This window comes from Pygocentrus nattereri, chromosome 15, assembly GCF_015220715.1.
Source record: "Pygocentrus nattereri isolate fPygNat1 chromosome 15, fPygNat1.pri, whole genome shotgun sequence".
Taxonomy (NCBI): domain Eukaryota; kingdom Metazoa; phylum Chordata; class Actinopteri; order Characiformes; family Serrasalmidae; genus Pygocentrus; species Pygocentrus nattereri.
This window is the reverse complement of record NC_051225.1, coordinates 4,916,985-5,061,163: the sequence shown is the minus strand read 5'-3', so window position 1 is coordinate 5,061,163 and position 144,179 is coordinate 4,916,985. Positions and strand designations below refer to the sequence as shown.

The following is a 144,179-nucleotide window of genomic DNA, read 5'->3' as shown; positions in this document are numbered from 1 at the left end:
CTTGAGTTAAAGGTTACATTTTTCTACAATTTTCAGTGTGACAGTATGTTTCCACAATAAAAACTGAATTTATTTTAAGGCTTTTGACACATCTTAACCAGGGGTGCCAATAATTATGGAGGGCACTGTAAATATGTGCATATACTGGTACTGAAGATAAATATGTGCATATTGGTACTGAGATCTTGCTGCACAAACTAATTGAGCTTTAGTATCTGACCACGACTGGACATTCTCTTGCAAGAAGGTGGAGAGCATGAATCATGGTTTTGTCAATTTGCACAGATCCTGAAAAAGTAAAACACCCTCATACCATCACACTACCACCACCATGTTTCATCTTGGAACTTGTTCTTGGAAAGCATTTTTGCCCAGTCTTTTCTAAAGTGGAATCATGAAAGCTGACCTTATCTGAGGTGAGCGAAGTCGGTGGTTCCTTAAACGTTTGTTGGGTGTCTTTCGTGAATTCCTGGACGTCGCTGTGCTCTTGGAGGAATCTTGGTAGGCTGGCTACTTTTGGGAAGATTCACTTCTGTTCCGTGTTCCAATGCCTTTCACTTGAGTCATAGAGCCTAAGGAGTAGCTCTGTAACCCTTTCCAGACGGATAAATATCAAAAACCCACTCTCTGATCTCTTCGGAAATTCTTTTGACTGTAGTATAATGTGCTACTTGTAGAGGCAGTGCTGCAGCAATCAAGGGTATGTTGTTTAACTGATCCCAACTAAATTTGGCTAACTGGTGGATTGAGTAACTAAGGCTGCAAAAACTGTATTTTGTTTACTCAGGTTGTCATTGTTTTATATTAAAAACACAATTTGGGTATGTAGAGGGACTCACTGTTTGCAACTGTTTGTCATCGCTATACTGATTGCATCAATTTTTATCTTTAATTTTAGCAAATTTCTTTAGCAAAATGTCGGAGAAAGCGCTTTTTAATTTATGATACTAGGAACTAATTAAACAAGTTGTAATACAAGGTGTCACTTTTTGTGTTTCCAGGGTTGCAACGCCAACACAGACTGAAACAAAGTAGCTTTAACAGCACTTCACCAGTACCTGATGCCTGACAAATTACTTTGACTGCCAGAGAAATGTTTTGTTGTCACTGTAAGAAGCCATTGTCTCTATTAGCACCTTGTCCTGCTCTGCAGAAAGCGTGTATGTGTTTTAAACAGCTCCCAGAGTCCCAGTGGCTAGTCGTTTTCACCACATCTGGTGTTGATGGTGATGAGTAGCTGTTACAGCTCACACCTCAGAGTCATTGCAGCTAATGCTAGCATCAATCAGGAGAAGCCTGGAGTGTCCACAGCCGGGGGGGGAGAACGCAAACCCACGTCACTATGTTTCAGCTGAGCTGTACATCGTTCATGGCCAGAGGGAGCCAAGGAATAGTACTTTTCCTGAAAATGAAACTACAGACCACGCTAGGCTTCATATACTTGGGAAGAAGTAAGATCTAGCCATAAGCCTTCAAGCCTTCTGCTGTACAGAAAGTGGGAGATTGTCTAACAAGGTTACAATGTTGTCATTTTATATGAATTATTTCTCTGTAGTTTTTTGAGACAAGTGGAGAAATTCTGTGGAAAGTGCAGATTCTGGACTTTTGATTCTGTTTGGAAGTTATTGTATAGTTATTGTTATACGTAGATTCCTGTTAGGCACAATTACAGGGCTGGGAGTCGATCCCAAAAGGAGTCATTTGGGAATAGAGAACTCCAAAGCTTTGGACTCGACACACATGTTCAAGCTTCCCTGCTCTCACAGAGGTGCAGGGTTGGGATAACTACTGAAAGATTAGTAGTTAGCTACTTTGAAGCTACTGAGAAAAGTGGTTATAGCTGCGCCCCCCCAGGGCCCAACGATGACGGCCGAGAGAGCTGGCAGAAAGTTCGTTGCTGCTGAGTGGGAGTCATCGTCGGGGCCGGGGGGCGGGCGCATGCCACAGAATCAAAAGAAAAAATGTGGGAGCCACAACAGTTTATATCCGTTTCCCCATCTTGGCTGTGAGTATGTCTCAGAATGTGCTAGCATGTTATTTCAGGCTAAAATTACAATATAAAGGAAAAAGAAGATTTACTTTAACCTTTAGCTCAGCTATAGCCGCTTTTCTCATGTCTCAGGGAACTTCTCAGAGTTTCTTGTAAAATGTCCTTCAGTGTTTGACTTCTTACGAGACTGAACTACTAGTGAGGGGTGATCAGCGCGTAACCGATTGCTCAAACTGTCCGTGGCTCAGTCTGGATTGCATCACTACCAGCCAGATTAACCACCGTGTTCTATGGTTAATTTTTTGTGGATTGCCTGAAGTCTGTAGAAAAACTGTAGGGAAAACTATCGCTATAACTACAAAAAAAAATTGTATGCGCTACAGCTCTTCATTTCATAAAAGTGTAGTGGCTACAGCTACTGCTAGAAAACTTTGCAGTTAACAAGAAAAAGTAGCTAATTAGTGCTCTCAATCCCTGCATAGGTGTGAGATATTCTGCTGTCACTGTTTCGACAGCCTCACCTCCTTCAACAGCACTCTGAACAAACATTAACAGATGTTACTGAATTTTGTTCTGGACAAATGCAAAAAAGCTAAAATTATAAGAATGGACGTGTCTGTACATCCAGTGGTGGACGAAGTACACAAAAATATTCCTCCAGTAAAAGTAGAAGTTCCTCCATTTAGACCTCCACTTGAGTAGAAGTACTAAAGTATTTACCTTCAAATGTACTTAAGTATAAAGTAAAAGTACTAAAAGAGTAATTCTGGCTCTGATCTGGTCCTGTTATCATTTTTATAACCAGACTGGCTTCATGAACTCATTTCAGGTGAAAGTCCTCCAGCGTCTCTCTTGGTAAACCAGTCTTTTAATAGAACGTCATTAATTAGTGACGCTGACGTCTATTAAAATGATCAGAAGCACAAAACACTGAAGGTAAACAGTTTCCATCAGGGAGAACCGAGTGGCTCTGAAATCACTTTTTACACACAAGCAAAGTTTCAGTTTCAGATTTATTTACAACTTAGTTCCAAGTTAAAGTTGAATAAAAACTGGCTTTAAACTCAGGATCACAGATGAGCTCCTTTACTATGTTGATCTGTAGGCGTCTGTTCATAAACATAAACCAGCCCAAACTCATTTACTATAAAATGAAATGGTGTTTGTAGAAATTCAGAAAAAAGCCGCGTCAGTCTCGACTGCATATGTGGACATATTTCTATATTGTGCTCTATTTACACAAAGTTAGGTTAGTTCATCATTTATGTTGAACAGACTCTCCCAAAGTTTTACGCTGCTGCGCTGACGTTGAACCGCGTGCTGCACTGGGTCGGTATGACCAACAGGTCAAAACCAGCTCTAAACAAAGTGACCGCTGGGCCCTGATTGGTGCTCTGGCTTTGCGCTTCTCTCGTTTTGACATGTTACGTTTTTATACACACAGAAACCAAAAGGAATGACAGATTTCTCAAAATGTAGGAGGAAAAAGTCAAATTTCACTTCAGTGATGTTTTTATCTTCACTAGTAAAACTTAAAACCTCATGCCTGCAAAATCAAAAGCAGCAGAAAAATAATCAGCTTTCCTGGCTGTAATGAAGACATCACTGCCATTGAGCAAGGCTCTTAACTCCCAACTGCTCCCTGAGGCTGTGGACAGGGTTGCCCACTGCCCCCTATTGTGTGTGTTCACTAGTGTGTGAGTGTATGTGGGAGTTTCACTGCATGGATGGTTTAAATGTGGAGGTCAGATTCCTCTGTGTGAAAGTACAATTGGTCATTGGCTCTGAATTCTGAAGTCATCCTCAGACAGACCCTTTGGCCTCCCTTCATCCAAGAGACAAACATTTGCAAGGCAAGTCTAGCAAGCCCTGACATCGTATCACTAAATCCTCATACAGCCAGGATTATTCAGATATAATAGTAGGAATCAAACAAGATGTTTAAACCAGTGTCTTTGCATTACACAGCAGGGTGAAAAGGTCTGAGGCCAATGCACTGCAGTAACACTGACGTGGTGGTGGTGTGTTACTGTGTGTTGCGCTGGTCTGAGTAGATCAGACACAGCAGTGCTGCTAGAGTTTTTGAACACCTCAGTGTCGCTGCTGGACTGAGAACAGTCCACCAACCAAAAATATCCAGCCAACAGCGTCCTGTGGGCAGCGTTCTGTGACCACTGATGAAGGACTAGAGGATGACCAACACAAACTGTGCAGCAGCAGATGAGCTGTCATCTCTGACTTTACATCTACAAGGTGGACCGACAAGGTAGGAGTGTCTAATAGAGTGGACAGTGAGTGGACGCAGTGTTTAAAAACTCCAGCAGCACTGCTGTGTCTGATCCACTCACACTAGCGCAACACACTGCAGTGTTACTGCAGAGCTGAGAATGATCCACCACCCAAATAGTACCTGCTCTGTGAGGGTCCATGGGGGTCCTGACCACTGAAGAACAGGGTAACAGAGTATCAGAGAAACAGATGGACTACAGTCTGTAACTGTAGAACTACAAAGTGCAGCTATACAGTAAGTGGATCTGATAAGATGGACAATGGCGGTGGTCATGATGTTACGCCTGATCGGTGTATTTTTATATAATTTCTTGACACCTAAGCAAAGATGTCGTACACAATTTTGATTCCGTGTAAATGTAATCCCTTATGTAACTAGATTTACGACACAAGTCTAGACTTCTTAGATGTCATAAATGGTTAAAAACCCTTGTGATGACAAATTAGAGATCTCTTCAGGCCTTTTTGTGCCACTGAAGCCACCAGCCTGCGAGCCTGAAGCACAAATTACATTTCTCTTCTCTTTAACCTCTTCTCTTCTTGAGTGACCTTGCTAGCCAAAGAGAAGAGAGAAGCAAAATAATGAACGCACGTGGAATATATGAATAAATTAACGGGCCGCATGTTCATATTTTCCCAGTCGTTCTGAAGCCGCCTTTAATTTCCCATCTGAAGGAGTTTAGAGGGAGAAAAGGGCCGATTCTGCAGGGAGTCGCTGACCCCTCTGTTAAAGTCAGGCGTGTGGCAAGAATGATAAAGCACAGAGAGGAATGAAAAAGGACTTCTGTTCATTAAGGCTCGGCCACGGCCACGCTGACAAGAGTCAGCAGGGGCATGCAGATAAGGGACAGAATGGTTCGAGCCATTTCCCCTTTGGGTATCCTCTTGTTGCGAAACGAGGCCTTTGGATTTGTGATTTGTGTTTTTAAAGGCTCATGTCCTTGCAAATGTCTTCAAAAGCCACACTTTAGTCATTGTGTTGTTTGCGCCAAAGGGCTCATAATAGAAAGCAGAAACTGGTAAACCCGACCTCATAGACAGCTCAAACTTTCTGGGGAAATCTAACCGGTTTTCATACAGGCAGTCATGAATAAAGCGACTGTTAAACTCATCCAAGCTGGCTTGCTGCCTCATGCAAATGGGCTATGAATTTGCAATCGTGGGATTCATTTAGGACGCTAGAGTGTCTAAGTTTCTACACTTTCTCAACCACAAACTTTTCTCTCTTGCTTTTAACCCACAAAGGTCACATCCAACACCGGCGATGAGAAAAGCATGCTGTCATCAGAGGTTCATGAGTAGAAGAGCAGATAGTTTATAAAGATTTAGATTTGAGGAAAACATCTGATAAGATGGAACATCTAAGGTTTTTGCCAGTTATTTATCATTTAGTGACATCGAAAATAAACGTAAGAATGTGCTGCTGTACCTGTGGATACAGAACATAACTTCAATGTAAATGTAATGTAAACCGATCACGCATAACCTCATGACCACCTCCTTGTTTCTAAGCTCACAGTCCATCTTATCAGCTCCACTTACTGTATAGCTGCACTTTGTAGTTCTACAGTTACAGACTGTAGTCCATCTGTTTCTCTGATACTCTGTTACCCTGTTCTTCAGTGGTCAGGACCCCCATGGACCCTCACAGAGCAGGTATGAGCGGATAAGACACAGCAGTGCTGCTGGAGTTTTTAAACACTGTGTCCACTCACTGTCCACCTTGTAGATGTAAAGTCAGAGACGACAGCTCATCTGCTGCTGCAGTTTGTGTTGGACATCCTCTAGTCCCTCATCAGTGGTCACAGGACGCTGCTGGATATTTTTGGCTGGTGGACTGCTCTCAGTCCAGCAGTGACACTGAGGTGTTTAAGAACTCCAGCAGTGCTGCTGCGTCTGATCCACTCAGACCAGCACAACAGCCCAACACACCACCACCACCACGTCAGTGTTACTGCAGTGCTGAGAATGATCCACCATCCAAATAGTACCTGCTCTGTGAGGGTCATAGTCACCAGACACTTTATTAGGGACATGTGTTCAGTTGCTTGTTAACACAAACAGCTGATCAGCCAATCACGTGGCTGCAACTCACTGCATTTAGGCATGTAGAGGTGGTCAAGACGACTTGCTGAAGTGCAGACCGAGCATCAGAACAGGGAAGAAAGGGGATTTAAGGGACTTTGAACGTGGCGTGGTTGTTGGTGCCAGACGGGCTGGTCTGAGTATTTCAGAAACTGCTGATCTACTGGGATTTTCACACACAACCATCTCTAGGGTTTACAGAGAACGGTCCGAAAAAGAGGAAACATCCAGTGAGCGGTCAGTTGTGTGGACGAAAATGCCTTGTTCATGTGAGAGGTCAGAGGAGAATGGGCAGACTGGTTCCAGATGATAGAAAGGCAACAGGAACTCAAATAACCAACCAACATCTCTGAGGAACGTTTCCAACACCTTGTTGAAAGTCTGCCCCGAAGAATTAAGGCAGTTCTGAAGGCAAAAGGGGGTCCAGCCTTTTACTAGCCAGGTACCTATTAAAGTGGCCGGTGAGTGTGTATATATATATATATATACACAAATATGTTAACCTAAACAGCTCAAAATACACATTCCTCCTCACTAAAAAAAATGGAACTACTTATAATGCAGTGTGGCGACACCACAGTGCTTTTTATTTGCACTGTTACAATGTGAAAATATATACCATCTCAGCTCAGGCGCCTGACATCCTGCTCACGCACAGCGTTATAGTCACCTTAAAGAGGCTGAAGCCGCACATATGCTTTCACGGGTGTTGGACATGGATCTTCTGTACGGTATATATACAGGGTGATTCAAAAGTTTCATCCGATTTCAAAATGGTTTATTTCACTTATAAATCATTACAGAACAATGCCGTAAACTGTAAATGGTTTAAATGAGCACAAAGTTTATTATGTAACTTTACAAACGCTCAATATGACCCTCCTCTAGCTGTCAGGACAACATCGACACCATAGTCAAATTGAGCATGTCGGGTGTCGCTGCACTCCCAGCTCTTTCAGTGTGATTTCGGAGATGATCCAGCGATGTCGAACCAACGACAGACGGTCTGAGCTGTTGGAGGTTCACTGCTGATGAAAATCAGGCTGTACAGTTATGACGGATTCACTCTTACTGAAGTGGAGAACGCAGAATGCTTCCAGCTCAGGGGTCGCATCCCCTCTCAGACTGAACGGAGCTATCATCCAGTGAGAGTGAGAAACTCTATGACCCCCCTTTTACGGTTGGATTGTGATTGGTTCCTAGGCGCCTCACTGTTGTAAAAATATGGCGATGAATCTTTTTGAACCACCCTGTATTAAAAATCGGATTCCTATGTCCTGAGAGGAACGGCCACTAGTAAAGTGTAGCATGTAAAACAAGCAAAGTCATCCAATAGTCATGCTTATCATGCTGCCAGCTGTCATACATTCATGTTCATTAAGCGCTTGTCTGTCTCCGAATGATGCAACATCGGTGGGATAGCCCATTATTCCAGCGCATGTCTGTGTTTGTGTACTAATGTGTGTTGATGAGGGCTGAAGCATGCAGTCAGTGAGAGTTTTCTGAGTGCTGGAAATTGCCCTCCAAACAAATGCAGCGATGGGGAAACAGAAGCTCAGTCACAGCGCTCGGCCTCTGTGGCTTATTAACATACAAGACAGGAGATGTAAAGTGACTATGTCCCCCACGGTGTAAATATTTTAATTCTAAATGAGCGCGCTGGCAGATGGCGGTGGTGGAGAGCTAGTGCCGGGATGCTGTGGCCGTCTTTGATTATTTAAATGTTTGGCAGGAGCCACCACTGCCTGATCTTCATCCTTATTACCTTCACGTTGTCAATCCACCTGAAGCGTTTCTGTACACAGTTCATAAACAACAGCAGGCCTAACAGTGCGTTTGCCTTGGTCCAGTGCGGGAACGTCCTGCAACAGAACCCATTCATTTTCTATGGGAAGTGACAGAACCCATCATAAGGCAGCTGCGCGACGTACGATTGAACCAGCTCATCAAATGTTGAGCAGAGCTGAACTATATGCAAATGAATCCAACTAATGTGAAGTGTTTAACCAATCAGAAGGCAGTTTTGTGTGATAACTGTCAACATACCTAACTAAGAAATGTTACTTCAGTGAAATAGTGACTGGAGTAGAAGTAAAAGAAAAAGAACTGGAGAGAGTAGAAGGTCTGAGGACTTTTAGAACTGAAGTTTGTTCGGCTCATTCCTACTTTTTTAGATACTTGCGGTCTAAACCGAAATGCTTGACCTCAACAGAGAGACACGTGAGTGACAGTAAAGCAGTGCAGGAGCTGAACCAGCACAGCAGAATCAGATCAAACCCTCTCAAAAAAGCAAATATGAGCTAAATGTGAATCTTCTCACAGCTATACTTAAGTATATGGAGTCTCTGAAGGGACGTTATATGTGCTTTTTTCTTTTAGGTAAAAGTCTGGTGCACTCCAGATAGTTTCAGGTATCTACCAGATATTATTAAGTGCACACCACATGACAGCAGGTGAGCACCAGATACGATGTGTTGAGCACTCAATACTACGAGGTGTTTGCCAGATATGATTTGCTGCACGCTAGATACTAGATACTACAGATATTACATGGTGTGCACTAAATACTGTTAGCTGTGCGTCTGATACTATGCGGTGAGCAATCGATACAATGAGGTGCGCACCAGAAAGTATGTGATGTGCACTAGACACTTTTAGGTGTGCAACAGATACCATCAACTAAGCACCAGATACAATTAGGTTCACACCAGATACTATGTGGTGAGCACCCAGTACTATCAGGTGTGCACCAGATACCCATAGTATCAACTTTTTACTCCTATTTTTAGGAGGCTTGGCTGAGCTAAATTGAGTCCTAGCACTCCTAAAAATAGGAGTAAAAAGTCTTTTTTTTGTGTTTTTTCTTATAAATGGAAGTTTTTTCTGATAAGCAAATGTTATGATCCACTTTCTCTCTCCTGCTTTTCCCGCCCCGCTCTCCCCAGAGCCACGCAGTAGCTGCGCTAGTGCCGGTTACAGTGTGACCCTCTGTGGTGAGGTGGCTCCAGTAAGTAGCGCAGACGTCTTTGCTTTAACACTCAGTGCCAACACATTACAGTCCTCAGCTGCACTGCATCACAGATCACTCCTCTTATTGTTAGGTAGGAGTAACTATATGACTTTTTTCTAGCAAGCTACCACTGCAGGTTGTCAATCAACCGCTGTCCGCTGTTTGAATTCAAGTAAGAGAAGCGAGCGGCTGTGCTATTGATCAGCCTATGCGTTGATACTAAAGCCAAGGCGCTAGATTAGCACTGACTATATGTTATAGAATGATAAATGTTGTGATGGGTGGGCGGGGTCTGCTGGGGGGGTCTCACTGGATGCTCAGCAAACCTAAAGCTCGGATCCTAGAATCACCCCTGCCTGCACTAGCCATTTTATTATTGTCATAACAAAACCCTTTATCTCTGAAATACTACATACGACGTGGTGTGCACTAGATGCTATTAGGTGTGGCCTAGATACTATTAGGTTTGCACCAGATACTATCAAGTGAGCACCAGATACTATGAGGTGCACACTAGGTAACAGACAGTTGAGCACCAACTGCACACCAGATCCTGTGTGGTACACACCGCATAGTATGTGGTGAGCACCCAGTATTATAAGGTGTGCACCAGATACACATGGTATCTAGTGTATAGTGGACAGTATCTGTTACACAAACCTGTATCTCTGAAATGAAAATTTTATGTACAGTAACGTAGAAAATTTGATTTTAAGTCATTTCTGTTAATTCACTCATCACGAAATGTTCATACGGTGTAAAGGACAGATGATGCTTTTTAAAAAGTCAAAAATAAAAAAAGAAATGGAAAAACAGAGGTAGAGAGGTAAGATAGAGAGAGATAAGATAGTGATGATGTGCTATGATGGCTGTCTGAGGGAAGGCTTTTAGATGTTAAGGATGTGAAAGCGTGCGCTACAATGAGGAAGGACGCCGATTCAGCCTTGACACATCAGTGTGATTGATGGATTCAATGGAAGAAAAAGCCTGACTTGTATTCTGAACACAGTGGCCCTTCACTGAACGCCGCTGTAGCATCACTACCTGTCATAACTACTACATTTACATTCACATTTACATACATCTATTCATTCGCTGGACACTTTTATCTGAAGTGACTTACAAGCGAGACAAATACAATCCAAATGTGACAAGAGCCAACTTGCGATGCAAGTGCTACACGACTGTGTTTCCATTTCTGGAACAGCGCAGGCAGTCGTGGGAAGTAAGAGAGGAGGCTCCAGTGTGAAGGAAGAAGCTGTAAAAGTGCAGTAAGTGCAGACAAACGTGGAGCTACTGAAATTCTGCAAGTTTACACCTGGAACGCTGCAGTAGTCTACTGTATTTCTTAAACACAGCAAATTATATAAAGCACTTAGCTGCTGTTTGCTAAGCATTTTGGGAAAGTGAAGGTACTTATATTGTCAAGTCAGGATGGAGCTTACCAACATTTCTTCTGGTTTTCTTTTGTTAAGTAGATTTTACATCTACACTTCATTTTACAGGAATATTTCTGTTTTAACATGCGATTCTTTTCCTAAAGCCATGTTTAAATTCATTTTACATTTTGGTATTCCAACCTTCCTCCCACAGTCCAAAGACATGCAGTCAGGCCAATTGGACGTGCTGAACTGCCCCTGGGTGTGAGAGACTGTCTGTGTCTGTCTGTCTGCCCTGCGATGGACTGGCGACCTGTCCAGGGTGTATCCTGCCTTCTGTCTGATGACTGCTGGGATAGGCTCCAGCACCCCCCCCCGACCCTGACAGAGAAGCGGCTTAGAAAATGGATGGATTGATGGATGGATGGATGGATGGATGGATGGATGGATGGATGGATGGATGGTATTCCAACCACGATGGTGTTCTGTTTCAGTTTACTAGTTCATCATATAATGTTATAGCACTGAAACATTACTGTAAAATTACTGTAACTTTTCTGTAAACTTTATTAAATAAGTAAATAACCATAAATATAGCACTTATGTACTATGACCAGTCAGTCAGTCACCTGCAACACAAGATTATCATGATGTAGCCACATTCTGCTCTACACTTAAAAATGCAGCAATTTTCTGTATTTTTCACATAGCAAATGTTAAAGTAACGCCACTAATTTACTGTAAATTTACATGTGAAATAAACTACATCAGCACAATCGTAAACAGTATCAACTGACATATTTATTCAGCATACTTTGCACTTTGTATGCACCAAATATCTCATGTATTTTTAATGCCATTGCACATTTTTACAGCGAGTTTAGCTTAAAGAGTGATCCAACACGAGCGAAAACGTTAGAAATACCAATAAACAATACAATTCATGTTCCAGCATATAAAAAGCTCCAAAACCTGAGAAATGCTGGGCTTTACAAAACATTTTGTACTGTGGGCTGTGCATCGGACCCCTGAACCGAACGGATGAATCTGATGATTGAAAGAGAATCAAAGCGAACTCGAAAACTAAGCTTGGTGAAGGAACATCGTCTGAGGATGTGAGTGAATGGTCTACTGTTGTCATGACGTCCTCATCCGTGTAATATTGATTTTGCATTTGAGACCTAAACATCGAGCTGGACCTTCCTGGGTGTGACATTAACACATAAAGATGTACGACGTGATCTGAAAAACACCCGACCCGACGCCTCTGACTTTTAAATGGTTATTTCAGGTTTTACAGGCCGACTCGCGGCAGCACACGCTCACCATATTTTAATTTTAATTTTTTTTATCATTACTTTTTTTTTTTTGTGATATTGTACTATTACCTTACTAATTTATCTATTTTTGATCTTAATTTCTTACCATTTTAATCTCAAGTTCTATTTTTATCTACTTTTATCTTTTATTCACTGTTATTTTAAATTTTCTTTTAATTTAAAATGATTAAATGTAGTTATTATTTTCTTCGTCATGTCAATCCCTGTTTTTGTAAATGCTCGGCTACATTGAAAATCAGGGTTGCCCTCAATGTACTTCTGAGTCAAAATAAAGGTTGATTGATTGATTGATTGATAATTGATTGATTTTTTTACTCTCCTGACTCGGTATTGCTACTTACATAGTGCAGCTTTAATGAAGAGAAATGTAACTGCACATTCCTGCTCATGAGCTTTGACTTTCATTCACCGCCTGTAAACAAGGCTGTTGAATATATTCCATATTTCTCTAGTCAGCCTGACAGGCCTTTGTTTTAGCTATCAATGCTCTATTGTATCTCAGAGAGATGAATTCAGACGAGGGGTGTTCTCTCACCTGCATGTCTGAGCACGATACAATTTTGCCTCTATAGCATTAAATTAACTACTTTCTTTTCAGACGTCTATTCAGTGCTACGACACGTATTCAAGGCCTAAATGCACTCCAATAAGGGTTCCTAAATGGTTCTTGTAAGTAGGATTCTAGGAAAAAAAAACAACTTTAGGAGCCACAACATTTTTTCGTCAACTTTTATTGAAGTAACATTTTATCACCTTGGCTGTACGTCTGTCTCAGTATGTGCTGATGTGCTAACACAGGCTAAACATACAATAGGAACATAAACACAGGCTTATTTAGCTCTACTTTAGCCACTTTTCTCACATCTCTGGCAGTGAAATGTCTCGCAATGTTCAGTTCTTCACGAGGCTGAAGTCGCTTCTCATTCGCCAGCTTCAAATTGGAATTTACCCATTCCACCTTAAATTGTGCCAGAATGTAACCGCTGCACCATTTAAGGTGAAACGGGAAAATCCAAACGCAAGAAAAATAAATCATGATCTCAGGATAACAGTCTCTCAGGCATCTCTGGACTTCCGTATTGGAGCAATCGCAGGTAAGAACAACTTTTGATTCCCAAAAGAACCTCTCAGTTTGAGATGTTGGTGCCAAAAAAAGTTCCTAAACTTAAAAAAACATTATTATGTATTATGTGGAGAATGTAAAGAACTTTTCAACTGATAAACTGATCCAAAATTTTGGAAATACGTCAGTCTGAAGAACCTTTTTAAACCTACAGAATGTTCACGTAATGTTTAGAACCTTTCATTGAGTGGTTCTTTAAAGAAATATATCAAGAACCTCCATTTAATGTTAAGAACCTTTCAGTGGAATGTTGTCTGAAGAACCATGACTGTAAATGGGATAGGCTAGTGGATGAACCTCTCAGGATTATCAAGTTATCTCAAGAAAACCTGTGTAATCTTGAGATCACAAGACAAATAAATTATCGAGAAAACAACTTTGTAATCTTGAGAAATCAAGACAATTAGGATGAGATCTCAAGATAACAGTCCAGAGAACTATACCTACCTCATGGCCTCTCTGGAATTCCGTATAGGAGCGCTGCCATGGAAGAACCACTTCTGATTCCCAAAGAACCTTTCATTGGAAGGTTCTTTGAAGAACTGTTTTTTTTTTAAATGAGATGTTTGTGCCAAAAAAAGCTTCTTAAATATATAAAATTTGTAAAGAACCTTTTTTTTTAAAAAACATCTTTTTCAACACTGTTACCACATCCAACTATCAGGTGAAAGCAAAAGGAGCAACTATAGGGGTCTTTCGGACCACTGGAAGCTCCAAATGGCATTAAAACCTATGAGTCATGCCTTCAAGCTGCCTTCACTAGGAACCATATCTACTGTGAGTAGTTCCCCATCCCCGTGTCTTCTCCCCCGGCTAATTGAACTCGATTCCATCATCGTGTTTGCACATGGGTGGCTGTGGATGCAAATCGTGACACCATGTCGACAAGCACACAAGCAGCCACCAGTCATTATACCACCGTGGAACAGCTCCAGAGCCCCTCCACTGCAGGCTGGAGCTGACAAATGCTGCCGTGATCTGCTCATGACATCCCTTATGCCGTGTAAGACGCGCGAGAGAGCGTTCTGACTGCCTGAAGGGTGGGGAGGACTGCACGCTCCAGTCTGTCCAGGCTGCTGGGGAAAAAAAATCCTGTCCCTGCGATTCATATGAGGATTAAAACCCCTCCATTTGTGTAGCATCTCATCAGCGTCAGTGTACAGGTCTGACATGGATCACATTCAACTGGATGGGCCTCATTTAAGAATTACGTAATGTACAAATGCGCAAGGCTTGTTCAGAAGAAAAGGCTGCGTGGGCTTGTGCCTGTAACAGCAGTTATTCATTAGAATTTGATGCCTGAAGCAAAAGGATCTGATCAACCAAGTCATGTACGGCATCGGAAGTTTGCTTCTTCGTTTTTACACTGAAGCCACGAGGTTAATGTAGCTAATGAGTAAAGGAAGCTTACAGCGACCAAAAAATGAACAAAAATGCTAATAAAATACAGGCTTTAGTCACTGTTACTACAGTTGTCAGACATGCTAATGCATTTCTATCCATGCTTACAGAGAACAGCGAGTAAGAAACCACGCAAGCAAATCTACTGAACAACTTCACATGGTTTGAGAGGTGGGTGTGTTCAGACACACACTGGTCAGGCATGACATTACGACCACCACCTTGTTTCTACGCTCCACTTACTGTATTTTGTAGTTCTACAGTTACAGACTGTAGTCCATCTGTTTCTTTGATACTCTGTTACCCTGTTCTTCAGTGGTTAGGACCCCCATGGACCCTCACAGAGCAGGTACTATTCTCAGCGCTGCGGTAACACTGACGTGGTGGTGGTGTGTTAGTGTGTGTTGCGCTGGTCTGAGTGGGTCAGACACAGTAGTAGAGTTTTAAACACCTCAGTGTCGCTGCTGGGCTGGGAATAGTCCACCCATCAAAAATATCCAGCCAACAACCTCCGGTGGGCAGCATCATGTGACCACTACTAATATTAACCACTGTGACCACTACTAATTAGTGGTCCTGTGACCACTACTAATATTAATAATAATCTTTATTTATATAGCACTTTTCATGATGGTGCAAGCTCAAAATGTTTTACAGACAGTGATTAAGTTTAACATTAATAGAAGAAATGATGAATATTCATTTATAATATAGGAAAATGACACAGATCAAATTCAAAGACAAATACCATGAGATGTAGACTTTTACTTAAATGCTGAGTTAGAGAGAAATGTTTTTAAAAGTGAGCACTGAGCTTGACTGTCTAATAAAAGGTGAACTGAGCTCCACAGTTTAGAAGCAGAATAACTGAATCTCAAAGAAACTGAGTCTCTTCATGTTTTCTGTATTTTATAGAAGGTATGTGCAGAAGGTCAGATCAGTGTAGGAACATAAACAGAGACATTCTATGAAGTAAGCAGAAGCTTTTTAAGCCGTGTACAGCAGCAGAACTCTATCCTGAAAGATGGTTGTAAAGGATGCATTGTTTTCTTAGGAATCCCAGTAAGAAGATCATTACAGTGATCAACTCTGCTTGTAACAAATCCAAGAACAAGCTTCTACGTCTTCATTGCGCTCAATGCATTCAATGTGCTCTGAGATATAAAGCGAGGAGGGGGATGCTTATGCGGAGATAAGCGTCTGTTATTGAGGGCAAATCCAGGGTCGTGGTCATGACAGTACAGGTTCAGATGGCCAACACGGATAGAACGGTATGCAGACATGATGACAAACACGGGAAAACTACAACGGAGGCTGGAGGAACAAACACCAAACAAAACCAACAGCACATACATATATCCAACATAGACCAGCACAGACCACGGCAAACACAGGACTTATATAACAAGGGCAAGACGAGGGACAGGTGGGAAACAGGTGGTAACAATCAGGGGTGGAGTCAGACAACAAAGGGGCTGGACTGAACCAAAACAAACACACATGGAAGATCAAAAGTAAACAAAAAGCACATAGAGGAGTGGGAGGAGCCAATCGTGACACCTAATAACATCACCTAGAGGTAGCATGTACAAAGAGAAGAGCAAAGGCCCTAAAACTGAACCTTGTGTAACTCCACAAGAAATGTCACATTTTTATGAATGATTTCCCAGTGAAACCAAGAACTACCTAATTCATTAAATATGATTTAAACCCTTCTTTAAAGTGTGCCTGAGAGTCCTACCCACTGTTCAATAAGAAATTAATACGGGCAAGAAATAAGAATGTTAAAAGAACCAGAGTTGTAGGGAACCTGCTTGGAAGAGTTCTTTTTTCCCCCAAACTGATGAGGATAGCTAGAGAGACAAAGATTTCTCCAAAGGGGCTGGGGATTTGCAGAATATAGCAGCATTGCAATTAGACTCCACCTCATACTGGCAAGCTATTTTAAAGTTGTGCCAGAAGAAGGAGTGAAACTAATTTCAAATTAATGAAAGGGTGAGGGGCTTGATAGACACAACCAGAGCTTTGACTGGAACCAAGTTATATGGCTAGATTAAACAAAAATAGAGCTTTTTGACAACAAACATTCAAAGTGGGTTTGGCATAAAAGAGGGATTTACAAATAACTCTATGCAAAGTGGATGATTTGTGAAGTTTTGGGCTATTTTTCCTACAAACCTTGGGATATAGTTAGCATATATGGCATCATGGACTCCATGAAGGGCCAGCAAATCGCTACTGTCGTAAGAAAACCTCGTATCTCCATTTTTGACGTTTTTCAGTTTTTGGCATAATTTGAAAATACCTGTTCTCCTTCACGTTGTCTGTAAATTTCATGATGAACAGACCTAAAGAAACGACCAAAAATGACATGGGGAAAAAATCTGGTTCCATTGACTTACATTAAAAGTAGAGTAGGTTTTTTCCTTCTCCTGTAAAGTTACCATTTTGGAGATACAAGGGTTTCTCTTGACAACAGCGAAATGTTAAATGAAAATCTCTCTGCCTCTGCCCAGAAGCTAAAACTGAGGAGTGGTTAGATCTTCCAGGAGGACATTGATCCAAAACGTGCTTCAGATAGTTTTGCACTGGAATGTGTTTTATGAAGGTTTGCTGACCTTCTCAAATCAGGTTATGGCTATACCAAAGTAGCTACACAGCTGAAAATGCCTATATCCAGTGTTAGGGCAACAACAAAGAAGATTAAAACAACCAGAGCTGTAATGGAAGACGTATTTTGTGATGTTTTGGCGCTGTATTTTCTTCTAAGGGTCCTGGGAACCTTATTAAGACATATTAAATGAAATTCTGGCTGCCTCTAAAAAAAACTAAAACTGGGTCATAGTCGATTCTGGATAGAGTTCCAAAATATAGGTCCAAATCCAAACAAAAATGGACCACAGAATCAAGCTTTTTAACATGGCCATCCCTGCCCCTACCTACCGTGCTGAAAACCCATGGTTTGAGCTGAAGAGGAGAGTCCAAGAGAGATAACTTAGGATCCTGGAGGATCTGGAGAGGTTCTGTATTGAAGATGGGTCTCAGATTCCTTGCTCATAGGGAAACACCCACTGCTAATCAACCACAAAACATTTTTTTCATGATGTTTTTGGTCATCTTCACCAATAATTATGGAGGTGACTGTATCTGCTACTTTTAATAAGTATTAAAATGCATCCTCAGGTGTCAAGAGGCCAAACTTATTCAAGCCAGATTCATAAATATCCAGGTTGATCACAGCAGTTTAGGTTTCTGCTATCATTTCCCTCAGCTCCTGTCAGTAAGAGGCTGCTAGCATGGATAAGATATACCGTTCACTTTGATTAAGTCATTACTGTTGCTTACAGCTTGAAGCATGCAATAAACACCGTGGCTTTCCCATAACTCTCTCCTGAAACATACTGCCAGGCTGGTGAAGATGACAAGGTGTAATAGGGATACACTGGTCAAGGTCAGCAGGGAAGGAGAAGCTTTTTAATCTGCTGACCAATTAGGATGGAGGCATTCTCCTGCGGTCTTTATCACTTTGCCATCAAACTCACTGGAGAACTTTAATGCCCTTCCTTTTCACTGGACTTCAATGACTTATTTTAGTACCAAGCGACCAACCGCCAAATTACTGGAGAGAAAATGGTAGAGAAAGGAGGTAAGAGGTGCTCTCTAATCTGGCGCTTAATCATCTCCACACAACACAATCTCCAGCACCATCCTGCTCATGTACATTTGAATTATCGTTTCCTCGCAGGAGTATTTTGTCTTGGATTGCTGGCAGTGTAATTTCATCTAATTAAAGATAAGGCCGCGTACGAGCTATTCCTTTTTGCTAAGTGATAAGCGAGACTGAAGATAACCTGAGGAATAGTGTTCCTCCTCATACCACTTTGTGTGAAAATAAAAAAGGATCTTAGGTTGAGTCAAAAGATCCACCTCCCCCCCTCCTTTAATTAACATGCTGCAGAGATGGGATATCTTTACAGAAAGGGAAGTCGGGCAGTTAATTATTTGAATTTTGGTCTTCAGTCAGTAATAATGTATGCATTACACAATGTTATCATCAGATCTGCTCTATTATATCTCTACAAACTGCACAGATGCACGTGTAACGTGTGCTTCATTTCTATATGCGAAATTCCAAGTTTCAAGATTTATTTGCCATATAAGTCGAACTCCATAGTGCTCAATTCTCCTGGTGAAGTTTCAGAGCTTTGCAAACACATTTCAAGTTGACAAGACACATGAGACAACAATGAAGTGCACATAAAGCACAATGATACAAGAGGCAATAATGCACACAGTATAGAGCTGCACTCCAAAAGCTGGGCTGCAGCTGAGAAAGGCAGGTCCTCTTTGTTTTACATCATGCAAAATGGAATAGTCCATCAAGGCCACTTTGTTGTGTCATTGGAAAGGATTTAACATGTAGAATCTGATTGGGAAAATACTGTTAGGAGGCTGTTTGTTTACTTGTTTGTAATTAATTGCTATTCTGCAAACTAAAAACACAAAACTAAAAGTTTGTGAACAACATATACAATGGCTTGACAAAGCTGTTGCTATGGAATGTGGTTGATATCCCAGGCCATTGCTAAGGTTTTGCTAGGCCATTGCTATGATTTCCCAGGTGATTGCTAAGGTTTTGCTAGGCCATTGCTAGGGTATCCCAGGTGGTCGCTAAGGTGTTACTAGGCCATTGCTAGGTATTGCTAGGCCATTGCTAGAGTATTCCGGGTGGTTGCTAAGGTGTTGCTATGGCATTGCTATGATATCCCAGGCCATTGCGAAGGTATTGCTAGGGTATCCCAGGTGGTTGCTAAGGTGTTGCTAGGCCACTGCTATGGCATCCCAGGTGGTTGCTAAGGTGTTGCTAGGCCATTGCTATGGAATTCCGGGTGGTTGCTAGGGTGTTGCTAAGCCATTACCTTGGTATTTTGAGTAGTTGTTAGGGTTCTGCTGGGCCACTGCTTTTTTTATCCCAGGTGGTTGCTAAGGTGCTCCTGGGCTGTTGCTGTGTTACCTCAGATGGGTGCTAATATGTTGCTAGGAGTTTAAGATATCCCAGGTTGTTGCTAAGGTGTAGCCAGGCCATTGCTATGGTGGCGACTTAAGCATTGCTAGGCCATTGCTATAACATCTCAGGTTACAGTCTGTGCGTATGTGTGTTAATGAATTTGTATGTATGTCTTTGAGGGTCAGTGTGAGCATCGGTAAGATTTGAAATCAACATTTTATCATTTAATATGGAAAAAAAAAATACTACGTCATGCAAATGGTCCCAAAAGTGCACGCGCAGTATTCCTGTATAGGCCAGAATACACAGACAAGACAAACACAAACAAACCTGAACCTGAATATTTGCATTTGTCCTTCAGAAAAAGAGCATAGAATAAAATGAAAAGGAAGGAAAACAAACATTCTAGAGTCTTACAACAATCAGAAAAGGGCCTGATTTGTGGGTTAGGGTTAGATTTTGTGGTTCTAGCCAGAAAACTGCAACATATGAAAACTATACAATGAAAGGCATAGAATAATAATACTAAAGATATATAGATAAGAAAGAACAGTAAGTTGGCTGAAACAAACCAATTCCAACGTGGACAGGCTTCTGGAATGCAGATTATTATATTATTTGAATGCAGTGGTGATTTTTATAAATACCTCAAAAGTCAATCTCCAATTAGCTGAGTCCCAACTCTACAGTGAAAACCGATTTCTAGTTAACATTCATACTCATGAAGGTGTTACTTCACTCTAGTACGTACCTAGAACATTAGTAATACACAGCCAGTTAATTAGCATCTATTTTTTTGTTAAGAGCAATATAAGAGAATTACTAGGGCATCATAATGTCCCCCTGTACTGAAGTGTTACCCCTTATTAGAGATGCCCAAACTGGGGGTGCTGAGGGTGCTGCAACAACCCCTGATTTCAGGGTTGCAAAAAAATATAACATGTGATACATTATTTAAACTAATAATTATATAGAGATCTGAACATTTTAGCTTGGCAAAGGCCCAAGTGTCCTTGTTTCAGAGTGGAGTTTTACTTGTAGTTGGAAAGTTGTAGGCCAGTGTAACAGGGAGCAAGGAGGCGGACACACATGCTGAGATAAGCGACTTTTATCATGGGCAAATCCAGGGTCACGGTCAAAACAGTCCAGGGTCAATGAGCCAACATGGACAGATTGGGGACCAGACATTACATAAACCAGAATCAAACAACATCAGTACAAGCAAGAACACAGACAGAGATTCAAACAAAGACCAGCCAAGACAAGGCCAAACACACGGCTTAAATACACATGGAAAACGAGGGACAGGTGGAGGCAATCAGGGGCGGAGTCATGAAACGAGGGGGCTAAACCAAAACATGAACACATGGCTAGTTCTGAGAAAGCAGCCTAACACTTTTTTGTGTTTCTAAAAAACAAAGAAATCAGTTACAGACTGTAGTCCATCTGTTTCTCTGATACTCTGTTACCCTGTTCTTCAGTGGTCAGGACCCCCATGGACCCTCACAGATCAGATACTATTTGGGTGGTGGCTCATTCTCAGCACTGCAGTAACACTGATGTGGTGGTGATGTGTTTGTGTGTGTTGTGCTGGTATGAGTGGATCAGACACAGCAGTGCTGCTGGAGTTTTTAAACACTGTGTCCACTCACTGTCCACTCTATTAGACACTCCTACCTTGTCGGTCCACCTTGTAGGTGTAAAGTCAGAGACGACAGCTCATCTGCTGCTGCACAGTTTGTGTTGGTCATCCTCTAGTCCTTCATCAGTGGTCACAGGACGCTGCCCACAGGACAATGTTGGCTGGATGTTTTTGGTTGGTGGACTATTCTCAGTCCAGCAGTGACACTGAGGTGTTTTACTATAAAGTTATTAATAAAAATCAGAAGAAAAGATGAGCGCATAGAAAAGAAAATGCACTATTCTGATGAGAGGCAGTGTAACTAATTACCAATTACAGAATTAATTAATTCACATTCCATATAGAATTGATGCTTATGTTAAGAGATTATGCTGTACAAATATATGCAAATAAAGGAATTGTTCTATTTACTGCTTAATAGACAGACAGTTAATTAGCAGATGTTGGCCTGATAAGGTATAATAATGCAGCCTAAAATGGCCATAAGATTGTAAAGTACATATGTAATAATAACGTTCTCAGGAAAGTGCATAATTCATTAATAATATAGTAATAAGCAGGTAGTTAACTTCAACTACTAGCTGCCGCATGAAATGACTCCAGGTTTTGAGCTCCAGTGATCAGAAATGGAATTTCTCCAGTAAGAATGACATGATACAGATGTAATATTAGGGCTCATGGCAGCTAGAATCATGACTATGTGGAATACGTGCGTATTGCCTGTCCATATTTTATCATCATGTTGTCATTTGATAAGCTTGTCATCTCAGCAGACGTTCATTAGGCAGAGGTTGGGGCGTGAGAACGGACTGCATGCTATTAGACCGCATTACAGCGTTCACGGTTCATGAAGCCATCTAATTATAAATAAAATCCATGTCACTCTGCTGTAATTGATGCCTCGTAGTCAACTTATAGTCCTGCTAATAAGCTGCGTGTGACTCCTCGTGAAATCCGCTCTTTCAGGTGCCTCCGACTGAGCGCGGCGTGTTATGCAATGGCAAGAAGACCACCCTCGAGTTTACAAGACCACATCTTTGTTTGCCAGATTACATAACCACGGTCGATCAAGATATAAAAAGATGAACTAAGATGAAACAGCCAAACACAAAAACGATAGGGGTCTCTTTGCTAGAGCAAATTACTGACCCATAACCTGCCACTGCGAGCGCCGACTGAAGGCAGGCGACTCCTAAACATTTGATTCTTTAATCCTTTCACAAAACTGTCATAATGTAAGAAGATGTGGGGCGCAGTGTGGAGGTCAGGAGCCACGAACGGTGACAGCTGTGTGTCGTTTATACAAACAGGACTGACACGAGCTGACGTTCCACTCATCACCTTGACTCAGAATAAGACAGAATCCATTAGACGCATGCAGTGGACCCAGATGTTCTGTGATGTGCATTAGCGACTCATGTTCTTCTGATATGAGCCCTAACTAACTCATAGAGTGGCTCCATAAATATGCAAGTGAATGATATCCATCACGGACTTCATTTGCCAATTTTCATAATGATGTGATGACTGAATTAACCTCTGGGACTGGCTAATTAGTTCTCCAACAGTGGTTGAGCACAAATGAACCGTGGCATGATTTTTAACTCGTCCGCTCCGCGGTCAGATAAACGTTAAGCGCGGGCATCGGCTGAAAATAATGCTCATCCGTGTCTCGTACTACCTTCAGCTGGCTGACTGAAATGCTTATGTCTGCAGAGACAGTGCCACTGCAACTTCCCTGGATGTCTCGCAGAAGAGAGTTGACGTCATTGCTTAGCAACTAGACTGCTAAGGAGCCTGTAAGGTTGGTGTATGTGTGCATTGAGGAGGGAGGGAGTGGGGGGGAGGGGGGGGGTGGGATAAATTAGGAGCATTCCTTTAGAGCATGAATAAAACATGATCCAAAGACGCCTGTGAATTATTGAGGAGGCAGTAACAAGCTGGGGTAGTTGAGGGGTTTTCAAAGGCAAAAAAAGGGTGTGAGCAGGAGCGCTGGCAGAACGCCTGGTATTAGGAGGCATTAGGTTGACTTCACCAATGCTGGCTTGCAGTAAATTCACCGAAAATTACATTAATAAAAGAAATCCTTGCCCTGCATCATATACAGTGAAGACAGGAGAGAAAAAAAGAGACAGTTGCTCAAGGGATTTTTTCCATGCTGTGACAGTGGGTGTGTATTTACTTCAGGGATTTATGCAAAAGCACACGACATAAAAAAAGACAGAACACTAGATTCTGAAATGGGCCGAATATAGACCCCTGAGGCACACCTCAGGCTCAGGGCAGAGTACTAAGCCACACGAGTGTGTCATGTGATTATTTCAGACGCTTAATTAACAGTGACCTCCAATAATAGCAGCTGTGATTTACATGCTCACTGGTGGTGAAATTAAAGCCTCCACCGGGGACCTGCATTACTCTAAGCTCTGAGGTGCCAGAGACAGATGTCTGGGAGGAGGTTGGAGCTTCACATGAAGGACAAAAAGTAAACTCAGGGCACAGAGAACCTAATGCAGTGAGAAAGGCTAGAAAAATGCCTGCATGAAAACAAGTGACAGGTTTTTGAGCGTATAATTAAAAGACTTGTCCACTTAAAAATGATGTTTCCTGTTTTAACCAAGCTGGAAAATTATGCCAAATCCCAAATATCAAATCTCTTTCAGTTACTATCTGTGAGGCCTACACAAGTGATTCACAATCCCAGTCAGCTCAAACCAATATCAAGGCCCAATCCCATTTCTTCTTTTTACCCCTACCCCTTGTTTTCGAGTGTAACCCTCCCCCTTGAAACTGAGTTATAAGGGGTAGTGGTTGAAATCTTCCCCCTATGAAATGGGACGACCCTTCAAGAACCGGATAGGTCATCATTTGTCGTCAGCGACTTTCACGTAAACAGACGAGACAAGGTTTTTCCGGCCATTTCCATTTCCACCCCCCCCACTTCCCCAAAAAAAAGCTAGAGTGCAATGCCCTCCCAATCCTAGCGCAAAGCTGGGCAAAGGCCATGGTAGCAAAACTGCACAGAACAGTCTGAAAACAGTTGCTATAGTGAAACTGATTTCAACAGCAGGGATTTTCAGCATGCAGGGTCTGCACATGTTTCACTCACGGGCTCTTTCCCCAACCCAGATTTACAGTGTTCCTGACAAATCCATCTAGTTTGATAGCGCAGTGGGGCTGAATTTGATATATTTGTGGGGTGAATTTTTGCTTGGGCTACTTTCTCGATGTATAGCGGTCGCAGAACAAGAAAATGACGATGAATCATCCTGGGAATGTATGTTGATCGTTATGTTAAACAGCTGGCAAGGACATACAGGCACGTACAGTAAGAGAAGTGACAGAAGAGTGGAGCCTCAGCAATTCAGCAATGCTGCATGCAATATCACAACAATAGATTCCTGTAACGAGGCGTCCATTCAAAGACTGGTTTTACAAGGACAATAACAGCCTTAACGAGTGATAACAGCTTATTTCAGATTTGTTCAAATAATTTTAATAAACACGTTTTTTTCAAACCCTGTTCTAAACATTCAGACAGACTGTTTCACTCCCCGAGAGACATGGTAGCATGACTGCTACAGCTTGCACAGGCTGCCCATTCACACAATCAGCATTAGCGCTGTGGAGCGGAGCAGCAAGAAAGATCTGCAGATATTCTTTATCAAATGGGTTAAACAGTCAAATGCACAATAAAAAGGTATTTCTTCAATGAGCTGAAATGAAAAGTGAGATGTTCCACATCGCTCATGCCACACAGAATGAGTGTTTAAAATAAAACTCACTTAATAATGACACTATCAATAAGATTATGAGCAGATTACATTTCATTTTCCCGGTGTATGATACTCTCATAATATTATGAGACAACAGCAGTGCAATGTGATCTCATTATATACTTCAACATAGTGTATGATAACAAATACTAGATATTCCACAGTCCACTGTCAGTGGGATTATAACAAAGTGGAAGCGATTGGGAACGACAGCAACTCAGCCACAAAGTGGTCGGACACGTAAAATGACAGAGCGGTCAGCGGATGCTGAGGGGCAAAGTACGCAGAGGTCGCCAACTTTCTGCAGAGTCAATCACTACAGACCTCCAAACTTCATGTGGCCTTCAGATCAGCTCAGGAACAGCGTATAGAGCTTCATGGAATGGGTTTCCATGGCCGAGCAGCTGCATCCAAGGCTTACATCACCGAGCGCAATGCAAAGCATGGAATGCAGTGGTGTAAAGTGCCGCCACTGGACTCTAGAGCAGTGAAGACGTGTTCTCTGAGTGATGAATCATGCTTCTCCATTTGGGAATCTGTTGTAAAAAGCACCATATAAATAAACTTTGACTTGACTTGACTTCATAGGACAGTTCTACCGAGGACCCGCACTACCTCGGCTGCAGCCCAGGCTTCGGAACGCAGCTAAAGTGTTTCCAGGTCTACTGCATGATGACTTTCATTGGCTACAGCATAGGATTCCAGCTTTTTCCAACAGGAACCATTTCTGAAGCTAGAAGATATTAGCATCGGTTTATAGTCGACTACACTGCTGAGGCTGACAGCGACACTTCGGTGAAATCTGGGAAAGAATGGAGCGACGCAAGTGAAGCGTTTTCGCGTCAAATGATGAAGTAATCGCAATGATTTTGCACACATCTCAGCAAACGTGTTCAGTTCTACCAAATCCAGACGTCACTGCTGGAAGCTTAGCTTAGTTAAGCATTTCATTCACCTCTACAGTTCAGAGAATTTGGTCTTCTGGCTCTACAGTCCTGCTCTCTCGGGGCTGCTTTAGGAGATTATGACACAGATGGTGAGAAAAGTGGATATGAACATGAACGTGTGCCCAGTTTAACACAAACCATGTGAATTCTAAAACTTTCTTTTTTTCATCTAATATTATCCTGTTCCCCACCGACTGAAGCTTTCACTGATAAATCAGTTAAAAACTGCATATCTGGGAAATTTGGAGAGAGATGAGTGTTCATTAAATAGCACAGTAAATCCATAAGCCATGCTGATGCCTGGAGTGCTTTAGCACAACTCTAGCCCTTGATATGTGGTTTAAAATGAATGTTTTAAAGCAGATAACGCACGAGAAAAAGGAAAAAAAACAGACGAGGAAAAAGCACGGCGAAAGAATGAAAGAGCGTCCTTGCCCTTCTCGTGGATTTCTGCATCATTCTGCAAGAATTCTTAAGCATTGAGGACAAACGCCATTTCTCGTAAAATATACAGTCATCACAACAGAGTGATGCGCTAGTTTTGTTCGAGCCTGACAAAGAGTGATTCTTCTAGTCTTACGTGGATTCACTGCATACGTCAGTAAGGCAGCATCACTCATAGACACAATACAGTACAGCTCCTCTCTCTGAATGTCGTTACCTGTGAGGATGATAGATGTGCCAGTATCTACATCCTGCATCCAGTATCAATAAATCACTGCTGTCATATCAAGACCTAATGACTCCATGGGCTTTTTTAGAATTTGAAAATGCCAGCTGCCCTTTACATTATGTGACAAATGGGTGAACAGAAATAGCCCAAAACGACTTGGAACCGTGTCATTAACGTACTACGTTCTTTCTCCTCTAAAGTTACCTTTGCAGAAGAACAAGGCTTTCTTATGAAACCAATACTAGAGAAGTGACAAATGGAAGGAAAAGCAAGTAGAGAAACATAAAAGCTGCATTGCAAAGCCAAGGCTGCAGCCGAGGTGGGCTCCGTTTCTCGGCCGCTGCGTCATAGCAGGCCGTTCCAAAGTGAAGGACTCTTAATATACCACCTAGAAATGCAGCCGACGTTGTGATTTCAAGGACGTATCCATCCAGGCTTACAAATGTACATATATATATGTTTATACATACCATAGGTTTATGGTAGTACAGTAGAACATCCATTCACGAAATAAAAACCAAAAAAGCAACAAACACAATTCAATGGGCTCCCTTTTCTCACAAGCTTGGAGCCACTCTGGTGGCGTCACCACGCAGCCTCGTTAGGACTGTTCCATGTGTGTGACCGATAGGCTGCTATGGAGGAGTCTTCATAGGACAGTCCTACTGAGGACCAGCCCTGCCTCGGCTTTGGAACACAGCTACCGTGTTTCCAGGTGTACTGCATGGTGAAATTAAACAGTTAACATCCTACTCTGCTATAAAATGCTGAACAGGAACAGCTGACCTCGATTTTGGATCACGATGTCAAAAGGAAAAGATCTAAGTGACTCTGAAAGAGGACACGCATGGCAGGCTCTTCCGGCACCAAGTCTGCTCAACTTGCTAAACATTTCATTTGAAAATGACAAAAACTTGAAAAAAGTGCTTGTCCTGATTTCCATTTACTGCTTCACTCTTTATTGTTTCAGATATTTAATATAAGAAAAGAGTGCTTTTATGTTTTTTTTTCTCAACCCAGGACTGCTTGCTGCATGAGTTTGGTACATTTAATCAAGTGTGAACACTGCTTTCAAGGCCCGGAGTGGTCCAAGGAACCGATCACTGGCCCTCTTGAAAACGGTGTTGGAGTTGTCTGCTACCACTGCTGCATCTGGGGTTGCATGAGTGGCTTACTGGGCGGAAGGCAGGATACACCCTGGACCCTGACCTGAACTGCATTGAGGTGCCTTCAATAAATTAAATGATCATTTAGAGCTGTTTTCTCTGTTTCCTTGTGTTATATTGCAGAAATCTGAAACCATGAAGTGAGAAAAATATACAATAATAGGAGAAATCAGGAAGGGGGCATATACTTAACAGCAATGCACTGTGTCTGCATATGGTCCATGTGAAAGTGACACCAGTGGCTTCAGTTGATATGGTTTGTTTACAGAATGAAGGAAGGAAAGAAGAAAGAAAGAAAGACAGACAGACAGACAGACAGACAGAAAGAAGGAAGGAAGGAAGGAAGGAAGGAAGGAAGGAAGGAAGGAAGGAAGAAAGAAAGAAAGAAAGAAAGAAAGAAAGAAAGAAAGAAAGAAAGAAAGAAAGAAAGAAAGACAGACAGACAGACAGACAGACAGACAGAAAGAAAGAAGGAAGGAAGGAATGAAGGAAGCAAAGAAATAAAGAAAGAAAGAAAGAAGGAAGGAATGAAGGAAAGAAAGAAAGAAAGAAAGACAGAAAGAAGGAATGAATGAAGGAAGGAAGGAAAGAAGGAAAGAAAGAAAGAAGGAAGGACGGAATAAAGGAAGAAAGGAAGGAAAGAAGGAAAGAAAGAAAGAAGGAATGAATGAAGGAAGGAAGGAAGGAAAGAAGGAAAGAAGGAAGGAAGGAATAAAGGAAGGAAAGAAGGAAAGAAAGAAAGACAGAAAGACAGAAAGAAGGAATGAATGAAGGAAGGAAGGAAGGAAAGAAGGAAGCAAGGAATGAATAAAGGAAGAAAGGAAGGAAAGAAGGAAAGAAAGAAAGAAAGAAAGAAAGAAAGAAAGAAAGAAAGAGAAAGAAGGAAGGAAGGAATGAAGGAATGAAGGAAAGAAAGAAAGAAAGAAGGAAGGAATGAAGGAAGGAAAGAAAGAAAAAGAAAGAAGGAATGAATGAAGGAAAGAAAGAAAGAAGGAATGAATGAAGGAAAGAAAGAAAGAAAGAAAGAAAGAAAGAAAGAAAGAAAGAAAGAAAGAAAGAAAGAAGGGTAAAAAGTAATTCCATTGATTTCCACCTTTCTTAAACAGGTAACTAATACATGTGGTCATTATACAGGTGTATTACTTTCCTCCTACTCTCCAGGAATGAGGGGGATTTTTGTGCAGTACAATAACATCTGCTGCCGTGTTCTGCACCGTATTACTGTTATTTATCGATATGTTATTATTTCAATGTTGTTTTGCTTTAATATTTTATTACTACTGACTCCCACTAGAAGCAGGTCTCCGCTGTTTTCCCCTCCTGCTGTATGAGGGACTGTTGAATAAAAATAATGATCAGATCACGTCCACTGGGAGTCTAGTGCACGATTAGAAATGCTACACAGAGCAATGAGGGAACCTGATTAGAGCACATTTTAGGCCGAAAATGAAGATTTTCCAGCCAAACTTAACAGAAGAGAACTACTTGGGTCAAATCTCATTTCTTCTTTTTACCCCTGCCCTTCATTTCGAGTGTCACCCTAACCCCTTGGAATGGAGTTACAAAGGGTATTGGTCGAAATCTTGTCCTATGAAATGGGATGATTCTCAAAAAAAAAAAAAAAACCCAAAAAAACTTCATTATCAGCTACTAGCACCGCCCTATAGGCGACCCTGCCCCTCTGCAGGGACAGCAGAGGAGGGGAAAGTTCAGCTCCTCACTGCTGGGCTTTAGTTACATTTAGGGGTCATACGCCTTCAAAGAGGGGGGGAACGACAATTATCGCCCACCACTAATTCACAGGTGATACGAAGCTGAAGTCCGATATTCTTGTTTGTCACGATTGGCCCCTCCCAGTCCTGTCCATGTGTTTGTGTTTTGGTTTAGCCCATGTGTATTTGTTTTGGTTTTTCTAGTCCTGCCCCCTTGTTTTGTGACTCTGCCCCTGATTGTTTTCACCTGTCCCTCGTTTTCCCCTTGTTACTTAAGCCCTGTGTCATGTCTGCCCCACGATCTCTCCATATTGGCTCTATGACCCTGGACTGTCTTGACCCTGATTTTGGATTTGCCCTCAATAAAAGTCGGTTACCTCCGCATATGCGATCGCTACCTCGCTCCACGTTACATTGTTTGAATTTTCCCGTTCCCGAACAGGAAAATTAATGAGCTAGCTACCGAGACATTTGCATACTTTGAGTGATTTTTATGCGAAGAAAACAACCATAATGCACTGAAACGACATTAAACTAAGATAATACAGTGATTATGGTCATTTTTAAAGGAGAAAATTCTCATATTTGTGGGTTTCTTTGGTCGCTCGCTCAGCCATCTTGATGGTTCTTCTGTTTTTTCTCATAAAACTCTGTTTGGAGCCTTTGAAGAACCTCTGTTTGGAGGGCCATACAGCCCTAACACTTCTTCCTACCCCTCTATCTCAACAAAACATTAGAACACCCTACCCCCTAGACGTGAATGTGCAAAACAGAGGGCTGAGGGCTAAGTGGTAGGGGCGAGGGGTGAAATGGAATTGGGCCTTAATGTGACTGAGGCCCATGAAAATAATATCCCAGCCGTGGTTGGTTAGTGTGGTGGTTAAAACCTCTGCCTTCTACACTGTAGACTGGGGTTCAATCCCCACCTGGGCAAACCACCCTACACTATACCAGTAAGAGTCCTTGGGCAAGACTCCTAACACCGCCTTGGCCTGCCTGTGTAAAATGATCAAATTGTAAGTCGCTCTGGATAAGAGCGTCAGCCAAATGCCATAAATGTAAATGTAATCTTAGATGTACATTATAAGTCTGATTCTCAATATATGTAATTGATGCTCTTAACCAAATGCCAACATAATATAAGACATTCTTGTCAGTGCTCATATAAACATTTAGACTGGGATGCTAGAATCGGTAGACAAGCTTGGATGATATGTGACATTCAACTCTCAGACTGAAACTCAGTGCTTTTTAATGGTTCTCACAGTTAAAGTGGGCAATTTGTTAAAAGAAGAACTATTCAGTGTTTAACGATTGAAAGGCGAGGCAAAAGTCTGCCTTTTATTCTCAACTTCTTCTTTAATAACGATGGCTCAGTGCTGTTATCACATCACAAAAAACTTGTGAAAACATGATCTAGGAAGGCAAATATTTCATAGATCCTTATTTGGTCTGTGTCACAAGCAAGAACATAAAAATAAATATTACAGCATTAGTACAGAAGACGTGGGAAACATTGTGTAAGGCCGAACGCTGTTCTATTTAGGCCAGCAGCAAAGGAATCTACCAAGTCCAGCACTACCCCAACACAAAACACGGGAAGCGGGTAATGCAGGAGGACACAGCATTTGAAGAGGGTGGACAAGCACACACAGCTAACCCACCCTCTTAGGACAAAATTCAATAACAAATAACTACACAAACAAAAACAAGAACAACAACAACAAATGTCCCTTTTAACACTATGAGTTCAGCACCCCCCGAGAGACACTTTGCATGGCCACACCCTTAAGCTCCCCACAGTAGCACAGCCCATGGCAGACGCTACAATATACATCACAGTTCTGTAGCCTTTTCTTGTTACTCTGATGTAACAAATAAATAATACGTGATTTCATAGTGATGGGAATTGCATTCTACACGTGTGTGAGCAATAAAGGTAGCATGGAGCTTCTTTTATATAGTGATGGGAAACACAGTAGCTCACAGAAAACTCCAACTCCACATGAACAAGCTGTGAAGCTGTGGGTCCTTCCTCAACTACCATTTTCAGTCAGTCACTTTGTATCATATCATCTCTGCTATGGATAATAACAGCTTAACACTAAGCCACTTTAAAGAACTACACAGTCACTCTAGTCACTTTAATATGTATACTGTCTCTATGTCTTGTGTATATTGTCTCTATTTTGTGTATATTTTCTCTATATTTTATGTATATTTAAATTTTTATATGTATATATATATATATATATATATATATATATATATATATATATATATACACACACATATATACATACATATATATACACACACACATATATACATACATACATATATATACACACACATATACATACATATATATACACACACATACACATATATATATATATATATATATATATATATATATATATATACACACACACACACACACACATGTACATATATATATATATATATGTGTGTGTGTGTGTGTGTGTGTGTGTGTGTGTGTGTGTATAATTACTTATTTTCTGTAGAGTGATTACCTGAGCCTCACCACAAGCATTTCAATGGATAAATGTCCTGACATGTTGTGCAAATGACAAATAAACTTGAAACTTGAAACATGCCGATCCATTTTACTGACCAACGTGGACATACACGCTCACCAGCAACGCCGTGGGCTGATTTTAATCAAGTAAACGGGACAAAATTCCTGACTAGATTGACAATAACACGCTAGATTCCCACCCATCCGGCCAGTTCTCAGAAAGACATGGACTCCATCTCCCAAACTGCAGACTTTAGTCAGCCCTAGACAAACACAGTGACAAAACCTACTTGTGAGGAATTGGATGAAAGAACGTCCATGTGTCGTATCCGGCTCAGCTTCCTTCTCTAGCATTAGTTTCTCTGGTGTGGGCTCCACAGGGGTCTCTGTGGTTTCCTGTAGAGACAAAAAAGAAATGATCATAATTAAATAATATTGTAGGTCATAGAGCATAAAAGAATTAAGGGGAAGTATTTTTAGTAGCATGTATTATGATTCAGGACTTCTCTCTGTGGGTTTTTTGTTGTCATGTGAGTTTCAGTCACTGCTGTCAGCTTCATACAGTCTTCGTGTCAAGCTTATACTTAAATATTTTTCATTTACTCCAACTCCAAGTCCCACTCATCTTGTGTCAGCAGGCATTAGATCGGGCCAACTTGATCTTTTCTTAACAATTCACGTTTGCCGTGTCTGCTTTCTTCCTTCGTTCAGCAGCTTCATCCTGTTTTTTAATCTCTTCAGTCTTCAGTCTTACAGCTTAAGGCCTGCACTATCAGTAAACACATTGGGAGATCACATGACAGATACTTCCGGCTCAGACTCCATTACCCAGAATGCTTCCGCGACATGACTTCTGACTCCCTCTCGCGCGCCTGTCAGTGCTCACAGTCACCTGAATTCTAACGTGTATCACCTGTGTGTGGAGTCATGTGACTCATATAGTTTAGTTTCTAAGGCCGGGCTGTAGTTAGGTCTAGTTGTGAGGTGTGGTCTGTCTGTAAACTACTGAGCGGTCTTTCCTGTTGTTTGTGTCTTGTTTTTTTGACTCTGCCTTTGGCTGAACTGTTTTGATTCGTGTTTGATGACTTTAGCCTGCCTCTTCGACTCCGTCTTTTGCCCTGTGTTATGTTTACCAGAGCACTTCTGCTGTGGTTTCTGGATTTGACCCCCCGCCTGTTATTCGACTATGTTTTTGGACTGTGATTTTGAAAGTGAAGCTGCTGTTCTGTTGCGTTGTCACGCCGATAACACGAATTCAACAGAAACAGTGGCAGTGCCTGCAGAAAATAAATGCCTCATGTGGACAGAGAGGAATACAAACAGTTAAAATTACCAGCAAATTTAGCAGCTGCAGATTTTTTTTTCCTTCACAAAATCAAACGAAGGTCACTCTGAGCCACATCGTGAGATGAGGACGGTATAGAACTAAGATGTTCGCCTCTTTGGCTGCACAAACTGAGCTGTGGTTAGTAATCAGATGTAGACTCAACACGCTGGACATTTAAGACTACTTAAGGGACCCATTACCCTTACTATGCATCTGTGTGGGTTTATGTACCAAAACCAGTCATAACTCATTTTTACCCAACTTTTCTTTATCCCTTAGAGTTAAACAGGCTGTTTTGGTCACTGTGTCTGTTCTGATTGACTTGTGCCTCGTTCAAATAAGCGTCCAGCCTCACTCCAGTCCAGGGTGGGGCTAAATTTCTGTCAACTGATTAGAAGGATATGTTAATGTGTTGGTTATGACATCACAAAAACATATAATTCAAAATGGGTTGTTTTTCACGTAGTTTCCAGATGGATTGGATGGAACGGGGAGTGAATTATAACGTTTGACCCGCAAAAGTATCTGAATTTTCTGTTAACGTTAGCTCATTTCAAAAAGCGCTGTACTACAGTCCCCAGCATGCACTGCAACTTAATGTGCGCTTTGACTCTCCTACCCCAACAACAATCTATGGAACAGCAGTTATACCTCAATTCCACACCTGTCGCGTCACCAAACACACCAGCTGCATCCACAGTTCAATATAAAACACTTAACGTCAGACCAGCAGCTCAGAATTGAGCCCAAGAATGAATGTACTTGCAGCAAAGAAAGGATGCCAGGTGACAAGTTCAAGCAAATAGGCAGAGAATGAGCTCCTGGGGACATTTACATTTTTTTCAAGCATTCATGTTATATGTCAAGTGCCTACGTTTTACTGTAGACTTTCTTGCATATTTTGAATAAACAAAGGCTGGTTTGAGTTACAGCACAACATAAATTAAAAATAAAATAAAAACAAAGTCGTCCTCCGGCCCACGGGTTTGTTGAGATTTTTAATAGGGCCTCTTTAGTGGTCAGCCTTGGATTACACAGTGGATGAAACTCATTTTAAAAAATGGGCCCTTTAAAAATGAAATCACTGTTTGAATTCAACTATTCACTATGAACTACGTGTGTAACGTGCCAGAAGGATTCAGACGCTTGCGGTTAAAAGGAGAAAAAGAGGCTTTATTGTTAGAATCACAAACCAGGTCCGTGGTTAATAAACAGGTGTAGGTCAAATCCAAAAAAGACACCCAACACAAAAAGAGAAACATAACAGAAGGCAGTGAGTCCAGAAAGGGTCAGACAAAAGGCAGAGGCGAAAAACAGGCCAAATATGGTCATACACAGGAACAATAACACACACAGAAGACCGCTCGTAGATCAAGAAACTAGTCTATGCTAAAGCCCAGGCTTAGACACTAAACTACAAAGGTCATTTGACAACAACACAGGTGTACAGAGTTAGTATTCCGGTGACTGTGAGCGCTGATTGGAGCATGGAGGTCAGGAGTCAGGTGAGCAATGTGATCTCCCAAAGGATTCTGGGAAATGGAGTCCAAGTGTCTCTCAGAGCCGGGAGGATGCGTGACATGGCGACCATCTTATGACTGTACTCTATGATGGGAAAATATATTAAGATCACTAATAGTTAACAGTGAGTGGCAAATTTCTTTTTTTTTAAATGGGCCCTTTGATAAAATGAAATCAACTATTTGCTAATAACTTTTGGTGATTTTCCCATCACTGAGATCATTCGTAAGGTATGAGCCTCTGACACACTGAATCAAAACATTAAAGGAACGTTCCCTGAAAAAATCTAATGTACGCAGTTTCCTCCTTTATCCCAAAGGCAGTCGATCAGTAAGGGCTGCTTGGTGTCTGAAGTTTGCTTCTATGGTTTTACACTAGAGCTACGAGGCTAATGTAAGCTCATGGAAGTCTATGTGACCTTAATTCTTTTTCCTATCAGCCTAGTAGCTCCAGTGCAAAGCTAAAGAAGCACGCTTCGGAAACACGTCTTGGCTGATTGACAACAACAGAATTAAGGGAAACCTTGTAAATGAGATTTTTCACTCAACCATTTATTTAATGAAGAAAACAAGCTTGTTTTTAGAGGAATACGTTTGGGTAAAAACAAATTCACAGGTTTGCCCTCTTACCCCAAGTGTAGCCGATCATCCAAGACGACTTTCCTCCTTTATTTTTTGCAGTAATACAAAACAATGGTAGCTCAAATCCCACCAATTAGCATTGTGCGAACTGCATGCCCTGACATATTCTGGCCTTAACTCTTTAAAATCTGAGGCTTATTACATACTAAGGCTTATTATTCAGTAACTGCAGAGACTTCAGTGCAAAGTAGCTGAGCTTTTCTCAAGTTCCAGAAGTGTGTAATAAAACTTTGAGCCTGCCAATGGGCTTTGACCAATTAACGGGTTCAACATTTGGGGTAGGAGAAAAATGGTGTAAATATTTTCCCCACACATTTCTTTTAAGGATACCATGGCGATAGCAATGTTTTACACATCATCATCATCTCTCCACTCTGAATGACCTCCCACCACTGTCCACCCTAAAATTCTGGTTATGTGCTTCTCTAGTGAATGTCCATTAAGGGCCTTCGCTGTGTAGGAGTAAATTAATTAGAGTCTTTTAATGAGAAAAACCCAGGACTCGTCTTTAACTGACCTTCACTGACTGATTTTATACCTCACGCATCAACATCTAAGCTAAACGGGTCTCGGCGAAGAACGAGGCTTTAAGACTTGCGTTCATACTCCAATTAGGCTACGTTCTGTTTGTCTGTTTCACTCAAGCACATATTCTTAAGAGACTTCCTAAGAAAGACAGCAGCAGTTTCCATTTTCAACCTTGTGACTGGTGGGAATCCAGTGTGTGTGTGTGTTTTTGTGTGTGCCATCAGTGTCGACCTGCACAGTGGAGCGCACAGTACCATCACCCTCAATGGTGTTGATTGTTTTGCATTTCAATACAGTGGGAGAAACACAAATCAATAAAACTGTTAATTAAAATCTCTCTCACTTGGATTTAATTGGCCTGTATGGCCTAATCAGACCCGGACAGGCTTCTTTGACAGTATGTGTGTGTGTGGTTGGGGGATGGGGGGTGTTGGGGGGCTTATTTTTCCCCCAGTAAACCAGCAAATTCTTCTTCAAAATGCATCTGCTAACAGAGTCTGTACATCATTAAATTGTCCTATAAGTAATTTAAGCATGTGACTTCTGGATAGACTGGAATGATTACAACAATTTGTGGCTGTGGATTAAACAAATTCTCTCTTTTTAGGCTGGGAAAATGTATTATTGATTATATGACACCTCAGATTTTCCCGTATCTAGCAACTGCTGTATTTTCATTAGCTAGGCCAGGTTTGCAAGATAAATGTAGGCCTGCTAGGCAATTCTAGCATGAGGGTGCAATCACAAAAGTATTTAATAATAATAATAATACCTTTTATTTATTTATAGTGCCTTCTCCAATATCTCAAAATTCTTTGCACACATCCATGAAATACATACAAATGAAAAAGCCACATTAAAGACAATTAGAGAAACAGATAAGTCAACTAACTACAATCTAACTACAGCAATCATCCCTGAAAAGATTTTTTAAAGCTTTTAAGAGATTTAAGACTTTGAACCAGCCTGAAGCAGCAGAGGAAAAGGTTTGATCTCCCATAGAACGAAGCCTGACATTCACTATCTAGACAAAAGTATTGGGACAGCTACAGGAGGTTTTATGAATCCCGTTCTAAAACCGTAGGCATTAATATGGAGTTGGTGCACCTTTGCAGCTGTAACAGCTTCCACACTTCTGGGAAGTTTCTACAGGAGAGTATCTCTGGGAATCTTTGCCAATTTATCCAGAAGAGCACTGATGTTGGGTCCTGGCTCACAATTTTCGTTGTAGTTCATCCCAAATGTGTTGGATGGGTTGAGGTCAGGGCTCTGTGAGGGTCAGTCAAGTTCCTCCACATCAAACTCACAAATTTTATGAGCTTGCTTTGTGCACTGGGTCTCATTTATGCTGGAATAGAAAAGGTTCTTTCCTAAACTGTTCCCATAAAGTTGGAAGTATTCAATTGTCTGAAATGTCTTGGTGCTGAAGCATTAAGATTTCCCTTCACTTAAACTAAGGTTTCTAGGCCACCCCTGAAAAACAGCCCCATAGCATCTTCCCACCTCCACCAAACTTTATAGTTGACAAATGCAGTCAGGCAGGTAACGTTCTCCTGGCATTCATCAAACCCAGACTCGTCCATCAGACTGACAGATAGAGAAGCGTGATTTGTCACTCCAAATAATGTTTCCACTGCTCCAGAGTCCAGTGGAGGCGCTTTACACCACCCCATCTGATGTTTAGCGTTGTGCTTGGTGATCTAAGGCTTACATGCCGCTGCTCAGCCACGGAAACCCCGGTGCAGTTTTTGTGCTGATGTTGATGTGAGAGAAGGTTTGAAACTCTCCAGCTATTGATCAGTAGAACATTGGGCACTTTTATGCTCTATGCTCCTCAGCACACAGCGACCCGCTCTGTAACTAGGTGGTCTGACACCTGTGGTTCCTAAACACTTCCACTTTTTAATAATACCTCTCACAGTTGATTATGGGAAATCAAGGAGGAAAGAAATTCCATAAACTGACTAGTAACACTGAGTTGTCAACAAGTAACATCGCAAGTGACTTCAGGCCAATCAGAAGAACTTAATTTAAGAAAAACTATTCATACAAAGTTTAAGAAATAAACAAAATCGAAATTGAGTGTATTCAAAGTAGATTAAATATTGTCATAAGCATACAAATGAAAGCTAAGCCATGCTCCAAGCTGACAAACAGACTGGGAGCATATAAATCATAAATAGAAGTGGCCCAAAAACAGACCCCTGTGGAACACCATAGGTGACAGCACAACTCACACACTACGGTTAAATGCACAAGTACGACTAAAACCAAGACAGCAACACTCCCAAGACTATGCAGGAGCTCCTTCTTTCAAATGGAGCTGTGAGGTCCAACAGAATAAGAATGCTCAAACAACCAGAAGTCAGTATTAAGAAAGAGTTCTGCTGTGATTCTTCCTAAAACCAGTAAGGAGTCTGAAAGCAGCTCAGAGGGGAAGAAAATTTCCACACAAATTCATTACACATTTGTGATAGAGACACATTTTCCTGATGAACCTTCATTTACAACACTTTGCAAGTGACAAATCCTTTCATGAAATGCTCCACCCTCCAATTTTGCTTCGGTAAAGAAGAGACAGAAGCTGTTCTTACACAAGAAGCTCAGTTGGGCTCAGCTCAAGCATCTCCAGCTCACAACAGCCTGCAGAAGCACTAAACTTGGCTAGTGTGGATTTGCCTTGGAGGAAAGCCACTGTGTTTTGGATCGCCTTGCTCTCTCTCTCTCTCTCTCTCTCTCTCTCTCTCTCTCTCTCTCTCTCTCTCCCCCCCCTCCTCTCTCTCTCCACACACGCACTCTCATCCCCAGCCTCTTTACAGCTCCATAAAGAGCTGCATGCCCAGCCTGCCTCCTCTAACTTGCTTTGTAAAAATTTTAAAGAAATGGTGGTTGGAGGAGATGTCTCCACCCAGGACACCAAACACATTCACCCACTGAAGCGGTCCAAGTTCAAATCCTACATAATGCAGTCCAACTAATGAATTCTTTTCGAAAATCCTGACCACTTTGGCCTCTCTGCGGTTAAAGCCTGAACCCATGGCTAATCTTGTTGGTTAAAACCATCAAAAACACTGCTAACCACTTACCATAAAAAGCCAGCTTTATTAATCTAATTTATTAATGAAGAGTTTTGTGTTTAAAAGTGGCATATTTTTTGTAAAACATGATTGCAATCTAGCGCGCTAATTAGCTCTGACTTTTGTGCGAGCTCCAGTGATAAGCAAAGCAGCCTTCCTCCTACACTGTGAGGCATCGTTGTTGTTTGACATGAATAGATGTTAATGTGCAGCAATGTTAGTTAATTCATCTCCTCTGCTATTCTTATGTATTATTATCTCAACATTTCTTCAAGTTCTGATTTATTTGTACTTTTAGTTAACTGGATCAACATCGCTGGTCATCAGAAAAGCCAGCATATCGCTGCTGGTGGAAGAAATGACCCTTATTAGTCGCACAACGGGGAAATTTCACCTCCGCATTTAACCCGTCCGTGAAGTGAAACACCACATACACACTAGTGAGCGCACACACACTAGGGGGCAGTGAGTGCACTTGCCCGGAGCGGTGGGCAGCCCAATCCGCAGCGCCTGGGGAGCAGTTGGGGGTTAGGTGTCTTGCTCAAGGACACCTCAGTCATGTGCTGTCGGCTCTGGGGATTGAACCGGCGACCTTCCGGTCACGAGGCTGGTTCCCTGACCTCCAGCCCACGACTTCTTCTCTTTACAGGAGAAGGAAAAACCTTTCTCTTAATGTAAGTCAATGGAACCAGAGTTTTTTCCAAGTCATTTTGGTCCATTTTTCTTTTGGTCCATTCATCATGAAATTTTCATACAATATAAAACGAGCATTTTCAACTTATGTCAAAAACTGGAAAATGGCAAATATAGAGATACAATGTTTCTTCTGACCTCAGCGACATGCTGTGCTTTGGATGCTGGTATGATGATCATCCAGTATGTCCATACTGGGTGACCAGCTAAATCAGCACCAGACCAGCATTAGACTATGTACAAGCTGGTCTGTGTTCTTTATTTCATGCAGCACTTGAACAAAGTTATCAAGGTTAGACGCTGGCCTACAGCAAAGTTAGCGGAAGGAAGATCTGCTTTGCTAACGTTTTGCTAACAAGCAGGATCCATCATCGCAGTCTCTGTGGTTTCACTTATGAAACCGCTGCCTGGGCGATCTCTTAGAAAACCTTCTGTGGAGCTCCATAAGCTGACAGCCTTCATGTCAGGGATGATGGAAGAGGACAATATTGCCAAAGGTTCCCCACATAGCACACAGCACCGTGCAATAGACAGGCCTGAAGAAATCCCACCTGACTGTCTGCCTCTGTTTTTATGTTTTATTGTACGTTATGTCATAGTAATTCTCCACACAGCCTACATCCCCGAAATCCAATTAGAGACAAGAGGAAAACAGTAATGCTCCGTAGTGAAGATTCACAGCTCCAACCTGCACGTTTTGCCTTTTTGCTTCTGTGCAGCAGCCGAACATTAGGAACCTGTGATTTGCTTTTTTGATGCTCAGCCAGAGAAAGTAAAACATGAAATCTAAGAGAAATTGTTGATATCTGTTAAAATAAAGCCTTTTTTTTTTAATGCCGCAAAACTCTGGGGACAGTTGTGGGCTGGAGGTTAGGGAACCAGCCCTGTGACTGGAAGGTTGCTGGTTCGATCCCCTTGGCTGACAGTCCATGACTGAACTGTCCTTGAGCAAGACACCTAACCCCCAATTGCTCCCTGGGCGCCATGGATAGGGCTGCCCACTGCTCCGGGCAAGTGAGTGTGCTCACTGCCCCCTAGTGTGGATGGGTTAAATGCAGAGGTCTAATTCCACAGTGTGTAAACACAGTTGGCTGATGGTTCTGAACTCAATTCAGTTTAAACATGCTACCTGCTTCTTGATGACAGTATCTTTTCAAGTGAAATCATCTGAAAATCTCATCAATATATCTAATATTTCTCATTTTATGACTGTTGTAAGACTATTTAACCTATGTTTAGACATTCTTACTTGTTTCGAATGGACACTCTGGCCAAAACAAATAATGTAATGATTCTGCAGTAGCCTCTAGAGTGAAACTGTCCAGTTTAAAAACAAGACAGAACCTCTTTGTAATGATGCATCTCTCCTTCACTGCCATTGTCCAGCAAATATTTGTTAAACATTCTGTGCTGCAAACAGATTCCCCAGTTGGTCCACCAGGCGTGAGACAAGGGGCGTCACTATATGTTCATGGATGGGGGGCTAAGCCTGTACTAGGGGGTCTAGAGGCATGGCCCCCAAAGATGCACTTTTAGAATAACAACAACTAGAAAACGTCACCTACATCAGCCATGAAAAGCATATAAAACATGCTACTTTGGTTAAATTGGCACGCAGTAGACCTGACTCTCTGTAGTATCAAGCAAAGGTACTGGAGTGTGTCATTCAGTCCATTCATGTTTTTAATTTGCTTTGACTCTGATTTGATTTTGTTGGTTGTGGGGGTCTGTTGCTGTTTCTTTGGTGATTGTTTTGTGCACCACCCTCTTGGCCAGTTCTCACTTATAAAACGTGATAAGCTGGTTAAATGGAGGTAAAAATAAATTAAAACAAATAAAAAACGTCAAGCGGCGCATCTCCTCTCCCCGATAAGCTGCAACGTCCTAAATGTATTATTGAAACACACAGATTATAGATCAGTTCGGTCTCAGTTGGTGCGGTTTTGCTCTGTAGGCATGTTTAATAAGCTAGGTGACAGAATTTCATGGTCATGGCAACAAATATTATATTATCTCAGTTATGCTGAATTAAATTCAGCATTCATTTGAACCAAAACCCTCTCTCGCTTTCTTCTTGATCACTAACCTCCATCAGATCTGCTCCTTCAGTCCTGTCAGTCTCCTTCAGCTTCTCTCTCTCTCTCTCTCTCTCTCTCTCTCTCTGTCTCTCTCTTCCTATGTTTAAGAATACATTGATTTTATTGAACTCAGATTTTCAAGAACTCAAGGAAATAATAATCTCATCTGACTGGCCTTCGGCGGAGCTGCTGCCTCTTAACTTCCATCCACAGGGTGAGGAACTGAGTGATATAAAACTGTGTTATGATGACCTTTTCACACAAAGCTGAAGCTCTTGTGCGAATTTTCCACCTTAAATGCTGCGGCAGTTTCATTCTGGTGCCTCTCAGTGGGAAAATTCAAACAAGAACCTGGAAGAATAGGAAGCAAAGTTCAGCCTCACCCCTTTCACAGACAGTAACTTAGTGTAAACAACAATAAAGCAAATATTGGTGACATTGTTACCGAACACCGAACTATAAAGAGCTGTCAGTATCGTTATTTCTATTCCTCTAGTTTGTTCGCTCTCGCTATTTAGACAGTTTAAACCAGAGACTGTGGGTTAAACTAGTTAGCTTATTAGCCTAGCCTCTTTACCTCCGTTAATCCCAAAGCTAACCAAAGTTAACTAGCATAGTTAACAAGCATCCAAGCTACACTGACCATAATGTACTATAAATCCATACTGTAGGTAGATATTCACTCTGTTTCACTCTGTTTCAGTTTTTATACTGCATATTTTGAATCAAGTCTAATTTTTATATATTTTAAATCTCCCCCTACAAAATTGGGGCCTCAAATTAAAGAGCATCACTTCATTATCAGCTACTGGCGCTGCTCTGTAGGCGACCCTGCCCGTCTGCAGTGACAGCAGAGGAGGGTAAAGCTCAGCTCCTCACTGCTGGGCTTTAGTTACATTTAGGGATCCTACACCTTCAAAGGGGGGGGGGGGGGGGGGGGGGGCAATTATTTATTACCACCCATCCCTAATTCTTCAGTGATATGAAGCTGAAGTTATTTGCCAGCTTCTTGTTTTTTAATTTTTCGCTCCACCGTAAATGGCCATGTAGCCGTAACACTTCACCCTACCCTTCTATCTCAACTAAAATCGGGTCTACCCCTGGATGTGAATACGCAAAACAGCAAGGTAGGTAATGGTAGGGGCAAGGCAAGATATATGGCATTTTGGCTGACAGTCTTATCCAGAGCAACTTACAATTTGATCACTTTACACAGGTAGGCAAAGGTAGTGTTGGGAGTCTTGCCCAAGGACTCTTCTTAGTATAGTGTAGGGTGGTTACCCAGGCGGGGGGATTGAACCCCAGTCTACAGTATGAAAGGCAGGGGCGTTACCCACTACACTACACGAACCACGCTTACTGTCCTTGTACAAAGATTCTGCACCCTGTGACTGTATACAATCCGTCTGCATTGCACTTTCAAACTAGTCAGATTCGTCAAAAATGTGCAAATCTGGGAACCCTGCGTGACAGAGAATGAAGCTGTGAGAGAAATACGCATGGAAAAATGCGCAGTGTATCTGGTTGCCGTAGCGACCCTGCAGCTTAAAACTGCTGAATGTAGTTTCAGTTGTTTTCAGACTGTTCTGCAGTTTCACTACTGTAGCTTTTTTCAAGCATAGCCACCCCCCCCAGCATGGCAAATGCCTCAATGCCCCCCATAGTTGGCACCTATATGTGTCAGTATGCGAATATATTTTGTGAAAATGTTTTGAAAGGATATTGCCTTGTGGATGAGGCAGTGGAGTGGAGGAGAGTTCTTTTTCTCCACTTCATCCCCTCGACAGAAATTCAATGAATGAATACAGTTTAAAGGTCATAAGGACTTTCTATAGCGCTGTGGATTCCAGTAATCACTGAGATGATTCCTATGTAAAAGTTCACATATACTGGCCAAGGGCACACTTGATATGATGAACGTAATAAGCGAGAAAAGAATAATGATTCCAAGAACACACTGGATGCTCAAACACAGCCACTAGACACACGAAAATCCTTAAGTCTAACACCACTGTAGCTTTCTTAATGAGATCAGCCTTGGTTGTTCTCCACCATACATGTTGCTAATTGGTTGTTTCCCAGCAACTCAGCAAATTATTTCGAAGCTCATCATTTTATCGAAAATTAATACGTGCAGGAGGACTTAGCAATGTGAGCAATGCTATTCTGAGCAAGTGCTGAGGAAGATTATGTAGCCCCTGTTCATCTTATTGAGAGCAAAGCTTGCTTCCCTGTTATTGCCTTTATAATAAAGAGCAAAATCAGCACTGAGCATCACTCTCGATAGCACTACATGAAATCTCAGATGAAGGATGATGGCTTCATTTCTTTGTCCATTAAGAGCATCATTTTAAGCTCTCAAGTGCAAAATGTCTTTTCATACGCCGGGTCTTATGATGAAAAACAGAAAGCTAATGGCTGATTCAAAGCACCTGTGATAAATACAATAACTCGCGTTCTTTGTACAACATAATCTCTGCTCACTGACTGTCTTTCTCTCTGCATCAGTGAAGATGAATTTTAAAAAGCTGCATCTTCAGTTCTTCATTTTCAAAGATGTGGGTCGAAATGCCTTCAGAGGAAAATACAAAGAAATGAATGAGGATCACACATACTTATGGTTTAATGTATGTCATATCACCAAATCATTAATACCAGCTGTCTGTGTTCACGTACATTTATCATGTAAGCAATGCATATCTCCACTGGGATGGACTAATGACATATGACAAAATATAGCAAAATATATTCTTTGTTGATAGCTAGCTGATATCGCCTGCCTGTTCACTACAGGTAGATTAAATGTTACTTTATATTTATGCACATTATATTTTATCCACAGCATCAGTGTTTCACCACAACACATGCTCAATAACAATAACAACACTCCATATATCCATTCAGTTTGCAGGTTTGGTCATTAAGTTAGTGTTTGGAGGACTGAAATAGGACTACTGTTATTGCCAGTAACAGAAGGCCATTTACTGCAGATTCATACTGGATTAAAATCGCTCCACAATTTTTAGTGTCAGCTTGAAAATACCTTTTGCCAAATGTGGCTTCCTCACTGTAATCTCAGAAGCCTCTGAGTTGGTGAAGACCTGAATACACCATTACTGCACAATCTGTTTCTGATTTTTCTGAATTCCTGCTAGTGATCCAGTCATGTTTTCTTGTGTGTTTATAGTTTTTCATATTTGCCTGTTTTCAGTTTGAGCTCATGTGCTAACACTTTCTGCTTGTGTGTCGACTCCTGAGGCCTATACAGACGAGGCTTTCTGGATCCCCCCCAATAAACATGCTCTGCACATGGAACCTACCGCCTCCGACTCGCAATCGTTACATCAGAGTTCAGGGGTTCATATGAAAAATAAAAATAGAGTGTAAGGATTACAGCGTCATTTGAAGGCTGTATTTTCTTTGACCAGACAACAGATAAAATATGGGAAAAAGATTTATGATCTTGTTCTATGGGGCAGGCTGTGTTTAAAGCCTCATATAAGAATCACAGCCATACATAACTGGGCCCTGGTGAAGAGCTGCCTCCTGTTTCTGTTTTGAAGAACTAAATGAAACCTACTTAGACTCGTATTTACCGTCAGTGATGCATCTAGGAGGCCTAGAGTGGTGCTTTTTCTCAAAAACACAAAATGTGTCTCATTCATTGTGAATCAAATCATGATTGGTTGATTCCACCCTCACTTCCTCACTAATTATGCAGGCTTGTCAGAACACTGAAAGCTTCAGTGCTATGGCCACCAGGACTGGTGTCTGACACAAGATCTAATGTGTTTGGCCTTCAGTCCAGTTCCTGAAGTCCTAACTCACTTGGATGTACTAACTAAATATCACAGAGGAATGATCCTCTGTAGCGGAGTCTGAGTCAAGACAGATACATTGTAGTAGCGGAGTCTGAGTCAAGACAGAGACATTGTAGTAGCGGAGTCTGAGTCAAGACAGAGACATTGCAGTAGCGGAGTCTGAGTCAAGACAGATACATTGTAGTAGCGGAGTCTGAGTCAAGACAGATACATTGTAGTAGCGGAGTCTGAGTCAAGACAGAGACCTTGTAGTAGCGGAGTCTGAGTCAAGACAGATACATTGTAGTAGCGGAGTCTGAGTCAAGACAGATACATTGCAGTAGCAGAGTCTGAGTCAAGACAGATACATTGTAGTAGCGGAGTCTGAGTCAAGACAGATACATTGCAGTAGCAGAGTCTGAGTCAAGACAGAGACCTTGTAGTAGCGGAGTCTGAGTCAAGACAGAGACATTGTAGTAGCGGAGTCTGAGTCAAGACAGAGACATTGTAGTAGTGGAGTCTGAGTCAAGACAGAGACATTGTAGTAGTGGAGTCTGAGTCAAGACAGAGACATTGTAGCAGAGTCTGAGTCAAGACAGAGACACTGTAGTAGTGGAGTCTGAGTCAAGACAGATACATTGTAGTAGCGGAGTCTGAGTCAAGACAGAGACCTTGTATTAGCGGAGTCTGAGTCAAGACAGAGACATTGTAGTAGCGGAGTCTGAGTCAAGACAGATACATTGTAGTAGCGGAGTCTGAGTCAAGACAGAGACCTTGTAGTAGCGGAGTCTGAGTCAAGACAGATACATTGTAGTAGCGGAGTCTGAGTCAAGACAGAGACCTTGTAGTAGCGGAGTCTGAGTCAAGACAGAGACATTGCAGTAGCGGAGTCTGAGTCAAGACAGATACATTGCAGTAGCAGAGTCTGAGTCAAGACAGAGACATTGTAGTAGCGGAGTCTGAGTCAAGACAGAGACATTGTAGTAGCGGAGTCTGAGTCAAGACAGAGACATTGTAGTAGCGGAGTCTGAGTCAAGACAGATACATTGTAGTAGCGGAGTCTGAGTCAAGACAGAGACCTTGTAGTAGCGGAGTCTGAGTCAAGACAGAGACGTTGTAGTAGCGGAGTCTGAGTCAAGACAGAGACATTGTAGTAGCGGAGTCTGAGTCAAGACAGAGACACTGTAGTAGCGGAGTCTGAGTCAAGACAGATACATTGTAGTAGCGGAGTCTGAGTCAAGACAGAGACATTGTAGTAGTGGAGTCTGAGTCAAGACAGAGACATTGCAGTAGCGGAGTCTGAGTCAAGACAGAGACATTGTAGTAGCGGAGTCTGAGTCAAGACAGAGACATTGTAGTAGTGGAGTCTGAGTCAAGACAGATACATTGTAGTAGCGGAGTCTGAGTCAAGACAGAGACCTTGTAGTAGCGGAGTCTGAGTCAAGACAGAGACGTTGTAGTAGCGGAGTCTGAGTCAAGACAGAGACATTGTAGTAGCGGAGTCTGAGTCAAGACAGAGACACTGTAGTAGCGGAATCTGAGTCAAGACAGAGACATTGTAGTAGCGGAGTCTGAGTCAAGACAGAGACATTGTAGTAGCGGCATCTGAGTCAGTAATTATTATTATTCATTAATGACATTATTCAGTAATGACAATAATAAAAAGGTTCAATTTCCAGTTAGCAGGTTTACTATTTCATTTATTTATGACTGAACTTGAGTAGGACAACACTTGACAATACTTGTGTGTGCAGCTGTGCTTAACCAAACAGCTAACGTAGTCATTACCATGCTGGCTAACTTGTGTGAGCATGGATAGTTATATTACCTAATACAGGTATTCAGACTCAGTGCACTGCAGTGTCTCTTTGAGGCATATATTTATAGTCAGTGGGGAAGAAATGTTGAAAAATTTGTGCTTAAAAACTACTAGTTAGCCTTTCCTCGATTTCTAGTGTTATACCAGGGTTGCTTCTGAGGTCAAGACAGCAGTAATGCTTCTTATCAAGGATACAAATTTGCATGTCAGACTTCACAAGAGTTGAACCTGATGTGAACTTCCTCCAGATGTCTGCTATGCTAAATAAATAAAAATTGATGCAGTTTTGCTTGTGAAATTTCACAGGCAAACTCTTAGTGTGACTAGGCCTTTAGTCAGTTGCTATGCAGTTCGTGGTGGTGTAACAGGGCAGTGGGCAGGACTAGTAGGAGTCCAGCATTACTACTTTTATATCACACTTTATTAACCTTAAGGTTGTTAAACAGATCGAAAGCCATGTGTAAAAATGGTGTGGCTGATTGTATGAAAAGCTCAGGTGGAGTGCTGGCAGAGTGCTCTGGAACAAAGAGCTCCTCTCTTGCCTAAAGCTGGTATTTCTACTACACAGCCCTGATTCAGAGTGAAGGAACCTGTGGGTGAAATCCAGTGTTAGCTAGCAAGAACACAAAGTCCTGAAAAATATGTAGAAAAATGCCAGGAAAGCAGAGCCATATGCCATCTTACAAATGTAATAGTATCCATATTAAAAATAAGCCCAATGATGCAAAGTAACCCAATTACAACGTCCTCAGAAAACACATCCTTCACAAAGTTTTGACCGAGTTCTCTTTGAATTCTCTTTCAGTGCGTCCGCAGTCATGAGATTCATCTGCTTGGGGGAGGGGTCCGACACACATCCCACCTTGCAAGATGTTCTTCTGCACATTGCATGCAATTACACATACACATTCCCAAATCTTACATCGTGTAGCTTAAAATTGGCCTACTAATAATTCACTGTTTTCAAATGTGCCCCTCTATGTTTTTTTTTTTTTTTTGATTGCGACACCAGTCTTTTTGTTCTGTTAGCATTAGTGCTATGGAGGCTGCCAGGTGGTCTCAAGTTTGACACACACCGATCAGGCATAACATTATGAACACCTCCTTGTTTCTACGCTCATTGCCCATTTTATCAGCTCCACTTACTGTATAGATTAGATTAACAGTCCCTTATTAGTCACCTAATGGGGAACTTTCACCTCCACAATCTAACCCATCCTTGCAGTGAAACACCACATACAAACTATTGAACACACACACTAGGGGGCAGTGAGCACACTTGCCCAGAGCAGTGGGCAGCCCTATCCGCAGTGCCCGGGGAGCAGTTGGGGGTTAGGCGCCTTGCTCAAGGACACCTCAGTCATGTACTGTTGGCTCAGGTGATCAACCTTCCGGTTGCAAGGCTTTTTCCCTCCAGCCCACGACTGCCCGCAGGTGTGCTTTGTAGTTCAATAGTTACAGACTGTAGTCCACCTGTTTCTCTGATACTTTGTTATCCCCTTTTACCCTGTTCTTCAGTGGTCAGGACACCAATGGACCCTCATAGAGCATGTACTATTTGGGTGGTGGGTCATTCTCAGCACTGCAGTAACACTGACGTGGTGGTGGGGTGTTAGTGTGTGTTGCACTGGTGTGAGTGGATCAGACACAGCGGTGCTACTGGAGTTTTTAAACACCTCAGTGTCTCTGCTGGACTGAGAATAGTCCACCAACCAAAAATATCCAGCCAACAGCGTCCTGTGGGCTGCGTCCTGTGACCACTGATGAAGGACTAGAGGATGACTAACACAAACTGTGCAGCAGCAGATGAGCTGTCGTCTCTGACTTTACAGCTACAAGGTGGACCGACAAGGTAGGAGTGTCTAATAGAGTGGACAGTGAGTGGACACAGTGTTTAGAAACTTCAGCAGCACTGCTGTGTCTGATCCACTCATACCAGCACAACACCCACTAACACACCACCAGCAGTCAGTGTTACTGCAGTGCTGAGAATGATTCACCATCCAAATAGTACCTGCTCTGTGAGGGTCCATGGGGGTCCTGACCACTAAAGAACAGGGTAAAAGGGGGCTAACAAAGTATGAGAGAAACAGATGGACTACAGTCTGTAACTGTAGAACTACAGAGTGCAGCTATACAGTAAGTGGAGCTGATAAAGTGGACAGTGAGCATAAAAACAAGGGGGTGCCTGATCAGTGTGTATTACATTACAGTAACTAAGAGAAGTGGGACTTGTCAGAATTTTGCAGTTGTTATTTGAATTTTTCCAGCTATTGAAAATCAGATTTGACAGTAAGACGGCACCTGCAGACCTCTCCTGTTTACACTTTCATTTAACCAACCACATACAGAAATAGAGTGGTGGACAGTAACTGAGTAAATGTAATTAGTTTCTGTACTTTAGTATTTTTGGTGTATCTGTACTGAAGTTTCTCCGTTCTGGGCGACTTTTTCCTTTCACTCCACTACATTTCAGAGTCTAATATCCGAATTTTTCCTCCTACATTTTGAGAAATCTGTCGTTCCTTTTAGTTTCTGTGTGTATAAAAACGTAACATGTCAAAACGAAAGAAGCGCAAAGCCAGAGCACCAATCAGGGCCCAGCGGTCACTTTGTTTAGAGCTGGTTTTGACCTGTTGGTCATACCGACCCAGTGCAGCACGCGGTTCAACGTCAGCGCAGCAGCGTAAAACTTTGGGAGAGTCTGTTCAACATAAATGATGAACTAACCTAACTTTGTGTAAATAGAGCACAATATAGAAATATGTCCACATATGCAGTCGAGACTGACGCGGCTTTTTTCTGAATTTCTACAAACACCATTTCATTTTATAGTAAATGAGTTTGGGCTGGTTTATGTTTATGAACAGACGCCTACAGATCAACATAGTAAAGGAGCTCATCTGTGATCCTGAGTTTAAAGCCAGTTTTTATTCAACTTAAACTTGGAACTAAGTTGTAAATAAATCTGAAACTGAAACTTTGCTTGTGTGTAAAAAGTGATTTCAGAGCCACTCGGTTCTCCCTGATGGAAACTGTTTACCTTCAGTGTTTTGTGCTTCTGATCATTTTAATAGACGTCAGCGTCACTAATTAATGACGTTCTATTAAAAGACTGGTTTACCAAGAGAGACGCTGGAGGACTTTCACCTGAAATGAGTTCATGAAGCCAGTCTGGTTATAAAAATGATAACAGGACCAGAACAGAGCCAGAATTACTCTTTTAGTACTTTTACTTTATACTTAAGTACATTTGAGGGTAAATACTTTAGTACTTTTACTCAAGTGGAGGTCTAAAGGGAGGAACTTCTACTTTTACTGGAGGAATATTTTACCTTGGGTGTCTCGACTTTAACTTCGTCCACCACAGAATATAATAATGTTTTACCAGCAAGTGCAACACAAGTGTGGAGAGGAAGATGAAACTGACTGCAGAAAGATGGGAATGGAGGGGAAACAGGGTCAAGGCAGGTTCGTCCACTTCAGTTGATCATTATAGACTTTGTCTGGAAAGACCTAAAAACTCAAAAAGGCAAAACAATCATACAGGAACTGTGCAAGTGCTGAAAAAACCCTGAAGTTTTCAGTCTAATCATGTCATTATTAGACAGCATTTTAACAAGCGTGCAGCAGTTTTTAGTTTAACGAGCAGTTAAAAAAAGTGCGTGAAGTGGAGGGGCGCAAGAGCCAGATTTAGAAAAGTAAAAAAAAAAAAAAAACACTTCAAAGCTAACTCGACAAGTGTGATAATGAGGGTGCAGGAGCTCGGAGCGGGGATTTATTTTTCAGACTCATATCCAGGAGGTGAAATGTCCATTCCACATGCAGTGACCTGTAGAGCCAGAGCCTTTTCATCACGGATAGAGGTGCCCAGCCAACAAACTGAAAATGAATGCTATAGGACGTGATGAGATAAATAGATGTTTGCCCTACAGAATTACCAGTGACTCTTAATAAGTCTTCTTTACACTCTACACTGTTAGAAATGAAGGTTCTGTGCAGGTACATTTCTGTTTATCAAGGTACAAACAATGTAAATGTAACCTTAAAGCTCCAGCAGTGGTTTTAAGGTCTGATTGTGAGCCTTAAATCAATTTTTCCAGGTGAAAAGTTGGTATTTGTATCTTTTCATAACCGAATGTTTTAAAACAGAACAGCAGAATAAAAGCCTGGAGGCGAGGCAGGGTGTGTGGAGTCAATACAGCTTAGAAAACCTAATTTCAGGGCATTATGATTCAGTGAACATTTAATACCTTTATTTCTAAAAGTGTAAAGGCTTCTAGTCATTTCACAGCAAAAATGACCAAATGAAGATGCACCACTTTCTGAATATTTGCATAAATTTGGCTTTTTGTGGGGACCAGATCCCAATGATGGTGAAAACATGAACATTTAGTGTGTTGTAGGAAAATGTGGCTCCTCTTCCACAAGAAAAATACTTTTTTCCCCCCCAAAAAAGTTATGGAGGTCAAGGTTATTCTGACTAATTCTGATCTTCAAGTATCCCTAAGAGTTAATGAACTAATACGGTTAACTGCAAGACAAGAAAAACAAAGCCAAAAAGATTTTAGGACTGCAAGCTACCTTTCTTAGTGCCAACACTAGTGTTGCACAAAAATATGGACGCAGATGAATCTTTTATTGTCCAAATATGCAGTTGCCATATTTCACATTGCATTGGCAGTCACGGGCTGGAGGTTAGGGCACCAGCCTTATGACCGGAAAGTCGCTGGTTCGATCCCACTGAGCCGACAGTACGCGACTGAAGTGCTCTTGAGCAAGGCACCTAACCCCCAACTGCTCCCTGGGTGTAGTGGATAGGGCTGCCCACCACTCCTGGCAAGTCTGCTCACTGCCCCCTGGTGTGTAGTGTGTACAGCTTCTGTTGTCTGGACCTCCAGCTATCTGGCCCAGAGGAAGCAGGTGGCTGCAGCTGACCTCTGTGTCAAAGCATGTGTATTAAAAGCAGTGGAAGGAATTGATTTAGCAGCATTGCGGTGGATGCTAGTGTGGTGGGCCGTTTAGCCGAATGATCGGACAGCAGATAACTGCTTATCTGGTCCTGCCTCGCCCATGTAGATAAGAGAGAGAGAGAGAGAGAGAGAGAGAGAGAGAGAGTGCTTTAAGTCTTTGAGGGTAGCAAAACTGAGGCCAGTCAATACTCAGACATTGCAGCCACTACAAACCTCTCAGTGCTCTGAACATGATCAATAAATAGATATGTCAACCTCAGTTCTATACTGTGAAAAACAGAGTTGAATAGAGAATAGAAAGCAGTGTGTGGGGGGGGGGGGGGGGGGGGGGGGGGGGGGGGGGGGGGGGTGGGGGGACTGGGTGCCAACAGCCTCATAGTGTTATCTAAGATTTTCTATAAAACTTCACAGTTCCAGTGACCACGTTGAATATTGAATTTAGTTATATAACCCAAGCACTGGGCAAATAAGGCCACCTTTATATATAGAATTTTTGCCTTTGAATATTTTGGAGTTTCAGTGCCGTGACTGATAAATGCTTTGCACCATAACGTATCACTGTATCATTATTACAAATGCTCATATCGCATTCATATCATATTATTCCAGCCAACAGGGAATGTTCCTATAACTTTGGCAAATGTTACGTACAAGTTCTCACCAGGTTTGAAGAAAAACGTTTAATCTAACGTTCAAAGAACGTTTTAAGTATGTTTAGCATTTCAAATAATGTTCCTATGAGGTCATGTGTTAATTAAGACATAACGTTTAACTGCTTTTAATGTTTAAACTGTTTTAAGGATGTTGTCAGGGCAACAGATTATGTTACATGATGATTTTTTTTGGGAACGTTCCTGAAAGAACATGCTGGGAACCAAAAACAAAAAAAATAAATAGAACATACACCGATCAAATAATGTAAGCTCAATGTCACTGCTGGATTGAGAATAGTCCACCAACCAAATACCCAGCCAGCAGCGTCCTGTGGGCAGCATCCTGTGACCACTGATGAAGGACTAGAGGATGACCAACACAACCTGTGCAGCAGCAGATGAGCTGTCGCCTCTGACTTTACATCTACAAGGTGGACCGACAAGGTAGGAGTGTCTAATAGAGTGGACAGTGAGTGGACACAGTGTTTAAAAACTCTAGCAGCACTGCTGTGTCTGATCCACTCATATCTGCACAACACACACTAACACACCACCAATGTCACTGCATTGCTGAGGATGATCCATCACCCAAATAGTACCTGCTCTGTGGGGGTCCATGGGGGTCCTGACCACTGAAGAACAGGGTAACAGAGTATCAGAGAAACAGATGGACTACAGTCTGTAACCGTAGAACTACAAAGTGCAGCTATACAGTAAGTGGATCTGATAAAATGGACAGTGAGCGTAGAAACAAGGAACAAGGTGCATAGAAATAACATTAAATGCTCATTTTTACCAGAATAGCCCTTTAATACTGTACATCACATCTTCTCTTGAATGTCTGTTACTAGTCTCTGTTTTGGGGATTCCATACTCTGTGTAGTCTGTGTGTTTTGTTAATGCTCTAATATAAGCCAGGCTTGTCTCATCAGACGATGATCCAGATCTTCGTGAGCTGAGTCAGTTGTGTGGGTGCAACAAATATCGACGGGTGGGAATCATGGATGACACAGGTAGAGCCAGTAGCCCATCTGCTGCCATGCACAGCTCACATTAGCCACCCTGTAGCCCAGTGGTGCCCAGTCCTGCCTCAGGAGAGCCATGGATTTGGATATTTTAGTAATAACTGTGGTGTTCAGGTCTGTGGGACCCATTTTCACTGTTTACCAAAAGTAAAAATGTCGTGATTTATTATTATTTCAACCTCAGATTCCTTGGTCTTTGCTCATTTTCTTTGAAGAACATATACAATAACATTTTGAGGCGGCTATGCATGACAGAAGTATTTCATTGTATCTCAATGTAAGGCTTATATTTGTAGTTGTCTTACACTTAGTAGTTGATATGGGAATTGATTGAATTTCTTGTGAAGTATTTCTGGAATGACAAAGTATGTTTGGTTCTGCATTTAGCTGAAATAGAGCTTTGATTGGGCTTGAAATTTTGTTCAGCACCCAAATCATCATCATCATCATCATCACTTTTATTTATGTAGCGCCTTTCCCTTGCTCATGTATGCATTACAATCAATGAACATCAACACATTAAACAAAAGGACAATACAGGTAAACATTCGAGTATAAACTGAATAATGATGACACAGTGAAAACAAGTCTTTAACAGAGATTCAAATGAAGATAGAGCGGTTGCATCCCGAACAGACTTGGGGAGGGTATTCCATCATTTGGGAGCTGCTATATTAAATGATCGACTACCCATAGAAGTCCATTTAAACCTTGGAACATGAAGAAGGTCGATTTTGTGATCTCAAAGTACGAGAAGGGACACACATGAAGAAGCTCTGCCAAGTATTGAGGAGACAGACCATGCAAAGCGTTCTATGTTATAAGGAGAACCTTGTACTGAACACGGAATACAAGACTGAAGAACAGCGGTGATGGGCTCATTCTTTTTAGAAAAGGTGACGATCCCAGCAGCGGCATTTTGAATGTACAGTAACCTGCTGAGGGTTTTTGACAGGGAGGCCTGAAAAAAAAAAAAAAACATTGCAGTAGTCTAGCTGTGAAGTCACTAATGCATGGACAAGTGTTTCTACATCAGCTTGGTGGGAATTGATGTGGATGTCAAAAGAGAGTGTGTTACTAGAATCCCATCAGAATTGATGCCAAGGAGAGATAAGCTAGATATCAGTGACTTTGAGCCAATTAAAAGCAACTCAGTTTTGCTAGCATTCAGTTTTAAAAAGTTCAAACTAATCCCTGACTTTATGTCATGGATACAGTCATATAGAGCAGGTAGTGATGTAGCCAAATCATTGAATTCAGGTGTTCCAATCACTTCCACGGCCACAGGTGTATAAAGCCGAGCCTCTGGGCCTGCAGACTGCTTCTACAGACATTAGTGAAAGAATGGGTCGCTCTCAGGAGCTCAGTGAATTCCAGCGTGGTACCGTGATCGGACGCCACCTGTGCAACAAGTCCAGTTGTGAAATTTCCTCACTACTAAATATTCCACAGTCAGTGGGATTATAACAAAGTGGAAGCGATTGGGAACGACAGCAACTCGGCCACGAAGTGGTCGGCCACGTAGAATGACAGAGCGGTCAGCGGATGCTGAGGGGCATAGCGCGCAGAGGTCACCAACTTTCTGCAGAGTCAATCACTACAGACCTCCAAACTTCATGTGGCCTTCAGATCAGCTCAAGAACAGCGTAGAGAGCTTCATGGAATGGGTTTCCATGGCAGAGCAGCTGCATCCAAGCCTTACATCACCAAGCACAACACAAAGCGTGGAATGCAGTGGTGTAAAGCGCCGCCACTGGACTCGAGAGCAGTGGAGACGTGTTCTCTGGAGTGACCAGTCACGCTTCTCCGTCTGGCAATCTGATGGACAAGTCTGGGTTTGGCGGTTGCCAGGAGGACAGTACTTGTCTGACTGCATTGTGCCAAGTGTAAAGTTTGGTGGAGGGGGGATGATGGTGCAGGGTTGTTTTTCAGGAGATGGGCTCGGCCTCTTAGTTCCTGACCTCAACATGATAGAACACCTTTGGAATGAATTAGAGCGGAGACTGAGAGCCAGGCCTTCTCATCCAACATCAGTGTCTGACCTCACAAATGCGCTTCTGAAAGAACGGTCAAATATTCCGATAAACACACTCCTAAACCTTGTGGAAAGCCTTCCCAGAGGAGTTGAAGCTGTTATAGCTGCAAAGGCTGGGCTGACATCATATTAGACCCTATGGATTAAGAATGGGATGTCACTCAATTTCACATGCGTGTGAAGCCAGACGAGCAAATACTTTTGGAAATATAGTGTAGATCTGAATGTCGTCTACGTAACAATGAAAATCAAACGATGAAGGTGTATTATTTGCCCAAGTGGCAGTATATAAATGGTGAAGAGCAATGGACCTAAAACTGAGCCCTGTGGATACAGCTGAAGAACATTCTTTCTGAGCCCGACCCGACCCACCGCATCATGTTTTGAGTACGAGGATGACTATACTATTCATTGACTATATCTTGTCTAAAAGGCTCAGACTATGACAAGCTTCATGAAGAAAAAAAATATTACTTATTAAAAACACAAATATGGTAGTACGGATGGCCAGTCAGAGAGTAACTAAGAAGATTCTGGTAACATATATAGGGTGAGGCTAGTACCCTGTTCACTTGGGCTTTGCAGGCTTTTATCTTATGAAAATATAATTAATTTAGCTTGATATTTCTAATGCAAGCACCAGTTTAATTACAATGCAGCATGAGATCATAGATCTAAAACATATATTTTGAAATTATACATGAGAGAAGAGCTCTAAACTGGACCTGCCTCCTGCTGCTGTTTACTGCTTCTCCTGCCATCATATTTCTTAATTTCATTACTGGACTTGTCTACCACACAAACGAAGCCTGGTGGCATTACAGCGTGATCCCCTCTGTCCATTTCACACACAAATCCTTGTCTGACCCCTCTGTCTTGCTCTTGCTGTTTCTCCCCCACTGAGTGTGTGCAGTCTGCTCTCTCGCACCCCCCAAGCCACCCCCCCCCACCCCGCCCCCACCCAGCATGAAGCTGCTACCTGTCTTCCTGTGTGCACACAATCCGAGCTGACAGGTTAAGTGGCTTACGTCTCCTCTGGGCCTGTTAATACGGCAGACAGGACTTGCTTGAATCTCAAATGCTCATGCTTTTCTGTGTGAGGGGAGCCAGATAAAGCCCCAGCATTAATGGCGGAGGGATGGCAATGTGGGGACCCACCAGGTGGACGCAAAAACACCTTCTACTGACTTCTACTGATCCACTTACAATGATCTTTCCTACATATGACATTAACAGGGGCTGTTCCTTAACAGGACAATACCCTGAACAGTCTTCTCTGGTGATGGGGGTTGTGTTGTTTTTCTAAGATGTGAAATGCCTTGCAGGCCTGGTTTATAACTCACTAGTCTTGTGAGTCAGATTTCTGGTAATCCATAGTGAGAATCTGATGAGTTTCATTGCTCAACATGACCAAGACCTGCATTCTTCGGATGTGGTCAATTGATGATAACATAAGCACGGCCAGGTATAAAAGAGCTGAAGGGGCAGCTCTTTGTTAGAATGGTGCTACAACAAAAACTAACCCTTTGTAAACAAAGTGGTTTAAAATGGCTTACCTACAGCCAAATGCTGTGTCGTAGCACTAAAGAATTTGAAAAATGTTTACGGGACGCCATAAATTTATAAAGTTTTTACTATCCATCGACTGTATCTTTCTCCAAAGGTAATGAAACCGCTTGCTGCAAGTTACAAGACAAAATTTATCATGATAAAAGTCTTTGCTTATCTCTTTGTTGTCTTTGCTTCCAAACAGACTGATAAAAATGCATACGTCTGCATATGGCAGTGTACGGTGTACAGTTTAACTGTTTATTAAAGTGTTAGGTCACAAGAGGCCATGCATTACAGCGTCGTGCCTAAGATCACCCTTCCACACACAGCCTCAGGTGGCTTACTGCTTTTATAAAACAGCGGTCAACATAAAGTATGTTAAAGTACATTATGTTTTAGAAAATGTATTTCTATTAAAGTTATTAGTAATAATAGTTGACGTAAACAAGTATTCTGCTAAGAAACATAGTTCCTTTAGCATGTGGTATTGTTGCCAAGCAAACATGGTCCACTGAAAGAGAAGAAGAACGTTCGGTCACCCATCGCTGCGTACTGTGGTCATTTCACAAACCTTTAACTTTTCGTCGTATAGCAGTGAACGTACACTATAACAATGTTTAAGGCAGAAACCTGTGCTGTATAAGCACTTTGTGGTACTGACATTTCCACCACTTATTTACCACCAATCCAGCAGCGTTCCCTCTTCTTGTGTTGGGGCTGAACTACAAATGGCTCCCTGCTCCCTACATAGTGCACTATGTAGGAATTTAAATACTGACTCCTGCAGCCCAACAGTGTATATTATCAGTAAAAATAGTCATTTGGGATTCAGCCAAATCCACACAACCCACACAGTATGTAGTATATATATGTGTGGTGGTGCAAGTGGGATATCGCTTAGGGCCCAGTGCCTGGTTGCATAAAACACCTTACGTTTTTCCATCAAGTATGAATCTTAAGGGTATTCTTAATACCCTTCTCCTCTTTAAACACCTCCAAAACCCATCAGATCTTCAGCTGGCCAGTAGCTTTGAGAAAGCATTTTCCTTAACATAAATGACAGTTAAGGGACTTTATGCAGTGCTTGGTAGATTATTTAAGACAAAATCAAATGGAAAAGGTATCACAGTTTAATTTATGGAAAGCATTAAGTTATACCCTTTGTCTGTGCAACATGCTTAAGCCCTGGAAATACTTAAGGGTAATCTTAAGGGATAATTCAACTTAAGGTGCTTTATTCAACTGGACACTGGCTATTAGCACTCCCGTAGCTTTTGTGTGCATCACTGAAGGGAAACAAAGTGGAACCCACACCAGAATGATCTCACGATTGCGTGTGTATTTATAGTCCTCAGTTTGCAAATGTAAACAGTTCAAGGCCCAAAACATACACTATAAAACTGCACAAAACAGGGTAGAGTCAATGCTGCCACCATTGCAGTACAACACTAACCGTACACTGATATTGGAACCATTCACCCAATCAGAGTAATGAGACTTCGACTAGAATGTGGACAGAAAACCAGCAAAAACTTGTGGGATTAGAGCAGAAACACATGGGATTTGCATCAATTACACTGTGTGTCCTTGTTTTTTACTTCATCTAACATTAAAGAGGATAGCGACTTCTGTGTAAAATTCCTCTTGAATGGGGAACGGTACCATTTCTCAACCTCAATGTGTCATTACTGCACCTTTGGGTAGATTAGGGGACAGAAATAAACCGAGCTTTTTCGAACAAATGATGTTTAAAAAGGTTACAGAGACTGTGATAATGTTATCTTGTGAAGCCATTTGTAGATTGGTATTAAGTCTGCTGGTGTTTATGCTTTATCTCATTATTTCTCACCTGTCGTTTATGGAAACAAGCTGGAGAAAATACAAAGTACATGTTTAGTCAATGTTTTATTCAATTGTTTTATACTAGCATATATTATTATCATTATCGTTGTGCATCTTCAAGCAACATCCATTTTTGGCATGTCTATTCTTCAGTTTTGGACATCGTCATGGAAAATATAGGTGTGATTCTTTGGACGCGTCCCATTTCACCCCTCGCCCCTACCACTTAGCCCTTAGCCCTCTGTTTTGTGCAATCACGTCTAGGGTTAGGGTGTTCCAATTTTTGTTGAGATAGAGGGGTAGGGTGAAGTGTTAGGGCTACATGACCCTCCAAACAGATGTTCTTCAGAGACTCCAAATAGAGTGATGAGAGGAAAAAGAAAAACTGTCAAGATGGTTGTGTGAGCGACCAAAGAAACCCACAAATATGAGAATTTTCTCTATTAAAAAAGACCATAATCACTGTATTATCTTAGTTTAATGTCGATTCGGTGCATTATCGTCGTTTTCTTCACATAAAAATCACTCAAAGTATGCTGATGTCTCAGGAGCTAGCTAATTTTCCTGTTCCAGTCCAGCAGTTCTTACGCCTGAAGCACCAGAGTGTAACGGCTGCACCATTTAAGGCGGAACTGGAAAATTAACAGAGCAGCGGTAGTAGCTGTTAATGAAGCAATGTGCTTATTATTTGAGGGTCCCATTTCGCAGGGCAACATTTCAACCACTACCCCTTGTAACTCAGCTCCAAGGGGTTAGGGCGACACCCGAAAACAAGGGGTAGGGGTAAAAAGAAGAAATGGGATCGGGCCTCTCTGAGTATTTAATCATGTCATTGCACCAAAACACATGTTATATAAAAAAGGTTGAACAAAACCACAACATCCAATGTTTTTGCTTCATACTGTCTCTCTGTGTGCTTCCTTCCCGAAAGTGTCAGCCATGCTTTGGTATAAAGCCATCAGACTCTGCGGGCACAAATAGCTCACTTCCCTCATTTCATAACTGCAGAGAAAGACGACGGCAATTTCTGCTATTTCTGCTGCGCCTCCCAAAGGTGCAGTAATGCCATATTAAAAAAGGTGAAAATCAGTGTTATTTCCCTGAGAGCATCCGGCAGTTGGAGCGAGCGAGGGTGTGGCAGCGGTGGAGTCGCACTGAGTGAGTGCAGAGAGAGAGAGAGAAAGCGCAGGTCAAACGTAAAAGCAAACACTTGGATGGTGGCTCCAGGGGGGCTGGGGGGATTCCATCAGGCTGACAGCTCTCTTCTGCTGGAGAAGAGTTAATTGCTGAGGGACTGGAGTAGCCTCGTCATCCATCAACGCACAAACCCCCCCCCCCCCTAGTGCCGAGGTGGCCAAAAACAGGGCACGTTCGCCCCTTCTGCCTCTGCCAAACAACCTTCAGACAAAAAGGCTGGCAGCCTCATCTAAGAGAGGAGCGGCATGACCCTCTGACCCTGCTAATGGCTAAAGCGCCTCAGCAGTGCCAGCTAGGGTCTCTGATTATGGCTGGGTGGGCAGTATGATAATATACTCTTTTCTTTTCCGTTAAAACATTGAACGACTGCATGGATCAATTATAGAGAGACTGTGAACAACAACAACAACAACAACAACAACAACTGGTGTGTAGTACCTGTATAAACAGCACATTATGCCGTTTGGCAACTGTTTGACAGTTAAAAGGTGTAATTACTTTATTGTTGTCTGCGGCTTTTTAAAAACTGGTTTAAAATTTTGTCTTTTTCTCAACCCTCAGAAAAGCAGGATACAGTGTAAATATATTCAAGGTCAATTTCTAATTTCTAATAATATTTTCTAATATTTTGGTTTTCCTCTGAGGTCCACTTGTAACATTTGCGTGGTTTTATTCATTTTAGTCATTTTCCAGCTTCTCTTAATCACCTAGAACAGGGGGCAGCAACATGCGGCTCTTTTACTGCCCTGTTGTGGCTCCACAACAGAATGAAATTCGTAGGTAATAATAAAATAATCCTCCTTCGCAGTAAAATAAAGCTCTGCTGATCGTTCAACACAGTTTATCGGTAAAGGCCTTAAACGCTGGAGTTAATGTACAACTGCTAATTCACTCTTTGACCCTTAAACCCTAAGACTTCTGGTCACCATAGCACCACAGACAACGATCTCGCCCAGCTAGCGAACGAAACTGCAAAGAGGGAGATTTAAGAGGAACGTCGATCATTTGGAGACGAATTGACTTGTGTGTTTATAATCACTCCAGCTGGTTTCCTGATACGTTTAATCTGCAACAAGAAACTGACAAAGACTAAAAAGTTGTGATGTCGTGTTTGAATTTTCCCATTCCACCTTAAGTGGTGCAGCAGTTACATTCTGGCACCTCTGGCACCATAAGGTGGAACGGGACAATTTGAATGAGAAGCTGACTTCAGCCTGGTCTTTGTCTAGGTGCTCATCATCAAACATTAGTCTTGCTCTGATGTTTTTTGTTTTTTTGACACACCTCCCATGAAAATCAGACTCATGCAGTCTCTTTCTGATGGCAGATGCAAGTACTTTGTGGCCGGAGCGATCTGTAGGTCCCATGATGGCATTTTAAGATTGCTGGAGACTTCTTCATGCATCTTGCGGTCTGCTGTTGGGCTGAACTCGCGAGGTCAGCCTTATCTGGATATGTGGGCAGTTGTTTTAAATGTTCTCCACTTGTAAATGATTTATTGAATTTATATTGGTCTCTGCACCCAGAAGTATTTCTTGCACATCTTCGTGCCCTGTGCCCCGATGACAGCCGCTAGAGCCGACGGGAGGGCGTGGCCCGAACCCCGAACACTGCTGAGGGACGTGAGTGATGGTAGGAGGAGGATGGCAGCCGCTAGAGATGGGATGACTGCCACAAGAGGCACGGAAGTGGGAGGCGAGTCTTACACTCAGCTGCCCAGGTACCGAGTCCTGTTCCTCACTAGACTACACCTTGGCTGGGTGGCCCAGCTGCAGAGTGGGGGTGGTGGGTCTTATGTGTGACTTTGCAAATGCTGAGCTGTGAGAAAATACAGAGTTTAAACTTCGGCCTTGTATGAATGCTCAAAAATGATGTTATTTGACGCCTATAACTATACAGTCATAAGCAGAAGTCTGGATACTAAATTCCATGTCTTGTTGATTTTGTGGACACAAGTTAGCACATCCTCTACAGGGAACAACATAAAACCAGCCATAACTCTTGTTCAGGCCACATATGTAGTTTTCCCCAATATGTTAAATTGAGCAAATAAACAGTAGCTGTGCATTAAAATGTGTAGTTAACTTATTTTCACTTGGCCAAACTTTTGCACAGGCTATATACTGACACACCAAATTGCAATTATTTATGTTACAGGCCAAGTGATAAAACATTTAATATTTTTAATATTATTTTAATGCTATCATTACTGGACTGTAATGAATCTATTTTTAATACCTACTTTTTAATTCTCTTTGGGGGTCTAAGAACTGAGTTAGCGATAACGTCTTGGCTGCTTATCTATAATAAATATACTTCTATTTCAGCTTATTCTGTTGCAAAGACTAAAGCACTGAAGAAAATCCTTTCACCGCATTCAGATTCAATGGCACTGATTCTGAATTGGAGGAAGAGTATTGATAATTTATGAAGTGCTAGCGTAGTCGCCGTGAGTCGTATGTAAATATACGTCTATATTAAATTAGAACGCATTTAAGAGACAGTCTAGTGTGGTGTGTTTACGTTCGCACTGCGCTGATATTGATGAATGTTTGGAGTATAATAATCAAGCACAGAGATCCTTCATCTCAGTCACACAGTATCTGTCCAAAAGTTTGTGGACATCTGCTCATCCAGCGCTTCTTCTGAAATAAAGGGTGTTAATAGTGAGTTTGTCCCTCTTTGCTGCAGTAACAGCCTCTCCTTATCTGGGAAGGCTTTACACTAGATGTTGGAACATTGCTGTGACGATGTGATTGAGCATTAGCGAGGTTAGGTAGTGATGTTGGATGGAAAGTTCTCATCCCAAAGGGACTGGATGGAGCTCCATCACTCCAGCAGTTCCACTGCTCCACAGCCCAACATGGGGCTTTGGCACGGTGACATTAGGTTCATGTGCAGCTGTTACAGAGCATCTTGTTCTATCGGTCAGAGCTTTTCTATGGAGATTATACAAGATGTGAGTGCACAATTGAGCAGCTGTGTCAATAATAGGGGACCGTAAAGAAGCTGAATTCACTCATTAGATGGAGGTTGGGATGCTTTTGGAATGACCATTTCTTCAGAAAAGCATTTTATTACTGTCTCTCAGAACAGCCTGAATTCTTAGATTAAATAGTAACACTTTCTTTTTCAGTTAAGTTCTAGTTATTAACCAGATAAAGTGCAAGGTGTAAAATCTAAAGCACTAACTGATTATTTTGGGTACAATGATGTAGTTAAACATGGTGGAAATACATTGAGATGGCCAGCAGGTTGTAGGTTTTAACAGGGAATTAACTAACCATTGACAATGTCAATCAATCTGAAGAAGCCTTTCACCATGCAAAGAACCCTTTAAGCATCAGAGTTCTTTGTGTTCATGGTTCTCTGTGTAAACTCTAGACACTGTGGTGTGTAAAAATCTCAGGAGATCAGCGGCCACTGAAGCACCCTGTCTAGAACCAACAACCCCACCACAGTTGCTGTCAAAGTTCACGTTTTATCTCCATTCTGATGTTTGATATGACCATTAACTGTCCATTGACCTGCGTCTGCATGACTTCATGACCTCATGCGCTGATGCCACGTGATTGGCCAATTGGATAACTGCAGAACTGCACAGGTCCAGTGTATATTTCTACAAATATATGACCAGTGAGTGTGTAGTTTTCAATGCATATCGCTGTTGTCGGAAGAAAAACCTTGTATCTTCATTTTTGGTCATAATTTGAAAATACCTGCTGTCATTTACATTGTAGATAAATTTCATGATGAATGGACTAAAAGAAGCGGCCCAAAATGACTTGAAAAAATTCTGGTTCCATTGACGTACATTAAAAGCAAAGTAGGTTTTTTCCTTCTCCTGTAAAGTTACCATTTTGGAGATACCAGGTTTTCTTCTGACAACAGTGATATGTATGTCTCAGACATATTAAGTATGTATGGGGGCAGTCATGGGCTGGAGGTTAGGGAACCAGCCTCATGACCGGAAGGTCGCCGGTTCGATCCCCAGAGCCAACAGCACATGATTGAGGTGTCCTTGAGCAAGACACCTAACCCCCAACTGCCCAACTTAGTCACTTAATCTAATGTGTCAATATGCCTGTTAATTTAAGTGGTTTATGGTTGTGAGTGACTCCATGTCAGTTCATGCAAAAAATAAATATCTGTATCTTCTTCTCTCTGAATAAAACAAATTCCTCACATTACTAAAGCTGAGAATAGCGTCTTTCTCCCAGAGAGAAATCAGAGTTGTGGTTTTTGGAAAGGTGCTGTTCAGCTCCTCCGTGGGTTAATCAGGAGCTTCTCGTTAGTACACACGACGGTGTGAGAAAACAACTGAAAATGAAAGTTTGTCACTCATCCTTCGCGGCTCCAACGCGCCTCTAAAAGCTGCTGCGTTGAGAAGAACTTGGCACTGAATAATGTGTGTGAATTCTCAGGTAAGAGAAAGGCAGAGCTAAAGGACACACGTTATAGCAGTGAATAAAAAGGAGCAGGAGGGGGCGGGGTAACAAGAGAGAGGAAGAGAAGGAGTGGGAGAGAGTGATGAAAAGAGAGAAAGTGGAACTGGGAAAGGCAGTGTGGTAGAGAGCGAGCGTGATAGAGTGAGAGCGAGAGTGAGAGAGAGTCTGTGGCTGGTTGTGAATGGAGCCCACGCAGCAGCAGTTCTCAGTGTTTGTGCCTGTCAGACTGAACAGCCTGAAGACTGAACTTTTTTCCTCTCTCTTTCCTTCGGTTTCTTACTCTCTCTCTCCCTCTCTATCCCCTTCACTTTCTTATACTCGCTTTTCAGTTTTATCTGCTCTCTCTCATTTTCAATTCTCTTCTCTGTCTCTCTCTCTCTCTCTGACTCTTTCACTTTTATTATTATTAATTTGATATGTAATTAATACATACAATGCAATGCACTCAGAAAAAAGTACCCCACAATCGCTTTTAAATTTTAACACTTTTAAAAATTGATTTTTTTGCAAATTTATTAAAAAGCAACAACTAAAGGTTTGCACTGAAATACGTTTTCAGACCCGTTGCGTTGAAACTTTTTAGCTGGGAGGCCCCCCCATTTCTCTTGATCATCTTTGAGAGGTTTCTACACCTTGACTGGAGTCCACCTGTGATAAAGTCAGTTGACTGGACATGATTTGCAAAGACACCTGTCTATATAAGGTCTCACAGCTAACAGTGCGCATCAGAGCAAAAGCCAAGCCTTGAGGTGGAAAGAACTGCCTTGGTAAGAGAGGTGACCAAGAACCCAGTGGTCACTTTGGCTGAGCTCCAAAGATCCTGTGTACAGATGGGAGGAAGTTCGAGAAGATCAAACATCACTGCAGCACTCTACCAATCTGGGCTTTATGGCACAGTGGCCAGACAGAAGCCTCTCCCTGGTAAAAGACAAAAAAAAAGCACCTAAAACACTCTCAAACTGTGAGAAACAAGACTGTCTGCTCTGATGAAGCCAAGCTTAAACCTTTTGGCCTCAATTTTAAATATAATGTCTGGAGGAAACCAGACACTGCTCATCACCTGCCCACAGTGAAGCATGGTGGTGGCAGCATCATGCTGTGGGGTTGCTTTTGAGCAGCTGGGACAGGAGACCAGTCAGGGATGAGGGAAACCTGAACGGAACAAAGTACATGATCCAGAGAGCTTGGGTCCTCTGAATGGGCCGAAGGTTTACCTTCCAACAAGACAATGACCTTAAGCACACAGCCAAGACAACATAGTAGTGGCTTAGGGACAATTCTGTATGTCCTTGAATGGCCCAGCCAGAGCCTTGACTGAACCTAATCAAACATCTCTGGAAAGAGCTGAAAATGGTGGTCTCCCCACCCATCCTGACAGAGCTTGAGAGGATCTGTAGAGAAGAATGGCAAAAAATCCTCAAGTTCTGGTGTGCAAACCTTGTGGCATCATACCCAAGGAGACTGAAGGCTGTAATCACTGCTAAAGGTGCTTCAACTAAGTACTCAGTAAAGCCCGTGTGTCAAACACAAGGTCTCTGGGCCAAATCAGGGCCATGACATAATTTTATCCAGCCCACAAAAGTAATTGAATTTTCTATTAATATTAGTCTGTTTCACAATGCGCTGTACTACAGTCCCCAGCATGCACTGCAATGTAATCTGACTCTTCTACGTCTGTCTGTCTGTCTGTCTGTCTGTCTGTCTGTCTGTCTGTCTGTCTGTCTGTCTGTCTGTCTGTCTGTCTGTCTGTCTGTCTGTCTGTCTGTCTGTCTGTCTGTCTGTCTGTCTGTCTGTCTGTCTGTCTGTCTGTCTGTCTGTCTGTCTGTCTGTCTGCTTACGGGGCAGTTGTGGGCTGGAGGTTAGGGAACCAGCCCTGTGACCGGATGGTTGCTGGTTTGATCCCCTCGGCTGTCAGTCCATGACTAAAGTGCCCTTGAGCAAGACACCTAACCCCCAACTGCTCCCCAGGCACCGTGGATAGGGCTGCTCACTGCCCCCTAGTGTACATGTATGTGGGTGTTTCACGGCAACTCTCTCTTAGAACACTCAGCAAACTTGTTACATCTTCATTTTGCTCAGCACACCAAATGTTCTGCGCCGTGATGCGTTCAGTCACGGCTAAAGCTGGAACATTTTGTCACCTCACCAGAGCGTCAAAGCAGGATGGGAAGTTGAAGTTCAAGAGCCAGAGAGAGAGAGAGAGAGAGAGAGAGAGAGAGAGAGAGAGAGAGAGAGAGAGAGAGAGAGAGAGAGAGAGAGAGAGACAGCAAGCTTGACCAAATGTTGATTGTGTCATTACTCCAGCCCTGCAGCGCTGTGGTGAAGGTCATTAGTGAGTGCTAATTGCTAGGCTAAAGAGGGCTATGATGTCTTGCCTCCACCAGGGGCACTCTCACCTCCTCGTAATGGCATCAGATTGCCGCTATCATCTTTATTCATTTTTCTCCTTCTCTCAGTTTGGGCTAATTAAACTGTACGGAGTCCAGAAATCAAGGGCAACGGCGTGATTTATCTTTCTCCATGACTTTTGGACAGATTCATCATCTCCGGTCGTCCGCGGCGAGCGGCCCTCCGCTGAATATCAATGAGAAGCTAATGGCAGGCCTTAGCAGCCATTTCAGGAAAGAGCATGTCCGAGGCAGGGCCCGGGATATTTCAGACACGATCTGACCCCTGAGTGCCAACACATAAACCCAAATGTCTTTAATTAATGCACTGACATGCCTGGAATTCCTACTGAGCGCTTGAAATGGAGGCAGCTGAAATGTACTCAAGCGCTGTACGCTAATTTCATGATGAAAGGACCAAAAGAAACGGCCCAAAATGACATGGAAGAAAGTCTGGTTCCGTTGACTTACATTAAAAGTAAAGTAGGTTTTTTCTTCTCCTGTAAAGTGACCATATAGGAGATACAAGGTTTTCCCCCGACAACAGCGACATGTAATATTAATCATGGTATAAAAGAGAAAACGTTTTCTTTGGAGGCTATTTTGCCTAAAAAAAACACCTTGCCATCAGTGGATTTTAGAAAATATGTTTTAGTCCAAAACTTTATCTCAAAACCTACCAAAAAACAATGTCTCAGTGTTCTCAGTGCAGTACATCGTATCAAACTCTTTAAACGACATCTGGTTCCTATCACCACCACTGTGAACAATTCTGACTCATTTAACACCAAACCACCCTGAACGACTTGTTTCCATCTTAACCTTGTAGTTATGAAGTACTTTTGCAAGCAGTTGGTGCAGTTCCCATTTCAAGCTCTATTCTGTGGCCACTAGAGTACCAACAAGAACCAAGTCCAGATTGATTCAGGCTGGTGTCCATCTCTTTGCAGCCCCTCCCTCCTTGTTGTGGGACTCGGATAAGATTCCAGGCTGCTGTACCGGCTCTGTATCTCCAGCCATCTGTGCCGCGCTGATGTAGTCACTGTGTACCCTGTTACCTTCAAGCCGATGCAATCTGAGAAGATGGAGCTAACGTGATGAGGGAGATATGTGGCTGAAGCGAAGTTCTATTGGGCTTATAGTGGGACTAAGAGCCGGCAAGGAAGGAAAAGAAAGATTTTTCTCTTTCCCAGCAAAGCCGTCCCTCCCAGTCTCTATTTATCCACACGTACGCAGATGGATGGCAGTGTTGGGAGACAGAGGTCAGGTGCTGTCAAAGTGACGGCCAGCGGCGGGGAGATCAGATAGCCCAGGCTGACGGGAGGACGCTGAGAAATGCTCTGAGAAAAGCCACTATATCAAAGCAGTTTCAGACCAGCTACTTAGTAGAGAGAGAGAGAGAGAGAGAGAGAGAGAGAGAGAGAGAGAGAGAGAGAGAGAGTCGGGGCTTTTAACCCAGGCCAGGCTTTCTGTCTCCAAAAGGAAGAGACTCGGGTACCTGCAGTTTGGGGCCTGTCAGTTTACACAAGAGACACAACTTAATGGTGACCTAAAGTGCTAGTTGTAGTTTTTTGACGCCTTGTTCAAAATGCAGAATTTACGCATTAATATTAGCATAAAACTGCCAGATGATCAGAATTTGCTGTGTATCTTTAGTCATTAATATCAGCATAACATTGGAAGATTAGCTCATTTGTTGTGTATCAACAACCATTAATCTTAGCATATAAGAGCAGGATTAGCAGCACTTCTTGTGTACATTTATTCATTAATATTAGTAAAAAAATAGAAAGATGATCTCATTTATCTTTAGTCATCATCAGACAGCAAGATTAGCGACGTTCATTGTGTATCTTTAGTCATTCAAATTTGCATAACGTAAAATGAGCAAATATTTTGCATACATTTATCATTAAAATGAACATAATATAAGATCAGCAAATTTTATTGTAGATATTTAGTCATTAATATTTGCATAACATAACAGGATTAACCTCATTTGCTGTGTATCTTTAGTCATTTCAAGTTTAGCAAAGTTTGCTGTCTTATCATTATTATGAATGTAACATCGCAAAATTAGCTAAATTTGCTGTGTATCTTCAGTCATTACTATTAGTGTAACAGCAATATTAGCCAATTTGTTGCACACCTTTCATTAAAATTAGCATAACACAGCAGAATTAGCAAATGGGGCAGTTGTGGGCTGGAGGTTAGGGAGCTGGCCCTGTGACCGGAAGGTTGGCGGTTCGATCCCCAGGGCCGACAGTCCATGACTGAGGTGTCCTTGAGCAAGACACCTAACCCCCAACTGCTCCCCGGGCGCTGCGGATTGGGCTGCCCACCGTTCCGGGCAAGTGTGCTCACTGCCCCCTAGTGTGTGTGTGTGTGTGGTGTTTCACTTCATGGATGGGTTAAATGCGGAGGTGGAATTTCCCCGTTTGTGGGATCAAAAAAGTATCACTTAATTTAAATGTTGTGCATTTTTAGTCATTAATATTAGCATAAAAAGGAAAGATTATGTAGCGTATCTTTAGTCATCATGATACAGCAAGAAAAGCTAAATGCATTATGTATCTTTAGTCATTAATATTAGCATAACAAAGCATGATGAGCCAGACAATTAGAAACAAAAGATTCCACAATCAATCCGTTGAAATGTGGCTTTACTTCCCAGCTAATAGAGCATTTAAGGCTGCTTGAGAGACTGAGAGGGCAGGTTGATTGTCCTGAAAGCCTCTAAACACAGCTTATGAAAATAAATTGTGATGGTAAATGGACAAATGCAGATTTTGTTTTTGGAGTCAATATTAGCATAACAGTGATCAGATTAGCCACTACAATGCTAAGCGTTCCCTACAAATGGGTCATTTCAGCCTACGTGAGCGACGGACAGAGCAGGACGATTGTTCTGCAGACAAACAAAACAAAAAAAAACAAAAACAAAGAAAGAAATAAAAAAGACCAAAGTAAATGGTCTGTTGCGTCGTCAATTTTCCCGTATAGCCAGCCAGACCTTTAATACGACTTAATTGCTGACTCCAGCTGTTAATTGGATTTCATTATGCGTCATTTCTGTAGTTTCAGCTGAGGGGATCTTTAATAAAGAGCTCATTTGCATGGCGCCAACAGAGGTGGTCCAACTGCTCAGCCACACTATGAAGTGATCAGACAGTAACTCTGACCAGCATGAGGGCCGGGCCATCTTATAGTCTGACTATGGAGAAAAGACAAGAAATCAGACGTTTCAGACGTGTTTTCTCTTCAGTTTGCTGGGCTGTTTAGGTCAGAAACATCACACCACACTGACACGTCTTCACCCACTTACACTAAACGGATCACGGAAACTGCAATAACAAAGTAAAACAGAAAAACAAAACAGACGCCCAGGCAGCCGGCGTGACTGTAAGGAGGCCGAACCGCAATTAGTGGTGTGTTTATTTCTCAAACTGTAGGCCCACATTTTTAGAATGATTACTGCTGCTGTCAGCATTCTTGCACAGATGTTCCTGTGAAACTCAAACACGCCTGTGATTATGTAGAATGCACAATATTCCCAAAGTGCTTCCACTTACTGCCCCACCATCCTTATAGTTCCACTATAAAAATTCTTCATTTTTATTTTATTTCACTCTCAAATATGCACAATATTCCCAATTTGCTTCCACGCACGGCTCCAACAACCTTATAGGTCCACTATATTCATCGTTTTTATTTGATGAACACAGTGGGGTATAAATACTGTGGTGGTGTTTCATGGCCACTGTTAAAAAAACAAACAAAAAAAAACAAACAAACAACAGATCTTGAGAATAAAGTCGTATTTTCCAGAATAAAATCTTAATATTTAGAGAAGAAAAGTTGTACTATTACAAGAATTACAGAAGTCCAGAGAAGCCATGAGCTGTTGTTGAAATTTTCTGGATTGTTTTCTTGATATAATGAGTTAATTATCTCGATTTAAAGATGACAGCTTTGTTATATTAAGATCACAAGATAAGTAACTTGTCTCAAGATAACTTTATCATCTTGAGAGCACAAGATAATTAACTCATTATCTCAAGAAAGCAACTTTGTTCTTGTAAGATCACAAGAAAAGGAACTTGTTTTCTCAAGATAACAACTTTGTTACTTTTAGATCACAAGATATTGACTCATTATCTCAAGAAAGCAACATTGTTATCTTAAGATCACAAGATAATTAACTTGTTATCTCAAGATAATTTTTGTTATGGCTACATATGAATGTACAGACATAGATTAGCTAGAGATTAGATTGTATAATATTACTGGATTAGATTATTAACTCCAAGGCATGAGGGCAGGGAAAAAAAGGCTTTAAGCCATGCAGGTAGTTATGTGACTCATGACTGGATGAGCCTTTGTTGTCCAGGTAATATTTGGGTGGGGGTCCATTCTCAGAGCAGCAGTCACACTGATATGGTACTGCGTGTGATGCTGGGAGAGATGTTGCTGAGTTTATTTCACACGTGTCAATGTCACTATTAGGTTAAGAACCGTCCAACATCCAAAAATATCTAGACAAGAGCGACTCTGGGTTCAGAACCTGCCCACTGATGAAAGACTAGAGCAGAGGTCACTAATGGGTGCACCGCAGTCTGAGTCTGGACCCAGACGCTGTCCTATGTGGGCCTGAACCTATAACAGATAAACTATAGAGAATTATTTAATTTTGACAGAGTGGTCCTATTTTAATCAGCATAGCTTTTCATTACGATTTGGCTTTAGCAGCCGGGAGACCCACAGACCACTCGCATATGTTGTAAACATCACATGTGACGCTACTCAGCCAATCAGATCTGTGCATTACGATGAGCACTGAGACTCGAGTGAGTGACACTCACACAGAAGAGAAACAGCAGTCAGAGAAGAAAGTGAGTCGGAGGGAAGTTATTCCACATGACGTGAGCTAAAAAGAGAAGACTGACAGTAAATGTTGAAACGTGACTGAACTGGACGTTATTAGATCTGATATTCAGCTGTTGACTGTATAAGATGTTGATATGCCTGCTAGGCTACTTCAGTAAACAGCATATGGCACTGAATCATAATGGAAGTTAGACATGATTTTCCAGACCTTTGCTGGAGGAAACTGTCTCTAACTGGAGCTTATTGAATTTTATTAAAGGCCCATAGACTAGAGGATGGTAAAAACACCAAGGCATCAACATTACCTGTACACCAGCAAGGTGGAGCTACAAGAGAGGGGTTCCTGATAAAACGACCAATACAATTTTGCATAGTGCTAGCAGCATTCCAGCTCTGCAGAGTCTACTTATCGGTCTCAAGTGCTTATCAGTGCGGGGAATGAATGTGAATGAAGGTTGCATCTCCTTGGCACCTTTTCACTCTTTCTTCTGGCCCCATTTTACACGGTGAGAGTTACCGCACCTGGAGAAGAGCGATTTCAGACCAGCCTTTTGTCTCCTTAATAGAATTATTTCAGCTCGAATAACAATGGAGAAGAATCCATCAAAAGAACTTTAGTGACTGAGGGAGGGGGAGAAAAAAAATTAAATATTCTTCAGTAAAAAGGCTCATCACCTCGATCACTGGAAGCAATTTGAAAAAGCACACAGAGCGAGATAACAAACGGCTGCGGAAAAGGCGTCGGACAGTTTCGCTCTGAAGCAGCCGCAGATTCGATGAACATCGCTCTTTAAATCCCACCTATGCATTTAAATATAAGTTCAGATCATTAAATCAAGTCTCCCTGTCAAAGCTCATATTTCACTATGTCATTTAGCGCTCGCACACACGGAGGCTTCCCGGCTCCAGACAATTTGTTCCCATGGACCTCATTCAGAGTTCCGTAAGAGGAAACCGGGCTGGAATCAATCTTTTTCATTGTTCTCCACCTGTGTAGATCTGTGTAAATGCAATATTTTAGTTATTTATCAACCAGTCATAAATATGGATGTGTTTCTTATGCACATTCACTTGTGGATCTTTGCTGGATTAAAGGATCTGACTGCTCTCTCTAGAGTGCTGTGTGTGCTGACCTCTGCAGACCAAAAAATTGTCCTTTATTTCTGATCGCTGTCTTTCATTTGCAGTATTTCTTCTACGTTGGCACAGTGGGTAGCACTATTGCCTCACAGCAAGAAGGGCCTGTGTTCGATTCCCTGGCCGGGCAACCAGGGTCCTTTCTGTCTTCCTCCAGGTGCTCCGGTTTCCTCCCACAGTCCACAGACATGTAGTCAGGCCAATTGGAGATGCCAATTTGCTCCTAGGAGTGAGTGTGTGTGTGAATGTGTCTGCTTTCCGCCTTATGAGCGCAGAGATAGGCTCAGGCATCTCCTGTGACCCAGGAGGATAAGTGGCTTAGAAAATGTGACACATGCTAAAGATGTGTGTCTCTTTCTAAGATTTGAAGGTATAGCATACTTTCGATTTGGTCTGAAAGAAAAAAAGGCCAGGTTGTTTTTTTGTTGTTGTTGTTGTTTTTGTTGAGGCCAAAGTTTTTGCTCAGAGAGCTCCATAATTATCACCTAATGTCTCTAAATACATTTGTTATAAACAGAACACTTCATATCCACATTGCTGAAAGAACCCATTCCATATATTCCTGTTTTACATTCAGAAGCGGACATGTTAAAGCATCTAATTATGAGGGTAATAACTCCAAATGTATCATACTCAGACATGCAAACTTGTAGGCAGTGACAAATTCAGAAGCCAGACAGCTGTAGGGGAAACATTTTTTAAATGAAAATGAAGCATTTTGTTGCACCTGGGAAAGAAATAAAGAGAAAGAAGCATCTATAGAATTACTATAGAATGATTCAGTTAATTGAGCTCAGCAACTATACCAATATAAACCATGTCAAGAACTGTACTGCTCTCCAGGTATTTACACTCACTTGTTAAAAACCTATTGCTTACCATCCCAAGGTCAAAAGGTCTGTGTATGGATTTTGGCAGACATCCACTTTTGCCTCCTCCCTCACCCCACGACTAAGCCTTCTCCTCATTCAGGTCAGTCTAAAAACTCCACCCATCATTTGTTCTCTGTCTGGTAATAGGTTTGTACTGACTGCTAGAGTGCTAGAGTCCTTGGACCCCGGTGATTGCCACTTGCAATGCAATTTGCAGTTTTGCTCTCAGAGATTACTTCAGTCCACATAAATCAACATTGTTCAATGTCTATTTCAGACAAAAACAAAGTGGTAGCTGCTTGTCTTCAAATCATTTACAGTTTATATGAGATGTGGGAAACATTCGTTCAGTCAGAGGAACAATAGGAGAGACTGAAGTCTTGTTGTGATAAAAATCAATGAATTTTTCAGCTGCGTTGGACTACAATTTTAAGGGCGAAATGAAAATTTAAACCATTGCTACATCTGTTGTAAACATACCTACTCGCCTCCTACAGCAGAAATGGAAACTAGAGTGAGCTACTCAGACTTGAGTGGCAAGCTGACTGACTTGCAACTTGACTCAGACTTGCAACTTGTGAATTTTCAGCCTGAGAAAAACCATAAACAAAACTAATGAAATTAGGGCTGTCAAACATGGTACACAGTTAAAAATAAAGGTTCTGTGCTGGTACGTTTTTTGTTCATTGAGGTACAGACAGCTTAAATGTGTCCTCAAACATACAACAGTGGTTCTAAGGCCTGATTATGAACCTTAAATCAGTTTTTCCAGGTGAAAAGTTTGTATTTGTACCTTTTCATAACGAAGTTTTAAAACAGAACAGTAGAATAAAAGCTGAGGTGAGATGAGGTGGGGTGTGTGGATTCAGTACAGCGTTGAACAGATCATTTCAGTGGATTATGGTTCAGTTATGTTCCCTGACTAAAGGTACTAAGATGAACCCTTGAGGGTCCAACCCAAGTGACAATAGGGGAACTGCCCCAGTGCCAGTTTAGAACCTTTATCTCTGAGAGTGTTGGACACTCGTCAATTAATTAAATCTTTCAATTCCAACCTTGCATGTATGACTTTGCCTTGGTAGGGTTAGTCATAGTTACGTGCAGTCATTCCTCCAATGCTGTCGTTTCGCAGCTCACAGCAGCTTCAGGTTCAATACGGCTTCAAATAACAAGCCTTTAATTATAGAAAAGCCAACAGTCTGAAGGAAAAAACTCACAATGTCAAAGACAAAAAAGCCAAAACAACATGACAATTCTGGCTAGCTTGTAGTTTTGTTACCAACTATGCTAGCTAGCACATCTAATCCATCTGAAGTTTTATGAAGTTCCAGATCACATCAGCTGCATTAGCTATTACACCAGCTAGCTAGAACACTTGCTTTACAAACACCAGTCAGCCACTTTGGGCTGAGGTCATTCTTTCCTTAAACAGAGTGACCATATTCTCATGATCAAAAGTGGACCCTGGGGGCCAGGGCTGGCCTGGGATCTAAATTCAGTCTTGGTCTACTGTCTAGATCTGTCAACTATGACCACAGTGACCTCCCCTCCACCACAACTCCCAAGAACAGCGATCCTCAAAAATTGACCTCCCCACCTTATGACTATGCTTGCTGTCATACTTACAGTGAGTTGACTCACTGGATATTTTCAACAACAGTAAACACATTTAATCTCTTTAAAATACCTGAACACAAAGACGCTGTAGCATGGCTGAGGGCTGGAATGACTGCTAGTTAGCTAGTTAGTTCACTAACCAATATGTGGTGGTACATTGAATGCGTTTACATGCACTTAAAAGTCCCATAACTGCAGAAAATCAGATTTTGCCAGTAATCCGATCAACGTGTTGGCATGAGCTTGAGTAATCAGTTAATGTGAAAACTCTGGGTCTACATGAGTCAGGCTGTAATCAGATATCTGCTTTGAAACCAGCCGATAAACTCGCAGAAGACGTGATGTTAACACAACGTATAACTCAAACTTAAGACTGTGGCTTTTTTTTTTAAACATCACACCACTTTACCTGAAAATATGAACAATCATCATCAAAATGAAGAATATTTAAATCCTTAATTTCATCAAGCATGTATTTGGTTTTGCTCGCTTATTTCTGGTACCGCTGTCTGTTTTTGCTCATGTGCAGACTGAGAAATGTGAAAGAAATCTGAGTAAGAGTACACATGCACTGAGAAATCTGATTACTGGGCTAAAATCCAGCCTCTTATTCAGATTTCTAAACCCAACTCCAATCTAAGAAGTTGGAGTATGCTGTTTACATGAACATTTGAATAATCAGACAAATGCAGAAATCTGATTGGATGGATTATTGAGAACATGTAAATACACTCATTGACACTAAGTTAACCGTCTGTTGCCTTATTATACAAGCAGGCTGAATGAACTGGAGTAATTACTGCTGCGTTCCTGCCCTGCGGTTCTTTGCGCTGATGTTCAAACAAGTGATATATTTTCATTTCTTCGCATTTTGTTTAAGTAACTTACTTTTATCACCCAACAGTTTTTGGAGGTTTTCTCCATCCCTCTCCTGCTGGCCTTCATGGTTTAACTGTTTTATCCTGGTTGTTATCAACATTGTTCTGTGGGTGGTGTCATTTGCAGACTGGCTGATGGCCTCATGCTGAGAATGCAGAGGGTCACTAACGGGTCTAGATCTGTGCACTCCAGTATTAGCTCAGCACATGCCATTTGTCCCGGGTGGTCTCCACTCATTCTATAAAGGGTAACATCATAAACACCCATGCATTTCTCTCTTTCTCACTTTCTCAGCGGCCCACACACATAGGAGAACCTTTGGGAATTTCCCAGTCCTCCTGATGGCCAGTCCACGCCTGCAGTGGTCAGACTGTAGAAAACAAATGTCAACATGAAAGCAAAGCCAACGATTTTGGACAATTTAGATGTTTTTAGGTCCCAAAAGGGGGACATACACTGATCACCTCCTTGTTTTTACGCTCACTGTCCATCTTATCAGCTCCACTTACTGTATAGCTGCACTTTGTAGTTCTACAGTTACAGACTGTAGTCCATCTGTTTCTCTGATACTCTGTTACCCTGTTCTTCAGTGGTCAGGACCCCCATGGACCCTCACAGAGCAGGTACTATCTAGGAGGTGGCTCATTCTCAGCACTGCAGTAACACTGATGTGGTGGTGGTGTGTTAGTGTGAGTGGATCAGACACAGCAGTGCTGCACACATGGTCAGTGTATGGTCACTATCTTTGAACACCACATTTACTGTGTGTAGCACTTCAGTTCTGCAGTAGCATCTAAAGCAAGATTTTATGATTTGAAGACTAGGAAATGATGTTTCTTGAAGGCGAGGGGACCTTTTGAAAAACTGCAGCTGCTTTGGGGTGGATTCATGAATGAGATGGTTGCTTTCAACGCAGAATATCATGTCTGTATTGATTAGCCTCTCCATCTATTCATGCCTAATGGAAGAGAACCAGCTAGACGCTTGAAATGAGGCTTTACTCAGGAAGGGCTTGACTGTACTTGTAGTGAAAAGACAGAGTGGTCAAATCCAAAATAAAGAAAAGCAAACAGAACAAGCATTATCTGGCAACCAGATCTGAAAGGGCAACGTCAAAAAGTCCAAAAACACGAAACACGCCAGAAATGCTCCACAGCTCAACAGAGAGAAGCAATACCCTGCAATTATCCTACACTAAAGCCCAGGCTTGTACTCAACTACAGCTAGTCATCATACATCACAGGTGCAACAGGTTAGTATTTGAGTGAACAGGAGAATAGACTGGTGGGTTATGGAAGTTCATGGGTCATGTGATCTCCCAGAGAGCTCTTTGCAGATGTCAGAGTAGGGAGGATGTGTGACATCATGGTTGAGCAATGTATTTGGACAATGCATGTTGGATGAATGATGTTCATTCATCAAGGTACCAACAGTGTAAATGTTCCCTCAAAGGCACCACAACAGTTTTAAGGTCTGATTGTGAACCTTTCATCAGTTCCTCCAGGTGAAAAGTTGGTATTTGTACCTTTTCATAACCAAAAGTTTTAAAACAGAGCAGTAGAATAAAAGCCTGGAGGCGAGGCGGGGTGTGTGGAGTCAGTACAGCTTAGAACATATAATTTCAGTGGATTATGGTTCAGTTATGTTCCCTGACTAAAGGTACTGAGATGGAGCCTTGACAGGACCACCCCAGTGACAAGAGGAAGACTGCCCCAGTGACGGTTTACTGTGTTTTTTCTGAGAGTGTACATTCTAGTGGAAGAATAATAATAAATAAGAAGAAATAGTAAATTTAGTGAAACTGGGATGCAGTGCTGCACTACAGAGTTTTACATAACACACTAATTAACATCAAATCTTCATCGTCAGAACATTGCAGTATCTCAAAATTGGTAACTTTACAGGGGAAGAAATAACACTCTCAACCCCTTTGATGGTCAGGGCCCACCGGTTGGCACCAAGTTTTATTACACACTTTTATAATCTAAGAATAGCTCAGCCAGTTTGTACTGAACTCCCTGTAGTTACTGAATAATAAACTGTAGTATGTAATAAGCCTGAGATTTTAAGGGGTTAATTTAATTTTCTTTTTCCAAGTAATTCTGAAACATTTTTTTTGTCGTTCATTATGAATGTTTATGTAACACAAAGGATAGCTGGGGTTTTCAAATCATGCAATGCAAAAAAAAAAAAAAAACGGAGATGTTTTTGCAGTGAAATACTAGTTTTAGATCATAATACTCTTTTAATAAGAAGAGTAAATTAGAAGGCAGAATGAATAGCTTACTGGCTATGTATTCGTTCATTCATTCATCATCTTTAACCACAACTGGCCACAACTTAGTAAGGCATGGGAACAAGATAATTATGTTGTGGCCACGACTTAGTAAGGCACAGGAACAAGATTGAATTGAATTGTCTCTGTGTTTGCACACTGTGAAATTAGACCTCTGCATTTAACCCATCCATGCAGTGAAACACCCACAAACATGCACACTAGTGAACACACACACAGGGGGCAGTGAGCGCACTTGCCCTGAGCAGTGGGCAGCCCTATCTATGGCACCGAGGGAGCAATTAGGGGTTAGGTGTCTTGCTCAAGGGCACTTCAGTCATGGATTTTCAGCCAAGGGGATCGAACCAGCAACCTTCTGGTCACAGGGCTGGTTCCCTAACCTCCAGCCCACGACTGCCCCAATCCTAATGCAGTCCTAATCTCATTCCTATTCCTTACCAACTCATGGCCACGTATTAGGATCTCATTCCGACTCCTTACTAAATCATGGCCATGCATCATTTCCTTCAGCTAAGGTACTGGTAGCAGTTGGGAAAGCAGAGAATCCCATACGACCCTGTCCCCCGGAACATCCTCCAGCTCATTCTGGTGGACTCCGAGCCGTTTCCAGGCCAAGTCGGAGATATAACCCTCCAGCATAGCATAGGACAACCTTAGGGTCTCGTCCCAGTAGGTCATGCCTGGTAAACCTCCAACAGGAGGCGTCCAAAGGGCATCCTGATCAGATACCCAAACCACCTCAACTGGCTCCTCTCGATGTAGAGGGGCAGCAGCTCTACAATGAGCTCCTCCCAGATGATCAAGCCTCTAACCCTGTCAAGTAAAGTGTTTTTTTACTGTGTCAACTTCTCCTGCTTGTAACCCAATCTCATTCTTTGGTCATTACCCACAGCTCATGACCACAGGTGAAGGTTGGGATGTCACTTCACCACTACAGTCTGGTACAGTGACCACATCACTGCTGCTGCCTCTCTCACAATCCCTCTACCCATCACTCGTGTACAAGACGCCAAGATCCTCCTCCACCTGGGGCAGGTCCTTTCCCCTTACCTGGAGTGGGCATGTCTGGGCTGTCTACATAAAGACGTTAAAATATAAGATGCTTTTTGATAAGATGTTTCACACAGTGCAAAACATTGTTTCAGAGAGAGTTTTTAATGTATTGATGTTACAGACCTTAGTGAAAGTTTAATGTACATCCTCAGCAGACCCTCCAACATCCTCAACAGAGATGGATTCTAATGCTATACAGAATAACTTGGACAGTGAAGTGTGAAGAACAGTTGACAGATGGCTAGATGGATGGATGGATAGGTACAGACTGAAAGAGTGAGAGGGGAAGAGAGCATCATTATCAGTCTGGCTGGAAGTTTATGCACCCTCTCCAAAGACCAGCGCTCTAAAAATATCTACAAGAAGTGCAGAGAGCCAGCAGCAGAAACGTTTGTTATTCTGATCTCTGACTTGACACACACACACACACACACACACACACACACACACACACACACAGTGAAATGGAGCAATGCCCAGGCATGTCTGAATGCTTTGATCAACAGAGGCTTCAATCCCTCAGAAATCATCGCTGAGAGAGAGAGAGAGAGAGAGAGAGAGAGAGAGAGAGAGAGAGAGAGAGAGAGAGAGAGAGAAAGATAGATGGAGAGAGAGCGAGAGAGAGAGAGAGAGAGAGAGAGAGAGAGAGAGAGAGAGAAAGATAGATGGAGACAGAAAGAGAGAGAAAGATGGAGAGAGAGAGAGAGAGAGAGAGAGAGAGAGAGCGAGAGAGAGAGAGAGCGCAAGAGAGAAAGAGAGATGGAGGGGGGGGGCAGAAAATGAATGTGTGTGTGTGTGTGTGTGTGAGTGTGTGAGAGAGAGTGAGAGAGAAAGAGAGATGGAGAGAGAGAGAGAGCGAGAGTGAGGGGGGGAGCAGAAAATGAGTGTGTGTGTGTGTGTGTGTGTGTGTGTGGGTGTGTGTGTGTGTGTGTGTGTGTGTGTGTGTGTGTGTGTGTGTGTGTGTGTGTGTGAGAGAGATCGAGAGATCAAGTGTCATCATTTATTCATCAATGCGTTTTTGATATATTTGTATGCATCATGATCACAATGTGTATCAAAATAATCACAACACTTATTTTGTGCACTTCAAATAAAAGTAACACAGATTTAATGTAAGCGAGCTCCTAACTGTCTAAAGTGTTGCTGCACATCGAGCAGCTCAGAGATGAGAGAGTGACCGAAGGGCTTTGTGGCCAGTCAGAGGATTTCATCAGCGTGCTTCTCTCATCCAGCCGATTCGAGCCATTTCTCCACATAAACACTACAATAAACACTGAAACACTGGATATTTACACAGGACTGAGTGGAGAGAGAATTCTAGAAAGGGAGAGCGAGAGAGAGAGAGCGATAGAGAGAGAGAGAGAGAGAGAGCGAGAGAGAGAGCGAGAGAGAGAGAGCGAGAGAGAGAGAGAGCGAGAGAGAGAGAGAGAGCGCAAGAGAGAGAGAGAGCGAGCAAGAGAGAGAGCGAGACAGAAACAGAGACAGAGAGAGGCTGACATCTTCAAACAAAGACTTGAGAGCCATTCTGTGTAAACAGGCCTTACTCAGCAAACTGAGAACATGTAAAGAATCACAAGCTGCTAACATGCAAATGTTTACTCTGCACTACAGGACTGATAAAACAATCTTGTTTGATGAATCTCTGTGTGTTGATGCTCCACGTGGTCCTGATATGTGCTGACATAGAGGAATATGATCAGTGTTTCATTAAATCTGCTCTTCTTCCGCCTCTGTGGGAGAGATTAGGTGATTCTTTTTTGTATGTTTGATTATGATTCATGTGTTCAGAGCTCTTGAAAGATCACCGTGAGACTTTTCCCTTGACTCTTTAATGCTAAAGGAAGAAAAGCACCTGAATAAAGGATAACCCCCCCCAAAAAAGGGAGGAATCATAACAAGGGCAGATGTTTATAGACCAGCAGCCAGTTGCACCAGCTGAACGCAAGTTCGATCGTAAGTTGGGGTGTAAAGTCCGTCTTTAACCTTAGGTAGAGTGCAGTGAGTTTAAAACCAACGACACACAGAATTTCGGACCGTGTCATTTTTTTCTGAGAGTGCAAGAGGGACAAAAAATTGACCGATAAATAAATAAATAAATAAATGCCAGTGAAAGTTTCTTGTGAACCATTGTCATCTGTGACAAGCAAAGACAAGCAAGCTTAAATAACGTACCGTATTTTGCCAGCTTCTTGTTCAAATTTTCCCATTCCACCTTAAATGGTGCTGCAGCAGTCATCAGGCAGTACAGCCTACTGCATCATTTATGGTGGAACAGGAAAATTCTAGATGGAAGCCAGCGTAAGCCTAGAGTTGCCAATAAAGTTGCTCAGCTCCATTTTCATGTTTTCTTGAGTAGAGGACGATCGTCTGGAGGACGATTAAGCTGCTTGTATCTACGGCCTTGATAGCAGCCAAGTCTTTCAATTAAGTTGAAAAATCCTTCCTCTTCTTAACATAAGACTGACATCCAACATATGCTGTGATGTTCTGTTTAGATGAGCTTATGAGAGAAAGGTATAAACAGGAAATCACACACAACATATGTTGCGATTTTCTGTTCATATCTTTCTCTCGTAATACCAGAAAACTAGCACAGTCCAGACACATCTAGTCCATTCTGCTTTTCACACCCTGCCCTCCATCTGGATTTCGTGCATCATCGGAATCACTTGACTGCAAACAACCTATTAACGTCCTACCATGCCCTGTAAATAGTTTGGTTGACCTCAATTTTGGACCAAAAGGAAAAGATCTAAGTGTACTTGAAAGAGGGTTCATTATTGGGGCATGGATGGCAAGACGTTGAGCTTGCTTGACGTACATCGCTTGTTACAACAGACGTTGTCACAAAGCAGCTTTGCAGAAAAAAAATCTGGGTCTGAGCCCCCATGAGCACCAGCAAAGGTGACAGAGTCATGGAAAATCTCAGAGCAAGAGGGAGAAACCTTGAGAGGAACCAATACTCAAATGGGGAACCCATCCTCCTCTGGTTGACAAAAGATAGGAAACAATAACAGCCCAGAATGAGATTTGATCATTAGTATAATATACAGAAAAAGGGGGAAAGCAGGGAACTCAATGTAGCAGTATCATCAGGAACAGGGTCAGTGGCATGCAAGTGAGGTTTGCACAGCATTGTACAGCAGGAAGCTCCATGGTGGTCAAACTTGTCCAGAACACTGGTGAGCATTGGGCACCCAATGAGGGCAGATGAAGCCACAGCATCAGGGTGGGCAGTTATTCGTGTCGACAAAAGAAACTCACAGGCAGTTAGTTCTGTTAAGAGTGACTAATTGCTGCATTCTGCTAACACTGTGTACTGCAGAGACTCCTTTAGGTCAAGCATATACAGCCTACCTAAAAGGGAGTGCCAGAAGGTAACAGAGACATGAGGGCTCCCTGAGATGTCAGCACCCCTTCGCTTCACAGTCAACAAATTTAAGTAAAGCATGAGAGTAGCAGGACGACAGCACCAACACTCCCAGTTTACCTTAACACTCTGTCCATGAACCCCCCAGATCTGCACCCTTTATCTAAAGGGAAAAACGAATTACCAAAGGCTGTGTCCGAGTTCCGAACACTGACTGGAAGTTTACTCCAAAGTTGGGGGATTTGTATGAAAAGACTCTACCTGCTGATGTAACTAAAGACAACTAAACTGGCTAGAATTTCAATAGGAACAGTGACTAAAGTGACCTCTGCATTTAGATCTAGTACACAGGGTTGGAAATTGTGGTCAAACGTGTACATTCACTGACTGTGATGCTCATGCATTAGTACAGTACATCAAAACAACTGTTCCCCAGGTGAATGACTATGTCAATGCAGGGCACGTCAGCAAGAACAGTCCATCCACAACTATGCAGAGAGGGAAATTGTAGTAGGACTGTGGTGCATGACCCTTCATTACAAAGACAAATGACCATCTAAAAGCACAGTGTAGGCACTGGTCTACAGAAAAACAATGATCTAATCCTTTACCTTATTGTCCACAAGTGGGCAAGTACAGGTACAGCACACACCTAGAGAACAGTACAGGCCTGAATGATTGGCCCCTACAATGGGGGGCTCCGATGGCTCTACTATGCAGTAGGGGGAACATTATGCTGGCACAATTTGGGTTTACTTATCCCCCTAGGGAGAACTGGTCACTACAAGGTTATTCCGACTGATTACTTTATCCTATGGTGAAACAGTTCAATACTGATGGGAGTGTTGTCTTTCACAATGACAGTGCCCTATCCACAGGACACAAGAGGCCACTGAATCATTGGATGAATATAGAAATAACATAAATCACATCTTGTGTCTTTGGCAGTCACCAGATCTCAACACAACTGAAGTCAAAACTGCAATGAAGCTGTTCTGGAAACTTTTGGTGAGTTAACACCTTACTAGCACTTTATGGAACCTTTTCCATTGATTTGTCTTCTGTCTGTATTCCTGCCTTTTGATCTGCTCTTTTTTTCATGTGTGTCACAAAAGCATGCTTACAAACTATTCTGGGCCCAGCTTTAAACCAGTTAAAAGAGGGAAACGCAAAGAATGTAATGCCAGAGATATGGCTGCTAAGATTAAGAGTAGGGTTACAGTAAAGAGTAGATTGAATATTACAGATGTCACCCACATGTGTGACTTATTTTTTTGCACTGACATCATCGAGTCTGAAATGGAAATGTTCAGTGAAATGGCACTGACTCATCATGAATAGTCCATACACAGACCATGAATGACCAACAGAAAGCAGGATAACAGCAAACTGTACTTAATTAGCCCTGAGAGTAATTAGAGTTGTTAAGGCCAGCAGGAATCTGTGTTAAAGACACCTTGTGAGGATCTTTGACATTGGTCAGTGTGACCTTTTAGCGGTTGCTTGCAAGTCCAAGTCAAGTCTTTGGGGTGCAAGTGGGTCTAATGGATGTTAATCTGAAGCAAGTCTTGAGACTCTGGGGTGCTGAGTTGAGTCTCTGGTATGTGAGTCGGTGTTGAGTCTTGAATATCTGAGGTATGAGTTGAGTCTCTGGTGAGAAAGTTGGTTCTGAGTCTGTGGGGTGTGAGTTTGAAGCAAGTCTCGAGTCTCTGGGGTGCGAGTCGAGGCTCTGGTGTGCGAGTTCAAGTTGAGTCTCAAGAGTTTGGGATGCGAGTCAGGTCTCTGGTGAGTGTGTTTGAGCTGAGTCTCGAGTCTCTGAGGTGTGAGTCTGAGTCCAGTCTTGAGTCTCTGGTGTGCGTGTCTAAGTCGACCTCGACTACGGCTCATATTTACAATCGGCAGTGTATCTAGAACTTCCATAAGAATTCGAGTTCTGCCAGAAAGACTCAGGAGGCGAGAGTGAAGGAAGACAATTTTTTATATCCTCAGTGGAATCTTACAAGTTGAAAGATAACAATTCAGTAGAAATGAAAGAGTCCTTGGCATATGTCCCATCTTCTGTCCAGGTCTTTGAACGTCAAGACCCTCACTAATCCTAACAGATGGAGATGGCAAGGGTGGAGCTTACCCCCCCAGATAACCACAAAGGAAGCAAACTGATGGTGGTGGGGAGGGAGAAGGGGAACGTTAAAACATAGGCACCTAAAAGCAGCAGAATAGGTCAAGTCGAGTCATTTTTAAGACAGATGGAGGCCCGTGATCGGTCAGGAGTATGAATGACAAAGCATTAGAGTGTTCCTGGCAGAACTTTGCTAAAGCTTCCATTGGTCTTTTTTCTCACAAAATCTGTCCTAGTCTATCTAAATCAAAATATGATTGGTTGATTGCTCGGTCACTTTCTAATTATGCATATCATTAATCTAATGTGTAAGGCCTTCACTCCAGCTTCTAAATGCATAACCAATAGGAGAGCTTGCTTGACTGTATCTACCTAGATAAGATGGACAAAAAATTCTGATTGGATCATTTTCGGTTGGCTATTTTTACCATTTGGTCTCCAATCAAAACTTACTGATGAAATAATTACAGTTTTAGTTCCCAGAACTAATTTCTAAAGCCATATATAGTCCCAATGCAAGCATGCCAGGTTAGGAACTGTTTAGAGTGGTAAAGAAAGGGAGGAAGAATAAATAATAAAGAATAAATAAAATAAGGAGTATTAAAATAAGGTCAAAATGCATTACGAGGCACCAGAAAGTGAAATTTCAGTGTAACCCAAGGCCAACATTTGACCAGAATGGATCAATCCCAACATAAATGTTCCGGATCCACCAGGTTCTGACAAATATCTCAACCTTCAGGCAGAGTTCTCAGGGCTTTCTACATAATGCTGAGCACTAATGATTTTGCCCTTCATCGCTCTAAAATCCTTTAGCACCTGCAGCTTTTATATCCAATGCAGGTTTGATTCAGAGTTGTCATTTCTACTCCTATGATGATCATTTCCCAAAATCAATAAAACAACTCTGCCAAATGTCCTTATAGCACAAGCTGAAGCTAATTAAGCTGGGATGGTAATTGCTGGAAAGAGCACAGCACATATTGCTTTTGCTAATAGAAACAAGCTAGTGGCTTTGACTATCACGGAGATGTTCTCTCATTAGCACCAGGCTTGGCATCTTCTTTTAGCAGTGATTAAGAAAGGCATTTGAGCGGGACGTCTTCTGATTCACTTCACCTAAAGCTGGAGCGGATGGAGTAATTAATTGTTTGTCATGATGTTTGGAGCTTCAGATGGCGAATTGCTGCATGCGAAGTCCTGCAATGACAGTTGTGTTAGAACTGACTGGTAATGCCTGACTGTTTGCATCTCCCTGTAATTCTTTGATGTGTTAGGCCCTGTCTAAGTTGGAACAATGGAGGTCTTCCTCATTTGCAAGTCCTGGCTAGGAACATAATGCTGTATGGTGTCTTATTTCTCATTTTGGGGTTTAAGTCTTATGAGCTTAGGATAATTGTTATTATATTTTGGTCAGTTACAAGTATTTAGAGACAGTCACATGTATTATATGTTACTAGTTTCGTGTTTTATATCCATTTTACCATCTTGACTGTAAATATATCTCAGTATGTGCTGATGTCCTAGTAGAGGCTAAAAGTATAATTTAAATGAAAAACATAGACTTACATTGCTCTGCTTTAAGCTTTAGGACAGCTATATCTACTTTTCTCGCATCTCTGGCAGGAAACTTTTCCAAAAGTTGAACCGCTTCTTGTAAAACGTCTCCCGGCATCCAATTTTTTTCGAGGCTGAATGCAACATCTCATTTGTGGTTCTTGTTCAAATTTTCCCATTCCACCTTAGGAGACACCATTTAATCAGAGATTGGCCCTGTTAGACTGCCTTTCATGAAGCCTGCATCAGTGCAGCCTCAACTCAATGCTGGCCTCTTACCCTTCAACATAAATAAATGTGAGTTAAATGCATTTTTTTATTTTATTTTCCTCGTCATTGAGCTGCATTATTCTTATAATCTATATCAAGCCTCTGTAGATATGTACATTTACTTTTACAGCATTTAGCAGATGCTCTTATCCAGAGCGACTTACAAGAAGTGCTTTGTCTATCTAGAGAAAGTATCTCTGCTAGTTACCAGTAGGTTAGAGAGAAAGACGGTCCTGAGCTCAGATACTGCTAGAAACACAGTCACTGTAGATACAGAGAGAAAAGGAAGAGTTGAACACAGAACTCTGTGCAATACAATACAGTAAACTACAGTACACAGTGCAATACAATAAAACATAATATATAAGTGCAGCACAATATATTGCAAACAATACTTAATTCAGTGCTCATTTAAGTGCTGTGTAAAGAGATCGTCTTCAGTCTACGTTTGGAGACAGCGAGAGACTCGGGCTGTTCGGACAGCCAGTGGGAGTTCATTCCACCACCTGGGCGCCAGTACAGAGAACATTCTCCACGCTTGTCTTCCACGCGGCTTGAAGGATGGCAGGTCAAGCCGAGCTGTACTCGAAGCTCGAAGGGCTCGTGGTTCAGTTCGAGATTTCACCATTGCCATCAAGTTGGTAGAGGCTGGTCCATAAGCAATGTAGCTAATTAAATGAAATCAGTATGATTGATCATTTCTTCATGCATAGCCTGTGTTTAGCAGCGAGTCTGTCCCAGATCCACCCTTTAAACCTGCATGTTGGTGACATCACATTTTGAGGCAACCCCTCAGAATTAGATTTGCCTGTAACGCGACTAAAGATGGTGTAAACTTAACCAACGGCAGCGTGAGCGTCTTTCCTGTATACATTATTATATGTTTACCTCCGTTCTCAGAGGAGAACAAGGCAATCAATGAGAGAAATATCACCAGCGGCTGATTTCCCACCATCCTCTTGGGCTGAAAACAGATCTGGCTGCTTCTGTGCTGCACAGGCCTTCATGTTTTAAATGTGTGAAGAGAGCTAATGAATGCAAACATGGTTCCTTTGAATTGTGTCTGATTGCATCGCCTTTAAGAATAAAGGAGATAAGAATAAAGAGATTATCATGCAATTATGAAGAATGTAATAAGTCTAAGATAAAAAAGGCTTTTATGTTTTTTGGGGTTTTTTTTTTTGTTTTTTTGCATGAGAGCTCATACGAATGTTCCGAAGTTTGCGTAAATGAAAAAGCACAAAAACAACGCAGGCCGCTAACATGCGATCTTTTGTCCTACATGGTTGATGAAACACTGTGGTCACTGTGTGTTTAGACTCTATGGGATACTTTGAGATGAAATACAGAACGGACAGTTTTTATTAAACCTTGTACCATTTTGTAACTGCACATTTAACTACATAGCAAAGTATGAAATGAATTACATTTGTATTAGATTAACGTGCTTAGTGCAAAATTCTCAACCCCCACCAGAGTGAAGGTCAGGGTTCTGAGGGGGAGGATGGGCTGTCACTGTGTCACTGACAAGTCAGTAGTAATATGGGCAAATCTTCAATGGCTGTAATGCAAGGGAGTCTCTACTCTCCGCTGCACTGCTAATTCTAAAATCCCATCAGATGAGCTGAAGCTGTAAAAGTGCTCGGTATTCGCACGATTACGTAGTAAAGCTTATTTTTAAAGCTGCACTATGTAAAAGAGGTAGCAAGTACATCAAATATGGTGAGTGTGCACTGCTGTCATCCTGCAAAGCCTGAAATAATCGTTCAAAAGTCAGAGGCTGGTTGAAATGTTCAATAAAGGCTAAGCCAAAAATGAAGTACAAAAACTGGCAAAGGGTCATACACAGGCACATGGGGCAATACAGACTAAACTTAGTCAGAGTAAAAGAACAAGAACAAAAGGTCACAAGAAAGAGGCAAACAAAAAGGGGTCAGGCTAGAACGGTAAACGGGAAAAACAAGTGAGAAAACAAACCGGGAAGTCAAATACTGGAACAAAAGGCTCGGTGATGCAAAGTAGACTGACACAGGACTTTGTACGGTTACTATGCAAATAAACAGGTTGTATGGGCACATGAACAGATTATTGACAACAATCAATAATCAGGTGAACTGGAGCGTGGATAGGTGGATGGCTGAGAGTCCATGGTCATGTGATCCCCCAGAGGAGTCTGAGAATTGGAGTTCTCAACGGAGTGAGAGGAGATATTATAATTAACATTATATATATATATATATATACACATATATATGCACATTGATTTCATAACAAAAACAGCTAGTTAAAACAGGCTGCTTGAACATTTTCAAGCTGAACTGTAAATTTTCAAACATTAATGTTAAGTGTTTACATATTATGTCAAAGTCTTGAAAGTAAGGAAATTTCAGTTATTTTTTCTGGGAGGTGGTCAGATTCGATTGAGTTCATGTCCAATCCTTGCCCCGCCCGGCCCATGGCACAGCCCCTAAACCCCCACCTCGACATAGTGTATGCCCTCCCTGCATGCTAGTGATTACATTTGCATTCATCCATCCATCATCTTCTGCTTTTCTGGGTTTTGGGTCGCAGGGCCAGCATCCTAAGCAATGAGGCCCAGACCTCCCTTTCCCCAGCCACTTCCACTAGCTCCCCGGGGGGATTCCAAGGTGCTCCCAAGCCAGCTGGGCGATATAGTCACGCCAACGTGTCCTGGGTCTTCCCTGGGGTCTCCTCCCGGGTGGACTTGCCTGTGACACCTCCTGAGGGAGGCGTCCAGGAGGCATCCTAACCAGATGCCCGAACCACCTCAACTGGCTCCTCTCGATGTGAAGAAGCAGCGGCTCTACTCCGAGTCCCTCCCGGATGACTGAACTTCTCACCCTATCTCTAAGGGAGAGTCCAGACACCCTGCGGAGGAAACTCATTTCTGCCGCTTGTATTCGCAATCTCGTTCTTTCGGTCATTACCCAAAGCTCATGACCACAGGTGAGGGTGGGAACGTAGATCGACCGGTAAATCAAGAGTCTTGCCTTATGGCTCAGCTCTTTCTTTACCACAACAAACCGGTAAAGAGCCCGCATCACTGCTGACCCAGCACCAATCCGCCTGTCAATCTCCCGCTCCCTTGTACCATCACTCGTGAACAAGACCCCGAGATACTTAAACTCCTCCACTTGAGGCAAGAGCTTATCCCTGACCCAGAGAGGGCTCTCCACCCTTTTACATTTAATGTCAACCATTGATGACTTCTTTCTGCAAAAACAAAAACTTTTAATCCAAATCAAAATCAGAAAAATAAAAAGTAATCTTTTCTACTAACAGCTCAAAATCAAGTTCAAAATCAGGTAAGCCGTTATGCTCGGGCCATTATTCACACGGTTTAGCACTGAGCCTTGGCCTGTGTTTGGTCGTCCCCGCAGTGTGAAGGCTCTGCCAAAGGCCAGAGCTGTCGATTCTGTCCCGTACGCTCGCTCCTCTGTGCCCTCTAATTTATGACTTGCTGTTGCACCAATTAGCACCCCGGACGGTGTTGCGCTGTACAGGTGGCCTGTGCCACTTCTGCCATGAAGTCAGAGATCTGCTAATGACTCTGAGCTTTTCTGCTCAAAGCCGAGGTGAGACGCAGCGCAACCGAGCCGTGGGCGTCAGAGTGTAACTGAGAAAAGAACCATGCTAAGAAGAAACGCAGAGACGCTGAAGAGTCACAAGTTCTGGACTTCAGGTTCAGATTGATCCATCTCAGGGTGCTGGACACTTGTCCTCTGCCATGTTTGTGAATGAGGAATATGATTTGGGTATTCAGAATTTGGTATTGTGTAACTGTAAAAATAACATTTTGAAGATATATATATTTATACACACACACACACACACACACACACACACACACACACACACTTTCTAAGCCGCTTCTCCCTCAGGATCGCGGCGGGGGGGAGGTGCTGGAGCCTATCCCAGCAATCATCAGGCAGAAGGCAGGAAACACCCTGGACAGGTCGCCAGTCCATTGCAGTGCAGGCAGACACACCCACACACACCCACCCACACACACACACACACACACACACACCCCTAGGGTGTGTCTTCAAACCATTACAAAGCCCACAGTTGATAATTAACTGGCTGCTCATTGCTCCTGTATAAAGTAATAACTAGTGTGAATTAAGCATTTTTAGAGCATGTTTATTTGTTTATTATACATCATTATACATATACAATACATCATATACAACCTTTACTTGATCACTGGGTCTTGTCTTTCCATGGCTGAGCTACCCATGATTACCTTGCTTGAATGGAGTTAAGGCTGGCTTTACACGCTGAAACTTACATGCATTGAAACATTGAAACTAATTGCACATGAGTTGCAAAATGTGTCCTGCAACTCATATGAAACTCAGCTGCAAGTGTCTCAACGCCAAAAGGTTCATGAAATAACCAATAATGCATTACATGATCATGTTAGCAGACCTACTTTAAAATCACATGGTGTCAAAGAAAAGGCCCTTGACATAATCCAATCAGGCTCTCAAAATGATTTATTTTTTAATTTTATTAGCCCATTTCACAGCAAGCTGCACTACAATCCCCAGCATGCACTGCGACATAATTTGCACGGACATCAAAAAGGGTTCTTCTGTCATTACAAACTTAACATCGTAATATAGAAGAACCCTTTATTGGTGCTCTATAGAATCCTTTTCTACATGAAATCATCTACAGCACATTCTCCATCATTCTGAAGAACGCTTTCATGATTCAAAAAATCCTTCATCATGCAAAGGGTCCTTTGAGTGTTCATGGCTCTATATAGAACAATCCTCTTTACTAAAGAACCCTCAAAGAGCCATCCTTTTTTAAAACCAGATATCAAAAAATGTCACCTGCTAATCTGGCTGTCTAGTAGAGTACCTGAATGTGTTGCACGCAACTTTGGTTTCGTGTAACTGTCAAGTTGCATGAAAATTATGCTGTGGGCCACTCATGACATGTGACTAGTTGCATGAAAGTTACACAATGTTAAGCCAGCCTAACCCTAAAGGCTACACAATGCTGGATGCTGTGTCTAACAGGCAGTAGCCTTTAGTGTTAGGCTGGCTTTACATTGCAAACCATTTGTGCAACTTATTGCATGTAACTAGTTGCATGAAAGTTTCACAGTGTAAAGCCAGTCCAACACTAAGGGCTACACAACGCGAGACGCTGTATCTGACGAGCGGTAGCCTTTAGTGTTAGGCTCACTTTACATTGTGAAACATTTTTTGCAACTCATCACATGTGACTAGTTGCATGAAACTTTCACAGTATATAGCCAACCTAGCACTAAAGGCCACAGCAGATTTTGCACTCTACTACTGTATAGCTTTAATGAAATAAAACAGCATCATTTTGTGAATTTATGACGTTTGGTATCAGCCAACTCGAGCTAAACAAGGAAAGTTTGGATTGGGACTAGGCCAATACTGTTAGCTGAGGTACAATTAGCGTTTGTCTGCTTATCTTACAGACTTCAGACAGATGCATACCGTGGTCTGGTCTTGGACAGTTAATGCAGTAATAGAGAGACGGGAACTGTGGTGCGTATAGATGTAGACTGTTGGCAGCATTGTGTGCACCTTCAAGAAATACAACAGTTCTGAATTCCTGGACGCAGCACCTGATGCCTTCGGTGTGCGGCAGCCTGAAGGACAATAAACCTCATCTTTATCTAAGCTTTTTTATTTTATTGCAATGTAATCTTACCCTCTTTTATGAAATCTGGGCGTTGTTGCATTTGCTAGGTCATCAATCTTGATCCAGGGAGAACGTGCATTTTAGTTATTTATGATTTTTTTTTTAAATTTATCATTGTTTATAGCTCACTCCTCATAAATTGTCACATTTAAAATTGTCAAATTAGATCAGCAGCTGAGGAGCTGTCTGGTTATATTATTCCTCCTTCTAGAAAGGCACCTGTAGAGTAGATTATGGCACTGAAAGTGCCAGTTGTCTTAGCCTCTCAGGTCTAATAAATGCAATCTAAATGTACCAGTTTTAATATTACATTTTCAATATTAAACACTTCTTCAGTTTGGCGCCTGCAGCGCAGACAGCGCTGTGACAGATGATAATATTTCCAGGTTGTTAAAAATGCAGGAGGCTCAGTCTGCCATACTGAGGTCAGCTGAGGACAGACTCGTTTGTGTCCAGGGACAGTGTTTTTAAGTTTAAGGTTTTTAAGTGACGCCTTGCGAAGTAATTTTCCATTTGTAATATAGATTTAGTGCCATTTCCCTCAAACAGAACATGTCATGACATGCTTTAATGCTTATGTATACCTACAGCCGCTGTGCAAAAGTTTGTGCACCCCTTGTGAAGGGACCCGTTTTGTTGATTTTCGGGGTGCGAATAAATTAACACTACAGAGACACGCTTCTGCATGTTTGCCGAATTTAACAAACCAGAAAAAAGAAAAAAAGACGCCCACAGGTCGCTTTCCTGTTTTGGACGTGATCAATACTCGTGGTCAGGAAACAGGCAAGGGTCAAATCCAGAATGATCCAAAACCAACAAGGAACAAACAATAACAAGAAAGGCAAACCAGATCCAAAAAGGGCTGCGCAAAAAGGCAAATTTGAAGATGCAAAACAGAATCTGATACAGAGGTAAACAATAATCGCAGTAAGAAACACTCAGTGGCTCCAAGAAAGACGCAGTCCTTCATAACAAGATGAACTAAGGCTTATATACCTACTATTCCAGACAATGAGTGTGTTTACATGCAATTAATAATCCGATAACGGCAGAAAATCTGATTTTGTCAGGAATCTGATCAACACGTTTACATGCACTTGAGTAATGAGATAAAGGGTCTACATGAGTCAGGCAATGAACAGATTTCTGCTTTACAACCAGCCAATAAAATCAGAGAAGACTTGCTGTAAACATAACGTAAAACTTCAAGCTGCGGCTTTAAAAAAAACAGTGCGCCGGTTTACCTGAAAATATGAACATACATCACCTAGCAGATGAAGAATACTTCGTCATTTCGCTACATCTCTTTTCTCACATGCGCGGCCTGAGAAATCTGAAAGAAATCAGAGTAAGAGTCACATGCACTGAGAAATCTGACTACTGAGCTAAAACCCAGCCTCTTTTCTAGATTTCTAGATTGGAGATGTGGTGTTCACATGATCATTTGAATGACTGGATAACTGCAGAAATCAGATTATGATCAGATTATCAAGTGCATGTAAATATGCTCAATGATTACAAGGACCAGGTGAGGCATATCGGCACTGAACAGCGATTGGTTCATGATGGTGGCGTGAGGGAGTTCTGGGAGATCGAGTCCCTGGAGGCAACAAAGTCACAGGAATATGTGGCAGTCATATGATCTCTCAGAGAGTTCTGGGAGATTGAGTCCAGGCTCAGCAGGACGCGTGACGCACGGCATATATTTCATGTTGTGCTTTTTTTTTTTTTTTTTTTTTCCACCACATTAAACTCGGAAGGAGAACCGAAATTGTGGACTAAAATTAAAGAACGTCAACAAAGTATGAAATTTGACTGGGGGTGTTCAATCTTTTGCATGTGGCTGTAGGACTTTACAGCACATAATTCATTTTAAAAAGTCATTTATTTCATTTATTTTAGGAGTTGCATTTAAACACTTCTGAGATTTGCGAGCGCTGGCGCCCCCCTCACCCCCTTCAGCACCCCACTTCCCACATCGACGTGTGTGTCCGTTTCCTTCTGTGCATGTTTCTGATTGTGTGTGTGTGTGTGTGTGTGTGTGTGTGTGTGTCACCTGGACCTACCCGCTCTCTCTCTCTCTGTGTTTGACCCCTCTGAGTGTCCAGACAGAGAGGTCACGGCTCTCGCTGAATCACACAGAGAATGGCTCTCTGTTTTTCCTTCTGTATTTCCTGCACTGCAGTAATGGACTTGTTAGTTTAGATGGAGCTGTTCTCTGACCAGTCGAACAATACATAGTTACACGGCACACAAAAGGTCACATCCTGTGCCAGTCAAAATCAGAAACACCCTCTCACCACTTCAGATTTTCACAGAATAGAAGTTCCACATATTTCTGCTGCAGAAATAAAAACAAAACAAAAAAAATGTTCTAATGCAAAATGCACCTGAAGTCACTGCAACAGACGCTGCCATTGATTGTGAAGATTTCAAGCAGCAATCACGGTGAAGGTGAAGGACTTTACTCAGGTTCTCAAAGTAGGACTTTATTGAACACCACTCAAATGAAAAAGCTACCAAGCCCAGGCAAAAGACCTAAAGCATCTCTGTCAGTACAGCTGGTTTGATAAGAAACCACACATCCCTGAAGAGGTGAAGAGAAGCTAGCAGCCACATTGCTCACCCATAAAGAGTTGCAGGACAACCTGAAAGCAGCAGAACAGCAGTTCCTACAACCTCTCTGCTATCAAAGAAGCGCAGAGATGCACTTCTGGAATTTGTACTCAAGCACTGAGACACATCACGACTGTTTTGGAATCATAAACTCATCAGCTCAACAAAAACAGAGCTCATTGGCAATAATTCAGCTCATATTTGGATAAAGAAGGGTTGTGCGTATGAGCCCAATAACAGCCACGGTGAAGTATGAGGGTGGGAGCATCATGACATGGAGCTGATTCTCTGCAAATGGTACTGGAGTATGACGCATCAATGAAGAAGGTTGTGCTGGGACAAATCAGCCAAGAAAGGGGAGAAGATGGATCTCAAATTTGTTTTTTAAAAAGGTGAATGTTCTCGCATGGCCTAGATAATGTTCTGACTTGAATGCCTTTGAAAACGTATGGAGGATTTTGAAATTAGACGGCCCCATTGCAACCGTAAGACACTGAAGATAGTTTGCCAAGAGGAACCAAGAGGGCCAAAATGCAACAACAGAAGCAAATTACTTGCTGTAGATACCTGTAATTGCCTACAACAGCATCTTTTCATTCTTATGAATACATACGTTTTTGATGGCGCAGTGGGTAGCGCTGGAGGGCCTGGGTTGGATTCCCCAGCTGGGCAACCAGGGTCCTTTCTGTGTGGAGTTTTCATGTTCTCCCCATGTCTGTCCAAAGACATGTGGTCAGGCCAATTGGACATTCTAAAATTGCCCCTAGGTGTGTGTGTGTGTGTGTGTGTGTGTGTGTGTGTGTGTGTGTGTGTGTGTGATTGTACATATCTGTGTGTCTGCCCTGTGACGGACCAGTCCAGGGTGTATCTTGCGTTCCACTGCTGGGATTGGGCTCCAGCTCCCCCATGACCCAGAAGGATAAGCAGCTTAGATGATATGGTGTGATGTATGTGTAATATATATATTATATAGCAGGTGGAAAATGACCTGTAAACTCAGGTGATTCATCTTAAGGACAGTTCTTGTTGAATGTGGGAAAACACACCTTAATAAAGCGAATAATTTGTCCACTTAACACTGCAGTGAAATGGGTGAGTGGTGCAAGTTCAGCATTTTAAGCACACCGAGAAAAATAATGACCAGCTTGGACCGCAACACCTTCAGTATTACACAGGCTGTCTAATGACATCAGCAGCTTTCCAAACTGTAGACACTTAGACACATGCAGAGTATTTTGATATGGTAGTTTCCTGATCATGCAGGTAATCCTAATATATCCTGTTATAACTGCTCTGTGTTAAAGAGCGCCACTCTACAGCGAGTCTCCCTGCTGTACATATGGTACTGATCTCCTGCTGTCTGAACTGAACCACGTCACTGTATCTCCTCTCCTGTTAATACACACTGTGCAATATATCACAACTACTGTAATGACGCTTTCACTGCGCACTTTACACAGTAATATTGATGCAGCCCTGAGTGAGTCAAGTCTATAATATGTGCTTTTAGTTTACCTCATGCCACTCAGTGCCTGCTGTCATGTAAATACAACAAATCTCTCATATGCATGTAAATATGCAAATAGATATACGTTTGTTCATTTCTCTTGTATTTTAACTTATAGCTAGGTTTATTTCTATTTTTCTGCATAGTGTATCACTGCTGTCAGAAGAAAACCTTGTATCTCCATTTTTGTTGTTCTTCAGTTTTTGACATAATTTAAAAATACATATTGCCCTTTACATTGTGTGTAAATTTCACAACGAAGGAGCCAAATAAAAAGGCCCAAAATGACTTGGAAAAAAGTCTGGTTCCATTGACTTACATTAAGAGTAAAGGTGTTTTTTTCCTTTTCCTGTGAAGTTACCCTTTTAGAGATACAAGGTTTTGTTCTGACAGCAGCAATATGCAAGTTTATGTGCAATTATATGTCTTGCAAATGAAACACTGCAATTTCCCTCTGGGAGGGACAGTCTGTCTATGAAAAAGAAGTGCATGCACACACACACACAAACACACACACACACACACACACACACACACACACACACACACACACGTGTAATTCTGGTTTCTAAATACTGGTGAAGGTGCTTGCATGACTTTAGTCCCTTTGAAAATGTATAGAGGATTCTGAAATTAGAGGGAACCTCAGAACCTTCTCACACACACACACCTCATCCAGCATTCAAGAAAGATTGAGAATGTTTACAGTGGAAGTGCAATTTTCTGTCTCGTTGCCTCTTGAGAAATAAAGAAAGACATAAAGGAAGAAAAAAAAACAAAGACATAAAGAAATAATAAAGAAAAAAGACTTTCTAAGAGCAAATAAGTTAACACGTCCGTGACAGAGAGCACACTTCTGCACAGTTTACTACACCCTTACAGTTTATTTGTGAAGGTAACATATAAAAATAAAAATAATAAAGCATAAAATGTGGCCTGTGCAAACGTTATAGCACATTTGATATTTTATGGTTTTATATTCCCAATAAGTCAACAAATTTGAGTTTTAAGTGTGTACCTTACACAGCACAAGTCAACCTGAATACAAACAAATACATATTTCCTGGATGTGACCATCATCACTGTTATCAGGTGAAGGCCATCTGTCTGTGATCCAGGGCCCAGTCTTCATGGAGGGGACACTCATGGCCCCAATACATCTACAAAGCAACAGTGAAACAAAAGCATGGAGGAGCTGCATCCTCTAGACCTTAAACCTTCACTCTACAGTCACCCACGGCCACTTTTCAACAGGGCCTGCTTTCATTTAACCCTCCTGTTGTGTTCAACTGTCAGGAAAAGCAATAATGTTCCCGGGTCAGATTGACCTGATGGATGTTTTCCCAAAGTAGTTCAAAAGTAGATTTTTCTTCATAATCTTTAGCTCAACTAATACTAAATATTGATTAAATTGATAAGTATTTCACCCCTTACAGATCATGATTTACTTATCATAACGCACTCGTTTTTCATTAAAATCCTAATTTTCCATTTTTTTCCCTGTACACGGGCAAAAAAATGAGACATTCAACACACTCTCATTTAAACTAACATTTTCCACATTTTCTGTTATGGGAGCATTTTGATTATTGCAAACAAGACATCACTTCTGTTTCTGGACACACTGACCCGTTCCATTTCAATCACACTAGATGAGCCATAAGTTCAGCAGAGGTAATTTCCTGCTGTAAGATGAGTCAGTTTGACCCATTAAGCGCTATAAAACTCCATTACCCTGTTATTAGAGAAACAAACCCAAAGCAAATGAGAATACAGCTGCAATTAATGATTATTCTAATGATCTAGAAATATGTCTCATTATTAGATCTATTATACCATCTTTAGTTCTTCTCTTCTGTCATTAACGTTTCCATCCATGTGGCAAACAATATCTTGTATCTGCAGTGTATGTAGTGTTTTGCAGTCTGTCAGAATGATGGTGTGTTGGGCTTTGGTTTTTCTAAATAAATGGCGTTATTAAGCCGTTATTAGGAGGTAGCGGAGATGCAGATGCTGAGATTTTTCGTTGAGAGTCACAAGGCTGGACAAGATTTGGAGATAAAGCCAGAGAGGCCAGGTTGAGATGGTTTGGACATGTGTTGAGGAGGAATAGTGGATTTATTGGGCAAAGAATGTTGGAGATGGAGCTGCCAGGTAGAAGGAGAAGAGGTAGACCTCAGAGAAGGTTTATGGATGTAGTAAAGGTGGACATGGAGATGGTTGGTGTGAAAGTAGAGGAGGCAGTGGACAGGGCTAAATGAAGGCAGATGATCCGCTGTGGCGACCCCTAAAGGGAGCGGCCGGAAGAAGAAGATTAAACCGTTATTAAATGCCCGTATTAAGCCTCATCAGTCCAGTAGCTGGTAGTTAACTGTGTTTGTTACTTTTTAAGCAGTAACTAGATGGAATTGAGTGTTTTTATGGATCACTAGTGGAGTGTTTTCTTTTTAGTTTTCCATTTTATTATTATTTTTTTTACATATTATTTTGAAAGCGGTTTATTGAGACACATTGAGTGCCAGACATATTCTATTCAGAGCATTTCCAGCGTGTTTGCCAAGCAATGTTATTCAGCACTGATCCTTCAGATGACATGGTCAAATGTAGGTTGTGCACCAGACGCTAACACCTTTTTAAGTGCAAGTGTAACTAGGCATGTTTTCTCACTTTAGAGTAGGGAGTCAGTTTGTCTTTACTTAGCTGTTAGGTTTATTACTGCAGCCTTGATAGGAATCAAAAGCCAGAAATACCCAATTAGATCCTGAAAAGTGGTTCTGTACAGCATTGCTCAAAAAAAACATTAATACATTCATTTTGCTTCTCATTGGTCTTCTGTACGGTGCAAAATGTGCTGTATACGGTCTTTAAAAGAAGCTTTTAAAGAAGGTTTCCACCAAAAAGAACCTTTTTTTGAGCTACTCTATACAACCATATTTGCTAAGAATGTACTGTCTATTTACAGTATGACTTGACTGACATTCTTCAGAGCAAAACATCAGAAAATACAACCCCATGTCCAAAAAAGTTGGGATGCTAAGCCAAATGTAAATGAAAACAAAATGCAATGATGTGCAGATCATTTAAACCCTACATTTATTTGAAAAAAAGTACAAAACACATCAAATGTTGAAACTGAGAAATTTGATTGTTTTTGAAAAAGATTTGCCCGTTTTGAATTTGTTGCCAACAACACGTTCCAAAAACGTCGGGACGGGAGAACAAAAGGCTGTTAAAGTTGAATAACACTACAAAATCACCTGGTGGTTGATCTGAAAGACTCCACCCCTCTGTTGCTGAAGTAAAGATAAGGAGGGTTCAGCACTCTCAGAAAGACCACACCAAATAGTGCAACAATTCAAGAACAACGTTTCTCAACATAAAATAGCAAAGAACTTCTGCATTTTATCATCGATGGCACATAACATTAAAGGATGCAGAGAAGATTCAGATCCAAAAACCCACCATGAAAAACGGGCACAGAATACTTTGTACCCTGCCCAGGATAGGGTCACCGGGACCTACCCCTGGAGCCAGGCCTGGGGGTAGTGTCCCCCAGCGAGCGCCTGGTGGCTGGGCAGCCCACGTAACCTGGCCGGGCTCAGCCTGAAAAGGCAATGTGGGGGGACCAAGTGGCATATTTTAAAGTTTTAAAATGTACATAACTCGATTGTGCCTCAAACTCGGCTCATTAAAGGCTTCATTCCAAATGTGAGACTTTTAGCCATTTTTCTTTGTTTACTTACTGTGTTGGTCATTTCACACCCTGTTTTCATTGGCTGTTGCAGGAGTCTGTTCAGATTGAGTCGTTGACCAATTTACACTAGAGTCGGTTTGCATGCATGATAAACTCCAACTGGTCTGATACACGATCGGGAGGCCAAAAAATCTGAGTCTCTGCCCATCAAACACGACTCGACTCCCTCCCCAACTGTTGACTCCGACTCCCCAGAAATCTGCAGACTATCTGACCAGCTCAGACTCCGCCAGACTGAGAATCAGGGCTAAATTGTGGTAGAGGTCATGTAGTGTGACCCCGTCTTTAGTTTCCATACATCAGCTGTACAAACTGGAGGGAACAGTAGTCGTTTATCTAAAAGAGCAAGGAAAGAGTTTTTCCCTGATGTAGTCCTTTCAAAAGTGACCGCAATCCTTAGAAAAATGTGTAATAATTCACATTTAGCTATGAAAGCTTCCAGCAAGAGGACAGACAAGAGAGCTGCCGTGCATCACAGTGGTGTTCATGTTACGGGACACACCAAATCAGCACAGAGGGCTCAACAGGTTGCTCTGGAGGTTCTGGTGCTGGGGCTGATACTTTATCTCCCACTGTCAGCAAGTCCCCGCTGTCTCTCCCTCCCAATTAATTTCGACTGCTCGCTCGAGAAAGGATGTCATGCCAGCAAATCGGCCAGCCAGTCCTTGGGAACAGCAGCAAAAAGCCTGCAACCAACACTCACTACCCACGGCCCGTCTGTACAGAGGACGCCAGCCTATCAGAAGAAGCAGATGTATGAGCTGCTCCCGATGGTGCTTCGAGAGGGACACGCTCACTCAAATCCACAGAGCGCATTCCCATATGGAACGACTGTAGACAAGAGAGGCTACCTTTACGTGAAGGAAATGCCAGTTACACTGGATCAGGGTGAGGATATGGCTGTTTACTGCTTACAAGGATGAAGTACCCTCAGGACTGTGGGTAGCAGTCATCTATGTCTCAGCTGTGTCAATTCATGTTGGGATAAGTGGTTTAGAAATTCAAGCATTTAGACATGAAAAGCACTTAATTGCCCTTTGAACGGTTCTTTGGAGGCCACAGTTAAAACAGCTACACTGTAAGCCCAGATAAGTTGAATTTACTGTAAAAGTTCAAGGAAACCGGTTGTAATGTGTAATGAAAACTTGAGTTAGAATAACTAATAATAATAATGATGATAATTCATTAATAATAATTATATTAGGTTCTTCATTCGGTTATTGAGAATGTTTTTTCTAATTAAGTGATATTAACCACTTTGCCGAACACCAAAGGGTTAACCTTTACTGTGATGCTCACTGACCGAAACAAATGCCCACTCATCAGCAAAGAGAGCGATAACCTTCACTCTTAGCCAACAACAACGTCAGGCAGCTGAGATTTTGTTAACAAAAACACGTAACCGTATTTTACAGCTTATTTAGTTTCACTGTTTCACACATTTGGTCAGCAACTTTAAGAAACTACTAAAACCAACAGAAATATCATTTTTTGAATGCGTGGTTTGAAAGTTGCCATAGCGACTAATAGACTAAACGAAATAGCAATAAGTTAATTCAACTCAAAAAAAGCCATTTGAGTGTACAAAATTAAAAAAAAACATCCCCATCACTTAAAATTGTTGAGCGATATGTGGGTTATATTGAGTTTTATATAGAACAGACTTAAATTATTTGACTTAAAACAAAACGCGGGATTACAGTGTACAGTGTATAAGTATGATGGGTGAAATGGTAAAACGACACTGGCATAACTAGCATAGTACCTACACATAGCAACAGCAATGCGTCATGGATACAATATTCTCTGAAACATAAGATTTAAAGCTGAAAGTTGAGCTAAAATATATGGCTTAATATCCTACAAGCAGGTACTGCATACTCCCCTTCGAAATAAGTTTAGCTACAGCAAGTCTACAATCTGCTATGGGGGGGGCATTGGGTAACTGGCCCACCCAAAACTGTAGAAGAGGGGGTGATGCCCCTCCAATCTTGGCACAAAGTTCTAGAAACGCAATATTAATAGAACTGCAGAGAACAGTCTTGAAACAGCTGCTATAGTAAAACTGCATTTAACAGTTGGAAAAAAACTGGGAATTTGGAACGTGCAGGAACCGGGAACCAGGAACAATGTACCGTTCTCTGCATGTGTGCATTCATTTACTGGTTCTCTCTTCTGCGCAGGGTTGACAGATTTGCAGTTTTCCATACAAAATAGACTACATTGAAAACAGCTGCGAGTGGAAGTGATAAAGTCGGGGTTTGTTTAGGCTACTTTCTAAACATCCTGTGGCCACTGGAAAAAGGTTTAATGGCAGTACACAATAAAAAGGAAAACTATTGCTTTGTCCAGCCATGGACATGCAGAACCTCCTGGGAAAGCACCGCAAACTTTGTCAGAGAGAATTTAAAGTGTAAATAGTCAGAATTTTGGATTATAGAGAGGACTGGAAGCAGAGCCCAATGAAGGATGGCAAAGCAAGTGGCAGCGAGGGGTCCTGGATCAGGGCTGGCGAGGATGCCTTGGTGGTGGCCTGACGGAAGGACCTAAGGGTGGAGCAGAATGGCGGCCTGGTATTGTTAGCCACGGCTTGAAAACGACACTTTGTGCTGATGGTGGAGCTGAGTACAATGGTTCCGGGGCCATTTCTGGCATTCAGGAAGCTGCCAGAGGAGTTGGACCAGCACATGTAGCTACCCACACTAGCTGAGCTTGTATCCATCACAGCCAAGGCAAGGAGCACCGCCATGTGAGAGTGAAGGACACACTAAACACTTTGTAGGTTTGAGATGGTTTAGACCTTTGAACGGGAGGCTGTGTTGTGTTCCACAATTGGATTGTTTGGGTTTGGACTCATGGAGCCTCCTGGAAAAGTAGAAGAGCCTTTTCTGAACATGCTTGGTTCCCTACATCTATTTCTTTGCCAGATATATCAATCCAAGATCAACGTCCACAAAGAGAGTTTTGTGGCACTTTGGTGGCACATTCGTAACAGCAAGCTTAAGGCCACATGCCGACTATTGTAAACTTCACTGTGGGTAAGGTTTCAAACACAGGGGATCCTGGGGAGGTCCAGGACATCTCAATTGACTTCTTGGACCCCTGAACATCTTAAAACCATTTGGTCTAAAACAAATCCTGAAATACAAGTTACTGTTTAGCTGCTTCACCCCCAACTGACAACTTCTCTCTTTGATATTTTCACTGTAGATGCAGCACTGGTCTGCCTGAGGGTGGCGCTGTAGCAAACTGGTTCCCGCCGTTTGTCCAAAGTTGGTTCTTTAAAGCCTATGCCCAGGATACTTCTGAAAAACTTTAATGTGCTGCCGCATATTTGTAAATCTGAAAGCTTGCCCAAGTTCCCAAAAGAATGGTAGAAAAACTAATTGTTATTCATTTCTCAAACCAAAGATGTGTAACGTCTCAATTAATGTGTGAAAGAGCACATTACCAAACTATAAAAGAGCATTTCCAGATGAACACTTGTTAAACCAAACAAAGTCTATTGCCATTGAAGCTTGAAGCTAGCATCAGCGTCGCTATGGCGAGGGAGTTACCAGGCAGCCAATGCTGGAGTAGTCAGCCAACATGGGACCCCCTGAATACCAGGGGGTGTTTCGCACCCTGAAGGCGGGCATACGTTCATGCAATATTACAAATGAGATCTCTGTAAAACGACGCTGCCAAATAATACTTAAGACGGTTTTAACACGGACGTGTTCATGAGTAAGCAGATTTGTTAGATGTATGGAGGTTTAATATTTAGTGGACTTTTTACGCCCTGATTCAAACATTTGGACACATATTTTGAGCTACTTCCAGCTCCTGGTGGGTTGTAAGCCAACTATATGATAGAAAATGGGTTTTCCATTACATTTAACCAGGCATAGAACCTTTTAAAATGGTTCTTTGAGTTAGCACAGTTCTGTATATATAAAACCACTGCCTTTACTAAAGAACACTGGAAGCTCCACATTTCTTGTAAGAGTGCACAAATAAGCAAAACGAAAATATTAAACAGACAATCTAATTAATTATGTAGAACCTCAAAGCTGTGATGGAGCTCTCTTTTAAGAGTCTCTATTGATTTCCACTGATTGCGGCAGAAGGTCAAAGGGTCAACAGCTGGAACAGGATGTGGGTGGGACTTTTTTTTTTTTTTTAGATCAGAATACAAAAACAAACAAACAAAAAATTTCACATCTTCAGTGGCTGCTCCACAGCTGGAAAAAAAACACCACTCATATTTCTTCCTCAGCCATCTGGGGTGCTGGGGTTGGGGGAGGGGGATGTTGAGAACAGCTGGCATGTAATTGCAGCTTGTGTAATTAAGCTGTGAAATTAACGAGCCTGCAATTCGTTGGGAGACCAAGACCAAGAATACCCACAATACCCTACTTTACTGCAGTGTGGAATAAGAGAGGGACTACAGTACACGCTGACCATGCATAAGTTATAATCTCAGTGCGTAACATGGAGAGTGTATTTAGGCTGACGCTGGACACAGCCGGCGCGCTCCTGAGAGAACCGCCCCGTCGCTGCAGGACTGAGATACAGCGCAGGGGTAAACAAAAATAATTATGTGTTGAATGAGCGGCGCCTGAGAACAGCAACATATACAATCCTGCTAAACAAAGAGACAGTTTCTGGGCTGGAAGAGCAGAGCTGGAGGCAGAGAGAAAGAAGAGAGCAAATAGATGAGTGAGTGAGAGGATGAGACAATCTGATTATGGGACTGTTTGTGGATGAGTGAAAGAGAATGAGTGAGTGAGTCAATGTGTAAGCAGTGAATGGGTAAATGAGTTAGTGGTGAATGAGTGAGTAAATGAGCAAGTGAATGAGTAGCTGTGGGAGTTAATGAATTATTGAATGTGGGAGTGAACGGGTAAATCAGTAAGTTGAAGAATGTGTGTGAGGGAAAAACTGAATAGCAAGAAAGTGAGTGAGCAACTTGGTGAATGAGTAAATGAATGGGTGAATGAGTGAGTGAGTGAGTGGATGAGATAATGGATGATGCACTGGTTAGAGGATAGAGTGTCAGTAAGTGGATGTGTGAATGCATGAGTGAGGGAGTGAATAAGTAATGAATGAGTGAGTGAACGGGTGAGTGGATTAGTAAATGAGCAAAAGAACGTGTGAATGAGTGGATAAGTGAATGGATGAGTAATGGATTAATTTTGAGAAAATAAATGAATGAGTGAGGGTATGAGTGAATGAGTGAGTGTGTGAGCGAGTGAGTGTGAATGAGTAAATGAGTGAGTGAATGAGTGAGTGAATGAATGGGTAAAAGAGTGTGATCATGTGTGGGAGAGGCAGAGTGAATGGTGAGAGATTGAGTAAGGCAGTGAGTAAGAACGTGGATAAATGAGTGCTTGAGTGAGAGAATGTACAGATGAGTGAGTGAATGCCTCCTCATAACCATGGCGATGGCTGTAAAACTACAGCCATATTTAGTTGCTACTATGCCAACAAGTTAATACCAGCCTGATTAGCTCTGAATTATTTACAGTCAGCAGTCCTATAAGCTGGAAATGCTTCAGCACCAAAAGCACCAAGTCTCATTCATAACAGGCCTTAGTGCTCACTGTCCCTTCAGGCTGCCTGCTCTTGTTCTGTGTGTGTGTGTGTGTGTGTGTGTGTGTGTGTGTGTGTGTGTGTGTGTGTGTGTGTGTGTGTGTAAATCCCCAGGTCTCTCTCCTCTTCTCCTTGCAGTTCCAGCTCACTTGTCAATTAAAATTTAAAGCAGTCTGTCTGGAAAATTCATCACTGATCACAATAACGTATTGTCAGCAAAAGCCAGACTGTCTGTCTTTTTCTAATTTTCTCTTTTCTTTACAAGCCGATACTGGGACCTCAAACAAACATTGTTTTTCACAATAACACTCCGAGGAGTAAACACAAGCACACACACTCGTGTGTGTGTGTGTGTGTGTGTGTCAAACATATATCCACTATATTGATATATAGTACTGTGCAAAATTCAGAGACCTAAAACAGCCATTAAGAACAAGTCATTTCTTTATCAGACAATAATTCTGAAGAGATTAGATATCAAAATATCTACTTGCCACTACAGGACTTAACAGATTTAATCTTAACAGATTTCTGAAACGGAGAACATCACAAACTTAAGATCAGTTCGTTACAGAATTTCTTGTTTTGTTGTGAGGCGCTCCGACTAGCCGACAAGGAATAGAGAGAGAATAACACACAATGAGTTTAAGCTACGAATAAGAACCCAAACTCCCAGATCTCCCCAGATCACATGACACAAAAAAAACTAAGGATTATTAGAAACGTTGATATCGCAGTGAGGGCTGGAGAAATGTTTCACTACAAACTAGCAGCTGAGCTGAAACTGTAAACACAGTGACGAAGTCTGAATCCACACATTATAAACATCGGCTCCTCCGTCCCGGTCCTCTTTTCTCCTCTCTACTAGCTGTCTGATTGGCTGTTTGAATCACTCATTGAGTAAATCTCATCTTTTGAGTTGTAGGTAGGTAGGCAGAGAAGATGAGAAGACAGACGGACAGACAGACACGATAGATAGACGGACGCAGACACGACAGATAGATAGACGGACGCAGACACGACAGCTAGATAGATGGACGCAGACACGACAGATAGATAGACAGACGCAGACACGACAGATAGATAGATGGACGCAGACACGACAGACAGACAGACAGACAGACAGACAGACAGACAGACAGACAGACAGAGTAGACAGATAGATAGACGGACGCAGACACGACAGATAGATAGACGGATGCAGACACGACAGATAGATAGACGGACGCAGACACGACAGATAGATAGACGGACGCAGACACGACAGACAGACAGACAGACAGACAGACAGACAGACAGACAGACAGACAGAGTAGACAGATAGATAGACACAGAGTAGGTAGATACAGAGAAGACAGACAGTAGGTAGACAGACAGACAGAGTAGATATATAGATACAATCAAAAACAAGCATCTCTAAAATAGTACCTACCTTTACAGGAGAGGGCAAAAACACTTACATTTCAATGTAAGTCAATGTAAAGAGGTTTTATTGCCAGTGATTTTAGAGCATTTCTATCAGTCCATTCATCATGAAATTGACGACTGATGTGTTGACATGAAGAAAAATAAACACCAACAATAATTGACTTCTCAAAGTCAGGATTGTATTTTAGACCCCAGGATATATAAGTCCTGAAAGTGTGCCAAAACAAGTACATGCACACAAACAAAGCATGAGAACTACAGAGGTCTGAGCTGGTTTAGTGGGTCTGAAGTCCTGAATGTTAGTGTTTTGCAATCCTCCTCACACACTGCACACGCTCATTAGGTACCCTATGAAGCATGCAGCAGAACTAGACTTTGTCTGGCCAGAGAAAGCAAAAGGCCCCTGATCGCCCCTCATCGCTCTCCCCCTGTCTCTCTCTCCAAAAACAGGACACAGTCCAAAAGGTGGACAGTGAAAAGCCCTCATGGCTAAATGCCCTCTGTTTGCTGTACTTAACCTCTATAATATTCAATTGAAGTCATTACGTGCTCTGCTGAGCAGATTTGTCTTCTTTCAGCGTCTCAAACGAGGCTTGATTTAAGGATACCTAGAGGACCTCCGACAGCAAAGCCTTTTGCTGATTGGGGCTTTAATTTGGCCAATTATGCAACTCATTAAATAATTTAAAGCTCAAGTGAAGCAGAACTCAGCCGATAGCTATTGTGGAGAGGAAGGCTTGGGCGAAGTGTTCTTCAGGGCGGTTATGAAGTTGAAGTTATGAATTTCTGCACACAATTATGCTTTTGAAAATGCAGATCAGAACTTTTGACGCAATAACCTTCTGAATGGAGTTTTGCACGTTTCATAGTCATTTTGTAGTGTATAAATGCACCTTGGCCACGGGCATCAATAAAGAGTTGCTGCCCTCTCTATTGCGGCTATAATGGCCTCTACCCTTCTGGGAAGCTTTCCACAAGATTTTGGAGCGTGTCTGCTGGAATTTGTGCCCATTCGGTCTGAAGAGCACTTGTGAGGTCAGGCACTGACGTTGGACGAGAAGGCCTGGCTCACAAACAATGTTTTTCCATCTCCGATTTGTTCAGTGGGGTTGAGGTCAGGGCTCTTCACAGGCCATTGGCGATCCTCCTCACTAAAATTCATCCAAGCATGCAATCTTTTTAAATCCTTCCACAATCTCAGAAAAAGATATATTCAATATTTTTTGACACTTTATTCGAAGGCTACCTACATAGGGACCTTATAACACATGCAAAAGGCCTTAGTAACATTTATAAGGCAATACTTGGGTTTGCAGTGCTCATGCATGTGTTATAAAGCATGTTTGCAGATAGCCTTCAAATACAAAGCCACCAAAATGTCTACAAATAGGTTAAATAATCTTTTCATATTCTTACCATAGTCTTATATTTCTTGTTACAACACACACATTATATATATATATATATATATATATATATATATATAAAAAGAGAAGATTCATTTTCCCTTAGTCAGAAGCAATAATATAAACTGAAGTGATGCAGCTACATACAATTCATCTTCATAACAAAAGAGAAACAGTATAATGTGTAGACCTAGCACACAATTAGAATTCAAGCCTATGCAATGTTTTTCAGGCAATCGCAGCTGCATATACAAAGCACACAAAGCCAGATTGTGCATAATTTCGCCACAGTGCATAATTTTCCCAACAGAAAAACAATATATTACCATTCATAAACTGCATGGTTTTTAAACAGATACTGTGGGAAGTGCTTTTAAAGAGAACGCTGCATTCAGGGGCTTAATGAAATTTTAATGAAAGCAATACCAGACATCAGTCTCATGTCAGATGCACTGTATGTGAGCCATTTAAACAATCAGATAAGGCAATAGCATATAAGCAGGCAATCGAATAGGAGCAGGCAGAGGATCTTGAACAGTAAGTTGACATTGGAGATGCATGAAATGGCATTCAAAGAGTTTACAGCCAGTGAAGTTGCTGCAGATAATGGAGCTTTTAGATATAAAACGTATGGGTATTATGTTATATGCAAGTGCACTGAAAGGAGAATTTAAAAAGAAATGTACAATTCGGGAAAATGCCCTAGACGGTTAAGAACAGAGAACACATTTAAATAAGGCTTTTTGCTGTAAATTTTAGTGCACAATTTAACAGATTGGGGGGGGGGGGGGGGGGGGGGGCTAATAAATCATCAAATGTGCTTTTGGAACTTTGTGACAGAAACCCAGATGCATGCGTTTAATAAAACCAAACCAACCGTAGTCAAAAAGGGGGCAAAACACAAAGCAAAATCCAGGCCAAAAGCCAAAACTCAGATCAAACAAACAAGTGAAAGTACCAAGCGATGAGGCAAAAACAGAACAAACGAAGCAAAAAGGCAAAAACCACATGGTCAATAATCAGAACAGGAAAAACGCTCAGTAGTTTCGGGTAAACAACACCTCGCAATGAGTCTGACCAACACCCAGGCTTTTATACTCTAAACTACCTGTCATATGACCCCACACACACACACACACACACAGGTGAAAACAGTTAGTCAGGGGATTGAGAGCGTTAATAGGAGCATTCCCAAGAGTCCGAAGTCACCTGAGACTCCACAGAATCCTGGGTAATGGAGTATTCCAGTGGTCAAGATTGGAGTCCGAGTGCGAATGATCAGTCACATGATCTCCCAGAGAATTCTGGGGGATGAGGGCTGTGGCAAACAGCAGGCACGGTTAGCAGTAAATTTATTAATGGTTATGACAACATAATTTCTGTCTGGTTCCTTTACATGCACTCAATAATCTGATCAACCAGATTTCTGCAGTTATCTGATTATTCAAATGGTCATTGGGACAGTCGTGGGCTGGAGGTTAGGGAACCAGCCTCGTGACCGGAAGGTCGGCGATTCGATCCCCAGAGCCGACAGCACATGACTGAGGTGTCCTAGAGCAAGACACCTAACCCCCAACTGCTCCCCGGTCGCTGCGGATTGGGCTGCCCACCGCTCCGGGCAAGTGTGCTCACTGCCCCCTAGTGTGTGTGTGCTCACTAGAGTGTATGTGGTGTTTCACTGCACGGACGGGTTAAATGCCGAGGTGAAATGTTCCACAATGGGGAATAATAAGGGTCACTTAATTAAATAATTAAAAGTAAACAGCACACTGATTTTTTTAGATTGCAGTGAGGTCTAGAAATCTAAGAGGCTGGATTTTAGCTCAGGAATGAGATTTCTCAGTGCATGTAAACTCAAATCTGAAAGAAATCAGAGTCTCAGTCTCTAAGCATGTGCGAAAAACAGACGGAGGTACCGCTTGACTAAACAAGGGATTTAAATATTCTTCATCTTCTAGACGATCGTTCACATTTCCAGGTAAAGTGGCGCCGTGTTTAAAAAAATAAAGGCTGCAACATGAAGTTTTCTATTACGTTTACGTCTCGTCTTCTTCTGAGAGTTTTTTGGCCGGTCACAAAGCAGAAATCTGATTATTGTCTGACTCGTATAGACCCGGAGTTTCCTCATTATCTGATTACTCAAGTGCGTGTAAACTTGTTGACCAGATTACTGACAAAATCAGATTTGAGGTTATTGGATTAAGTGCATGTAAACCCACTCTATGTCAAATTAGCAGCAAATGCCGTATTTAATTGTGCTCTCTGTAAAGCAAGTGAACACTTAGAAATTCAACAAAGCGTGTCATTTGGCCAGGAGTGGTCAAACATTTACATATGACAACACGTAAACTCCGATATCATGGAACTTGCTTGTGTTTAGAACTTGTATATGCGACATTTCCAGCTGTTCAAGTGCAACATCTTTGTAGAATCATTAGAAAACTCACAAGCTTCATGAGGACCATCTGAACACACATAAGCCAGGCCAGAGGAGGAACTGGCTGGAGGTGAAGAGAAATATATAATTTATAATATAAATAAAATTATAATATAAATATAGTGGTTGGATAGCGTAGTGGATATCACCTCTGCCTTCTACTCTATAGACTAGAGTTCAATACCCCACCTGGGCAGCACCCTACACTATACCAATAAGTGTCCTTGGGCAAGACTCCTAACACCACCTTGGCCTACCTGTGTAAAATGACCAAATTGTAAGTCGCTCTGGATAAGAGCGTCAGCCAAATGCTGTAAATGTTAAATGTAACTGTTTATATATATTAACATGATCAGCTGTGTTGCATTATGCAAATATGGTTCTCACATGGCATAAAAATGCTTTTCTTCTTAAAAGCAAATGCCAGTGGATGCCCTTGCATAGTGGGCACACGGGCATATTGTACACTTTTCCAGCCGTGTGCTACAGCACAAGCCTGGAATAAAATAACAGTAGACATTGTCAGTGGAATGACACTCAGCTCCGCGGCAGTGCCGTAACCCTTCATGACAAGGTTAAACTACAGCGCTGTCCCGACTGCTGCACAGCTCAGCCCAATGAAAACACTGAGCATCAACTCTCACACAGCAGAGAGCAGAGTGCACAGGGACACACCGCTTGCCATCTCTCTCTCTGGCGTTCATGGCCTTCAAGCATTCACAGCATGCAGGCATGTGGCATGCAACAATTCTGATGAGTTATGGGTCAAATTCAGTCTTATTTTTATGTATTTACAGTTGCCTGCAGAGGTTTGTTACTGTTGACGTTCTAAGTGATATGATAACAGATCCTCTACAGACAACATACACATTATTACTGTTTATTTGCTGAATAATTTATTGGAAAAAATCCAACATTAAACGTGGCATGAGTAAAAGTTAATGCATATTTTTTTATAATGCATAATATTTAAGCAATAGAACATAAGCGGGAGTGTGTAACATCATGGCCGTGATGTTATAGCGATAACACTCCTCAAGGGTTCTATTACTTCTATACAACAGTTAAATAAACACAGTAAAATGAATAAACTGGCCGTGAACGCGGCGTTTAACATGTTTTAATGTTCAGTTCCTTCCTCCAAATTATAGCTCCTTAACGAGCAGCTTGTTGCCACGTCAGAGTAACGAGCTCCGCCCACTCACAGTATGCCGTAAGCCTCGCCTTTTGAAATACAGACTAAGCCATAAAACTGATTAATATTGATGTTTTGTTCCAGCCGGTCTGTAAATCTTCTTACAGCCCGTTTAGTTTGGCGAATGGTGTTGGGTTCATTTCTGGCTGATTCCAGGTTGTTCAGCTGTTCTTCTGTCACAGCTGCCGACTGGAAAGCTGCTCAGTGGGGACGACAGTTTGGGAATTTAGTCTCGTCTGATCGTCAGAGTCGGACCAAATCGGCTGTCGGTCAGATGTGATCTTAACAGTGTCCGTTTTCTTTTTGTGGCAGAGTAAGAAGTAAAAACGTTCAAATGGCTCGAGCGACTCCTACAGCTGTCAGAGTTGTTGCTTAGCAACAGCCTCTCAGCGGAGTGACCGTGTTTGTGAGAAACGTGTGATGTTATGGTGAAATATGAGCACAGGTAGAACACTTCTCAACCAATAAGCTTGCGTGGCCTGAACTAACTGTTGTATAATTTCAAGTATACTGAGCTCAGTGAAAGTAGAAAGTATATTTATTGGTAAAGTTTGCAGAAAAATGCTGTACTTATGTTTGTCCTCTGTAAAAGATGAACATACTTTTACTTAGGAAAATCGACAAAACATGTCATCATGACCAGAGGTACAAACTCTTAACATAACTGTAAAGCCAGTATAGTAGCATTGACGATAGATAGATAGATAGATAGATAGATAGATAGATAGATAGATAGATAGATAGATAGATAAGGCCATAACTATTAGAGATGGGCCTTCATTTTAGGCCATACATGTCAAAACTTCATCAAAAATAAGAAAAACATTTCAAGATGCTCGTTTTTGCTAGCACACCTATGGGAATCTAGCAGTATGTTAGCAATCAATATGAACATTTCTGGCCTTTCTAAACTGAACACAGACCTTTGAAACTTGTAACAGACATTAGTACAAGGTAATACACTTAGTTTTTATGGTGACCCCCTTAGCTAAGAGTCCTGGCATAGAGCTGCTGCCGTTTTCCAATCCTAACATCTCACTGAAACCTAGTTAGACTACGGCTCCAACAGAGCTTCAGCTGGTGGACAGTCAGTGATGTATCTGAAACTTCCAGAAGGCTTAGAGTGACATTTTCTCACAAAATTGGTCCCATTGTGCATCAAAACATGATTGATTGATTTCTCTGTTATTTCCTTGGTTAATCTAATGTGTGAGGCCTTCAGTTTAGCTCCTGAAGTCCTATCCAGTGGGTGAGCTTGTTTGGCAGCATCTACATAGACATGTTGAAAAATAGCCCGATTTCTATGGGAAATTAAGATTTTAACCTTTTTGTCTCCAACAAAAATGCAACAATGAAATGAGCATCACTTCAACCCTTGCAGAGTTTGTATGCAAGTATGATGATTCTATTAAATAAAAGTTACACCTTTTTAAACCTTTTCTGTAGGTACCTAGAGGGTCCTGGGGGTCTTTCACTGCCTATGTCATTGTTACAAAACCTTGTATCTTCAATCTGATAGCTTTAAAGTTACTGTAAGATCTTTAGCTCCAAGCAGTTTTGTCCATTCATCATGAGATGTTCACACAATGTAAAAAGCAGTTACGCATTTTCAAATTACATAAATTAAAATCAATGAAAAAAAAAGTTTTGATGTGACAAGAATAATATTTTGTACTGTAGTGCCTGTACATTGTCCAAGTCTGTTTCCTGCAAATACAGTGTGTGTATTCCTCTTCGTCCTGACACAGCAAGCAGCTGTTTATATTGACAGTACCAGTCTCAAACAGCTTTACTGTGGACTCCTAGCTGTAGATGGTGAGTGGCACCACTGGGACTGGAAGTCAGGTCTTATAGAGCTCAGCTATGCACTGCAGAAGCAAAGCTGCACTGTAAAAAAAAATGGTTTGTCCATTCAAAAAAACTGCGTACTATAGGTGGCACCTGCCACGCATCCTCTGAGTGCCTCGTTGGATTTGGACTCAATTCCCAGAACCCCCTGGGAGATCACATGACTTCCACGCAGCCAACAAACAATGATGCTTACCTGGACTCAACCTCCCAGAACTCCCCGGGAAGCCACATGACTCCTCACATGACTTTGCGCTCCTATCAGCGCTTTCGCTCTCCTGAACACTAATCTGTGTCACCAGTGTTGTTGACCATATGACAGTTTAATATATAAGCCCGGGCTTTAGATTAGGGAAGTTTAATCCAATCTAATCTCCTGAGCGTTTATTCCAGTATGTGTTTCTCATGTATGACGTTTTGACTTTGTTCTTTGACTTTGCCCTGCCGGTCGGATTGTTTGCATGGTTGCTGTTTTGTCTGATTTGTATGATTGTCTTTATGCTTTCTTGAACTGCCCCATGCCTGTCTCGTGTCAATGACCTTCGATTGAGCTTCCAGAAGTAAAGCTTCCCTTGTCTTTTACATCTGTGAGTGTCTGAATCTGTTTGACACATTGCAGTACCAACTACTTTAACTGGTTCTATTCAACTTGAATGAGACTATGAATGAAACCATGCAAAGCAAAATTTAAATTTAGAGGGGGGAAAAAAAAAAAAAACTTGGCATCCATTCAAACTTCAACACTAATTCAACAACATTTGGCCTTTTTTACTTACATTGGCCAAAAAGTATGTGAACACTGGAATGATCGGCATTAACTGGTCATAAAATGTGATCCGTTCTTCTAAATCACGAGTATAGAAAAACAAACAATCTGGTAAAGCCAATAGCACAATTATTAACTGTTTTTATTGTGCACACCAATTAAACATTCACAGTGCTGTTGGAAACAGTAAGCGAACCCTTAAATTTACCTGGTCGAACCTCAATCAAGTGCTTCTGGTAGCTGCAGATCAGACTTGCACAAATGTGAGGAATATGGGTCGTTGTGCCTCAGAACTGCTTCAGCTCAGCCACATTCTCCAGATGTCTGGTGTGAATGGCTCTACTGAGGTCATTCCATAGCATCTGTCCTAGGTCTGAGTTCTGACTGGGCCCCTCCAGAAGGCAGACTTTATTTTAAGCTATTCTGTAGCAGATTTACTTTTATGTCCTTGTCCTGCAGCATCACCCAGCTTCTGCTGAGCTCCAGTTGGCAGACAGCCGCCCCCAGAATTTCCTGTAGAATACCTTGACTAATTTGTGAATTCAATTTCCTCTCAATGAGGGCGATCAGTCCAGGCCTAGAGGCAGCAAAGCAGCACCAAATCATGATGCTCCCACCACCATGCTTCACTACCGGCATGGTGTTTTAATGTTGGTATGCAGGTTTTACACCATATAAAGTGCTGTGTGTCCTTCAGGAACAACTCAGAATTTTGGAGCAGTAAGGTGTTCACTGGCAACCCCCATGCTTTTTCAATAGTTTTCATATGGTAGACTAATGAACAGAGGTGTTAACAGTTCTAACGATTTCTGAACTTGTTTAGATGCTACTTTAGGGCTCCTTTTTACTTCATTGAGCATTCTGCATTTCGTCTTTGAATTGATCTTGGCTGGGCACCCAGATCTAGAGAGAGTAGACACAGAACTAAATCATCTCCATTTGTAGACAGTTTGTCTAACCGTAGACTGAATACTTTAGAGACTTTGCAAGCCTTTCCAGCTTTATGCATATCAGTTATTAAAACATACATTTTCTGAGAGCTCTTCTTTGTGAGGCCTAGTTCACATCAGCAGATGCTTCTTGTGATTGACAAACTCAAAATGACCTTCATTTCATTGATCGGAATCCAGGTTTGATAACTCCTGACTCCAGTTCACTGTTGAAGTAGTTTGAACATTAAATTTTCAAACATATACTAAGAATGGTTGAATAATGTAATTAATATGGATATGATGAACGGCACACCATATTTTAAGATGACTATACACAAATGCAGGTAATTCCAAAAGGTTGACATACGTTTTCTTGCCTACATAATACATATAAATATATAGTTACTCTGGAGCCACATCTATACTACTGGCAGAATTACCAAGCTTGCAATTAGCTTGGCAAGTAAGGATAGAGTTGTAACAGTAGCCCATGTTCTGAAAACCAAAGATCTGCATCTGATTTTTAAGTATTTGAATAATGCTCTATTCAACCTGGATTAGTTTCACCACAGGGGGTCCGGTAATGTAATTTGTGAGAGAGCTGACTGGCCAATTCGTAGAAGATAAAGTGCTTGTTATTTTTCCTAAAGATAGCCAGGATTAAAACATAGCCCAGACATTCATGTCATCATTAAGATTCTAATTAAATGAGTAAACAAACACTAACTTCAATTTAGTGCCAGAGAGAACAGCGATAGGCTTGTAAAGTGGGCTCAGTGAAGTCAGCAAATGTCACCCATACTGTGTTGAATAAGGTGCTTGCTAGATATTTTCATTCTTCTCCTTCTAATTGGGCCATCAGCAAAAATGTTGTAGATTAACAGAACAGTTTCATTTGGGGATAAATGAGCTGCGTCAAGTTCCATCTTAGCAGCTAGCCTTGTCTTCCACTCATGACAAAGAAAAGTCTGATGGGAGATTGTTTTCACATTAGCATGAGGTTGATTTGGTCAGGACTGCTATTAGTGAAGGAGCTCAGAGTTTGGTGAATTATAAACTCTATTCAAGCTGGATTAGTTTTAATATAGGAGGTGCATCAATGTCATTTATAAGGGGCTGAATCGTATGGGATAAATAATCTATCATTTTTACAAATTACCACAGATCGTCTGGATCAAAGCATCATAGCCCAGATATTCACATCAGCGTTGAGAATTGAAGTAAAATGAAGCAGGTCCAAATAAACATACAGGAACTGTCAAGTGCCATTTTAACGGTTTCCAGGTCTTTTGTCATTACACTGCCATGAGAGAGATTCAAATAGGACTTCTAATACTGAACAAGCTCCAGGTTTAGAAGGTGATTCCCATGTAAAATGGTGGTATTACTTAGTAAACGTATATTTCAATATATATTTCGATAACTGCTCGAAGTACAAAACCAAATCCAGATCATTTCACATTGAATTTGTTGACCAGTTGATTATTTTACAACCCCAGAAAAGTACAGAAGTCTGGAAAGCCCATGAACTGTTGCTATAATTTTCTGCATTGTAATCTTGAGATCACGAGACAGTTAACTCATTATTTTGAGATATCTTTGATCATTCTTTATCTTAAAATAACTTTGTTATCTTAACATAAAACATTAATTATCTTGTGGTTTCACGCTAACAAATATTATTATCTTGGGATCAAACGATGCTTAACTCTATCTCAAGATAACTTCATTATCTTGACGTCACAAACAATTAACTCCTCTAAAAATAAACAATTGGGTTATCTTGAGATCACAAGATAGCTCACTTATGTCATGATAATCCGGAAAATTATACCTCATGGCCTCTCCGGACTTCCATAGAAAGGACCATCCAGGTTTCCATTCTCCATTCCCAGTAAATAAGAATACCTCAGCCAGTTTGCAGCCCATGTAATTATAAGAAGTCTTAGGCTTTAATAAGCCAGGGATTTTAGGGGTTAATTCATCCCCCAAAAATAAACATAAAACACGATATGACATGTAAAAGATTTAAAACTCAAATTCAGATTCAAAAGGGATTTGAGGACAAAAGTCAGGAGGTAGGGCTCTCAAGGTTGAATAAGCTATCTTGAATTTAATTGAATTTGCTTCTAGACAAACAAACAACAAAGCCTCCCTAGACTTCAGCGGGTCAGACAGTGACAGCATCCGCCTGCCTACATGGCAAGAAGAATCCCAAACACACTGAAAGTGCAGTTTACTGCTAGAGATGCACAGCACTGACAATTTTATCATCAAGTGTTTCCATGCCCTACATATCTGAGTGTTTTCCTACCACTTCAGCTCAGGGAGGGTTTGGTAATTAGCTGGTTATTTGGATCAGGAGCGAGGAAAACACCAAAATATACGGGACAGGGGTACTCTACAAGCAGGACTGGGAACATATTTAAATAAGAGAATCTAATAAGTGAGAAATGCTGCACTTTCCAGCAGGAAACTGCTGCGTTTTTCAAGGAAATCAACAAAACAGATCCAAGAAAAGGACGAGCACACAGGACAACTGCAGAGACCGGAGGATAATAACAGTCAAGCACAACAGGACTGTAAATTACATAACTGTGGAAAAAGTGTCTCCTGATAATGTGCAAATGATTCAGAGCTGGGGAGATAAAACCCCTGCACTTCAATATGACCACGGCAAAGAGTCTTTTTAAATGGAATGGTACACATTACTTATCTACTATGGTCTTCATTCATTCATACATTCAAATCACCACATCAACTTGGATTCCACTTGGGCCCTATTCGAGTTGGATTAGTTTTACCAGAGGAGGACTGTAATTTGTGCTTGATTTAATGAATACATCAGCATAATGCTACAGACACCAAACAAAATGTCATAGACTAGCATCAGGCTAGTAAAGTTGGCTCATTCAACTTGCCAAATGCCGCCTAACAAAACAGGAAGTGCATTGCCTTGTGAGGTGATTTCAAGTTCATTTCACTTTTCCTAGTGATTCGATCGTCACTAAGCTTGTTGTGGATTAAGGTACTGGGTCAAACTGAGCTCAATTTTAGCCATTTCTGCAACCTGAAGACAAGGCTTTCTAATTCCCCAGCTGCTTTTTCCACTTTGGTGAAATGGAAAACAAACTCCAGAAATGTAACTGCGGCACCATTTAAGGGGAAACAGGAAAGTTTGTAAAATAAGCTCTTTTACGCCGCTTTGTTCTTACATTACTGTGATGTCCTTTGAGCAGGACTGCTATTACTGTGGGAGCTCAAATTTGACGACTTGGAGGTAATTATTACTTAGCAGACTTGCGAATATGGCAGATTGTTCTGGGTTAAAGTTACAGATCTTATTGGTAATCAATGAAATTGCAGCATATCATAAAAGAATATTAATCCAACTCAAACAGGGCGTAAGGAGAAATGAATCAGAAATGTGATTAGAGCAATATAAAGTAACACTTTCTACAAAGTATGTGTTTGAGCCATTATGAAACTGCTTATAACACTTTGTAGAATTGCACTGTAAGAATATTTATGGATGTTCTATAAGGCTTTAACACCAGAGTCACTATTCATTATTTATTGTTTCCTTTTAAACTCGTAAATGGCCAGGTCCCACTGATGGGCCGAAGGTTATCACAGACTATCACCTGAGAATAGCTCATAGCAGTTCACACTGAAGTCCCTGTAGTCACTGAATAATAAGCCTCAGCATGTAATAAGACTGGGATTCTGAGGTTTAAGTGGATAATAACCAGGACATAAAGCACCTATGATGCATATGAACACTTATAAAAACATTATAAAGACTTCAAATGCCATCATTGAGTTCTTCCAGCAAAGTGATATTTAAATTGTATGCTTTGTGAAGAATAAATTAATAAAAAGCTGTTAGTAATAAAAATAAATTAATAAATAAACAAATAACAGTACTAAAATGTTTCTACCACATTTTCCAAAGTAATTATAAAGGCAGAGGCACATTATTGCAATTTAAAATGTTTTAACAATAGTTTTGAATATTTGTGCTACAATGTCTATATATATATATATATATATATATATATATATATATGTGTGTGTGTGTGTGTGTGTGTGTGTGTGTGTGTGTGTGTGTGTGTGTCTATATCTCACACAGGACATTAACAGCCATATAAGGCATTATTACAATTTATGAGTATACTTACAAAGCATGGTTTGCTTGATACCAAATGGTTATAAGCACATTTATAACCATTTATGAACACAGGCTTTATTGACAAAACACCACCAAGTGTTACCAGCTCCCCCTTGTGGAAAATCTTCTGCATGCTAAACATGAATGAGTGAGTAAGTATGAGGGATTGTGAGCGAGTTACCCATCAAGTCCATGAAGTACTTTGTATCTCACTAAATCATATGTAAAGATCCATCGTTCCAAAGCATAATCTGACAAATCACACATTTTGTGGATCAAAACGAAGCAAAATATCAGGTTCTTTCAGCGACTACCCGTGAACATCTCCACAACAGTGGCTTTTTGCCTGCATACACCACAACCAACAAGTTGACTGACTGTTCATTGAAGTGCGACGCTTTCCTCAGTGGTGCATTTTCAGTCACAAAAACACAGCACCACAAGAAAGCTCTCAGAGTTTGCTGTCGCCATCCCCTAATACACCCAGTTCGTCTGAGGAATGGCTGAGCAGTCTATTGCACTATGTTGCCTCAGGGAATCAAACCCATTTCCTCACTTTACAATGACGTGATATATATTTAATGACAATGAAAGGATCATCAATGAAGAGAAGAGTTTGAATGAACCAGTATAAAGCTTGTGCTTGGTCAAATTGTCCTCTGGTGGGCATTTTAAAACCTCTTTATATTATGGTGCACACGCATTTCTGCTCTGGCCAGTTTCACCCAGACAAGCATCTGTTCAAATATATTGTTCATATCAGTGTGAGTGTAAAGTTAATTTATGTAAGAGTCAGCATCATATAGGTTAAGCTTACTTTATAAGAAGTGTCTTAAACGTGCATATTTCATGCAACCAATGCAATAATGGAATGGACATAACCTGTAGTAGGTGAAGTATCAAGTAGGCATCCACTTGAAAGTACAATGCAGGTTATCGCATGTTTTTCACAGTGATAATTCTAGAAAAACAATCTATTAATACACACCGATCAGGTGTAACATCATGACCACCTCTTTGTTTCTACGCTCATTGTCCATTTTATCAGCTCCACTTACTGTATAGCTGCACTTTGTAGTTCTACAGTTACAGACTGTAGTCCATCTGTTTCTCTGATACTTTGATAGCCCCTTTTACCCTGTTCCTCAGTGGTCAGGGCACCCATGGCCCCTCAAAGAGCAGGATGCTGATCATTCCAGGTCCAGGATGCTGGATCATTCTCAGCACTGTAGTACCACTGACATGGTGGTGGTGTGTTAGTGTGTGCTGTGCTGGTACGTGTGGATCAGACAGCAGTTTTTTTAGAGTTACATGGACAATGAATATACAAACAATAATAATGTTATGGCTAGAAGGCCACAACAGTCAATATAGTTGTCTATGTGGTCAGAAACATTTCTATAAAACGTCATCTACCCTTATGCTAATTAAAATATGGTCTTCTCTTTTGATCAGAAGGTCATATTTAGAAGTCAAACTTGCCTATTAGATATACTGAAAGATGATGTGAGAAGGCCAACTACCAGTCAGCTGGTGATCGGAGATCAAGAGAACTGTCAATATCTGAGACAGGAAAGCATTTCAAGGCTAGACAGTTGATGAATATTTAAAAGACTATTAAGGGTAAAGAGATATATGCACCACACACACACAGTTAAGTCCAGCAGATCAATGGACATCTTTGCAACTGTATGAGACTGGAAAAAATAGATGTTGTGCAGAAGTCTACTTCCCAGGCCCTCCAAAAGCCTAGTATAACATACAGTGCATTTTACCCACTTATTTTCTTCATAGGCACAAGCTGAACTCTTTCAGCCTCTCCACATCAGAGGGAGTCCGATTTGAGTGAAGAGGAGGGTCGTATCTCTCTGGCAGGCTGTCAAGCAAACCCATCTGCCTCATGGCTGCAACAGTGCAGTGGGAATTTCCACAAGTATCAGGACAGGAGGAGTCAAAACGGTTATTTTTGCTGACTGCTCGGGCGGTCCAGATTAAACCTTCAAAGAACATGAGGGAAGGGTCCCACGCATCACCTTGTGCAAGATTTTTTTGTATACTTCCTGCCAAAAATGTTTTATAACGATCTCTCTTTATTGCATCCAGAAATATCAGCCAAATGAACTAAATTCAAGCAGTATACCAAGCCGTGCTTGGTGGGAACACACCTTGCCTACAGGAGTGTCCTAAAATAAGGCATTATTGGCTTTTCGTCTTTGCTGTCTTGGGACGCAGCCGCTCTATTATCCCCATTTTAAAAAGATCCAGTTAAAAATATCAATTGATGCTTGAAATTCATAATTGTGTCTTGGCAAAACTCATTTTGCCTTCTGTTTTTAAATTCAATGTTGCTTGTTTCAGAGTGTAACTGCAGCAGGTGCTAATACTAAGAGTGCAGGGGGGCTTGAGCCCCTGCCCATTCACCTTCAGGATGTACAAGTGGCCTCCTCATTGGCTTTTAAAAGAATCATGTTTTAAATGGCCATTCTTAAAGATTTTACCTGTTTCAGTCATGAATAGTGCTAGTGTGTTGGCTTGGGTTCCACTACCCTGGTGGGGCTAGATGTTATCTCATAAGAACATCTGGGGACAACCATAAGAAGTTTTGGGTTAAATATAGGTAGGATGTAGACTTATAAAGATGGGAACAAATTTCTGAATTAGTTCAATAGACTAAAGGTTTGGAGATAAAGCCAGAGAGGCCAGGTTGAGATGGTTTGGACATGTGTTGAGGAGGAATAGTGGATATACTGGGCAAAGAATGTTGGAGATGGAGCTGCCGGGTAGAAGGAGAAGAGGTAGACCTCAGAGAAGGTTTATGGATGTAGTGAAGGTGTACATGGAGATGATTGGTGTGAAAGTAGAGGAGGCAATGGATAGGGCAAGATGATCCGCTGTGGCGACCCCTAAAGGGAGCAGCCGAAAGAAGAAGAAGAAGTTCAATAGACTAAAAGGTGGAACTCAAAGAAGAGGGCAATGGTGCACTTGTCAACATTGTCCATTGTCATTAGCCCATGGATGTATCGTAAGTTAGCAAGGCAGAAAAGTACTAAAAAGTTCCAATTAAGTAAAAAGAACACATTACAGGCGGTAAAAGTAGACATTAGCTTTTGCATGGGAAAGTTCTATTAACTAACAATAGTGTTTTACAGGCTAGATTGTTTTGCTTGCGCAATCGATCACTCTTTTACTTGCACTAGAGGAATTTGTACAGCATCGAATCCAATTCAAAATTCGCAAGAACTTGGAAAAGTGCTCTTGCACAAGGAAGACACTCTTGCACATGCACTTGCAAAGAGGAAACCACACTTGATTCACTTGAACCACACAGGATTCAGCAATTACAGCCACCGTTTCGGCTAACACTGTTGTACTAGTGTGCTCTGAAGGTTTTCTTCTAGAGCGAAAATCTTGTTCCCGGTTTCTTATTGCAGCAAAAGCTCTGACAGCCAGCCAATCAAAACACGGTTCCAGAAATCGGTATTGCCCAATCATTTGCCACCCACAGCTGTCAAAAGCAAATCAAGCTCTTACATTTGCAGCAGCTTAGTAACGAGCAGAAAGAACAGTTGAGTTTCAGCCCAATTCTCCTAGAGTGTGAGTAACTCTGCATATGCATGAGGGTGGTTTTCCTCGCAAGAGGAGTGCTCTTCGCACGCGTGAGAGTTTCCCTCGCTTGCAATTTTTGAATTGGATTTGACGCCACAGATTTATTAGAAGCCATTTTCATCGCAACAACCAAACGTTGAACCCCAGAGATGTATTTATGAGATCATATGTGGAGCAAGAAGAATTGAGCTTCATCAGTCTTGAGTCTTGGACATTTGACCTTGACTTGAAATGGGTGAATACATGAGCGCTGCACTGGAATTCCCACCAATAAAACAGTGTTAATTATTATTTTTATCACACAAATAGACATGATTATTGGGAACATCCATATATAGTGTTGGACAGTGTATGCTGTAAATAATTTATGCCAGGCTCTGTGAAGCTCCAATAGCGGCAATGGTTTTTAATCAGATAGATTAGTAGATAAATGTTAACCTTGTGAACAGAAGCTGAAGGTTCAAATCTCTGCCCAGGTGCGAACTTTAATGTATTAAACTGCCTTTGGGGACAAACTTTTACCACTGTTTGTTTTCCTCTGAAACATTATTAGACTGCCTCTCTTAATAAGAGTCTGTAAATTATATTAAGTTTAATTTATACTTGGGGTGCCTTTGAGGACCACCTCCCAAAAATGTGTGTGTAAGGGCCTGGACTGCATACAACAGTCAGCCCATCAGCTTAATTGTTTTAGCCTTCTTGTTTGCTGTTGAACACTGAAAAAGCTATTACTGAGCCGAAAAATCACATCTAGGCGTTTGGACCTCACCCCAACATAAGACACTTGATTTGTCCTTTCTAACACTGCAGGATTTACCATTACCTATAAATATGGCTAAAATGATTAAAATTCAACCTTCAAGATGGCCAGCACTTCTGTTTTAGCTTTGATAACGCACTTCTGTTCATATTTATAGAAAACAGTACGTCATACAGCATAAGACACCATAGAAATAGTTCTTCTTCTTTCAGCTGCTCCCTTTAGGGGTCGCCACAGCGGATCATCTGCCGCCATCTGGCCCTGTCCATTGCCTCCTCTACTTTCACACCAACCATCTCCATGTCCACCTTCACTACATCCATAAACCTTCTCTGAGGTCTACCTCTTCTCCTTCTACCCGGCAGCTCCATCTCCAACATTCTTTGCCCAATATATCCACTAATCCTCCTCAACACATGTCCAAATCATCTCAACCTGGCCTCTCTGGCTTTATCTCCAAACTGCTCCACCTTCACTGTCCCTCTGATCTGCTCATTTCTAATCTTGTCCATCCTTGTCACTCCCAACGAAAATCTCAGCATCTGCATCTCCGCCACCTCCAGCTCAGCCTCCTGTCTTTTAGACAGAGCCACAGTCCATAGAAATAGTTCTACTTGACAATTTACCAACTCCACACAGATTGAAGACAGCGTTACAGTTTATGAATGCACTTTGCACAGTGCTAAACGGTCAACTATTAGCTTAGTTGCTAATAGCTGGGAACCTATTATGTTCATTTTTAATTTTCATAGTTTTATTTTTGGGGTCTACTAGAATGATTTACATGCTACAGATTTCCCAACACACAGTAATTCTCATACTATACTCTCTCAAGGTACTAAACCATCAACGGGGCAGTGCCCCTCTTGTCACTGAAGGGGGTCCCTCAACGCTCCATCTCAGTACCTTTGGTCAGGGAACATGATGGTACTATAATCCACTGAAATGATACTCTGCAAGCTGTACTGACTCCACACACCCCATCTCATCTTCAGGCTTTTTATTTTACTGCTCTTTTTTAAAACATTCAGTTTTGAACCACTGTTACACCTTTGAGGGAACATTTACATTGTTTGTACCTTGATGAATAAAATTGTACCTGCACAGAACCTGTCCAACATTGTACATCTCTATTCACGTCCTGTCAAACGTTCTGCTAGAGATCCTGCATCTTTAAGCCCCGCCTCCTGATAAGTCCAGTTGGTCGAGCTGAACTGCCTTTGCAAGCTAGACTGGGGCAGGACATTTGGTATGTTTTTACATGTTTCTCTCTTCTCCCTGAGTGACGGACCACCAAAAGGTGTTATTTTAACATAAGATTCTCAAAACTTGTTAATATTGCCGTTGTACCATAATTATTAACAGCACTAACAGGACCAACACTGAGCATCGTCTTATAGTTCAACCCTTCAAACTACATTTAGTAGTTCAGGCTGAAGCCCAGCTGTAACACACTGGTGATAGCAGCCCTCGCATTTAAATAAAGCTTTTAAATGGCTTTTAAAGCAAAAACTTCAGCAGACCTATGGCTGAAACAATGAGCAGCAAACTAACAAAAGCAACAGCAAAGTGGAGCTCCAGTTCTCCTCAAGAGCCTCCACTGTATCACGAATCTACAAGCTATATGAATGCATGAGAGTGAGAGGTTACAGTCATGAAGCATTGACTGCATATATGATATTTATATAAATACTCATTGGTTGGAACATGCAGACATGCTTACTCACTGAACATCGGTGAGAAATCGGAAACCATTCATCCTGTGGAAATCAATTTTCATGTTCAGGCTCTGCGTTCACCAAAGAATATTAAATACATTCTAATTAAGATTACATTATACATTAAATGCATTCTAATTAAGCTTATTTGGTCTATATAGCTATAACAAATTGCACTGCTTGGAAAATTGTAATTGTCAGCTCTAGTTTCAGGTCATTATATATATGTAATATGCATTAAGTGACACACCATTTTCTCAATCCTGCTAAAAAAAGTTCCTAGGAATAAACGGATGCATTTTCCTCAGCTGAACTCACTTTAAGTATGATATTTTCCTCACCTTCTGTTTTCATTTATGATGTTTCACAGTTTAAAAAAAAGAAAATCTCAGCAAACAGAGCGGCTGGTGCTGCATTCTAAAGGCCTGAAAAATCGGTTCTGTGGGTTTTGAAGTCTTGCACCTCACTCCTCTGTCATGAGTTATGTTTAATTACACTGCTCTCCTGACCAGCCGTCAGCCCGACGCAGCAGCAGGGGAGCTGATCTGGGGGCTGCATGCTGAGCGATGCAGCAGTGGAGGAACTCGCTCTGAAACATGAGCAGGAGCCGAGGCAGGCCAGGTGGCCCCAGGCCCTCACACCTCTCACTGCGAGCCTGACAGGCCCCAAAGCGCACAGGATGCTGAATGGATTTTTGGCTAAAAGTGACCTTTTTATAAGGGAGAGGAGAGAGAGAGAGAGAGAGAGAGAGAGAAAGATTCACAAATCGTTATTGTACAAACCTCACAACGTTGCTGATGCACTCCATGTCTGATGGACCGTGACTGCTAGAGCTAGACCTTCAGTTCAAACCACAACTCTGTCAAAAAACAAACAAGACACCGCTACATGAATGCTCATTTCTGCTAGCGCCCCTATGGGATTCTAGATACATGTTAGCCCTAAGCTAACAATTCACATCAAATGAATGTTTTAGCTGTTCTAGATTAAATACAGACGTTTGAAGCTTGTAACAAATTAAGTATATTTGACCTTGTATGTATAGGTTTCAGTGACGAGTGCATGCAGAGCTGCCGCCAGTGTTTTCCCATTCCCAACAATCTGACAGACCTGGTTAGACTACCACTCGTATTCACAGTCAACTTCCAGAAGGCCTAGGCCAGTGGCCACCCAGACTGGTTCTGGAGATCTACCTTCTTACTGAGTCTAGTTTCAGCCACAATTTGCTACACCTGCTACTAGTTAACATCAGAAGTCCTTGATTGGATTAGATTAGGTAAGGGGACAGGCAGCATGTTGAATACAGATTGCACTGGTGTAAATTAAAAAACCCTTTGAAAATCAGATCACTGGTTAATTAACCCCTCAGTTCATAATTTTGGTTGTATTTAACCAAAAGTTCATCTGAAGTGTGAGGACCACCAGCTACTGGAAATTCATTAAATGGTGCCCACAGAATTTTCCACTGTGCTGCGTAAGACACTCATGCTGTGTTTCATGTTCTACTTATGTCAACTTTCTTTAGTTACAGCTAAAGTACCAAAAGGGAAGAGACAAAAATCCAGGAGTCAAAGAACAGGTAGGGAGGTCAGAACATGAAAGCAAACAGCACATGGGAAGACCACTCGGTACGTCTCAATGAAACAATACTTCACAATGTGACTACCTAAAGCCTGGGCTTAAATAGTCCGGGCCATTTGTCACCTGATAACACAGGTGTGGACCATTAATAATCAGGGGACTGAGAGCTGATTCACGGTGGAGAGTATGGAGTCACACGAGACTCCCAAGGATCATGGGGGATGTAGTCCATCTCCTGCAGGGAAGGATCTAAATGCCTGACATACATTGAGCATCTATAGGTTTGCAACACTGAAATATACTTGAGTGCACTGCCAGAGTCACCAGAGTTAAGACGTTTTGTCCCACATGTAGAAGATCCTGTAGCGGAGCGTTAAGATTGTTCAAGGAAAGGAAAAAGTGATGAACGATAAATTCTGAAGTAGCTTATTCTAAAGTGTGGAAGATACAACCAACTTCTAATACTGAACTTTGGAGGTGGGAAAATATCCCTGCTGATTTGTCAGTAAACCTGCAAGAGAAGCTCCTGAAAAGGAAGGAAGCTGTGCAGATTTCTGCTAAAATAAGTGTTACAATCCCACATTTTGTCTAGGATGCTGTGGCACCATGAACATGCCGTTAGAAGACTGAACTGGTGTTGATGGGCTAAAAGCTGGATGACAGGACCAATAGAGCTTTTGAATCCAGTTTATTTAAACCAGCCACCAAACTGGTGTGCTGTGTTGCTGCAATACCGAGTTCCTCACTAGAAGAGTCAGACAGGATGGCACCAAAGAAAAGAACAAAACACCTAACCACACATGGCTACTCAAGCAAAACGTACTTAGCTAACCTAAAAGAAAGAAAATTAAAGCCAACTACGCTACACTTTCCTGACCGGTAACCAGACGGACATGTGATAGTGCCCTCTGACCTAGGGAACTAGACAGCATAGGCACCCCTCCTACCTGTTCAAACCCCCAGGTGGGGGGAAAACAACCTCTTGCTAATCACAGATTAACACACAAACTAAACCAGCACACATGATCAGCCATCTGGTGGGCTTGCTTTTAAGGCTGAAGCTCCTCCACAGTTACAGCAGATCTGGCCTCTGATTGGTTAGAGGTCCTGCTCACATGAGTGGTTGCAGGGCAGGTACACCTGTGAGGGGACGGACCAGGAGATAGAGAGACACGCAAACACAAAAACCCCAGAATACGTGCTTGACAATATGTTTTCATCATGTCATCATGCAAAATCAATAAAAATCTATTTGGAATAGAGGTTTAATGACAGTAATGTGTGTCTAATTAATGATAACATAAACCGATAAGCAGAAAACAAATCATAAACAAATAATAAATACGGTGAAACAGCCACAAATATATATAGAAAAGGCTGGAAAGTTAGTTGAGAACAAAATTTAATGTACCCTCAGAAGTCCTTATCAGCCACCTCTCACATCCTGCAGGGAAGACAGGAGAGAGGGAGAGAGAGGAGATGAAAAGTTTCTTCTCCTACATACAGTACTTTTCCTCTCCAGCTTCTGAAGGGCTCTCTATCTCATTTCAGGAGATGGACATTCCCTTCTATTTCAGAAGCTGTGTGTAATGCACCCATAATGGCTGTCTCTAGGCCTGAAGCCTGCTTCTCATTGCTTTCAGTCAGATGGGATGAGGGTTCACAGTAAATGTCCTTACGTACCATATAGCATATATATACAGTACTGTACATCATATTCCATAACATATGCAGAGCTGTGCAAAAGTCTGAGGCCGCCGGTCATTTATTTAATTTCCAGTCGAAAAGGCTGTTAAGGAGAAGCTCTTCATATTTCAGCATGAGGGAAAAAACTAGAAACATACACTTAACAGAAAATTACACAGCAACTAAATATTACCATACTGTTTGGTATTTGGTCCACTCTCTGCCTTTACTACAACCTCAATTCTGTTCAGGAGACTCACTTTCAGTTCCTCCAAAGTTCCTCCACAGTTCAGTCCTAGAAGCTGCTTGATGATTTTCTGAACTGATCAAAGACATTCAGTGGTGTTGAGGTCTAGACTCTGGGACGGTCAGTCCATTGTTCAGCTTCTTTGTTTGATGTGTCTGTGAGGTTCTTCTTGATCAGCTACACGCCCTTTCAGACCCACAGCACTGAGCGGTCTTCTCACAGTGGAAGGATGGACAGAAACACCTGTGGATGTTTTCAGATCTGAAGCAGCTTGATTTTCTCCTCTCTCTCAGAGATCAAAGCTTTTGAGTGCTGTTTATCTGATGGGGCACTTTTGGGGGTCTACCAGGTCTAGCACTGGTAGTACGAATATCATTTTCTGTGTAGCCTTTAATGTTTTTTTTTTAGCTCTAGTTTTGGAAACTCCTGTATTTTTCATTTGTTTTGAATCCATCTCCTGAAAAATGAATAACTTGTAATTACTGGCTGTCTGGACTGGAAATTCATTAAATAGTGCCCACAGAATTTTTCCACTGTGCTGCGTAAGACACTTATGCTGTGTTCTGTGTGCTACTTATAAATGATGTCAAAACTTTCCTTAGTTACAGGTAACTATGAAGTCAGTTCTTTCAGTATATTGAAAATGAGGCCATAAGTGAGGCAGAAAATGGCAGAAAAGTTCTGCGCTCTGTGCTTGTAGTGTCTTTGTGTAGTCATGTATGTGTCAGTCTACAAAGAAAAAAGTACTGAGTATCACATTAGAGCTCTGGTGATGTGCTCATGGGAAAATGTGTTTCTGAGTTATGAGAAGTTGGAAGTCTTTTCTTGCTGTGAGCTGTTCGAGTTAAACGCTGACATAAGACTTTGCTTCCCTACATTTATTTATGCATTCCCTGTATTTCTTCTGCTATCGTCTGGAACAACCAGCGTAGACCAGAACCATATTTTAAAACATTTTCATGAGCTGCACCACCACTATTCAGTGCTGACACACAAGACAAATACATACATAATCACCAGAATTGGATTGTTCATATGAGGCTTGCAAAAAATTAAGATAATGTGTCAGTTTAAAAGGAGTGTGTTCTACAGAAAACACTCTTGGACAGCATCATAGCTTCATGACTTCATTGTGAGATCACAACTCCATACATCTAAAAATCTCAATTACATTTGGCACTTGTACTGACCACTTGTTTTTATGAATAATATGCACAATGTTGTTTTGGTACGGCCCAACTATGAATTGTCACCTTATAACATGCCCCGTTTAAGTATTAAGGCTGTATGTAGTTTGTGTACTAGTGTATTCATTATACAAACACATAAATCAAGTAAAATAGTAAATCAGAAGAGGTCCCATGATATACCCCTGGGGCACACCTTTATCAGAGCTGAGTATCTATTGCGCATTTTAGCTTGAGGTCTATTTATAAGGTACTGCATGATTTTGTACATCACACAGACATGCCTGCTTATATCATACAGTCTCAAGGCCTCCGTAATTTCCAGTAGATATCTACAAAGCTTCAGACAGGCTAGAATTGAGACCAGAGAACCAAGCAGTTTTGTAATAGGTCGTCATAGCTTGCATAAGAATATCCTATGTCTACAAAATAACAAACACCCCCTTTGTCCATTTTGGGCTTCACAATGTCCAAACAAACACTGTGTAGGATGTAATGAGAAGGGCCAAGATATGCAATCTTCCTCCTAGAGTGTCTCACTAAGGCAGGATTTAGTTCTGACTCTAATCTAACCCACCTTACTCAAAGAATAAGGTGTCTAATAATATTCACAGACTCTTCAGTGATTTAATGAGCTGAGGTAGGGGTGTCTGTGTGGGATCAGCACAAAAGTGTGCATACCCTGGGGCTCTGCAGGAGGAAGCCTCCCTCCCCCTTGGTGCAGGGGCTGTTGTTGAGGTGAGCTGTCACTTCCTCTGCTGCACACTTTTCAGCGCTCTAGCTCCTATGAAGGAAACGGAAAATTATTCCACATTTCACCAAATAATAAGCACTGCGGGGAAGAAAATGGCAGCAGCGGTACTTCATTTCAAAACTCTGTGAAAAAGAACGAAAAGTTTAATGACAAACTTCATGACAGAATTAGTTTTAATAGTTATCTGCAATGGCTGTAATGTCTGTGTAGGCCAAGGTTTATGTGCCAGCCTGAAATCCCATGTCAGTAAACATAGCCGCAGCCTTCCTAATGACCTGCGGTGTCATTTATAGCCACCAGCGAGGCAACATGTTGACAGTACATGGTATGGCAACAGCTGTGACCCTTAAATTGGTGTAGTAAACAAGCCTATTCATTTGGAAAATCATTCCACATTATATCAGACAGCACATATGTAATGTGATAATTCCAACAAATTAACTTTATTTAGGCACCTCTCATTGGCCTACCTACTGAAAATTTGCTTGGTGTTTTTTGGTGTTTTTTAACTTTCAGCAGGTGCACATCTGGTGCAGGCTAAGACTAAATTTGTGCATCTGTATCTGAAACATTTGCAGGCCTCATGATTTAGGACAGTCTAAACTGAACATACTGTATATCCTGACTGTGTTGTGCCCCTGAGGAGATTCATTAACCCTCACAGATCAACAATGTTTCATGCAACATCAAAGGACGTCATACATAAAAGAATACGTCTTGGGAAATGCTGCATGCTACAGACTTATTTTCATTTTTTCCCCAGAGGGCTAGTGTTTTGCTATTTCACTGAGGCTTCATTGTGATCATATCCCCTTCAGAAGCTTTGTAATTCAGCCTTGAACTGTCTTTTTGAAGACTTTGCAAAATAAGTCCATAATCACAAATCCAACATATCTTCTGTGACCGTCCATTTCTCTGTGTTGAAAAGAGTTATTGTTTATTAGTGGGGCTCTTAACCATCCACTGATGCCTTGGGTCAATCCGTTGATCAGTCAGACGTTGTGTTCCTGACTCATCAGCCAATCAATGACTGGGTTCCTGACTCGTCAAACAATCAATGGCTGTGTCCTTGACTCATTCACCAATCAGAGGCTGTGTTCCTGACTTGTCAGCCAATCAAAGGCTGTGTTCTTGACTCGTCGACCAATTAGAGGCTGTGTTCCTGATGTATCAACCAATTACAGCCTGTGTTCCTGACTTGTCGACCAATCAGAGCCTGTATTTATGACTTGTCAACCAATCAGAGGTTGTGCTCCTGACTTGCCGACCTATCAGAAGCTGTGCTCCTGACTTATAGACCAAACAGAGGCTGTGTTCCTGATTCCTTAACCAATCAGAGGCTGTGTTCCCGACCTGTCATCCTGTGAGAGGCTGTATTCTTGACTCGTAAACCAATCAGAGATTACATTCCTGACCTGTCAACCAATTAGAGGCCGTGTTCGTTATTCGTAAACCAATCAGAGGCTGCATTCCTGACTTGTCAGGAACTGTGTTCTTGACATATCAACCAATTCGAGGCTGTGTTCCTGACATATCAACCAATTAGAGCCAGTGTTTCTGACTCATTAACTAAACAAAGACTGTGTTTCTGATTCGGTAACCAATCAGAGCCTGTACTTCTGACTCGTAAACCAATCAGAGCCTGTATTTCTGACTTGTCACTCAATCAGAGGCTATGTTCCTGACTTGTCGACCAATTAGAGGCTGTGTTCCTGATGTATCAACCAATTACAGCCTGTGTTCCTGACTTGTCAACCAATCAGAGCCTGTATTTATGACTTGTCAACCAATCAGAGGTTGTGCTCCTGACTTGCCGACCTATAAGAAGCTGTGCTCCTGACTTATAGACCAAACAGAGGCTGTGTTCCTGATTCCTTAACCAATCAGAGGCTGTGTTCCCGACCTGTCATCCTGTGAGAGGCTGTATTCTTGACTCGTAAACCAATCAGAGATTACATTCCTGACCTGTCAACCAATTAGAGGCCGTGTTCGTGATTCGTAAACCAATCAGAGGCTGCATTCCTGACTTGTCAGGAACTGTGTTCTTGACATATCAACCAATTCGAGGCTGTGTTCCTGACATATCAACCAATTAGAGCCAGTGTTTCCGACTCATTAACTAAACAAAGACTGTGTTTCTGATTCGGTAACCAATCAGAGCCTGTACTTCTGACTCGTAAACCAATCAGAGCCTGTATTTCTGACTTGTCACTCAATCAGAGGCTATGTTCCTGACTTGTCGACCAATTAGAGGCTGTGTTCCTGATGTATCAACCAATTACAGCCTGTGTTCCTGACTTGTCAACCAATCAGAGCCTGTATTTATGACTTGTCAACCAATCAGAGGTTGTGCTCCTGACTTGCCGACCTATCAGAAGCTGTGCTCCTGACTTATAGACCAAACAGAGGCTGTGTTCCTGATTCCTTAACCAATCAGAGGCTGTGTTCCCGACCTGTCATCCTGTGAGAGGCTGTATTCTTGACTCGTAAACCAATCAGAGATTACATTCCTGACCTGTCAACCAATTAGAGGCCGTGTTCGTTATTCGTAAACCAATCAGAGGCTGCATTCCTGACTTGTCAGGAACTGTGTTCTTGACATATCAACCAATTCGAGGCTGTGTTCCTGACATATCAACCAATTAGAGCCAGTGTTTCTGACTCATTAACTAAACAAAGACTGTGTTTCTGATTCGGTAACCAATCAGAGCCTGTACTTCTGACTCGTAAACCAATCAGAGCCTGTATTTCTGACTTGTCACTCAATCAGAGGCTATGTTCCTGACTTGTCAATCAATCAAATGCTGTATTTCTGACTTGTCGACCAATCAGAGGCTGTGTTTCTGACTTGTTGACCAATTAGAGGCTGTGTTCCTGACTTGTTGACCAATTAGAGGCTGTGTTCCTGACTTGTCAATCAATCAAATACTGTATTTCTGACTTGTCGACCAATCAGAGGCTGTTGTTTCTGACTTGTTGACCAATTAGAGGCTGTGTTCCTGACTTATTGATCAATCAGATGCTGCATTCTTGACTTATTGATCAATCAGATGCTGCATTCTTGACTTATCGATCAATCAGATACTGTATCCAATCCGGATAACACATAACAACTGATTACCAAGGCCATAAGCTGAATTTGCAGGGCTAGAAGAGGCGTTACACAGTGAGCTGACTAGAGAACGACCAAAAGACTTTTTTTGGATGCTTCATAACAAAGCATGACATGAGCTCAAAGAAATCAAGCACATGTGAGAGCCCAACGACCTGTTTGGCAGTAATATTGATTTAAAAATACTACCTATAATTAAGTTGTTTACACATCAAGTTGATAATAAACTATTAACACTGCATCATGAACAAGACTTGTCAACAGACTGTTTTAAATAGTTAACATTCCAACGGTTTCGTGAGCTTGTAATCCACCAACACTCTCCAGCTGCGTCATAGCTAACAGGTGTCTTGTGATAAACATGTTCCGTGTGTTTGCTTTGCTACTCACTGTTCAAGCATGAAGTAAATAACATACTCTCGCCAATTTTTTTAAAAATCTATAAAACACTATCAGCGCAGAAGGAGGCCTTTCTTTTTCTCGTTCATCTCCAGAACCTTTCACACTGCTTTCGTTTAACTCCTGATGAGTATTTAATTCAGAAATCATTCTGAAATTGGCCATATGAGAAGCTTTAATCTTCTATGTCTAAGAAAATGTGACAGAAAAGCATTTTTTCCTTTGGGAACTATTATCATCTTTCTTCATGTTCACTTCCAAAAATGTCGATATGTGAATCATGTTTATATTTACCTGAGTTGCAAAGATTATTCTGATCCTTCGTGACAAACAGTTCAGATTAATGAGGGCAAACCACCACAGACAGTAATACAGGACCATGATCAGCTGTTGGGCTTCACTAATGCAGCGATTTTGACCATCAGAAAATGGCCAGCTAACAGAACCGAACACCAGCACACTGAGCACACTGAGGTAAAACTTTAAGGTCAGCAAGCAAAACACTTTAACTAGCTGACTAGATGTCATATTTATTTATATATTTATATATACGACATCCAGTCAGCTATATGTCATACATAGAAATATTTATTTTGTATATTTAGTCCATTTGTGCCTCGAAAAGTTCCAATCTGTCAGCAGAGCTGTTTAATATAAAGTATGCCTTGCCCATTCACTAAGGTAAACATTGTTATTTTTGTTAAAATAATATTATTCGTATATAAAATTGGAGTGTAACGTCCTCTGCTGTCTCTGTGCGTGTATTCCTGCTCTACGGAGACCTGTCTCACTCCAAGCTCTTACCCCTTTTTGTTCCATTACTGTAGTAAGCCACTATTGCCGTATGGTATACATTGGCATGTGTAGTTTACCTCATCTGTACACTATAATTTGCAACGCATTATTGGTCTCTAGTAGTGAAAAATATAGGGAGAGAAAATTACCACTGAGATTCCCAGCAACACTACAAAAATAGCTGACACACTATTTATAGAGTGTGCACTATTTCCGTAACAGGGAGCGATTCCGAACGCAGAACTGATCTTTCCACTTTATTATTCCACTGTGATTCAAGATTATGGGTTGAAATATTCAGTTGGGAAAAGGAGCGTCATTCATTTTTAGTGAGGCCAAATAAAGTGGGCTTTCTCATTAAGTTATAAATCCAACTAAGTGTCTCTGAGACATTCGGGGACTACGAATGAAAGTACAGCAAGAACTCACACAAACCTCAGAAGACAATGTAGCTCGGCGCAAAGCTAACTAGCTAACAGGCTAACACTCCGGTAATAACAGAGCGACTTTGGCTTCGTTCACACAGCAGGTAAAAGTGGCCCAAATCTTCATGTGTGACGCAGATGTGTGTCTCTGCATCAGCGTGAACAACAAAAAACATTGAATCTGGCATTTTCCATTCCGATTTGGGAAGCTTCCATATGTGGTCCTGAAATCCGATGCATATCTGATAATGCGGCGATGTGACTCTAAACGGCCGGATTGAAATTCGTGCGACTTTTATGTCGATCAGTCACAGTGAACCACATTCATCATAATTTCGCGCTGTTGAGACTCATAATCATGTAGGCCATGGGTATTAATTAAAATCCAATAAGGTCCAGTTAGAGACAATTTCCTCAAGTGAAGGTCCGGAACATCATGTCTAAGTTGCATCATGACTCAGTGTCATATGCTGTTTACTGAAGTAGGCTAGCAGGTACATCAACATCTGCGACAACAACAAATGTGATGTACAACTAGGCTCCAGGAAGTCTGCACATCACACACATACATACCCACACCTACATGTCACCACACGCAGACATACAGTTGAATTGAATTGAATGTACAATGTGAGATCACAGTGATGTGCACTGTGAGATTAGACCTCTGCCTTTAACCCGTCCGTGCAGTGAAACACCCACATACATGCACACTAGCGAACACACACACTAGGGGGCAGTGAGCACACTTGCCCGGAGCAGTGGGCAGCCCTATCCACGGCGGCTAGGGAGCAATTGGGGGTTGGGTGTCTTGCTCAAGGGCACTTCATTCATGGACTGAAGTCAGCCGAGGGGATTGAACCGGCATATGCAGGTACACCTTTCACCTCAATTGACCACATTGCATCTTTAGCTTTAGGTAGTATGAAGATCATGTGTTCCCAGTCAGGAGTTCATCTCCCTGGGGGTATTCCCTGGACATTGGTTTAGAGTCATGAGTTCTCTGAATGCATTGCAATGTGTGTCTGTTTGTGTTACAGTGTGTGCTTGAGGTTACAAATGAACATTTGGTGCTAGGATCATGTGCTCCCGGTCATAGGTTGACGGTTATGAGTTCATCTGTATGTATTACAATGTACGTTTTCTAAAGAATGTGCAGTCAGAGTCGCTCGTCTGTGTAGACCATGACAATGAGTGCTTGTCTCGTGGCGAATACAGATTGGGCCAAGAGGCTACTTCAAATACGCTGGGGTGCAATTAATTCCTATGGTGAAAACATAAAATCTGATTTTGTCAGTAATCTGATCAATGCCTGTTCCTGCACTTGAGAAATCAGATAATGGGAAACTCTGGATCTACCTGAGTCAGACAGTAATGAGGTTTCTGCTTATTTCCAGTACTGCCATCTGTTTCGTACATGTGCAGATGGAATAATCCGAAAGAAATCAGAGTAAGATTAAGATTAAGTGACCCTTATTAGGCCCACAAACGGGGAAATTTCACCTCCGCGTTTAATCCATCCGTGAAGTGAAACACCACATACACTCTAGTGAGCACACACACACTAGGGGGCAGTGAGTACACTTGCCCAGAGCGGTGGGCAGCCCAATCCGCAGCGCCCGGGGAGCAGTTGGGGGTTAGGTGTCTTGCTCAAGGACACCTCAGTCATGGACTGTCGGCTCTGGGGATCAAACCGGCGAGGTCAAGAGTCCACATGCATAGATAAATCTGATAACTGAGCAAAAAAAACAGCCTCTTTATCGGGTTTCTTAATCAAATTTCTAGACCTTACGCCGATCTAAGAAATCAGAGTGTGCTGTTTACATGACCCTTTGAATAACCAGATAACTGTAGAAATCCTATTATGATCATCTTATATGATTTTAACGCTGTCTAAAATCAAGGAAAAAATTCACCACCAAAAAGACCACAAAACTTTTTCTAATGCATACATTGCTGAAATAATAACCATTTGAGTTGTGTGGTTCGTTTAATGATTTTGCTCTCCACCCTTGACCAATACCAGAACCACACGTGGGTCAAACCTACTAAAATAACAACTCTATCAAAGTCAAAATCTGCTTAACGAAGAAAACGGGCAAAAACTGCCAGTCGTTCATAAATGACTCACCACCCTCACAGTCATCAGCATTCTGGGAGATTAGCAAGGATGAAAGTGTGATGGATGGAAATGCTGTGAATGTTTCAATGCTGTGAAATTACAAACAAAGCAGTCAGATGACGCCATGTTCAGGCGTCATACGCACCATCCAAAAACCTGCTGGACATTACTGTGAAAACACAAAGCAGTTACAGGCAGAATCTCCAGCACTGGCAGGACACAACAGCAGCGCCTCGCCATCATCTCGTCAACATGGACTCTAACTCACCCATAATGGCTGTTGGTGAATGAGTCTGGGACATAGACTGTGATGCCTTTCTACGGACCAAATTGTTGAAATGGCATCCTGCACTTCGAGCTGACACATCAAAGTGGAAGAGACACAGTGCACTGAAAAATGAAGACCCTCACCCAGACAGTGCTGGACTTCAAAGCTTAACTGACCATACAGTGGGAGGAGAGACAATCAGATGTGAGGATAATGACTGTACCAGCAATCTTGTACTTCAGTTCTTTTACCTAGTGAATGTCTAATGGATTATTATTGTATTACCTAAACATACATAATCAGTTTTATTTTAATACATTTAGAGATTTCAAGTGTGGCATTTGCATTAGGAATTTTGATTAACTCTAAAAATAACATCCAAAGAGCTTCACTGCCCACGAAGCAAGCTGAAAAACGAAACAAAATCGTCAAGGAGACGGCAAAGACATTAAGGCCCAAATCCCATTTCTTATTTTTACCCCTACCCCTTGTTTTAGCGTGACATCTGGTTGAAATCTTGCCCTACGAAAAGGGACAACCCAAATAAAAGAGCATCACTTCATTAACAGCTACCAGCGCTGCTCTGTAGGCGACCCTGCCCGTCTGCAGGGACAGCAGAGGAGGGTGAAGTTCAGCTCCTCACTTTTAGGGCATCATACACCTTCAAAGAGGGGGGAAACGACAATTATCGCCCACCACTAATTCACTGGTGATACGAAGCTGAAGTCAGAGATTCACCAGCTTCTCGTTTGAAACTTCCACCTTAAATGGAGCAGCAGTTACATTCTGGCACTTCAGGCGTCAGTATTGCCGCACCGCTTAAGGTGGAACAGGGACTTAACTATGGAGACATTAGCATATTAGCAGTGATTTTTAATACTAATAATAATTTTTAAGGACCATAATCCACTGCAACAACATTAAACACAGTTACTACAATGGTTTTCACATTTTGGTTTTTGATGGTAGATTTCGAAGTCATCTTGCCATTTTTTTCCTTTTTTTCCTTATAACAATCTGGAGTGTGGAGCTTGGAGTGTGCCTCTAAAAAACCTTTGCCTGAAAGACCATGTCGCCCGAACACTTCGCCCTAGCCCTCTACCTCAACAAAAATTGGGTCACCCTAGGTGTGAATGCACAAAAAGGAAGTCTAAAGTGGTAGGGGTGAGGGGTGACATGGAACTGGGCCTAAATGTGGCCAAATCAACTAATTGGTACATTCTTAAAAAGGCAAGAATGCACTGATGAGCTCAGGAAGACTAGAAGGCCCAGAGGACCACGGAAAATAACTGGCGATTGGAAAAAAATTCTTTCCTTGGTGATGAAAATTCGCTTCACAACAGTTGGCCAGATGAAAAACAACCTTCAGGAAGGAAGTATATCTGAATGTAAGTCAATCAAGAGACAACTTCACCGGAACAAGCACAGCCTCAGAGTAAATTCCGAGATGTAAACCCTTGGTAAACCTCAAAAGCAGGAAGACCAGATCAAAGTTTGCCAAAAAGAAAACATTCAAAAGAGCTTGTAGAGCATCTTATGGCTGGATGAGGCAAAAAATCAACCATTTGTACCAGAATGATGGGAAGATTATGGTGATTGAAAGGAACTGCTCATGATCTAAAGCATAGCAGCTCATTTTTAAAGCATGGTGGAGGTAGTATTATTACATGGGCATGTATAGCAGGCAGTATAACTATTTCTATTGTGTTTGTTGATAAAAAATCTGCTGAGAAAAGCAGCAGGATGAATTCTATATTGCCTGCTTATATTCAGCTAAACGCTTAAAAACTAATTGCATGGTGCTTCCCAGTGCAGATGGACAATTACCTATTACCTAGACAATTTCGAGGCAAAGAAGCGGAATGTTCTTGCAGTGGCCACCTGAACTCAGTCCAATCAGGCGTGCATTTTACATACTGAAAGTAAAATCCCCTAAGGACAAGCAGGAGCTGAAGACAGCGGCAGGAAAGGCCTGCAAGAGAATCACCAGAGAAGAAACCTGGCATATGGTGTTTATAGATATCACAATAATAGACATTATAATAAAATATAAACATATAAATGGAAAAAAAAAAAACCCGGCTCTTACAAAATGACCAGGCATGCATCTTCAGTATATCTGAATCATCTCCTGATGAAAAAATGATCACATCTACAGCACAATCAGTGCACTGCTATCTCTTTCCACTCGGGCGCATAATGAGGAACATGACCAGTCTTTTAATACGTTCTACACAAAAGCAGACACTGTGAGGCTGGAGGTCACATCTCTTTTGCTGTTAAAGACGGTCAAAGACAGGCTCTCTCGGTAGCTTGACAATTCCAGTCATTACTGAGAGGCAAGAGCCTGCAACATAAAAAGCCATTAAATAACTGCATTAATCTCCTCCTCACCTCCTTACTACTAGACACTTAATATGCATAAAAGACACGAATAATGCCCTTGTGAAATTACGGCAGTGTGAATCAAGAGGCGAAGGCAGGCGAGGTAAGAGGCAGTCCTCTCAGAAAAGGAAGTGCCACTGCATTACCAAAATAGCTGGATGACTCAGCACAATGGCCATAAAGGGAGCCTGAGCGTGTGTGTGGTAAGCTTTGGCTGAGCGGCTACAGTCCTACTGGCCATCAAGCACTCAAATAAGTTTGCTTAAAGATGGTGGAGGAGATGGAGTCATCGCAGTCAGCTGCATAAGTGGAAGGTTGGGGGGAGGGGGGGGGGGGGTAGGGGGGGTTGTTGCATTCATTCACAAAATGAAAAGCTCTTGCACTAAATTAAATTTCTACCAGTATTACATGATGGCAGAGAGGCCTGCTCACTGTGCACCAGATCACAGTTGGAAAGCAATATCGCTAAAAGGCTTTTAGTGGATTAATGTGGTGTTTTATCCCCTCTCGCTCTCCTCCCCCCGCCACGCTGCTCCCTGCCCAGGTGCTCATAAAGCACAGCGGCCCACTCCCATGACATTCAGCTCCGACAGGACATGGACCGGCTCCAGGGAATCTGACACATTCCTCAGAGGGAAAGAGGATGGGGACAGGAAGACAATGTAGACAGTGTAGAGAGCGGCAGACAGCAACACATGTTTTGGTTTTCGCTGAATAATTGTATATGTAAAATTGCAAAATGAATATTTTATAATAAAAGCAACATACACGTCTCTGCTTTGAATGAAAACCTCGCTTCCAGATCCTTCTGTTTCTGAACATGAGTGCAAATGTGACAACGTAATATGTAGGTAAGAGCCTACAAAGTCTGTCAAATCTACGCAAAACGCAATCAATTCAATAAAGTTTTGTTCTATTATGTACATAAATATGATTTACGGAAGTCCGCAGAGGCTGTCAGCTGTAGCTATCATTTTCTGAAGTGCTATCTTGAGACAACATGATAGCCTATAGCATGTAGATGTCATCTTGCGATCTCAAGATAACAACCTTGTTATCTTGAGGTCAAAAGATGATTAACTTGTTTTCTCAAGATAGCGTATCTTAAGATGACTAGATAATTAAGTCATTGTTTCAGGCAATTGTGAATACCTCATGGCCTCTCTGGACTTCTATAAAAACCGTTTTCATTTGTTTTGACTAGAAAAAACAGCACAACAGTGTAACGCTGGGGAACGATGATGCAGACACACATGCTGAGAGAAGCGAGATTTATTAGGGGCAAATCCAGAATCAGGGTCTAAAGAGTCCCAGGTCACAGAGCCAACACGGAGAGAACGAAGGACGGACATGACAAAAAGGACCACGGCATAAACACAACCACGGAGGCCAGAAGATACGACACTATACAATACAAAGACCAGAACTAGGGAAAAACACAGAGCTTAAATACTAGAACAGGTTAACAAGACACAGGTGAGAACAATCAAGGTCAGGCCCTGGAAACAAGGGGGCAGGACAGGGAAGAATCAAAACAAGGAAGCACATGGAGGACTGGGAGGGGCCAATTGTGACAAACAGCAAATGTTGTGATTATGAAAGTTAAATATATTTTTGTTTATTCACATGATATCTATGATATGTTTCTGATTAATCTGTGCAAATAAAAAGATGATATGATATGGGGAGAATATGAGCTTGGCTCATTGTTTACTTTGGGATGCGTAGTTGTAAGCATGTTAAAACTAACTCCACCATGTGGAGAGACTGACTAGCTCTCATTCTGACTTATTTACATGCTTCAAAAGTGCTATATTATGGTTGCCAAGAGAGATTAAAATCATATCTGTGTGAATTCTGGAACTTGTGTGCACGTTTCACAAATCACTTCTGTTGAAAAAAAGCCACTCTAATGGCACAAAAGCAGTTTTGAGAGTGAATATCAAGAAATATCCTCCTGACTGTGCTACATTTTACTCTGGATCAAGTTGAGCCCTGCTCTCCCCTACTGCCCTCACGTGTTTCCACATAAATAAACCATATTTTGTGA

At 41.7% G+C, this 144,179-nt stretch overlaps 1 long non-coding RNA gene across 2 annotated transcripts; it reads right to left on the bottom strand.

Annotated features, from left to right (window-relative positions):
* Positions 1-34,817: 34,817 nt before the first annotated feature.
* Positions 34,818-128,316, bottom strand: LOC108424948. 2 transcript variants are annotated; one of them, XR_001857671.1, is made up of 3 exons: positions 128,201-128,316; positions 127,951-128,027; positions 34,818-35,015 (listed from the first exon to the last, which is right to left on the bottom strand). It is a non-coding gene; the product is annotated as an uncharacterized LOC108424948 (long non-coding RNA). The 2 variants fall into 2 exon arrangements; XR_001857672.1 differs by lacking the exon at positions 34,818-35,015 and adding an exon at positions 98,554-98,733.
* Positions 128,317-144,179: the final 15,863 nt, after the last annotated feature.